This window comes from Anomaloglossus baeobatrachus, chromosome 1 (genome assembly GCF_048569485.1).
Source record: "Anomaloglossus baeobatrachus isolate aAnoBae1 chromosome 1, aAnoBae1.hap1, whole genome shotgun sequence".
NCBI lineage: Eukaryota > Metazoa > Chordata > Amphibia > Anura > Aromobatidae > Anomaloglossus > Anomaloglossus baeobatrachus.
Genome location: NC_134353.1, coordinates 617,480,086 through 617,624,264, shown reverse-complemented (window position 1 = coordinate 617,624,264; position 144,179 = coordinate 617,480,086). Strand labels below are relative to the sequence as shown.

Genomic DNA, 144,179 nt, shown 5'->3' with positions numbered 1-144,179 from the left:
GACCAGAGTTGGATGTACACAGAACAATCACTAATACGATCGTTCTGTACATATACAATATCATCATTATTGTGTTTACACAAAGTGATGTGCTGTGAACAATGATGATTTTGTTGCATGTTTGTTGCACGTTTTTCATGTTTGTCGGGTAATTGCCAGTATATTTACAATAGACAATATTGAGCATTCGAGCGAATGCCCGTTCCCAATTTTTAGCTTGTCCAAATGGGCTTCTGCAAACATTTCTGGCAGTGGCTCATGTCCCAAAAGGATCAGGCATTGAAATTCAGCAATTCATATCCTTCTAACGTCAAAAGAACTAGATGGCCCTTAGGCATGTTAGATGGTTGACCAGTCTTGTCGAAACTGATGGGTTGGGTTAAGTTTCTCTCACAAAGCATATGGGCTTTTACGTTGGTATAGCATGGGGCTCAGTTCATGGTAAAGAAGAAAAAGCAGTATTCCAAAGCTTCAATGCAAAATTATTATGGGTGTAATCGCATAGGCGACATTTCAGCTTACGTCTCAGCCTTTTACTAGAATTCAGCCTGAGATGTAACCCAAAAAGTTGAATGTTGGATTACCAATTCACTTGCCTTTTCTTCTTTTCCTTGGACATATTGCTTGATGGTTCTGTTGGTGGGTAACCCACCACATGGTCCCTTTCAGCGTATGGTGTGCCGCTCATAATCCCTGTAACCAGAGTCAGGTCATGTCTAGTTATATAAGTGGGCCATGTTAATCCAACTGTATGTATAGAAAACATTTTCAGCTTGGATATAATAATTTCTCTTCCCATGGAAGAGCTACGTCTTGAATTAAAATATTTATTAACTATATATTTAATTTAATACAATATTATATTTTTATTGCAATAATAAATATATGTATTCTATTACATGTACCCACGCGTTTTCACTGTTCCATTAATGCAGTATATATTAGCCCGTCTGCCATGGATTGACGTGCTTGGGGCTTTTTCCATTTACATATGTCTTGAGTTTTCCTGATACAAACCAGGGTTTTATACTTTCCATTAGGCGTTATCTTGGACAAAAGGAAAGGGTATGATGTGTCTCCTCCGAAAACAACTGTATTTTTTAGAACAAGTAATTTGACAAAAAACAGGCAACGAGGAATCCTGACCTTTGTGTGACCTGGACGAGCCCAGGCAATCAAAGTCCAGGAGTGGCTTTGTCACTTGTGTGAAATCTCTAACCTTTACTGTGCGCAGCTGAGAAGAAAGGGACAGAATAAGTTTACATTTTACAAGACTCTGTAGAAAAACATTTTACACGGCTCGGCTTAGTGTTGACTTCTGATCTCTCTGTAAAAGTATGAGCTTTGTAATTTTACAAGATGCAAAATAAGCGGCCCAGGACAAGGTACAAGGAAATCTTCCTCTGATCTGCTTGGATGGGCTCTTCTTTCAAAGTAAAATAAACAGAAAGGACAAGGTCCTGCCCAAGAAAGAATTGAGGAATTGGGAACAAAAAGGAAAATAATATATATACAGCCAGGCCAGACTGGGACCAAAAAGCCGCCCTGGCACACAAACCCCACCAGCCACCTAGGCGGACATATCATTGGTGCAGCTGCACAGGGGCCCAAGGAGTCAGGGGGCCCATTTCTATCTCCAAAGCAGGTGGATTTGTGTATTTTGATGAGGTCTTGAGCTCTTGGGTTCATATATTGTACATGCACAGGGATCTTTTTCTGTCTGCGTCCACCAATAGCCAACCTACATACTATCACACCCCTCAGCCCCGATCACTGACTGCTATATATACACATTATATTAGGTGCTAGTGACTGCTTTTTATACATTACATAAATCATACTGCCAGCAGGCGCAGTATCACTTCATTAATGTATATAGCCTGCTGCATGTACATTAGATAGGTGATACTGCGACTGCTTTGCGTATATTACATAGATGATACTGCCAGCAGTTACAGTATAAGCTACATACAGCAGTCTATATCTAATATATAAAGCTGAATGTGTGTGTGTATGTGTGTGTGTGTGTGTGTGTGTGTGTGTGTGTGTGTGTATGTCCGGGATTGGCATCCGCACCGTCGCAGCTACAGCCACAAAATTTTGCACACTCACACTTCTGGACCCCGAGAGCGTCATAGGCTATGTTTTGAGGGGAAATTTTAACCCCACGCTTTACAGTTATTCGCCAAAAGACCTGCCTCCATTAAAGCGAATGGAGCTGGGAGCCACAGTGCAGCCAAAACTTCAGAAGAATGCGCAGCCACGCCCTTATATGGAATGTTGGCGTGTCACAATGCAGCCAGAGAAAGAGACAGACATAGACAGGGAAAGAGGCAGACACAGGGAAAGAAACAGACATAGACAGGGTAAGAGACAGACACAAAGAGACAGACACAGACAGAGAAAGAGGCAGACACAGACAGGGTAAGAAACAGACATAGACAAGGTAAGAGACGGACACAAAGAGACAGACACAGACAGGGAAAGAGGCAGACACAGACAGGGTAAGAAACAGACATAGACAAGGTAAGAGACAGACACAAAGAGACAGACAGACAAAGAGACAGACTGACAGGGAAAGAGACAGACAGGGAAAGAGAGGGAAAGAGAGAGACAGGTTAAGAGACAGACAGAGACAAAGAGACAGAGACAGACACAGGGAAACAGACAGACAGGGAAAGAAAGGGAAAGTGACAGATAGAAAGGGAAAGTGACAGATAGACAGGGAAAGAGATAGATAGACAGACAGGGAAAGAGATTGAGACAGATGGAGAAAGAGACAGACAGTCAGAGACAGACAGGGAAAGAGACAGACAGACAAAGAGAGAGACAGAGATATATACAGACAGGGAGACATAATTACATTTATATCTATTTGTTTTGTGGTTTTTGTGTGCAGAATACATTTTTGTTAATACATTCTATTTTGTTAACAGCAGTTATTAACCCGGGCGAAGCCAGGTAGTACAGCTAGTACATTATATAGGCAATACTGCGATTGCTGTATATATGTTACATAGGTCATACTGCAACTGCCAGCAGTCACAGTATCACCTACTTAATGAACATACAACAGTCGTGGTATTACATACATATATAATGTATATAGACTGCTATATGTACATTATATAGGTGAGTACTGTAACTGTTGGCAGTATCGCCTATGTAATGTACATAAAGCAATTGCAGTATCACCTATGTAACAAATATACAGCAGTCACAGTATTGCCTATATAATGTATATAGCCTGCTGTATGTAGCTTATATTGTAACTGCTGGCAGTATCACCTATGTAATGTACATACAGCGGTCGCAGTATCACCTATATAATGTGGATAGACTTCTGCATGTATGTTACACTTGTGATACTGTTAGGAGTCACAGTATCGTCTATATAATATACATACAGCAGTCTATATACATTATACAGTGTGTCCACCCATATCCCGTGCACCGCCATTAACTTGAGAACGGCGGCAGCTATATCATAGCATTTCTGTATGCAAGGTGTCGATTCGTATTAAATTGAAGATGCCCTACAATTTTTTAATTCACTTTTTTTCTCTATCTCGTTTTGTTTTCAAGATAACAATGTTAACTCTGTTGTTTTCCACCAGGTGCCGCTATAGGTGGTTTCATTGCATAGCGCATGGCTACTTTTCTATACCTAGACACCACTTCTATTCCTATAGCTGCCACCGTTCTCAAGTTAATGGCGGTGGACGGGATATGGGTGGACACACTGTATAGGTGACACTGCGACTGCTGTATATACATTACATAGGTGATACTGCGACTGCTGTATGTACATTACATTGATGATACTGCAGTAACTCACAGAAATCACCTACAGTCATGGCCAAAAGTTTTGAGAATGACACCAAAATTATATTTTCCCATGATCTGTTGGCCTCTGGTTTTTAATTGTGTTTGTTTGATGTTTACATCACATACAGAAATATAATTGCAATCATATTATGAGTACCAAAAGGTTATATTGACAGTTAGGCTGGGGCCACACGGGGATTACTGCGATCCCCTTGCATGAGACTCGGCTCGTGCTGGCAGTACAGCAGAGCCGAGTCTCATGCTTGTGTCCTTGCAACTGAGGTCCGTTTGTGCGAGCAGACCTCAGCTGCGGGGGGCGGGCCGGCACTCAGGAGGGGAGGGAGGGATTTCTCTCCCTCTCTCCTGCGTAGTCAGCTATAGCCATTCTCGCATTGCACTGGCAGTACACCGGTGTACCGCGAGTGCAGTGCGATTTTTCTCTCGCCCCATTCACTTGAATGGGTGCGAGAGAAAGAGTCTCGGATTACAATCGCAGCATGCTGCGATTGTTTTCTCAGTCCGATTAGGGCTGAGAAAATAATCGCCCATGTGTGCTGACACACAGGCTAGAATTGGTCCGAGGGGAATGCGATGTTTTATCGCACTCCACTCGCACCGATTTTCTCGCCGTGTGGCTTAGCCCTTAGAATGAGTTAATGCAGCAAGTCAATATTTGCAATGTTGACCCTTCTTCTTCAGGACCTCTGCAATTCTCCCTGACATGCTCTCAATCAACTTCTGGATCAAATCCTGACTGATAGCTGTCCATTCTTGCATAAGTAATGCTTGCATTTTTCCAGAATTTGTTGGTTTTTGTTTGTCCACCCATCTCTTGATGATTGCCCACAAGTTCTCAATGGGATTAAGATCTGGGGAGTTTCCAGGCTATGGACCCAAAATCTCTATGTTTTGTTCCATGAGCTATTTAGTGATCACCTTTGCTTTATTTTGCTCCATCATGCTGGAAAAGGCATTGTTGGGCGCCAAACTGCTCTTGGACAATTGGGAGAAGTTGCTCTTGGAGGACATTCTGGTACCATTCTTTATTCATGGCTGTATTTTTAGGCAAGACTGTGAGTGAGCCGATTCCCTTGGCTGAGAAGCAACCCCACACATGAATCGTTTCAGGATGCTTAACAGTTGGCATGAGACAAGACTGGTGGTAGCGCTCACCTCTTCTTCTCCTAATAAGCTGTTTTCCAGATGTCCCATACAATCGAAAAGGGGATTCATCTGAGAAAATGACTTTACCCAAGTCCTCAGCAGTCCACTCCCTGTACCTTTTGCAGAATATCAGTCGGTCCCTGATATTTTTTCTGGAGAGAAGTGTCTTCTTTGCTGCCCTCCTTGAAACCAGGCCTTGCTCAAGCAGTCTCCGCCTCACAGTGCGTGCAGAAGCACTCACACCAGCCTGCTGCCATTGCTGAGCTAGCTCGGCACTGCTGGTAGTCCGATCCCGCAGCTCAAACAGTTTTAAGATACGGTCCTGGCATTTGCTGGTCCTTCTTGGGCGCCCTGGAGCCTTTTTGGCAACATGGAAGCTCTCTCCTTGAAGTTCTTGATGATGCGATAGATAGTTGACTGAGGTGCAATCTTTGTAGCTGCGATACTCTTCCCTGTTAGGCCATTTTTGTGCAGAGCAATGATGGCTGCACGTGTTTCTTTAGAGATAACCATGGTTAACTGAAGAGAAACAATGATACCAAGCACCAGCCTCCTTTTAAAGTGTCGAGTGGTGTCATTCTTAGTTAATCATGACTGACTGATCGCCAGCCCTGTCCTCATCAATACCCACACCTGTGTTAATGGAACAATCACTAAAACAATGTTAGCTGCTCCTTTTAAGGCAGGAATGCAATGATGTTGAAATGTGTTTTGGGGGTTAAAGTTCATTTTCTTAGCCAATATTGACTTTGCAAGTAATTGCTGTTAAGCTGATCACTCTTTATGACATTCTGGAGTATATGCCAATTGCCATTAGAAAAACTTAAGCAGTAGACTTTGTAAAAATTAATATTTGTAGCATTCTCAAAACATTTGGCCATGACTGTATATAATGTACATACAGCAATCTATATACATTATACAGTATAGGCAATACTGCGACTGCTATATATAATATTGTGACTGCTGTATGTACATGTTGAAGGGGTGGTCGGGTGCCATGATAGTCGCAGTAGAGACTGCTGTTCGACCGCAGCGCAGCCCTGTGTTTTGATTCTGCAGCATGATCACCTCTTCACTGCAGGGGAATGTTTTCTGGGACTTGTGGTGTTGGGTACTTACTTTCAAGCTGGAGACCAGGGCTGGTTCTCTCTTCAGGACCACTTCCCAGCTGCCGGTTACAGCAGGTCCCTGTAGCCTCAAGCACCACACAAGGACACAGTTCTCTTTAAACAACAACATTTCTTTACTGAGTAAAACAACATCAAGTCTCTCATCATGCCTGTGGCAGGCATATTTCTTCTCAGTTACAGAAGCCACAAAAGTACTTTTCCATAATACTTCAGACGTACACTCTGGTTCCCCATCGGGGTTGCCACTAGCAACCTGAGTCACTCTTAATTTGCAGGCCAGCCACTTCCCTGGTACTCGGGCCTCAGAGCTTCTCATCCCCTCACCCACCTTTATTCTGCTAGGCAGGATCAAATAGTCCTTCAGGTCACCCTTCGTCCCACCCACAGGGATTTAGCTGGAAGCTATGACAGAACTGGGCAGAGGAGTGCCATCCAAGAAGGCCCTGTCAGGACTTACTCTCATGGTTGGAGCCCATTGACGATCCGCTGTTTGAGGGGGTTTTTTGGGTATCTGCCAGGGGGTGACCACCATCCAGGCCATCCCGACTCTACCCACACTCTGGGACGTGGTTCGCACAGACCTCTCCATATCAGGACCCCACGTATCCGGCACCAGGATTTGACCCAGAGGATCAGTCTAATTGTACATATTGGGGTCTTTTCTCCTTACACCTTTCACAGATGTGACTTATCGCTCTCCCACAGGGACTCTCCTGTCATTTTTTGTATGCCCACCCTTTTACTAGCTGGACTCCTCCCTGCCATTAACTCTGTCTAGCCCCAAGTACTAGGAGAAGCAGCTAGCCCAATGTGGCCATCTAGTGGCTGCACACATATTACTTCCAACTTAAATGTCACATTTTGCAAACTGCATAGAATACACGACTACACCTTCCACAGTGTGGATTTGTAGGTCTGAGGTGGCCGAACTTCACACACCCTTTCACTCTTCCCTCCTTTAATCTTGGTTGTCCTTGATCAACTCTGCCCGGACCTACAAATCACCAAGCACAAATGGCACAATACACACAATATCTACACACTCATAAATACTGAGTCCATTTTTATTTCTTTATATAAACTCCTGCAATAAAACATTATTCAAACATTTGTATAAAACCTCTTTCTTAAAAGTCCCCCTGCTGCCGTGACTCGAGAGTCAAACCAGCAGCACATTAGGCCTGAAGCCCTTTAAGAGCCCGAGTCCTCAGAAGCTCACATCTGGGAGTCCATTTTCCTGAGCATAAAATATAAAAAAAACAGTGAAACCCATAGGAGTTATTTCCTGTCTGCCCACCCTTTTTACTAGCTGGACTCCTCCCTGCCATTAACTCTTTCTAGCCCCGAGTACTAGGAAAGCAGCTAGCCCATATTACTCAAACTTAAATGTCACATTTTACAAACTGTACACAATACACGACTATACCTTCCACAGTGCGGATTTAGAAGTCTGGGTTGATCCTCATACCCCCTTACATACATTATATAGGTGAGTAGTACTGTGACTACTAGCAGTATCCTCTATGTAATGCACATATAGCAGTCGCAGTATGACCTATGTAATGTATATAGACTGCTGTACATACATTATATAGGTGAATACTGTTACTACCAGCAGTATCACCTATGTCATGTACATACAGCAGTCGCAGTATTACCTATATAATTCATATACTGTAGATGGCTGTATATACAGTACATTACATAGGTGATACTGCCAGCAGTCATAGTATTGGCTATATAATGCATATACAGCAGTCTAGATACATTTTATAGGCAATACAGCAACTGTTGTATCTACATTATATAAGTGAGTACTGCGACTACTGGCAATATCACCTATGTAATGTACATACAGCAGTCTATATACATTATTTAGGTGATACTGTGACTGCTGTATGTACATTAAGTACAGTGCTGATGCCCTGCTCTGTAAAGCACAAGTGACCGGAATATTGCAGCTTCAAATCCGCTAAGAGGACTAGTTAAAAAAGTAAAACAAAAATGTTTAAAAATAGAAAAAAAAAAACTAATAAAACATTATTCAAAGCAGCTCCCTTTTGCCCCATTGAAAATAAAACAAAATAATACACATATTTAGTATTGCCAAATTTAGAAATTTCCGATCTATCAAAATATAAATTAAATTAATCTGATCGGTAAACAGTGTAACGAAAACGAAAAAAAAATAAACACTCCAAAAATAAGAGGCTTTTTTGCTGCCACAACATTGCAATAGGATCAGAATATCGCAGATACCTAAAAAGTGATATGTAAAACTGTCAGCTCAGGGAGCAAAAAGTAAGCCATCACACAGTAAAAATTAGAACGTTACGGTTCTCAAAAAATGGTGATAAAAGCACCATTTTGTTTACCACTTTTTGAAATTTTTGTCACCAATTAATTTTAAAAAAAACAAACTATACATGTTTGGTATCTCCGAACTCATACTGCCCTGGGGAATCATATTCCCAGGTCAGTTTTATCAAATAGTTAACAATAAAGCAAAATGTGACCTTTTTGAAGAAGGGACGCACGGGAACAATGAGAGCAGTCCTTGGAAAGTAGCTTAGCTGTGCCAGGTGTATAATAGCCACATCAATACACCTGGACCTGTGTGGTTTTGTATTGGTAGGATACAGATGAGATGAACCAGTCTCCCTCTTCCTCCTTGGCAGCACCTGTACAAGAGAATAACATCATTTCTGTAACCTTCCTAAAAGAGTCGGTCTGTTAGAGTGTAAAATGAATGATGTATTACTACATCTTGTACTTGGGTTTACTTGAATATAAAGAAAACAACATTTTTAAAGGGAAGGTGTCGCGGATTTATATAATCCTATGTGAAACTGCCTGCTGAGCCGTGTATCTAATCCTCTCCTATGTTATACTGCCTGCTGAGCCGTGTATCTAATCCTCTCCTATATGATATTGCCTGCTGAGCCGTGTATCTAATCCTCTCCTATGTGATACTGCCTACTGAGCCGTGTATCTAATCCTATCCTATGTGATATTGTCTGCTGAGCCGTGTATCTAGTCCTATCCTGTGTGATACTGTCTGCTGAGCTGTGTATCTAATCCTATCCTGTGTGATACCCTCTGCTGAGCTGTGTATCTAATCCTATCCTGTGTGATACTGTCTCCAGAGCTGGGCATCGAATCCTATCCTCTGTGATACCCTCTGCCAAGCTGTGTATCTAATCCTGTCCTGTGTGATAGTCTGATGAGCTATGCATCTAATCCTATCCTGTGTTATGCTGTCTGCTGAGCTGTGTATCTAATCCTATCCTGTGTGATACTGTCTCCAGAGCTGGGTATCTAATCCTGTCCAGTGTGATACTGTCTCCAGAGCTGGATATACAATCCTATCCTCTGTGATACCCTCTGCTGAGCCGTGTATCTAATCCTATCCTGTGTTATACAGCAACTCAGCAGACAGTATCTAAACCTATCCTGTGTGATACTGTCTTCTGAGCCATGTATCTAATCCTATTCTGTGTGATACTGTCTCCAGAGCTGGGTATCTAATCCTATCCTCTGTGACACCCTCTGCTGAGCTGTGTATCTAATCCTGTCCTGTGTCATAGTCTGCTGAGCTGTGTATCTAATCCTATTCTGTGTGATGCTGTCTGCTGAGCCGTGTATCTAATCCTATCCTGTGTGATACAGCAATTCAGCAGACAGTATCTAAACCTATCCTGTGTGATACTGTCTGCTGAGCCGTGTATCTAATCCTATCCTGTGTGATGCTGTCTGCTGAGCTGTGTATCTAATCCTATCCTGTGTGAAACTGTCTGCTGAGCTGTGTATCTAATCCTATCCTGTGTGATACTGTCTGCTGAGCTGTGTATCTAATCCTATCCTGTGTGATACTGTCTGCTGAGCTGTGTATCTAATACTATCCTGTGTGATACTCCTGCTGTCCTTGGTGACACTTTATACATTTCTGGTCACCAACAAAATGGCTCCACACTGTGATCCTAAATTTCATTCCCTGTTATCCTGTTGTAAAGAGCCAGATTGGGAGGGGGAGGCATGATATCACACACACAGGAGAGCAGATTCTGCCAACTTTACTGCAGCTGGAATCCAGGCTTTTTCTACAGTGGGATTTCTGTAGGATTTCAGTAGCTGCTCCCCCTAGTGTTCAACAGTGGAAAATATCAAACTTTTTATGTTTTTTTTCTATATTTTGCTCAATAAAAAACAAATAATAATATTTAAACAAAACATTAAATATTAATTAATTAATAAACATTAATACTTTACATTTTTTCAGTTCTTAATTTTTTTTTTTTTGGACGACACCTTCACTTTAAATCCTGGCTCGGACTTCTTAATATGAATTCTACAGGCGGCCGTACCGCACTATATGCAACAGAGGACGAGATGAAGGCCTGCGACCTAGAGGTACCATCAAAAATGGGTTGTGATCACACACACACACACACACACCACCCTTTGCTGTAGTGTGCTGGGGCGAGGAAGATGAAGCTCTCGTCCATGACTACCACCCTGGGCACATTCACAGAACTTTATGAGACAGTGTTGGAATCAAGTTCCTGTCCTTATTTTATGCTCTCTCAACTAGAGAAGCATAAGCCTGGTGAGTGACAGATTCCCTTTAGAGTAACATTTTTACATTATTATGAACCCAGACTAACTGTTTTCACTTGATTTATTTAATAGAGACATATAATGTCTAGAAAGACGCTGTAGCTCATGCCTTCCTGAAAATTCCAACATGGGTTTCTGCAAACATAGGAGAGAACACTTAGAAGTGCTATAGTGAAATCCAATCTGTATTCAAATCGTTCTTGATTTTTTCTATAAGGAGGTCCCACCTGTCCTCCTACAATGCAGGATAATACATAGGCCATAATTATGTAGACATTCACCACCAGTAATGTGTAATTGTTCTAATTACTAGCCATTACTGGTCAGAATGCAGAGATAGCAAATTATAATCAAGTAGCGGCATTGTCCATTTGTGCAAAGATTATGGTTATATTTTCTAGAAAATCAATCAAACCCGCTGAGAACGAGAAAATGAACAAAACATTTGGTCTGTGTATTGCTACTAGAACTGGCTGTATTAGTTGTGAATTCTTCAAAATACTCATTTCTCTGCGCTTCTTCCGTAGGGTCACGGTGATCTCCTCACTCCGATTCTATTTAGGGGCTCCTGATTTTGAAGTTTAGATATACAGTATGTCTCTCTCATTGTCACTAAAGGCCGCTTTACACGCTACGATTTATCTGACGATCTCTAAAACAATGTGACACGCCCAGATTGTAGATACGATTTGCCAAGATCGCACATAGGTCGTTTATTAGTGGTCACACGTACACATCTCACCAACGACGCAACAGCGTTCAGCGATATATTGTTTGACCAAGACGGTCATTTGGATGTTGTTTGTCGTTGGCAGGGTGTCAAACGAAGCAATATGTCGTTTCCTTTAATAACGACGGACGAGATTTTGAAAATGAACGACGTGTCAACGATCAACGATTTTCAACCTATTTGCGATCGTTCAGAGTCGCTCGTAGGCGTCACACGCAACGACATTGCTAACGATGCCGGATGTGCATCACGGAATCCGTGACTTCTACAACATATTGCCAGATAAATCGTAACGTGTAACGCCGCCTTAACTCTATACAAACATATACAGTCCTCAGAAATATGTACCAACCACTGACCTTCTGTCCAGACATAAAGGGAAATTGTCAGGTCTCCTGTTCTAAAGCACCATTACAGTGTTACGTATGCTGATTATTCTGCTCTAATAAAAACTTTTATTTTTCACACAAAAAAGTGTATTGTATGCTAATAAAGCAGGACAAGTCCAGTAAGGTACCATTTCCCACAGACTATTCCTACTTTGGATTCTCTAATCATGTACCCTGTGGTTTACTGACTTCTTCCAACAATCATGGCAATGGTGTGACTGCTGGAAATCTCATGGTTGCACCCTATGTATTGGCAGTTCTACCATGAGATAGAACAGGGGCGGTCACACAATTGATGCAATGCACCTGCAGAGCGGTCCCGAAATTTAGGGGGCCCACTTCTAGCTCTAAAGCAGCAATCTATTTCTGTTACAGACACATATAGGGAGCTTTATTATGATGTGCTAGGCTGCAAAGGGCCCATAAACTGTTCTTGTGCAGTGGTTATATGGAGGATATCAATTCTGCACAGAGTGTCATGATTAAATGGTTTGAGGCAGGACTAGTCTTGGGGAAAAAACAACCTGTCAGAGTAGTCCTGCCTCATTTCCAAATGCTGCAGCAGATTATTATTATAATTATTATTGTTATTATTATTTCTTAAAGATAGCAGCATTTGTATGCTAAATAAAATACTTTTTTTTATAACATACTAATGTCACACTGGTACTGTCTAATGGCCAGCACATGGTATTACAGACATGCACAGAACAATGACTCTCCGACGAACTGTAAAACACACAGGAATCAATGGGGTTGGTAAGGGACAGGAAGACCCAGATGATAGGGAGCAGGGGTTGGGACACCTCTTGACACTAACCTGCAAGTGTCCCCTAAGCTCCCCTAAAGTCCCTATACAAGTCCTTCTCCTCTTTGCCGTCCGTAACTGTCCCTCCACTCACATTGAATAGTGCCAAAGTCAGTGAGTGCACTACACTTCAACCCTATGGTGATATTACACAGGGGAAGGAGGACAGACGGGGGACATAGACAACTTAGGATATACACCAACTTTCAAAGTTGTAGCCAAGCATGAGGGCTACAAGTGACACGGCTTCCATCAGAAAATCTACAACAGGAAGGCTCCAGCAGCAGTTGGACTCCAGTAGCTACCAGAGTTTCCTTACTCTATGGTGCTTGCTAAGAATGAAGATTTTATTACCGGCATCATGTGATGGATCATGTGACTATTTAAAGGAGATAAGTGGTCACAAACTGACTGCATCTGAGGAGAACTAAACAGAACCTGCTAACAAGGAAAAATTACATTAACCCTTGCTGCCAAAAGAAGAAGCAAACACGTGTAAAATCACAGAATTTCACAGGGCAATGTGAAACTCAGTTCCCAGAGCTGCCACAAATCTCCTAATGACAGGAGACACTTATGACAACTAGTTTTCATATGTAACTGTATAATGGCAATTTGACTCAATCAGGGAACTTGACAGGTTCTTTCTAATATTCTTCCCTAATTAACATAGCAAAAAAGGGGCAACAGTATTTGCCTGCCCAGGTCACAGAGACCAATGCACTTACAGGATGTAGTAAACCCCTGGATAAATGTGGAGACAACACAGGTGCAAAACACCGATGAGAAAACCACTCAGACACTACCAATCCACGCATGAGGTGTTTGCTTAATATTAGAATTGCACACAAATAAGGTTTGCACACTGTTCAGATATGTGTAGTGTATAGTGTCTGGCTTATTACTGACACCTATACAGTTAGATTCGGTGGCTGCCCAGTACTATATAAATGCACCCCACTGGGACAGATACCTTAGTTTGCAAGATCAGCATAGATTGGCTTGGCTGCATCCTTCATAAAAATAAATATAATGTGCAAAGAAAAATAATATCTGAGGTATTGATAGATATTTTGCCCAAAATACGCAAGCTCTCAACCCCTGTCAAGGATCCTCATTGTATTATGAGCCCCTATGCTTAAATTAAAAGCAAAAACACCGAAAAAGGAATCATTATTTCTTTTTACTGTAATGTTCTTCCCTAGCCATCCTGAACACCCCAGTTTTCCTTAAAAAAATAACATTGTATTCGACAGCAGATATGCTATGTATACAGGACATGTGCTGCCGAGAATGTTGATATTTTATGCAGAACGATCTTACTACCGATTGTTCTATGTGCCTGAGAGTACTGGTTATTAAATGGCTGATAATCGGCTTTCATATAGCTAATCAACGATTAATGAATGGCCAATGTAAATATACCTTCCACCTGTTCCTAATTATATTGACCCTTATTGTTTACTTTTGCCTGTTGTCAACTCCAATCATGCTTTTCAATTAGCCAGTATGTGTGACAGCTTGCTGACATCTAAACATGTGTTACTGCACACAGTAAAGTGTAACCGTCGTTATAATTTTTATTTCATGAATCAATAGTACACATGAAAATAAGCTACTTTGTAATACATTTTATCAGACTAATCTGCTTCTTTCTCTGCCAGAATTGATCAGTCATTATCAAAATTCTCAATTTTGAGGTAAAATCTGTATTCAGTGAAGACTTTCCCATTACTGAGATGGGAGATGTCAGCTGTTACTGGTGAGATTCTATGTAGATAGATAAAAGGGCGGAGCTATGCCTCTAGCTCCTCCCTCTGTCTCTAGCTCCTCCCTTTGCCTCTAGCTCCTCCCTCTGCCTCTAGCTCCTCTCTATGTCTCTAGCCCCTCCTATCATCATAGAATCTCATCAGCAGAGATGAGCAGACCTGTGGAAATTTTGGTTCTGCTGGTTCAGCCGAACGTTTTTTAAAGTTCAGTTTTGGCTTTGAACTCCATTGGTAGTCACTGATTGGCAGGTCAGGTCTCAGCCCACATGCAGCTAACCATAAAAATAACACTTCCGAGCAGGGGTGGACACTGAGAGCAAAGGGTCCCTGTGCAAGAATCGACAATGCCCCCTCTCCTAAACTTCTCTCACACTTCCCCCCTCACCTCCTCTTGGGGTCTTCCATCTTACCATTTTAAGCTTTATTGTGCTCATCATTTTGTGCTGGGGAAAAAATAATAAAATCAGAGTTACTCATTTTCACCTGGTCCAGTTTTGTCTCTCTGCCGCTCCATCTATATTTACAGGTTGTAGTGATAATGTCACATGTAACCACTCTAAAGGGGGCTTTACACGCTGCGACATCGCTAATGCGGAGTCGTTGGGGTCACGGAATTTGTGACGCACATCCAGCCGCATTAGCGATGTTGCTGCGTGTGACACCGATGAGTGATTTTGCATCATTGCAAAAACGTGCATAATCGCTCATCGGTGACATGGGGGTCCATTCTCGATTATCGTTACTGCAGCAGTAACGATTTAGTTCGTCGCTCCTGCGGCAGCACAAATCGCTATGTGTGATGCCGAAGGAACGAGGAACCTCTCCTTACCTGCCTCCCGGTCGCTATGAGGAAGGAAGGAGGTGGGCAGGATGTTCCGGCCACTCATCTCCGCCCCTCCACTTCTATCGGGCGGCCGCTCAGTGACGTCGCTGTGACGCCGCAAGGACCGCCCCCTTAGAAAGGAGGCGGTTCGCCGGTCACAGCGACGTCGCCGGGCAGGTAAGTATGTGTGACGGGTCTGCGCGATGTTGTGCGGCACGGACAGTGATTTGCCCGTGTCGCACAACAGGTGGGGGCGGGTACCCACACTAGCGATATCGGGACCGATATCGCAGCGTGTAAAGTAGCCTTAAGCTAATCCTAGGGCTCCACCTTTGATGCCATCTCAGCGTGACGGCTGAGCTCAGTGACTGTCTCTGGCAGTCACATGTTTTAGTCATGACATCACGGCTGCAAACAGACCAGAGCAGTAGTAAAGAGGAATTGCTAGTCCTGAGGAGGAAAGGAACCCTGAATTTATTGTGTTTCCCTAGTAGAAGACTAAGGGGTACTTTGCACACTACGACATCGCAAGCCGATGCTTGTGATGCTGAGCGCGATAGCCCCCGCCCCCGTCGCAGCAGCGATATCTTGTGATAGCTGCCGTAGCGAACATTATCGCTACGGCAGCGTCACACGCACTCACCTGCCCTGCGATGTCGCTCTGGCCAGCGCCCCGCCTCCTTCCTAAGGGGGCGGGTCGTGCGACGTCACAGCGACGTCACACGGCAGGCGGCCATTGGAAGCGGAGGGGTGGAGATGAGCGGGACGTAAACATCCCGCCCACCTCCGTCCTTCCGTGAGCCGCGGTGCCGCAGGTAAGCTGATGTTCCTCGCTCCTGCGGCTTCTCACACAGCGATGTGTGCTGCCGCAGGGCAAACGAGGAACAACATCGTACCGTCGCTGCAGCGAAATTATGAAAATGTCGGACACTACACCGATGATACGATTAGAACGCTTTTGCGCTCGTTAATCGTATCAAAAAGGATTCACATACTCCGATGTCAACAGCGACGCCGGATGTGCGTCACTTTCGATTTGACCCCACCAACATCGCAGCTGCGATGTCGTAGTGTGCAAAGTATCCCTAAAGGGTGCTTTACACGCTGCGACATCGCTAGCAATTGCTACTAATGTTGCGCACGATTGCACCCGCCACCGTCGTGTGTGCGATATTGTGTGATCGCTGCCGTAGCGAACCTTATCGCTACAGCAGTGTCACACGCACATACGTAGTCAGCGACGTCGCTCTGGGGCTGGCGATCTGCCTCCTTTCTAAGGGGGCGGATAGTGCAGCGTCATAGCTATGTGACACGGCAGCCGTCCAATAGCAGAGGAGGGGCGGAGATGAGCGGCTGGAAAATGCCGTCCACCTCCTTCCTTCCGCATTGCTGGTGGACGGAGGTAAGGAGATGTTCGTCGCTCCTGCAGTGTCACACATAGCGATGTGTGATGCCGTAGGAACGAGGAACAACATCGCTACTAAGCAGACAACGATATCTGGTTTTTGGACGACCTCTCCAAAACCAACGATTTTTGTCTCTTTTGTGATCGTTTAAGGTCGCTTGTACGTGTCACACGGTGCGATGTCGCTAACGACGCCGGATGTGCGTCACAAACACCGTGACCCCGACGATAAATCGTTAGCGATATCGCAGCTTGTAAAGCCCCCTTAAGGGCTTTAAAAAATTACAACAGAAAATATATACACATACGCGCATATACACATACTGTTTATGGACAGAGATATATACACACATAAGCACATATACTTTAAATACACAGGCACACACACATACAGTATATTCAGGCACATATACTATATATACATATACTATATATACACACACAGGCACATATATACATACTATTTATGTACAGAGATACATATACTGTATACACATGCACAGACACATACTATATATATACACACACAAGCACATATACACACAAGCACATATACTATATATACACAGATACAGATACACATATACAGATAAGCACATATATTATATACACACAACGGTACATATACACATAAGCACATATACTATATGTACACATACGCACATATACTATTTATGCACAGAGATACAAATACTCTATACACACAGGCATATACAGTACACACATCATATCTAAATTCACATACAAACATATACTATACTGTATATATACAAGGACACATGCTCAATTATATTTAGTACAAGCAACATAATTATGTAAAAACAGACAGTATATACTTATCTCTCTGGTTCTTCATAAGTTCCTGATGACCCCTGGAGCTTTTCCTGAACTTCCTCTCCTGCTGTGGATGTGTGTCGCCCTGGGCAAGCCAGAGGACACAGGTCACACACCACCACACCCTACATCCCAGTTAGGAACACCAAAGCTAACCAAAAATCCTTGTTGCCTTCCTCCAGAGGCTGATGATTCACACCAGGGGGTGGGCCAGGCGGTTGGCTCCGCCCACCGAGGAGTTCACAGCTCTGGAGGCGGGAGAAACCAGGCAGATAAGCTAGGGGAGTGAAGGAGTAAACAGCTAAGATGAGTTAAGGAAGTGAAAGTAGAAGGAAGTAAAGTGGTAAAGGAGGAAAGCAAGAGTGGTGACAGAGAGAAAGCCTGAAGTAGTCCAGCTGTGTGCAGGACAGGTCAGCAAGGTCAGCAACGGCAGTGACTGTCTGGAGGAGGACCGTTTGGAAGTTCTTGGAAGGACCGCGGACGGGTAGTGGCCCGGCGGTCTGGAGCAGTGTTCCGAAGGACAGTCAGCACCAGGGCAGGGGCCTCTCGGACCCCGGCAAGGCTAGGAGTCGCCAGAAGTTACCAAATCCGTCAGTGAAGGGGACATAGATCCCCCAACAACCAAGTCCCGATTGAAGGCAACAGCCCAACCAGAGTAGGAGAGACACCGCCACCGCCAAGGCACCAGTTTCTCAGGGCCAGCGCCTGCGGGCAAAGAGTAGAGCTCCCCCGGTCCAGCTTGAAGCCGGGGAGCGGGTTACCGGTGGGGACCCATCGCAACCAACAAGTAAACAAAGGTGCAAGGAAGAGGGACATCACCGTCACCTACTGGGAGAGCAAGTGCAGCCGTCCGTGGGACCGTCTTACCAGCCGTTTGGTTTACCGTAAAAAATTGTGTCAACGTCTCAGGCTGAGTGAGTACCACAGTGCCGCAAGGCACAGCGCTGCCCCCGCGTCCCTGCGCCCACCAGGCCCTGCACCTCCCAAGCCATCACCGGGCCCCGGGATCACCAACCCCTACCCACGGAGGGGCAACACAACACCTGGCTGCTCCGCATCACCATCCCCGGGATCCCCATATAGAGCAGCGGTGGTGAAATCACCACAACCGTGGGTGGCGTCACGGACAATAAACTATCCCCACACCCAACAAACCCCCTTTCACTCACGGGCGAGGAGTGCTGCTCGAGAAACCCCCGGGATCCGGCCCACAGCTCGAGCTACCACTGAGCAGCAACCGCCGGACCCGAGCAGAAGGGGTGAGCGTGGTGTGCTGACACCCTCCTCCCCGCCCGCGACAACTTGGCGTCACGAACAGGATCTTACCGCTCTGCCGTCTGGTAGAGGTGCGCCTTGTTACCGCCGGAGGTATCCGGCAGGAAAATTTCAGAAGCTTTTGGCGCGAAAAGTTCCTGCTCGAGCGTCTTCTCGAGTAGTAGAGGCGCGAAGGCCAAAACCCCGCCCCGAGAAAGGAGGGGCCGGAAAGAGCTAAGGGGGACGCGATGGCGGCTGGACGCATGTAGCTGCAGCTATAAAAGCAGGGACGCCAGGACTCTGCAGACATACCGTTCCTGGAAGAAGAAGCCATCATGTGGATGCCGTCCCGCGACACCGTAGCCCCGCGCCTGGAACCGCGGCGTGGGTGGAAATCCGGACCGCGCAGCTCTACCAACGGCTGCAGGTGAAGATGCAGCTCCTCATGGAGGAGTGGGAGGCCGACATGGCGGACGTTGTAGCCACCGTGCGGAGACGCGAGGAGGAGGCGGAGAAAGGGAGGGTGAGTGACCCACGTCCCGATGCCCTTGAAGGGCCGGTCATCGCGGCTGTGGGGCCCGGTCCAAGCCCTCTCCCCCCGTCGCCTCCCTCGACACCCGTCCCGGAGGCCGTGACCCCGCCACTAAGCCTGCTACCACCGCAACCGGTAGCAGTACCCAGCGTCCCCGCCCAGGCGGGCCAACCTGTAGCCGGAGCCCGTAGTAAACCGGAGGTGTTGCCGTGGAAGATTCCGAAGGTTGAACCGGAGGCATCCCCTGAGAAGTTCCCCGAGCCGGAGCCGATGACCCGCTCCGAACCGAAGGCCCAGCAGCGGAAAGCCCCTATGCCCATCCCCCACACCTCGGCTGAGGCAGCGCCGGGTTGTTGCTGCAAGGCAGCGCCCAAGGCCAAGACACCGCGGGACATGCCGCCCAGATTCCTGACAGAGGGCAACGTCCAGGATGTCCCGGTGGGGCCCGACCCATGCGCCGGCGCTGGCAGCAGCGCCGTATTGGGATAGGGAGCCGGTACCGCTGGGCCTGGAGATCGCTGAGAGGGAACGGAAGAAGGCCGAGCTGGTGGCCCGAGCTATCCGAGAAAAAGAAAATCTCCGCCAGGCCACGTTCCGTGTCCGGGGACCGCTGTACGAGGGGCAGGTGAGGCGGTTTGATGTCCGCCGGGGCTACGGGTTCATCTACGAGCCGGGCCTGGAGGCCGAAGTGTTTGTAGCCCGGCGGGATGTGAATGCCCACCTGCCCGAGGAGCATCCTGGCCGCAACCTAATGCCGGGAGACCTTGTTCGGTACACCCGACACTGCAGAGAGAGGGGGTGGTTTGCCCTGGATGTGAAACTACAAGGCAGCCAGGAGAGCAGAGAGAGCTCGGCACCCCCTCCCTCGGATGAAGCTGAAGGCCTGGAGTAGGGCAGCGGAACACCGTTGTCCAGTCCCCGTTGGGACCACCACTTTGTTTGTTTGCTTAAAAGTTTGAAAAGTTTGAAAGAATGATGAAAATGATACCGAGTACATTACCTGATTTGCTTTGTGATTTGCAACCGGCTGGAGTCGGCACCGTTGTCCCCGTAGGGACCGTTTAAAAGTTTTGCATGGGAACTATCCATGGACAAGCCCGTGAACTTGCAGGGCACCCACAAACGTTAAGTGGCTTGTAAATATGTTGTTTGCCGTTACCGTTTTCCGCAATGCCGCCTCCGGAGAGGCAGGTTGGAGGGAGGGCCCTCAGCAGAGCAGGCTGGGGCCCAGCCACCAAAGGAACCAGTGGCTACCCTCTGGAGGGAAGGACAGATCCCGCTCAGATACCGTGTGCTGGACTGTGGGTCAAGGGGTGCTGCCTGGGCTTTAGGGGCAGCATCAGGGCCAGGTTGCTTGGGTGGGAGAGAGCGGAAACCGTAACCGCAAACCGTTATGAAACGTTAAAGTAAAAGTGCCTCCCGTTAAGGGAAGAGTTATTAAAAATGTACATATGTTATTATTTTACCATGTTATCTTTTGCAGAAAAATAAAACCGGTGTTGGACGGCAGCCCGCGGACGGTCTGCATTTTGCTAAGGGGGAATGTGTCGCCCTGGGCAAGCCAGGGGACATAGGTCACACACCACCACACCCTACATCCCAGTTAGGAACACCAAAGCTAACCAAAAATCCTTGTTGCCTTCCTCCAGAGGCTGATGATTCACACCAGGGGGTGGGCCAGGCGGTTGGCTCCGCCCACCGAGGAGTTCACAGCTCTGGAGGCGGGAGAAACCAGGCAGATAAGCTAGGGGAGTGAAGGAGTAAACAGCTAAGATGAGTTAAGGAAGTGAAAGTAGAAGGAAGTAAAGTGGTAAAGGAGGAAAGCAAGAGTGGTGACAGAGAGAAAGCCTGAAGTAGTCCAGCTGTGTGCAGGACAGGTCAGCAAGGTCAGCAACGGCGGTGACTGTCTGGAGGAGGACCGTTTGGAAGTTCCTGGAAGGACCGCGGACGGGTAGTGGCCCGGCGGTCTGGAGCAGTGTTCCGAAGGACAGTCAGCACCAGGGCAGGGGCCTCTCGGACCCCGGCAAGGCTAGGAGTCGCCAGAAGTTGCCAAATCCGTCAGTGAAGGGGACGTAGATCCCCCAACAACCAAATCCCGATTGAAGGCAACAGCCCACCCAGAGTAGGAGAGACACCGCCACCGCCAAGGCACCAGTTTCTCAGGGCCAGCGCCTGCGGGAAAAGAGTAGAGCTCCCCCGGTCCAGCTTGAAGCCGGGGAGCGGGTTACCGGTGGGGACCCATCGCAACCAACAAGTAAACAAAGGTGCAAGGAAGAGGGACATCACCGTCACCTACTGGGAGAGCAAGTGCAGCCGTCCGTGGGACCGTCTTACCAGCCGTTTGGTTTACCGTAAAAACTGTGTCAACGTCTCAGGCTGAGTGAGTACCACAGTGCCGCAAGGCACAGCGCTGCCCCCGCGTCCCTGCGCCCACCAGGCCCTGCACCTCCCAAGCCATCACCGGGCCCCGGGATCACCAACCCCTACCCACGGAGGGGCAACACAACACCTGGCTGCTCCGCATCACCATCCCCGGGATCCCCATATAGAGCAGCGGTGGTGAAATCACCACAACCGTGGGTGGCGTCACGGACAATAAACTATCCCCACACCCAACAAACCCCCTTTCACTCACGGGCGAGGAGTGCCGCTCGAGAAACCCCCGGGATCCGGCCCACAGCTCGAGCCACCACTGAGCAGCAACCGCCGGACCCGAGCAGAAGGGGTGAGCGTGGTGTGCTGACACCCTCCTCCCCGCCCGCGACAGATGTACTGTAGAGCTGTGTGGCCTCCATCTTCCTGCTGTTTCCGCAGCTCTGCCCTCCTCTCCTGCATTAATCAGCTCCTCTTTGGCTGCGGCCTCTATCCTCTGCTGAGTGACAGCATTTTGTCCCCGCGTTCTCAGCCTGGAGATGGGTAGAGTGTACTGCAGAGCAGAGCTGCAGGGAGCTTTCCACAGGGAAAGCCCCTTACTGGTTCCAGGGTCCATCAGTATTCCCCAGTTTCTTGGTGAGTCAGTTGGACCCCGGAAATGTATAATATGCATTGCCATGCATGGCCCTCCTCTAACTGTCAGGTCTCCCCACCTCTCTGGGCCCTGGTGCACCTGCACCGGCTGCACTGGTTATATGTCCGCCACTGATTTCCAGGATGGGTGTGAGAGTTTTTTTCTTTATTTTAGGTACAGACTACATCTGATTACGCTTTTGTTACCCCCAGTGTGAGCCATTCAAACACTGCAAGCGGCTCGCACTGGGCCGAGCACCGAGCGTACCCGAACACAGCGATGCCCGTGCCAGTGGTTTGCATTCGTAAAGCCTCTGAACTCAAACTTTGCTTTCTTGGAAAAGTCTGAGTTTATACCAAAGACTGAACTTCAGGTTCGCTCATATCTATCTAGTCATCAGCACAATCTGCCATCTCCTATCTCAGTAATGGGAAAGTCGTCACTGAATACAAATTTTACCTCAGAATTGGGAATTTTGATAATGACTGATCAATTCTGGCAGAGAAAGAAGCAGATTTGTCTGATAATGTGACGCCCCTGGACTATCAGGTCATCACAGGGTACTGCACAAGCTGCCCTCCCGTGCAGTATTCCGCCTCCCTCTTGGTTCTGGGTCCCTACCTAAGTGGTGTTGCCTCCATCAGCAAATCAAACCCTAGATACACCCTGCACCATACCCACCAGACACACCAGTGAACGGCTTGAGTGGAATAGAGTCGCCCACCTGGGGGGTCAGGGAGGAGAGGTGAGGAGTGTAGTGTGTCGTGAGTTAGGAAGCAGCCCTCGAGCTGTGAGCTCAGAGGAAGTCAGGAGTGGTGACTCCTGAAGGAACTGTCTAGGTTGCAGATGGTGGTCTGAGCCTAGAGGAGTCGGACCCCCAGTCGCAGGGGATTGTGGCGAGGTGCTCAGACCTGTTGAGGAGGACAGCCGGCAGCCTATCACTATCACCAGTCCGGGACCGAAGGCACGACAGAGTACACGGACCCTAGGTCGGGGAGTAGTTTCAGGCAACCCGACAATTCACCTGAGATGAACGGAGCCTTTATGATCGGGGTATTAGCGCAACAAGGGGGATTGGACTTTCCAATCCAAAACGGTCCAGAAAATCCCAAGCGTGAGCCCTGAGAGCAAGCTCCCATACTTAGCCATAGTAGGGAGCGGGGCCCGGCTAGTTCCATGTTACTGGACCATCAAGTTGAAGTCAAACTAAGTGCCAGGAGGCAGGTCACGGATCACCAGGCACCACCATTGGGGAAGGGACCCGGACGAGCTCCCCTCAGCGGCAGCGGTACCAAGAGACTTGGTTTAACCGGTTGTCAGTGTCTTCTTATGAACTGAGTGAGTACGAGAGTGACCCCTGCATTCCATGGTACCCCCCCGGGGCATTCCCCCCTACCCGTGGAGGGTTCAACACCTTGCTGCCCCACTTCATCACCCTGGGTACTCCCAACGGCAGCAGCGGTACTCCCCAAATTACCGCGCACCACGGGTGGCATCACAAACTATACATCTACTCCCCTGTAAACACCCCCTTTTATTCGAGTGGCCGCATGATCCCCGGGTCCGGAGACCCCCGAGGCACAGCGAACCCGGATGTGAGCAGCTCGGCTGCTTCCACGGGGGTGACACAATAACATATATTACAAAGTTGCTTATTTTCTTGTGTACTATTGATTGATGAACTCAAAATTAAAACGATGGTTAAATTTTTAGCATTTTTGTTCTAGGTACATTAGAATGCCCACATACAACTTGTTATAATCCAATACAATCTAGGAGCCTTACACATCTATTGTTGCATTTATGAAGTTAAAAGGTATTTTACCAATAGAAACAATATGATTTAAACTGGCATGAAATTACTACTTTCCTATTCCCATACATATATACCAGAAATTACTAAAACAAATCCTTTAAAGCAACATCTACTTTTTAAAATTATTTAGCTGAGGATATAAAGAGCTAATGAGAATTTTGGTAAGTTAATAGGATACATTTTCTATTTTGGTCAATCATTACTTTGGTTTGTACTCATCAATGAGACGATGGAATCTGTCTCTATATGAAGTGAAGTGGATATTCGTCATGCCTCCAAAAAATTTGGCTATGATGAGCATCAGTGATGTCCTTGGCTTGTAGGAAACTTATAGGCTGCATTTTTTTCATTGTTGGCAGCACACTAAAAAGCGACTTGCAGATTAATAAGTGAACAGATGCTTTTTAAAGGAGCCACTAAACCTAAGGTCAGCGGTTTATAGAAGCACAACTTGTAAAAACAGTTGCTAATTTAGCCATGAATATGTGTGTAAATGTTTGTAAAGATTCTTACAGCTGGATATGAGAAGACAAAATATGTGAGAAATGGTAGACTTAAGGGTGCTTTAAACGTTGTGACATCACTAGCGATTGCTAGCAATGTCGCGAGCGATAGCACCTGCCCCCGTCATTGGTGTGATATGTGGTGACACGCACACACCTGTTCTGCGACATCGCTGTTGCTGCCGAACAATACCTCCTTCAAGGGGGACGTGTGTTCGGCGTCACAGTGACGTCACAAAACGACCGTCTAATAGCAGAGGAGGGGAGGAGATGAATGGCCGGAACATGCCGCCCACCTCCTTCCTTCCTCATTGCCGGTAGACACAGGTAAGGAGATGTTCGTCGTTCCTGCGTTGTCATACACAGCGATGTGTGGTGCTGCAGGAACAACGAACAACCAGCGGCATGCAGCACCACCGATATTATGAAAAGGAGCGACGTGTCAAAGATCAACGATTTTTGCCGTTTTTGCGATCGCTGATCGTCGCTCCTAGCTGTCACACGCTGTGATGTCGCTAACGGCGCCGGATGTGCGTCACAAACACCGTGACCCCGACGATATATCGTTAGCGATGTCACAGCGTGTAAAGCACCCTTTAGCGTCCTAGTAAACAAAAGAGGTTAGCAATGACATTGTTCATACATTTTTCTGAATATGTACATACACTACTGTATAGTAATACAATTTAGTAATTTTATGAACATCGTGATTGCGAATAACTAACTGTGACTATCTGTGACTTATATTCTTCTCTTCAAATTGTATTTCTAAAACTTTTATTACTATGATTTAGTGTTTGCAGTGCTTTCCCACAAATAAGAATGGAAGTTAGTGCAATGAATCATACAACCCAAGACTGCAAAATCATCTGACACCAGAGACACTGAAAAAAAATGAACATTTTCCTAGTCCAGTGATGAGAAGAAAAAAAATAGCCAACTTCTCTAAAGTGCTCACCATGTCAGTGCTGACTACTTTGTAAGATCCTAAAAGAAAAAATGACCCACTCACAGATTAAAGTAAAGAACGTTCTATACAAGTACTCACTATCCAACAACATCAATAAAAAGTTCCAAATAAAATGTCTAACTTATTTTGCAACAACATAAATAACCCAATAAAACTGCTCTCAGAAGCTTTGTATACTAGCAGCCTGATGATCTCAGGAGTCGTGGTTTATGTGCTTCTTCCTGCTCAAGATGGAAGACTTCATAGGACTCAACTTTGGAGAATGTGGATAGTGATCAGCCATGAAGAGACAAAGTACCATATTGTATATATAATGTGTCACATGACTGTAGCTTATCGATACTGAGGCTTTTACTCTGCTTTTAACCTCTTAGTTGAATTGAATGGACATTAAACTATATCATTATGTAAGGATGAAATTATTTCATCACATCTTCTCATGCTAAGATTAGAGATCAGCGAACCTCTTAATGCTCAAGTTCGGTTCGGTATGTCGAACGGAGGCTCCGTTCGACGAACGTTCGATGAACCGTTCGACAAACCTTTCGAACGCCATTGAAACCAATGGCAGGCAAACACAAACACATAAAAACACAATATAAATGTACACATACAGTTAATAAACATTGCCATTACACTTACAGGTCCCTGCGACGCGTCCTGCACTCGGTCTCCTGCCGCATTTCCTTTCGATAATCGCTGCGTCCTCCCGGTAACCAGCACTGATCATAGGACCTTCCGTGATATCAAAAAAGCATGTGACCAGTCATGTGTCTATTATCTCATTGGCTACAGACTGGTCACATGGCTAGACATCATGCTAGGTCCTATCAGCGCATCTCTCCGGTACGCAGTGCTCATTTGGCACACGGTCGGCTTCCCCGTTCCTACATGTCGGCGCTCTTTACAGAGTCAGCCCACATGCAAGGACTAGATGCCACAGCCGGTGAATAACGGAGATCACCGTTGCTATAGCAACCCGCCTGTCAGCGGTGACATCACTGCTTACAGCCTGCAGCCTCTGCTCACTCACTGAGTGAATTGACTTTACGAAGTAGCAGCGTTCTTCCTCCCATGCTGTGCTGTCTGATGTAGCAGAGCTGCATGGGTTGAAGGAGAAAGAAAACAGAAGACCATCGATCGTGGAGGGATGAGAGGGAGTAATAAACATGGAGTCTCTAAGTGTGTCAGTGTATTTATTTCTATTAAAATATTTTTTCTCTGTGTGGTGTCTTTTTTAAACCCTTTATTGGAGATTCTTAATGGCCGAGTCAAACTTGCCTGACATTAAGAATCTCTGGCTTAATACTAGCTAGTAAAACAAAGCTAGTATTAACTCATTATTACCCAACAAGCCACCTGACTTCAGGGTTGCTGGAAGAGTTGGATACAGCGCCAGATGATGGCGTTTCTATTAAAGCGCTATTTTCTGGGGAGGCTGTGGACTGCAATTCGCAGCAGAGGGGCCCAGAAAGCTCGGGCCAACCTGTGCTGCGGATTCCAATCCCCAGCTGCCTATTTGTACCTGGTTGGACACAAAATGGGGCGAAGTTCATGTCGATTTTTTTGTTAATTATTTCATGAAATTCATGAAATAATTAAAAAAAGGGCTTCCTTTTTTTTTTAGTTCCCAGCCGGGTACAAATAGGCAGCTGGGGGTTGGGGGCAGCCGTACCTGCCTGATGTACCTGGCTAGCATAGAAAAATATGGCGAGGCCTACGTCAATTTTTTGGTGGGCAAAAAACTCCTGCATACAGTCCTGGATGGAGTATGCTGAGCCTTGTAGTTCTGCAGCTGCGGTCTGCTCTCCTGCATACACTAGTGAATGGAGCATGCTGAGCCTTGTAGTTCTGCAGCTGCTGTCTGCTCTCCTCCATACAGACAGACAGCAGCTGCAGAACTACAAGGCTCAGCATACTCCATCCAGGACTATATGCAGGAGTTTTTTGCCTCCCAAATAAATTACGTGGGCTTCGCCATGTTTTTGTATAGTAGCCAGGTACAGCAGGCAGCTACGGGCTGCCCCCAACCCCCAGCTGCCTATTTGTACCCGACTAGGAACCAAACATATAGGGAAGCCCTTTTTTTAAATTATTTCATGAATTTCATGAAATAATTAAAAAAAAAAATTACGTTGGCTTCGCCCAATTTTTGTGTCCAGCCAGGTACAACTAGGCAGCTGGGGATTGGAATCCGCAGCTCAGGGTGCCCAATCTTTCTGGGCATGCCTGCTGCGAATTGCAGTCTGCAGCCGCCCCAGAAAATGGCGCTTTCATAGAAGCGCCATCTTCTGGCGCTGTATCCATCTCTTCCAGCTACCCTGGTGACGGGTGGCTTGCTGGGTAATAATGGGGTTAGCTCTATATTATCAACTGGCCCTAAGCCCAAAATTCATGGTGTCACGCCAATATTAGACATGGCCACTATGAATTTCTAGTACAGATAAAAAAACCACAACACACAGAAAAATATTTTTATTAGAAATAAAACACAACACAATTAGTGACTCCATCTTTATTGAAATAAAGAGCCCCCCTCCGCAGTAATCCTGGGTCAAGGGTCCCGCGCCGTCCAATCCATATCCAATAGCATCTGATCAGTTTGTTGGAAGGTAAAGCGATCAGATGATGTGTTAGGTTCAAGGGCCTGAATCACATAACACAGCAGCTGATTGTATAAACGGCTTTTATACAATCAGCTGATACATCAGTGCAAAAAAAAAAACAATATAAACTTCAGTGCAGACTCCTGTCCGACAGCATCAGCTGATAGTTTAGCCGGCCGGTGACCGCATCAGCTGATCATCGCCAGGTGTGAGAGAGAGAGAGAGAAGAGAGAGAGAAGAGAGAGAAAAGAGAGAGAAAAAAGAGAGAAAAAAGAGAAGAGAGAGAGGAAAAGAGAGAGAAATAGAGAGAAGAGGAGAGAAGAGAGAGAGAAGAGAGGGAAGGGAGAGGAGAGAGAGAGAAAATAGAGAGAGGAGAGAGAGGAGAGAGAAGAGAGAGAGGAGAGAGGAGAGAGAGAGGAGAGAGGAGAAAGAGAGAGAAAGAGAGGGAAAAAGAGAAAAAGAGAGAGGAGAGAGAGCGGGAGACAGTGAGAAAAAGAGAGAGAGAGACAGAGAGAGAATGAGAGAGAGAGAGAAAGAGAGAGGAGAGAGAAGAGAGAAGAGAGAGAGAGGAGAGAGAGAGAGGGAAAAAGAGAAAAAGAGAGACTGAGAAAAAAGAGAGAGAAAAAGAGAGAGAGAAAGAAAGAGAGAAAAAGAGAGAAGAGACACAGGGAGACAGAGAGAGAAAGATAGAGAGAGAAAGAGAGAGAAGAGAGAGAGAAGAGAGAGAGGGAAAAAAGAAAAAGAGAGACTGAAGAGAGAGAGAAATAGAGAGAAAAAGAGAGAGAGAGAAAGAGAGAAGGGGAGAGAGAGAGAGAGAGAGAGAAGAGAGAGAAGAGACAGAGGAGAGAGCAATGCAGCCTCATTCTGTGAACTGCTCTGATTTTAGAGGTGTGTCCCACGGCTCACAGCTGATTTCCGCCCCCCCCCCCTCATTGCATAATTAAATTAAATTATAATTATAAATAAATATTAATTAGAATTTAAAATAAATTAAATTCTTTACCGAGATGGCCGGGACTTGAACAAATGCTTCTTAGGCGAGTGCTCTATCCATTGAGCCACTGGCTCTAATGAGAAACATAGGCAGATTTGGTAATCTTTAGCTCTATACTGCAGTGCAGTAGATAATCTAGAAGCAGATTGTTCAGCTGCAAGGATAGATGGATGGGCGGGCGGATGGGCGGGCGGATGGGCGGGCAAACACCGGCAGTACCGCACTCATCATCGCACACACGCAGGCACTACAACACCCATCATCATTCCCTCAGTGCATAATTAAATTAAATTATAATTATAAATAAATATTAATAATTAGAATTTAAAAATAAATTAAATTCTTTACCAGGACAGCCAGGACTTGAACTCGTGAACTAATGCTTCTTAGGCGAGTGTGCTATCCATTGAGCCACTGGCTCTAATGAGAATCATAGGCAGATTTGGTAACCTTGATGTCTGCATTGCAGACTGATGTGTCTGCTGACAGCATGATTCACTTCATTGCTACGTGGAGCTGATACAGAGTGATCGTGTTCTACGGTGCGCCTGCAACTTCATGTAGCAGAGCTGACAGTGTTGTGTGGATTACTTCGGACCTGGAGGGGTATTTGGGGATTTTAATAAAATGGTTAAAGAGGGTGTTTTTTTTATATATTATTCCAAATAAAGGATTTTTCGCTGTGTGTGTTATTTATTTTCACTTACAGTTTAATCATGGAAGGTGTCTCGGGGAGACGCCTGTCATGATTAACTCATTATTACCACGATTGCCACCACACCAGGGCAATTCGGGATGAGCCGGGTAGAGTCCCAGGACTGCCACATCTAATGGATGCGACAATTCCGGGCGGCTGGTGGAGGATATTGTTAGGGTGGTGGGCTCACCATAATGTGGTGCTCCCCATCCTGACAATACCAGCCTCCAGCTGTGTGGCTTTATCTTGGCTGGTATCAAATATGGGGGGAACCGCATTTTTTTATTTATTATTTATTTATTTTACGATATAGACATGCCCGCCGGTGGCTGTGATTGGTTGCAGTGAGATAGCTGTCACTCAGCGTGGGGATGTGTCTGACTGCAACCAATCATGGGCGCCGGTGGGCGGGGAAAGGACGTAATAACTGATTGAATAATGAATCGGCAGCCATTTTCAAAAGAGGAAAATACGCCGCAGATTTGTGACAGCCGTGCAGCGAGATGCCCGTGATCGGTGAGGGAAAGAGAGAGGGATTGTGCTGGTGACGCAGGACGCATGCAGATAGCAACTTATGCACATAGCCTTACTATGAAAAGCCACGCTTTTGGTGATCGAACCGTTCTCGAACGTAACTCGAAGTGCCGAACTTTTAGCAAATAGTTTGAGTTCATCGAACGACTCGAACACCCCCCAAATTACTCGAACATGAAATTGGCGAACCTCGAACATCGAACATCGCTCATCTCTAGCTAAGATCCAAACTATTAGAGGTAATCTATTGGGAATTCTAGAGCAAAATGACCTTTCTCATAGCAAGACTACCTTAGATGAAATTAGGCTTTCCAGAGTACCAACTGACCTGAACAGGTTGCCGTGCCTAGGGGCATTGGATCCCTCAAAGTTAAAGACGCTCCTTGTAGCTGTCCTTTTCCTTATACATTAGTCTAATTTTAATTGGGTTGTCGGATTTAGAAATGTAAAACATTAAAGGAAATCTGTCACCAGGTTCTTGTTATCTCATCTGAGAGCAGAATGATGTCGGGGCAGAGGTGATGTATCACATATAGTGATGAGTGAGTACTTCCATGCTCAAAGGGTCGGTAGCGATAAGGAGTATTTGGACGCTCGAACAGGCTCGAGTCGTGTATCAAGTATAATGGAGGTCAATGGGGAAGTCTAGCATTTTTCTGGAAAATATTCTGGAATAATACTTGAGTTCCCTATTCACCTCCATTATACTCGGTACACATGTTACATCCATCTAAGCATCCGACTGCTTGTTACGCGTACCAAGCACCTGAACATGGTAGTGCATCACTAATCACTTACTTTATTGGTTGCTACAGTTTTGATCAAACTACTCCTTAATCTTTGGCAAATCTCCTCATTCTCTCAATGCTGAGCTCTGTATAACCCCACCCATACCACTGATTGGCTACTTTCTGTGTACACTGTACATAGGCAAAAAGCTACAAATCAGTAGTGGAGTGGTGTGTGGATGGTCTACCACATAGAAGGTTTATTAGTCCTCTAGTAATAATCTCCCGCTCATAAAACGGTGATTTTATAAAAAGCATCATTGTAAATAGTAAGTGACACATCACTGGAATCAGGGTCTCTGTCTCTATATTATGCTGCTCTCAGATGACGTAGCAAAAACTTCATAACAGATTCCTTTTAAGCTATTATTAATTTTTTTACACTAATGCCCCCAATAAAAATAATTTTATATGATACTGTAGCACCCAGAGATATGGGGTATTCGGTCCCGGGCAGTAACAAATGGGAATGTCACTCTGGTGGCCATTGCCCGGTTCCGTGCCCTGAGCCCCTTTTGTTAATGGGGGCTATTTACAGGGGAGATAAGAGTTTTTGTCATGTGAAGCCACCTGCGGGTTGCGGTTAAAGATGGATAACTGCCACTGCTGAATGTGGGTACTGACAGGGCTGGTGGTAGTGGCAGCTGTGATGGTAGGTCCTCCACAGGTAGGGCTGTGCCTGGGAGATGTAATGGGGGCAATAACGGAGTCCACACCAGATTGTCTTTAACAGTCTCTACTCACTGTGGACCCAGGGGTTGCTGGTTCAGGTCCCTTGGAGGACCATTGCCAATGTAGTGACCCAGGTTGCTCTGTCCCCGCCACTCTCAGTTAATTGGGTGCCCGTAGCGTGGAGCATTTGGGGGCACTGACTGTCCATTTTGGGGTACAGTCTCCTTCTCCGTACAGCGGGCAGTGTGGACCCTATGGGGAGGTAAGTGTCCAAACCCCAATCCTAATTTACTGCTGATGCCCCCGGATTATTTGGTTCGGTGAAGTCCGTGAAGGTGTCCTCACTGGGCAGATATTTGCCAAACAGTCTAAAACTTGCACTTGACCTAGTGCCCTGTGCCCCATGCATGCTCCGGTCCCAGCGGTATCACCGGTACCCATCCTGGCGACCTCTCTCCTGTGCCCTTGGTGTCACCGTTACATGGACCCAGCTCAGGCACGTCCGCATACCTCTCCTGTGTGCTTCTCGACGCTCTCCTCCCTACTGACTGACTGACCCCTCCAACCAGGCTGGCTATATCAGGGACTCGTTCCCATGGTGACCATCCCCTTACATGGTTAACCCTCTATGCCCAGTGTGGAGTGGAGAACTAGGATTTTGGTTGTGTTTTGATGGAATCGGCACTGGCATTCCAAGTCCCAGGTGGTAGGTCCTGCATCCCCAAGAGGATCCAGTTCCTTGTAGTGCCCTGAGGGTTTCAGGGGCACTACAATACCTTTTTTTCTACATACATGAACATCAAGCCTTTCTTGGAATCTGGAAATATTATTTTCTCTCTGGCAGAATAGTAGTTGAAGTCACCAGGTCTCAGAAGGTAATCACATTTTCATTTCAATGCTATCTTTCTAGGACTTAGAAAATGTAACTACCATTAGTTTAAAAGTAGATGTTATAATAATCAAATGATCTAAAGAATGCCTAAAGAACTCTTCTGTAGAGCCTAGTGTTGCATGGCATGAAATATAAATATGGCATCCTAAAATAAAAAATCCAGCTTATCATCAAGAAAAAAAAAAGTTATTAAAAACAGCGACATTTATTTAATCTTTTTAAATATATCCACAACAATAAAAGATCACATAAGGAATGGCCTATGCTTCTCGAACCATTAGAGTTCTACTTTCCTTCTTGTTAATTGTCTATCAGTAGTAACCAAAAGGGAACACACTAAGCTTTTCTCCTCTTCCATCATATTACATTTTGTTGAATAAAAGAAAGTGAATGCAATATTTACTATAAATAGAGGTAATCCGTGGTCTTTCGAAGGACCCTAATGCAATGTCACGATTCTTTGAATTACCATGGTTGGTAAAGTATGAACATTTCTGTCACTGAGGCTAATATTTGTCACTTATATACAATATTAAAGAAAACCGACAGGTCCAATAGTGTTACCCAGACAACAAATAGCAGTAAACATTTTTAATGATATTAATAGTCGTACTGGTCTGCACTCCTCTATCGGATAACCACATCTTTAATCTTTAAGCAACATTGGTTTGGCAGCACATGCCCACGTGTAAACAGGGGACAATATGCAATCTGCAGGAGGACAAAACAATTACATTACATATTTTATGTAGCAAAACAGTTCATATAAAGAATAGTGATGGTGCTCAGCACTGCTTGGTACTCGATCGAGAATTGGGGTGCTTGGGCACACTTGGTACTCACTTGAATAAAGTGGTTACTCAAGTGAAATGCTTGAGTCCCCATTCCAGAAGGAGAAAGAAATCTTTCTCTCTCTTCGTTACGTGCAGCAGAAGCCCGGACACAGCTCCTGGCCACGTCACTCCTCATCAGCCAAATGCAGCAGGCAGGAGCCATCAAGTGTCACCTTCCATACACTATCTAACACCACCTATTCCTAGCCACTGTGTTGGATAGACCAAGAGGACAGACCAGAAGCATACAGCAATTCTGACCATGCTTCTTACACATTTGCGTGGTCTCATGGTCATGTCATCATGAAAGGTCCTGGAGTTTCTGGAGAACTTCACTGGTAATGCTCAAGTTCCCCATTCACTTGTAATATGCTCAGTATTCGAATCAAGCCCATCTGAGCATCCAACCTGCTCGATTTGAGTACCGAGCACACAAGCATTTCAATGCTTGCTCATCACTAGTAAAAATCTCTAAATAAGAGCTAAAATAGTGTTCTTTATATGCCCTTGTAAATAACCTTTTAGTTGCTCTATACATAATGGCTTTATTGTGTACTCTTTTTAAAATGCTTTTCATGGCAAACACATGAAAACAATCTACGAATCTATTTCTATTTCTTCCTAAGAATAACTCAACTTTCTGTAAGATTTTTATTTAATCTAACCATCTACCCAAGTACAGGTGCCTGTCTATAGACAGACATATATATGCAGAGATAGCTGCTGCATCCAGACACCAATCATTTAAATCCGGTATGTATTACATGATAGGTAGGGGGCCCTGTAACAGATTTTGCACTAGAGCTCAGAATCTTAATGTGACTTTTATGCCAAATAATAAACTTGTGTGGGATTGTAAATATGTCACGGTCAGGAAGAGTGCAGTGGCTAGTCAACAGCTACCCTCTGTCCTTGACAACTTGCATAACTGTCTATAACTGGGTAACTGTCCCTACTTTACTAAGTGCTGGGGCATACAGGAAGAGACAATGGGAGGAAGCAATAAACCAATTGTGACAAAACAGACACCAACACTAGCAAAGTGCAGTTAAAAAACACGTACCAGCTTTGGAAGGTCAGATAACCAGCCGGAGGTTGAGAGCCAAAAGGATAGTGAAACAAACCGACTATACAGAGCCAGAAGGGAAGTCAAACAAGTTAAGATAACAGAGCAGGGTGGGAAATCAAAACCAATTCCAGAGAGTATGGAAAGTTGAGTCAGATAAGGACACTTATCACAGGCAAATCAATATGGAACTTCAAACTAAAATAGATCATCCAGCAGACCATATGATTAATCCCATAACACGTAAGCAAGAGGGAGTGGCAAATGCTAAAGTCATAACTCTGGTGCCACAACCACTAAACCGGAGGCCAGCCTCCATCTCAGTCAGGAGCCCTATCAAGTGAACTTCTGATCAACCACACTGGCGACGTGCAGAAGCAGACAGAATATTTCTGGTAATCTAGTCCAGAACTGATCACGCTGCTGTAGTTGAAGTCAAAAGATTGCAATTGTCAGACATGTTGGAGTTTATGAGAAATTAGCTTTAGTGGTCAACTGGCCAATGATCATGGAAACTTTTCTCTTAGCATTATTTTTATTTCATGTATCATGTACATCTAAATAAGCTACTTAGTATACTAATGACTAGTGATGAGTGAGCCCGTGGACATTCGGGTTTGTCGAACCAGCAAGGCCCCCCCCAAAGAAATCAGGTTCTATGGCCAAACTTGACCCCGAACAACGAACCCCATACAAGTTTCCACCGAAGGGTCAGCCCACATTACATTACACCTGCCAACCCTGTTTTCACATTTCACCATCACACCAAAGATTGGAAGGGTACCCTCACAGAACAACATTTTTATAAAAAGGTCCCGATATATCCTGTTTACCAAGTCCCCCCTCCTAAGCCTAATTTTCAGCTTCTGTTGCATATATATAGCTGTGCAGTTAAAAAGCTTACATTTGGTTTTGTGATTGAGTTTGCGGTACGCCAGCTAAACTTGCTACTGCCGGTTCCAGCTATTTAGATTTGAAGAGGCTTACCCATGCTGGTCAGTGTCTATCCAGGGAATTCAAAGCATTTATTTAAAAAAAAAATAAAAATATATATATATGATTGTTCAAAGCAGGCAAACATAAAACATTAATATAGTTTATGCACAGAGCAACAAGTTTAACAAATAATGTCCCCTATACAGCCCAGCTCCCCCGTACAGCCAAGATTGACATAGTTAACCCACTGACCACTGAATTGTAAAGAAAAAATTAAAGCCACAGACCCTGGTGTCAAATTGTGAGAGGTAATTTTTTGTGGAAAATTAAGGCTACAGACCTTCATGAGAAGTGGTGAAAGGTAGTTTTTTTTTAAAAATAAAAAATAAGATCAGAGCTATATAATCTAAAACTGCCTCAGCATTTTCTGGCCTCACCATTCATGCAAAGGTACTCGGGCCTAGAAAAATATGAAGACCAGCCTGTGGCCTGCCTGCAGTGGAGGAAGGTGTTTCAGTTTGGAGCATGGCAGGCACAGATCTACCACGTCCTCGCCCAGAATCAGCTACACTACTAGCAGGACCACCATGGCCACATACCTTATTAGATATTATCCTCATTCTTTGGAACACAAACAAGTCCAGATTAATAGACGGCCTTTATACAGAGAATGATTATAACAAGGCCTGTATGCAGCTGTTTTTGAGCATTATGCAAAACTTCGTGATGTAATGAAATATGAGGTTTCAGAGATATTCACACAGCAAGGCACGCTGGAGAACACTCTGTTTTTTGGTAGATTGAGCTAATAGATTACACTCCCTGTATGCTGCTGTTCTTGACTGCTATGCAAAGCTGCATGATGCAACGCAGAAAAAGGTTTCAGAGATATTCACACAGGAAGGCAGGCTATACAAACTGGTTTTTGATAGATTGAGCAAATAGATTATACTGCTTGTACTCTGCCATGATGTGGCCTATATACAGGTCAAGTCACAGGGTGTGCAGGCCAATCACAGCCATGACAATACTTGGAATAGCTGCGATGGCTCCGAAAATGCCCACAGCCTAAAAACTTGCTAATTGGCTGCTCTGCAAACTTTCAACATTTATTCAGGTGTAAATGCACAACTCAGAAGCTGTGCAAAAATATTTCAAGCCAGTCTCGGAGAGTTCACAAATATAGGTGTAGCATGGGTGGAGCATGGGCAGGGCATGGCTTAATCATAGACCGTGATGCATACATAGAGTACATTTTGGCAGTGAACAGATTCAATTAATTCAATAGACGGCGTGCATCACACTCCAGCGTTCATTAACACAGACTGGTGGTGACTGTGGCTGTGGCATCTGCATTCACTTATTCGCCTAATTAGACTGGCTGACCACTACCAAATGTGCACAGAATGATCCGTGATAGATTGTAATTTCTGCATACCATATTTTTGCTCTCAGCAGCACTTGTCTGCTTTACACAGAATGATGTGCTGCAAAGAATGATGAATTTTAGACAAATCTGTTGAATGAGCATTTTGTTTGTTGGTGAAATAATTAGCAACCTGATAAGACTCAAAAATTATCTAGAAAAGAACATTCTTTTTTTCATCTAATTGTTGAATTGTCTTTGGAATCTGTCATAAAATCTTTCAATGTTTTTAGACCAACCATGTTAGAATAATTTAGTAAATATAGTCTTCACTAGAGTTGAGCGCGGTTCGTGGTTCTCCAGTTCGCGGCTCGAGTGATTTTGGGGGCTGTTCTAGATAGAACTAGAACTCGAGCTTTTTGCTAAAGCTCGATAGTTCTAGATACGTTCGAGAACGGTTCTAGCAGCAAAAAGACCAGCTAATTACTAGCTGGCTTTCCGCTGTAATAGTGTAAGTCACTCTGTGACTCACACTATTATGAAATTTCAGTGTATAGTGTGCGGGAACAGCGCATTCAGATCACTGCTGTTTGGATAATGGCGATCGCCATTTTTTTTTTTCCTTGTCTTCCTTCCCTAAGCGCGCGCGTGTAGTGGGGCGGGCCAGCATGTCAGCCAATCCCAGACACACACACAGCTAAGTGGACTTTTAGCCAGAGAAGCAACGGCATGTGTGATAGGAGGTCCATGTCACATGTCCCTGCATTATAAAAACGGACATTTTCCTCCAGCACGCCATTATCTGCCTTCTGCGTCCTTGGTATCAGTGATCACTGGCACAGCTCCTATCTCCGATACTGCTGTGTACGCTCCATACACAGCGCTGTACAGAATAGGGATAGCACTTTCTATCAGTCCTTTTAAGGGCTAATACCGGCAGGGTCAGAGCCGTAGGTGACAGGTCCGTGAAAACAGAGTTTAACAGCAAACACTGAGTGAACTTAGTGGCATCATAAACGTGGCTGCTGGACTTCTGTATTGTCCCACAAGTGCAAAGATATTTGCAGCACCGCTGCCTGCATTGCACACTCAAACTCATTATAACTAAGCCATTATACTAGCAAACACTGAGTGAACTTAGTGGCATCCTAAAAGTGGCTGTTGGACTTCTGTATTGTCCCACTAGTGCAAAGATATTTGCAGCACGTCTGCCTGCATTGCACACTCAAACTCATTGTTACTAAGCCATTATACTAGCAAACACTGAGTGAACTTAGTGGCATCCTAAACGTGGCTGTTGGACTTCTGTATTGTCCCACAAGTGCAAAGATATTTGCAGCACCGCTGCCTGCATTGCACACTCAAACTCATTATAACTAAGCCATTATACTAGCAAACACTGAGTGAACTTAGTGGCATCCTAAAAGTGGCTGTTGGACTTCTGTATTGTCCCACTAGTGCAAAGATATTTGCAGCACGTCTGCCTGCATTGCACACTCAAACTCATTGTTACTAAGCCATTATACTAGCAAACACTGAGTGAACTTAGTGGCATCATAAACGTGGCTGTTGGACTTCTTTATTGTCCCACTAGTGCAAAGATATTTGCAGCACGTCTGCCTGCATTGCACACTCAAACTCATTGTTACTAAGCCATTATACTAGCAAACACTGAATGAACTTAGTGGCATCCTAAACGTGGCTGTTGGACTTCTGTATTGTCCCACAAGTGCAAAGATATTTGCAGCACGTCTGCCTGCATTGCACACTCAAACTCATTGTTACTAAGCCATTATACTAGCAAACACTGAGTGAACTTAGTGGCATCCTAAACGTGGCTGTTGGACTTCTGTATTGTCCCACAAGTGCAAAGATATTTGCAGCACGTCTGCCTGAATTGCACACTCAAACTCATTGTTACTAAGCCATTATACTAGCAAACACTGAGTGAACTTAGTAGCATCCTAAACGTGGCTGTTGGACTTCTGTATTGTCCCACAAGTGCAAAGATATTTGCAGCATGTCTGCCTGAATTGCACACTCAAACTCATTGTTACTAAGCCATTATACTAGCAAACACTGAGGGAACTTAGTGGCATCCTAAACGTGGCTGTTGGACTTCTGTATTGTCCCACAAGTGCAAAGATATTTGCAGCACGTCTGCCTGCATTGCACACTCAAACTCATTGTTACTAAGCCATTATACTAGAAAACACTGAGTGAACTTAGTGGCATCCTAAACGTGGCTGTTGGACTTCTGTATTGTCCCACAAGTGCAAAGATATTTGCAGCACGTCTGCCTGCATTGCACACTCAAACTCATTCTTACTAAGCCATTATACTAGAAAACACTGAGTGAACTTAGTGGCATCCTAAACGTGGCTGTTGGACTTCTGTATTGTCCCTCAAGTCCAAAGATATTTGCAGCACGTCTGCCTGCATTGCACACTCAAACTCATTGTTACTAAGCCATTATACTAGCAAACACTGCTGCCAGTTTAAGGGCCGTAGTTGCATTGTCAGTGATAATTATTGTTGTTTATTCTGCTGTTAATAAAGCTAGACTACCGCTGCAATCTACACCACCTCTCAATTTTTACTACCACATTTTAAGTGCACAATCTTGTCGCAATCAAAATGAGGGGCAAAATGACAGATGCTGGTGGAAAGGGTAAGAGGCGTGTTGGAAAAGGCAAAAAAAGGGTTTGTCCGTGGGGAAGGTGGCAAAGCTCCATTAACATCTGCTAAAGATAAACCATCTTCCAGCAAAAGTAAGATGTCTACTACTTACCGTGGACAATCCGATGTGCTCCCTTTTTTACAGACACAAACAACTGGAACAAAGGTAGATGATGGCCAAAAAAGGAAAATGCTTGAATGGATCTCAAGTGGTCCAACAAGTGCCCTCTCCGCCACCTCAACTACCGCATCCAAAAAACACCAGTCCTCTGAGTTGTCATCCCAATCAAACTTGCTTTCTCTCAGCTCTGAAGTCTCCATCCGCCTTGCACAGTATAGTGGAACTGAGATGGCTGAGTCTGCAGAGCTGTTCAGTCACACTATAGCCTGGGAATCAGAGGTCTGCTCCCAAGCTACAGTGAGTACAGACCAGGAAATGGTCTGCAGTGATGCCCAGAACCTTTGTGACTCTGATTGGCCGTGAGGACTAGAGTTGAGCGCGGTTCGTGGTTCGTGGTTCTCCAGTTCTAGGCTCGAGTGATTTTGGGGCATGTTCTAGATCGAACTAGAACTCGAGCTTTTTGCAAAAGCTCGATAGTTCTAGAAACGTTCGAGAACGGTTCTAGCAGCCAAAAACCAGCTAAATCCTAGCTTGGTTTCTGCTGTAATAGTGTAAGTCACTCTGTGAATCACACTATTATGACATTTCAGTGTATAGTGTGCGTGAACAGCGCCTTCAGATCACTGCTGTTTCTATAATGGCGATCGCCATTTTTTTTTTTTTTTTCTTGTCTTCCTTCCCTAAGCACGCGCGTGTAGTGGGGCGGGCCAGCATGTCAGCCAATCCCAGACACACACACAGCTAAGTGGACTTTTAGCCAGAGAAGCAACGGCATGTGTGATAGGATGTCCATGTCACATGTCCCTGCATTATAAAAACGGACATTTTCCTCCAGGACGCCATTATCTGCCTTCTGCGTCTTTGGTGTCAGACATCACTGTCGCAGATCCGTCCTCCTGAGTCCTATCGCCGATACAGCTGTATGCGCTGCATACACAGCGTTAGACAGCTTAGGGAGAGCACTTTCTAGCAGTCCTTTTAAGGGCTCAAACCGGCAGGGTCAGAGAGCCATAGGTGACAGGTCCTGCAAACAGCAACAGCGTCTGTGTAGCCAAGGTCAGGGATTTCCTCCCTGCATTTCACCATTAGGAGGGAATAGAAAGGCAGGCTTCCATTCCTCTACCCAGAGCCCCACAATCCTGCCACTGTACCCTCCTGTCCTCTGCACACTCCAACTCATTATAACTAAGCCATTATACTAGCAAACAGTCAGTGTACCTAGTGGCATCCTAAACGTGGCTACTGGACTTTGCTATAGTCCCACTAGTGCAAAGACATTTGCAGAGCACGTCTGCCTGCATTGCAGACTCCAACTCTTTTTAACTAAGCCATTATACTATCAAACAGTCAGTGTACCTAGTGGCATCCTAAACGTGGCTATTGGACTTTGCTATAGTCCCACTAGTGCAAAGACATTTGCAGAGCACGTCTGCCTGCATTGCACACTCCAACTTTTTTAAACTAAGCCATTTTACTAGCAAACACTCAGTGTACCTAGTGGCATCCTAAACGTGGCTATTGGACTTTGCTATAGTCCCACTAGTGCAAAGACATTTGCAGAGCACGTCTGCCTGCATTGCAGACTCCAACTCTTTTTAACTAAGCCATTATACTAGCAAACAGTCAGTGTACCTAGTGGCATCCTAAACGTGGCTATTGGACTTTGCTATAGTCCCACTAGTGCAAAGACATTTGCAGAGCACGTCTGCTTGCATTGCACACTCCAACTTTTTTAAACTAAGCCATTTTACTAGCAAACACTCAGTGTACCTAGTGGCATCCTAAACGTGGCTATTGGACTTTGCTATAGTCCCACTAGTGCAAAGACATTTGCAGAGCACGTCTGCCTGCATTGCACACTCCAACTTTTTTAAACTAAGCCATTTTACTAGCAAACAGTCAGTGTACCTAGTGGCATCCTAAACGTGGCTATTGTACTTTTGTCTATTCACACTATTGTAAACATATTTGCAGCACGTCTGCCTGCATTGCACACTCCAACTTTTTTAAACTAAGCCATTATACTAGCAAACACTCAGTGTACCTAGTGGCATCCTAAACGTGGCTATTGTACTTTTGTCTATTCACACTATTGTAAACATATTTGCAGCACGTCTGCCTGCATTGCACACTCCACCTTTTTTTAACTAAGCCATTATACTAGCAAACACTCAGTGTACCTAGTGGCATCCTAAACGTGGCTATTGTACTTTTGTCTATTCACACTATTGTAAAGATATTTGCAGCACGTCTGCCTGCATTGCACACTCCACCTTTTTTAACTAAGCCATTATACTAGCAAACACTCAGTGTACCTAGTGGGATCCTAAACGTGGCTATTGTACTTTTGTCTATTCACACTATTGTAAACATATTTGCAGCACGTCTGCCTGCATTGCACACTCCAACTTTTTTAAACTAAGCCATTATACTTTTGTCTCCAGGAGGTGCATTGTGGTTCACCCTGGTTTGGGGCGGACCCAGGTTATAAAAGGGGCTGGAGCCAACAAGGAGGTGCACAGTCTTCTATTATGCTCCGAAAGAGCACACCTCCATGTGTTGAACCCATTGCGGCTTTAGGCCAGAGGTAGGCAGGGATAGGGTGTCGATGCAGGCCACCACCACAGTTGGTAACGCAGAACGGTTAAGACCAGCTCCTGTCCTACCAGTCCTGCTTGTGCAGCACAGTGGCATTAACAGGCCTGCTGCTGCTGATGCGCCTGCTGTCCACAGGTGTGCCCCTACGCACACGGTCAGCGTACTCAATGGCCCCTGTATTGTTAACAGGGAGTTCCTGGGCTGGGTGGGCATGTGGACCCTGTGACGCTAACAGGGCTCCCAGTCTCCAGATCCGAATGGCGTCTAACTCGGTTCAGGCTACTATTAGTTTCATAGCCACACAGCTCTGTATCCTCCACCAAACCTTCCAGTTGCCAACCTCTCCTTTTACAACTGGGAGCACGGTGGACACTGACTGCTGATGGGGATATATACCTTTCTCTTTCTTTTCTTATTAATTTTCGTTATATAGCGGTCACAGATTATATACCACTTTATCCAAATCTGCCAGTCCCACTGTAACAGATGGTGTTTCTTCAGCAAATGTTACAGTTGCTTAACCACCAAATCCACGGACCAAAACTTTTTTCCCCTTTCCAACACACCTGTTCCCCTTTCCAACAGCATCTGTCCTTTTTCAACTCATTTTGGGATATGACCAAAAGTGCAACTGTGCAGGGACACCGTACTCAACGCCATCTCAGCACAGCAGCCATCCCTCGGTCCCTCCGATGTGGACAAGTAAAAGACCATTTCCTCCTATCCATGACAAAGCGTTGAGATTCACTCTGTGCAGCACTGGTGTTTAGTGGAAAAGTAGATCTAAGATTGCGTACCACATTCTGCAGATACTCCTGTATACGTGCGTCCATTTCTATGGCAGGAATTAGTTCGCCAAATTTTGTCTTGTACCGGGGATGTAACAGTGTGGCAACCCAGTATTCAGGATTACTTCAAATTCATACAATCCGAGGGTCATGTAGGTAGTGCAGCAAGAAGGCGCTCATGTGTCTTGTGCATCCAGGAGGACCAAGTCCTTGGTGTGTTGGTGGCAGAGAGGTGAGAATCGTGCCTCCTTCCTCTGCCCTCTCCCCACAACCTCGCACAACCGAAATGTGAGCAAGCTCTCACTCATCTGCTGAGTCTTCCATGCCCATCGCCAGTTCGTCCTCCATTTCTTCATGGGCTCCTGCACTTTCATCAACACTTTTTGCTGATACTATGCACCCTTGTTAATCCCTCTCCCTCACCATGAATGCCGCATAGGTGCCGCTGACCATCTGGACCTCGTAGATCTTGTTATCCCTTCCGCATATGACTCCTCCTGTACTTCCTCCCCTTCCTCTTGTCCCAACACCTGACTCCGAATAATAATTACAGTGTGCTCCATCATGTAGATGACCAGAATTGTCACGCTGAGAATGACATTGCCAGTGCTTAACATCTTCGTCGACATTTGTGAACTGTGTAGCAGGGTGAATAGGTCCTTGATCTGACATCACTCCAGCAGCGTGATCTGCACCATCTCTTGATCAAGTTATCCCAGGCTATATGTCATACCGTATTTCAGCAGGGCTCTGCGGTGCTGCCACACACGCTGCAACATGTGCAGATTCCAATTCCTGCGTGTCGGAACATCGCATTTCCGGCGTTTAACTGCCAGACCCTAAGACTTCCGGAGTGATGAAAGTTGTTGAGCTGCTGTGTGCGCACGATGGAAGTGAGCACATAGCGAGCGTGCCCGCTGCACAATGCCATGTAGGCCGTGATGGTGTTTTAAAAATTGCTGGAGAATTCGGTTCAACACGTGAGCCATACAAGGCACGTGTGTCACATTGCCCTGAGGATGGCCCGCAGCCAGGTTTGCATCATTGCCGCACACAGCTGTTAAGTCACCAACGGAGTCCGCTCCGTCAATTTGTACTCCAGTCGCCAGGTGACAACGTGTTCCTTTCATGAATAGTGCTGATGATGGGAGAGTAGTCGATGCCAGCGGCGCAGGTGGACGCAGGTTATGCTCACCCACTGGGCTGCATTACCTTGACAGATGCAGAATCTCTGGCTGAATGTAGCTGGTGGGTATCTCACAGATGAAATACCATCATTCAGCTACAACCAATGGGAAGACACCACACCCTTTTTTATGCCCATCCTGTCTGCAGACCACTGCCAGACATAGCTATGAACCTCTGGTTAATTTTACCCCCAGTTCAGTTTTATGATTTTGTGTGCTTGTTACCTGACTACTTTTCCTGCTTGCTGTTTATGTACCTTGTTGGCCGATCCGCATTTCACCTCTGCTTGTTTTCTGATTAAGTCCTGGCCGTCCCATTCTGTTCCTGTTCCTCAATTAATGTTTTGACCCTGCCTGACTACTATTCTCTGGAATAGCGGTGTGACTCACATTTCCCATACATTTCAAAGTAAAACTTTGACCGCCTGATGGCATTGAGCTCTGCTGCCAGCATAGTAAGGAGGTGTGTGGTAGTCCTTGTGCGCAGTTGCAAGGAAGGGTGGCCTGACCACACAGGGTTTGCGCCAAGGTGGAGGACCCACACGAGGTTGAAGAGGCAGAAGCAGTGTATTAACTTCTACATACAGAAGAAGGATTGAAACAACTCGTGGGGACGGCAAGACTTGTACAGCAGACCCTTCTCCATCTCTCACCATAGTTTGCCAGTGCCCAGTCAGGGACATGTAATGACCCTGTCTATGCTTACTGGTCCAAGTATCTGTGTTGAAATGCACCCTGTCGCACACAGATTTTCTCAAGGAAGTGGTGATGTTGTGTGCGACATGCTGGTGTAGCGCGGGCATGGTTTTCTTGGAGAAGCAGTGGTGATTGGGCATCTGGTACTGGGGCACAGCGACAGACATAAGGTCTCTAAAATCCTGTGTGTCCACTAGGCGGAAAGGCAGCATTTCGGTAGCCAACAGCTTACAGAGGGATAGAGTCAACCACTTAGCTTTGTCACGGGTCGCAGGAAGTGGCCTTTTATTTGACCACATCTGAGGGACAGAGATCTGGCTGCTGTCTGTAGACGGTGTTGAGTAGGGTGTCCCTGGAAAAATGCAGGTTTGTGAGGAAAGTGCAGGCAGAGACATGATGTTGCCTTCATCTTGCCTTCAGATCTGTTCATCTTGTATCATTTTTAAAAAACACAGCAAGCAAGGGTTACTCCAAGCGGAGTCTCCCTTTTTTCCAAAAATTGGGCACACAGACACCCCATCAGTGGCAGCACTTGTGCCCTAGTTGCAAACAGGATGTTTTGATTTGCATCAAGCACATTCCAAATCCACAAGCATTTACTCTCCCCAGGATGACACAGGGGTTGTAAATTCCTTCTGGATCCATGACTTGTTAATTTTGATGAACGTCAGTCTGTCCACATTGTCACTGGACAGACGCGTGCGCTTATCTGTCAGCACACACCCAGCAGCACTGAAGACACGTTCAGAGACAACGCTGGCAGCTGTACACGACAAAATCTCCAAGGCGTAACTGGATAGCTCTGGCCATTTTTCTAGATTTGAAGCCCAAAATGAGCAAGGCTCTATTTGCAAAGTCATGGCATCGATGTTCATTTGTAGATACTCCTGTATCATCCTCTCCAGCCGTTGACTATGTGTCAGACTTGTTGTCTCTGGTGGCCTTGCAAAGGAGGGTCTAAAAAAATTATGAAAATATTCCATTAAATTGCTGTTACCAGCACCAGATACGGTCCTACTGGTACGTGTAGACTGTTGAAGATGACGAGACCGTCCCATGTTTGTCAAGTTACAACTGGAAGATTCACTCCCTGCACCTGCACGGTTGTTTGGTGGAAAAGCGGATCTAAGATCGAGTAACAGCTTCTGCTGATACTCCTGCATAAGTGCGTCCCTTTCTATGGCTGGAATTATGTCACAAAATTTGGACTTGTACCGGGGATCTAATAGTGTGGCAAGCCAGTAGTCATCATCACTTCTAATTTTGACAATACGAGGGTCATGTTGGAGGTAGTGCAACAAGAAGGCACTCATGTGTCTTGCGCAGCCATGCGGACCAAGTCCACGCTGTGTTTGTGGCATAGAGGTGCTAACCGTTCTTTCTTCCTCTGACATCTCCCCCCAACCTCTTTCAACTGAAATTTGACCAAGGTCCCCCTCATCTGCTGAGTCTTCCATGTCCATGGACAGTTCGTCCTCCATATCTTCATGTCCTCCTGCACCTTCCTCAACATCTCGCCTGCTACCATGCGCCCTTGTTGATCCCTGTCCCCCATGGTCCCATGCCTGGCGCCTTGGTGATGATGAACGTCTGGACCTTGGTGATGTTGTTGTGTCTTGCGCATATGAATCCTCCTGTAGTTCCTCCCCTTCCTGTTGTCCCACCCCCTGACTCCGAATAGTGTTTAGCGTGTGCTCCAGCATGTAAATGACTGGAATCGTCATGCTGATAATGGCATTGTCAGCGCTAAACATATTCGTCGCCATGTCGAAACTGTGCAGAAGGGTGCATAGGTCCTTGATCTGAGACCACTCTAGCAGTGTAATCTGCCCCACCTCTGCATCTCATTGGCCTAGGCTATACGTCATGACGTAATGCACCAGGGCTCGGTGGTGCTGTCTCTGTATCATGTGGAGAGTCGAATTCCAGCGTGTCGATACATCGCATTTCAGGTGATGAACCGGCAGGCTGAAAGACTTCTGGAGCAATGCAAGTCAAGTCAGCTGCGGCGTTTAAACGGCAGAAGTGAGCAGAGAGTGACCATGCCCTTTGCAGAAGCCCATCTAGGCCGTGATAGTGGGTTAAAATTGCTGGACAACAAGGTTCAACACGTGAGCCATACAAGGCACGTGTGCCAGCTTGCCCAGGCGAAGGGCCGCACCCAGGTTTGCAGCATTGTCGCACACGGCCTTACCAGGCTGCAGGTTGAGTGGAGACAACCATTTATTAAACTCGGACCGCAGAGCTGACCACAACTCCTCAGCTGTGTGACTCTTATTCCCAAGACATGTCAAGCTAAAGACCGCCTGATGCCGTTGCGCTCTGCTGCCAGCATAGTAATGAGGGTTGCGTGATTCCTTCTGCGCAGTGAGAACGCTGGTGGCCTGAACAGGCAGGCTTGGGGCGGAGGTGGAGGACCCAGATGAGGTGGAGGATGCAGAAGCAGTGGCGGAACTTGGACAGACAGAGGATTGACACACAAGTCGTGGGGACGGCAAGACTTGTGCAGCAGACCCTTCACCATCTATCACCATAGTTACCCAGTGCCCAGTCAGCGACATGTAACGTCCCTGTCCATGCTTACTGGTCCAAGTATCGGTAGTGAAATGCACCCGTTCACACACAGAGTTTCTCAAGGAAGCGGTGATGTTGTGTGCGACATGCTGGTGTAGCGCGGGCACACCTTTCTTAGAGAAGTAGTGGCGACTAGGCATCTGGTACTGGGGCACAGCGACAGACATAAGGTCTCTAAAATCCTGTGTGTCCACTAGGCGGAAAGGCAGCATTTCGGTAGCCAACAGCTTACAGAGGGATAGAGTCAACCTCTTAGCTTTGTCATGGGTCGCAGGAAGTGGCCTTTTATTTGACCACATCTGAGGGACAGAGATCTGGCTGCTGTGTGTAGACGGTGTTGAGTAGGGTGTCCCTGGAAAAATGCAGGTTTGTGAGGAAAGTGCAGGCGGAGACATGATGTTGCCTTCATCCAACGTTGGTGCTATCGATGTTTGAGAGAGCTGTACACAATCACTTGTTTCCCCTTCCAAACCAACTGACGACCTACCAAGCAAACTGCCTGTTGCGGTTACAGTGGTGGAAGTTGTGGGTGGAAAAACAGGTGTGACAGCTGTCCCCACAGTCCTAGAAGATGACGAGCGCGCGGATGCACTGGAAGGGGCAGGCGGTGGATGGTTGGCTCCGCTAGGCCGCATTGCAGCACGGTGAGCTTCCCACCAGGCCATATGATATTTATTCATGTGACGATGCATGGAAGAAGTTGTCAAACTGCTGAGGTTTTGACCTCTACTAAGATAACCATGCCAAATGTTACAGATCACATAATTTGGGCGATCTTTTTTTATGTCAAAAAAGGACCAGGCTAGGCAAGGCTTAGAGGCCATGCGACCTGTTGATCCACCCCGAATAATGCTCAGAGGCAGAGTGGTGGCTGAGGATGCAGTTGTAGACGTGCTACCAGTGCTCCGACTGTGTCCAGGAAGGCGCAAGGTTACTTCGTCGTCGGTTGCATCCTCCTCCACCGCCTCTGTTGACCTCCTCGAGTGTCTGACTGTGGGTTGACAGTAGGTGGGATCTAGAACTTAATCATCAATTGTTGTGTTTGCACTCCCCTCCCCCTCAGACCGAGCCTCTTCTTGCCCTGACCGAATATTTAAGTTGTCATCCCAATCGGGTATCTGCGTCTCATCTTCATCAGTATGTTCCTCATTGTCTATAACCACAGTTGTTGGAAAGGCAGCATTTTGGTAGCCAACAGTTTGCAGATGCTGAAAGTCAACCTCCAAGCCATGTCATGCCCTTCTAAAAGCATGTAAAACACAGCGAGGGGACTCCAACCACAGTCTCCCTCGTTTACACTAACTGTGCCACACACACCCCACTTGACTGGCATCGGTTGAGCCCCCTTTTGAAAAAGAAAAAGATGCTTTGCATGAAGCACTCTCAAAAATACGCGTGCCTTTCCCGTCCCCTGGCTGACCCAGGGGAAGAAAAGTCCGCTGAGAGCCATGACTTGTTCATCTTGTTTCTTTTAGAAACACAGCGAGGGGACTCCAACCACAGTCTCCCTCGTTTACACTAACTGTGCCACACACACCCCACTTGACTGGCATCAGTTGAGCCCCCTTTTGAAAAAGAAAAAGATGCTTTGCATGAAGCACTCTCAAAAATACGCGTGCCTTTCCCGTCCCCTGGCTGACCCAGGGGAAGAAAAGTCCGCTGAGAGCCATGACTTGTTCATCTTGTTTCTTTTAGAAACACAGCGAGGGGACTGCAACCACAGTCTCCCTCGTTTACACTAACTGAGCCACACACACCCCTCTTGACTGACATCAGTTGATGCCCCTTTTCAAAATGAAAAAGATGCTTTGCATGAAGCACTCTCAAAAATACGCGTGCCTTTCCCGTCCCTGGCTGACCCAGGGGAAGAAAAGTCCTCTGAGAGCCATGACTTGTTCATCTTGGTTCTTTTAGAGACACAGCGAGGGGACTCCAACCACAGTCTCCCTCGTTTCCACTAACTGGGCCACACACACCCCACTTGACTGGCATCGGTTGAGCCCCCTTTTGAAAAAGAAAAAGATGCTTTGCATGAAGCACTCTCAAAAATACGCGTGCCTTTCCCGTCCCCTGGCTGACCCAGGGGAAGAAAAGTCCGCTGAGAGCCATGACTTGTTCATCTTGGTTCTTTTAGAGACACAGCGAGGGGACTCCAACCACAGTCTCCCTCGTTTCCACTAACTGGGCCACACACACCCCACTTGACTGGCATCGGTTGAGCCCCCTTTTGAAAAAGAAAAAGATGCTTTGCATGAAGCACTCTCAAAAATACGCGTGCCTTTCCCGTCCCCTGGCTGACCCAGGGGAAGAAAAGTCCGCTGAGAGCCATGACTTGTTCATCTTGGTTCTTTTAGAGACACAGCGAGGGAACTCCAACCACAGTCTCCCTCGTTTCCACTAAATGGGCCACACACACCCCACTTGACTGGCATCAGTTGACCCAATTTTCAAGATGAAAAAGATGCTTTGCATGAAGCACTCTCAAAAATACGCGTGCCTTTCCCGTCCCCTGGCTGACCCAGGGGAAGAAAAGTCCGCTGAGAGCCATGACTTGTTCATCTTGTTTCTTTTAGAAACACAGCGAGGGGACTGCAACCACAGTCTCCCTCGTTTACACTAACTGTGCCACACACACCCCTCTTGACTGACATCAGTTGATGCCCCTTTTCAAAATGAAAAAGATGCTTTGCATGAAGCACTCTCAAAAATACGCGTGCCTTTCCCGTCCCCTGGCTGACCCAGGGGAAGAAAAGTCCTCTGAGAGACATGACTTGTTCATCTTGGTTCTTTTAGAGACACAGCGAGGGGACTCCAACCACAGTCTCCCTCGTTTCCACTAACTGGGCCACACACACCCCACTTGACTGGCATCGGTTGAGCCCCCTTTTGAAAAAGAAAAAGATGCTTTGCATGAAGCACTCTCAAAAATACGCGTGCCTTTCCCGTCCCCTGGCTGACCCAGGGGAAGAAAAGTCCGCTGAGAGCCATGACTTGTTCATCTTGGTTCTTTTAGAGACACAGCGAGGGGACTCCAACCACAGTCTCCCTCGTTTCCACTAACTGGGCCACACACACCCCACTTGACTGGCATCGGTTGAGCCCCCTTTTGAAAAAGAAAAAGATGCTTTGCATGAAGCACTCTCAAAAATACGCGTGCCTTTCCCGTCCCCTGGCTGACCCAGGGGAAGAAAAGTCCGCTGAGAGCCATGACTTGTTCATCTTGGTTCTTTTAGAGACACAGCGAGGGGACTCCAACCACAGTCTCCCTCGTTTCCACTAACTGGGCCACACACACCCCACTTGACTGGCATCGGTTGAGCCCCCTTTTGAAAAAGAAAAAGATGCTTTGCATGAAGCACTCTCAAAAATACGCGTGCCTTTCCCGTCCCCTGGCTGACCCAGGGGAAGAAAAGTCCGCTGAGAGCCATGACTTGTTCATCTTGGTTCTTTTAGAGACACAGCGAGGGGACTCCAACCACAGTCTCCCTCGTTTCCACTAAATGGGCCACACACACCCCACTTGACTGGCATCAGTTGACCCAATTTTCAAGATGAAAAAGATGCTTTGCATGAAGCACTCTCAAAAATACGCGTGCCTTTCCCGTCCCCTGGCTGACCCAGGGGAAGAAAAGTCCGCTGAGAGCCATGACTTGTTCATCTTGTTTCTTTTAGAAACACAGCGAGGGGACTGCAACCACAGTCTCCCTCGTTTACACTAACTGTGCCACACACACCCCTCTTGACTGACATCAGTTGATGCCCCTTTTCAAAATGAAAAAGATGCTTTGCATGAAGCACTCTCAAAAATACGCGTGCCTTTCCCGTCCCCTGGCTGACCCAGGGGAAGAAAAGTCCTCTGAGAGCCATGTCCACATTGTCAGTGGACAGACACGTGTGCTTATCTGCCAGCAGACCCCCAGCAGCACTGAAGACAGGTTCCGAGAGAACGCTGGCTGCAGGACACGACAAGATCCCCAAGGCGTACGTGGCGAGCTCAGGCAATTTATCCAGATTGGAAGTCTAAAATGAGCAGGGCTCAAGTTGCACAATAATGGAATCGATGTTTCCTTGCATATACTCATATATCTGTGTGTCCTCCTCTTTTTCCTTGTCCAGCTGTTTGGTTTTCGCATGAGTATATGTCCTTGTCACTTTCCCATGTGTTTGAGTTGTTTGTCACCTTTTGGACACCTTTGAGGGTGTTTTCTAGGTGTTTTTCTGTGTTTGTGATTGCCTGCCATTGTTTCCTATGCAGTTCGAGTTCGGTTCGTCGAACGTTCGACGAGCCGAACTCGAACGGGACCTCCGTTCGGCGAACCGACCTCGAGCCGAACCGGGACCGGTTCGCTCATCTCTAGTGAGGACCAAGTTTCTGAGCATAATGTTGACCCTTTTTCACCAACTGTAACACCTGTTGTTATAGACAATGAGGAACATACTGATGACGATGAGACGCAGATACCAGATTGGGATGACAACTTAAATATTCGGTCAGGGCAAGAAGAGGCTCGGTCTGAGGGTGAGGGGAGTGCAAACACAACAATTGATGAGGAAGTTCTAGATCCCACCTACTGTCAACCCACAGTCAGGCACTCGAGGAGGTCAACAGAGGTGGTGGAGGAGGATGCAACTGATGACGAAGTTACCTTGCGCCTTCCTGGACAGAGTCAGAGTACTGGTAGCACGTCTACAACTGCATCCTCAGCCACCACTCTGCCTCTGAGCACTAGTCGGGGTGGATCAACAGGTCGCATGCCCTCTAAGCCTTGCCTAGCCTGGTCCTTTTTTGACATAGCAAAAGATCGCCCAAATTATGTGATCTGTAAAATTTGTCGTGATTCTATTAGTAGAGGGCAAAACCTCAGCAGTTTGACAACTTCTTCCATGAATCGTCACATGAATAAATATCATATGTCCCGGTGGGAAGCTCACCTTGCTGCAATGTGACCTAGCGGAGCGAACCATCCACCGCCTGCCCCTTCTAGTGCATCCGCGCGCTCTTCATCTTCTAGGACTGTGGGGACAGCTGTCACACCTGTTTTTCCACCCACAACTTCCACCACTGTAACCGCAACAGGCAGTTTGCTTGGTAGGTCGTCAGTTGGTTTGGAAGGGGAAACAAGTGCGTGTGTACAGCTCTCTCAGCCATCGATAGCACCAACGTTGGATGAAGGCGACATAATGTCTACGCCTGCACTTTATTTACAAACCTGCATTTTTCCAGGGACACCCTACTCAACACCGTCTACACACAGCAGCCAGATCTCTGTCCCTCAGATGGTTGGCTCCGCTAGGCCGCATTGCAGCACGGTGAGCTTCCCACCAGGCCATATGATATTTATTCATGTGACGATGCATGGAAGAAGTTGTCAAACTGCTGAGGTTTTGACCTCTACTAAGATAACCATGCCAAATGTTACAGATCACATAATTTGGGCGATCTTTTTTTATGTCAAAAAAGGACCAGGCTAGGCAAGGCTTAGAGGCCATGCGACCTGTTGATCCACCCCGAATAATGCTCAGAGGCAGAGTGGTGGCTGAGGATGCAGTTGTAGACGTGCTACCAGTGCTCCGACTGTGTCCAGGAAGGCGCAAGGTTACTTCGTCGTCGGTTGCATCCTCCTCCACCGCCTCTGTTGACCTCCTCGAGTGTCTGACTGTGGGTTGACAGTAGGTGGGATCTAGAACTTAATCATCAATTGTTGTGTTTGCACTCCCCTCCCCCTCAGACCGAGCCTCTTCTTGCCCTGACCGAATATTTAAGTTGTCATCCCAATCGGGTATCTGCGTCTCATCTTCATCAGTATGTTCCTCATTGTCTATAACCACAGTTGTTGGAAAGGCAGCATTTTGGTAGCCAACAGTTTGCAGATGCTGAAAGTCAACCTCCAAGCCATGTCATGCCCTTCTAAAAGCATGTAAAACACAGCGAGGGGACTCCAACCACAGTCTCCCTCGTTTACACTAACTGTGCCACACACACCCCACTTGACTGGCATCGGTTGAGCCCCCTTTTGAAAAAGAAAAAGATGCTTTGCATGAAGCACTCTCAAAAATACGCGTGCCTTTCCCGTCCCCTGGCTGACCCAGGGGAAGAAAAGTCCGCTGAGAGCCATGACTTGTTCATCTTGTTTCTTTTAGAAACACAGCGAGGGGACTGCAACCACAGTCTCCCTCGTTTACACTAACTGTGCCACACACACCCCTCTTGACTGACATCAGTTGATGCCCCTTTTCAAAATGAAAAAGATGCTTTGCATGAAGCACTCTCAAAAATACGCGTGCCTTTCCCGTCCCCTGGCTGACCCAGGGGAAGAAAAGTCCTCTGAGAGACATGACTTGTTCATCTTGGTTCTTTTAGAGACACAGCGAGGGGACTCCAACCACAGTCTCCCTCGTTTCCACTAACTGGGCCACACACACCCCACTTGACTGGCATCGGTTGAGCCCCCTTTTGAAAAAGAAAAAGATGCTTTGCATGAAGCACTCTCAAAAATACGCGTGCCTTTCCCGTCCCCTGGCTGACCCAGGGGAAGAAAAGTCCGCTGAGAGCCATGACTTGTTCATCTTGGTTCTTTTAGAGACACAGCGAGGGGACTCCAACCACAGTCTCCCTCGTTTCCACTAACTGGGCCACACACACCCCACTTGACTGGCATCGGTTGAGCCCCCTTTTGAAAAAGAAAAAGATGCTTTGCATGAAGCACTCTCAAAAATACGCGTGCCTTTCCCGTCCCCTGGCTGACCCAGGGGAAGAAAAGTCCGCTGAGAGCCATGACTTGTTCATCTTGGTTCTTTTAGAGACACAGCGAGGGGACTCCAACCACAGTCTCCCTCGTTTCCACTAACTGGGCCACACACACCCCACTTGACTGGCATCGGTTGAGCCCCCTTTTGAAAAAGAAAAAGATGCTTTGCATGAAGCACTCTCAAAAATACGCGTGCCTTTCCCGTCCCCTGGCTGACCCAGGGGAAGAAAAGTCCGCTGAGAGCCATGACTTGTTCATCTTGGTTCTTTTGGAGACACAGCGAGGGGACTCCAACCACAGTCTCCCTCGTTTCCACTAAATGGGCCACACACACCCCACTTGACTGGCATCAGTTGACCCAATTTTCAAGATGAAAAAGATGCTTTGCATGAAGCACTCTCAAAAATACGCGTGCCTTTCCCGTCCCCTGGCTGACCCAGGGGAAGAAAAGTCCGCTGAGAGCCATGACTTGTTCATCTTGTTTCTTTTAGAAACACAGCGAGGGGACTGCAACCACAGTCTCCCTCGTTTACACTAACTGTGCCACACACACCCCTCTTGACTGACATCAGTTGATGCCCCTTTTCAAAATGAAAAAGATGCTTTGCATCCCCTGACCCAGGGGAAGAAAAGTCCTCTGAGAGCCATGTCCACATTGTCAGTGGACAGACACGTGTGCTTATCTGCCAGCAGACCCCCAGCAGCACTGAAGACAGGTTCCGAGAGAACGCTGGCTGCAGGACACGACAAGATCCCCAAGGCGTACGTGGCGAGCTCAGGCAATTTATCCAGATTGGAAGTCTAAAATGAGCAGGGCTCAAGTTGCACAATAATGGAATCGATGTTTCCTTGCATATACTCATATATCTGTGTGTCCTCCTCTTTTTCCTTGTCCAGCTGTTTGGTTTTCGCATGAGTATATGTCCTTGTCACTTTCCCATGTGTTTGAGTTGTTTGTCACCTTTTGGACACCTTTGAGGGTGTTTTCTAGGTGTTTTTCTGTGTTTGTGATTGCCTGCCATTGTTTCCTATGCAGTTCGAGTTCGGTTCGTCGAACGTTCGATGAGCCGAACTCGAACGGGACCTCCGTTCGGCGAACCGGCCTCGAGCCGAACCGGGACCGGTTCGCTCATCTCTAGTGAGGACCAAGTTTCTGAGCATAATGTTGACCCTTTTTCACCAACTGTAACACCTGTTGTTATAGCCAATGAGGAACATACTGATGACGATGAGACGCAGATACCAGATTGGGATGACAACTTAAATATTCGGTCAGGGCAAGAAGAGGCTCGGTCTGAGGGTGAGGGGAGTGCAAACACAACAATTGATGAGGAAGTTCTAGATCCCACCTACTGTCAACCCACAGTCAGGCACTCGAGGAGGTCAACAGAGGTGGTGGAGGAGGATGCAACTGATGACGAAGTTACCTTGCGCCTTCCTGGACAGAGTCAGAGTACTGGTAGCACGTCTACAACTGCATCCTCAGCCACCACTCTGCCTCTGAGCACTAGTCGGGGTGGATCAACAGGTCGCATGCCCTCTAAGCCTTGCCTAGCCTGGTCCTTTTTTGACATAGCAAAAGATCGCCCAAATTATGTGATCTGTAAAATTTGTCGTGATTCTATTAGTAGAGGGCAAAACCTCAGCAGTTTGACAACTTCTTCCATGAATCGTCACATGAATAAATATCATATGTCCCGGTGGGAAGCTCACCTTGCTGCAATGTGACCTAGCGGAGCGAACCATCCACCGCCTGCCCCTTCTAGTGCATCCGCGCGCTCTTCATCTTCTAGGACTGTGGGGACAGCTGTCACACCTGTTTTTCCACCCACAACTTCCACCACTGTAACCGCAACAGGCAGTTTGCTTGGTAGGTCGTCAGTTGGTTTGGAAGGGGAAACAAGTGCGTGTGTACAGCTCTCTCAGCCATCGATAGCACCAACGTTGGATGAAGGCGACATAATGTCTACGCCTGCACTTTATTTACAAACCTGCATTTTTCCAGGGACACCCTACTCAACACCGTCTACACACAGCAGCCAGATCTCTGTCCCTCAGATGTGGACAAATAAAAGGCCACTTCCTGCGACCCATGACAAAGCTAAGAGGTTGACTTTATCCCTCTGTAAGCTCTTGGCTACCGAAATGCTGCCTTTCCGCCTGGTGGACACACAGGATTTTAGAGACCTTATGTCTATCGCTGTGCCCCAGTACCAGATGCCCAGTCGCCACTACTTCTCTAAGAAAGGTGTGCCTGCGCTATACCAGCATGTCGCACACAATATCACCACTTCCTTGAGAAACTCTGTGTGTCAACGGGTGCATTTCACCACCGACACTTGGACCAGTAAGCATGGACAGGGACGTTACATGTCGCTGACTGGGCACTGGGTAACTATAGTGATAGATGGTGAAGGGTCTGCTGCACAAGTCTTGCCGTCCCCACGACTTGTGTGTCAATCCTCTGTCTGTCCAAGTTCCGCCACTGCTTCTGCCTCCTCCACCTCATCTGGGTCCTCCACCTCCGCCCCAAGCCTGCCTGGTCAGGCCACCAGCGTTCGCACTGCGCAGAAGGAATCACGCACCCCTCATTACTATGCTGGCAGCAGAGCGCAACGGCATCAGGCGGTCTTTAGCTTGACATGTCTTGGGAATAGGAGTCACACAGCTGAGGAGTTGTGGTCAGCTCTGCGGTCCGAGTTTAATAAATGGTTGTCTCAACTCAACCTGCAGCCTGGTAAGGCCGTGTGCGACAATGCTGCAATCCTGGGTGCGGCCCTTCGCCTGGGCAAGGTGACACACGTGCCTTGTATGGCTCACGTGTTGAACCTTGTTGTCCAGCAATTTTTAACACACTATCCCGGCCTAGATGGCCTTCTGACCAGGGCACGAAAACTGTCTGCTCACTTCCGCCGTTCAACCGCCGCAGCTGAGCAACTTGCATCGCTCCAGAAGTCTTTCGGCCTGCCGGTTCATCGCCTGAAATGCGATGTGGCGACACGCTGGAATTCGACTCTCCACATGTTACAGCGACTGTGGTAGCACCGCCGAGCCCTGATGCAATACCTCATGACGTATAGCCTGGGCCAACGAGATGCAGAGGTGGGGCAGATCACCCTGATGGAGTGGTCTCAGATCAAGGACCTATGCACCCTTCTGCACAGTTTCGACATGGTGACGAATATGTTTAGCGCTGACAATGCCATTATCAGCATGACAATTCCAGTCATTTACATGCTGGAGCACACGCTAAACACTATTCGGAGTCAGGGGGTGGGACAACAGGAAGGGGAGGAACTACAGGAGAATTCATATGCGCAAGGGACAACAACATCACTAAGGTCCACACGTTCATCATCACCAACGCGGCAGGCATGGGACCATGGGGGACAGGGATCAACAAGGGCGCATGGTAGCAGGCGAAATGTTGAGGAAGGTGCAGGAGAACATGAAGAAATGGATGACGAATTGTCCATGGACATAGAAGACTCAGCGGATGAGGGAGACCTTGGTCAAATTTCAGTTGAAAGAGGTTGGGGGGAGATTGTCAGAGGAAGAAAGAACGGCTAGCACCTCTATGCCACAAACACAGCGTGGACTTGGTCCGCATGGCTGCGCAAGACACATGAGCGCCTTCTTGCTGCACTACCTCCAACATGACCCTCGTATTGTCAAAATTAGAAGTGATGATGACTACTGGCTTGCCACACTATTAGATCCCCGGTACAAGTCCAAATTTTGTGACATAATTCCAGCCATAGAAAGGGACGCACGTATACAGGAGTATCAGCAGAAGCTGTTACTCGATCTTAGCTCGGCTTTTCCACCAAACAACCGTGCAGGTGCAGGAAGTGACTCTCCCAGTTGTAACTTGACAAACGTGGGACGGTCTCGTCATCTTCAACAGTCTACCCGTACCAGTAGCACCGTATCTGGTGCTGGTAACAGCAATTTTATGGAATCTTTTCAGAATTTTTTTAGACCGTCCTTTGCAAGGCCACCAGAGACAACAAGTCTGACACATAGTCAATGGCTGGAGAGGATGATACAGGAGTATCTCCAAATGAACATTGATGCCAAGACTTTGCAAATGGAGCCTTGCTCATTTTGGGCTTCAAATCTTGAAAAATGGCCTGAGCTCTCCAGTTACGCCATGGAGATTTTGTCGTGTCCAGCTGCCAGCGTTGTCTCTGAACGTGTCTTCAGTGCTGCTGGGTGTGTGCTGACAGATAATCGCACACGTCTGTCCAGTTTACAATGTGGACAGACTAACGTTCATCAAAATGAACAAGTCATGGATCCACAAGGAATTTACTACCCCTGTGTCATCCTGGGGAGAGTAAATGCTTGTGGATTTGGAATGTGCTTGATGCAAATCAAAACATCCTGTTTGCAACTAGGGCCCAGGTGCAGCCACTGATGGGGTGTCTGTGTGGCCCAATTTTTGGAAAAAAAGGAGACTCCACTTGGAGTAACCCTTGCTTGCTGTGTTTTTTAAAAGGAGCCAAGATGAACAAGTCATGGTTCAGCAAAAACTTTGCTACCTACCCCGGTGTCATCCTGGGGACGGTTAAGAATGACGTATTTTTGAATATGCTTGATGCAAATCTAGCTGTGAAGTGTACAACTGGGGCACAAGTGCTGCCACTGAAGGGGTGGGTGTGTGGCCCAATTTTTGGAAAAAAGGGAGACTCCGCTTGGAGTAACCCTTGCTTACAGTGTTTTTAAAAAGGAGCCAAGATGAACAGAGCTGGGATCAGGAAAGACTTTGCTACCTACCCCGGTGTCATCCTGGGGACGGTAAAGAATGGCGTATTTTTGAATGTGCTTGATGAAAATCTAGCTGGGAAATGTACAACTGGGGCACAACTGCTGCCACTGAAGGGGTGGGTGTGTGCGTGTGGCCCAATTTTTGGAAAAAAGGGAGACTCCGCTTGGAGTAACCCTTGCTTATATTTTTTTTTTAAAAATGATCCAAGATGCACAGCGCTGGGATCAGGAAAGACTTTGCTACCTACCCCGGTGTCATCCTGGGGACGGTTAAGGATGGCGTATTTTTGAATGTGCTTGATGCAAATCTAGCTGTGAAGTGTACAACTGGGGCACAACTGCTGCCACTGATGGGGTTAGTGTCTGTGTGGCCCAATTTTTGGAAAAAAGGGAGACTCCGCTTGGAGTAACCCTTGCTTGCCGTGTTTTTTAAAAGGAGCCAAGATGAACAGAGCTGGGATCAGGAAAGACTTTGCTACCTACCTCGGTGTCATGCTGGGGACGGTTAAGAATGGCGTATTTTTGAATGTGCTTGATGCAAATCTAGCTGTGAAGTGTACAACTGGGGCACAACTGCTGCCACTGAAGGGGTGGGTGTGTGGCCCAATTTTTGGAAAAAAGGGAGACTCCGCTTGGAGTAACCCTTGCTTACAGTGTTTTTAAAAAGGAGCCAAGATGAACAGAGCTGGGATCAGGAAAGACTTTGCTACCTACCCCGGTGTCATCCTGGGGACGGTTAAGAATGGCGTATTTTTGAATGTGCTTGATGCAAATCTAGCTGTGAAGTGTACAACTGGGGCACAAGTGCTGCCACTGAAGGGGTGGGTGTGTGGCCCAATTTTTGGAAAAAAGGGAGACTCCGCTTGGAGTAACCCTTGCTTACAGTGTTTTTAAAAAGGAGCCAAGATGAACAGAGCTGGGATCAGGAAAGACTTTGCTACCTACCCCGGTGTCATCCTGGGGACGGTTAAGTATGGCGTATTTTTGAATGTGCTTGATACAAATCTAACTGTGAAGTGTACAACTGGGGCACAACTGCTGCCACTGAAAGGGTTAGTGTCTGTGTGGCCCAATTTTTGGAAAAAAGGGAGACTTCGCTTGGAGTAACCCTTGCTTACAGTGTTTTTTAAAAGGAGCCAAGATGAACAGAGCAGGGATCAGGAAAGACTTTGCTACCTACCCCGGTGTCATCCTGGGGACGGTTAAGAATGGCGTATTTTTTAATGTGCTTGATGCAAATCTAGCTGTGAAGTGTACAACTGGGGCACAAGTGCTGCCACTGAAGGGGTGGGTGTGTCTGTGGGGCCCAATTTTTGGAAAAAAGGGAGACTCCGCTTGGAGTCACCTTGCGGTGTTTTACATGATTTTAGAAGGGCGTGCCATGCCTATATCTGTGTTTCCTCCTCTTTTTCCTTGTCCAGCTCTTTTGTTTTCGCATGAGTATATGTCCTTGTCACTTTCCCATGTGTTTGTGTTGTGTTGTGAGTTGTTTGTCACCTTTTGGACACCTTTGAGGGTGTTTTCTAGGTGTTTTTATGTGTTTGTGAATGCCTGCCATTGTTCCCTTTGCGGTTCGAGCTCGGTTCGTCGAACGTTCGACGAACCGAACTCGAACGGGACCTCCGTTTGACAAAACGAACTCGAGCCGAACCACGACCGGTTCGCTCATCTCTAGTCTTCACTATGTAAATGCTGTTTTTATAGTGTGATTTTTTTTGCTTTTAACTGAAAAAAAACTACACTTTACAAAAAGTTTTCATAAATATTACCTTAGTAGAAGATTCTCTATCCAAATCCCTTAGATTATACAAGCGTCTTCATCTATTTATGTTCTATATCAACAACACATTCAACAGCGCAGTACAGTAGTCCTAGTTACGAGTTATGCTACTCGTACCCTTCTCTCTCCTATTTCTGTCCTCACATCCTACATACAACCAATAACACGTAAGGGCACCCAAAAGGTTACTGTCTAAAACCAGTTCATCATCTTTATATGTAATCAATAAACTAGCATAATGATGGCCGGCGAGATCTACAAGTGTGCTCACCTTTTGTGTCCCCCTTTTTTTTTCCCCATAGATTGTAAGCTTTCGAGCAGGGCCCTCATTCCTTCTGTAGCTGGTGAATTATGTACTATTTGTTTTGTATTTGTCTATACAACCCCCACCTCATTGTAAAGTGCTGCAGAATATGTTGGCACTATATAAATAAACTTTATTATTATTATTATTATTATTATTATTATTATTATTATTACCCATATCACCCCTTTTCTCTCTGTAATGCAGTACTGTATACCACATCTCCCATATCATCCCCTTTCTTTCCTAACTTGAATACCTCTGCTTTCGACAAGCTGACATCTTTCTAACCCATAATGTGACCTCATAGTCACCGCTGAACAACACTGAATGTGAGTGGTCAAAGATCTCTTTAAACACATCTATAAACTGCATCCCGAAGACCTTCAGAGAGAAATAGATGTCTTTGATTCTTGCACGCCTGATTGAACTGTTCTTAAAAGCGGGTCAACAGGCACTAAAATGAATAAGAAGCCATTTAATTCAATGCTCACATGGGAAAATATGATTTATCACTGATCAGAACTTTACTTTGCATATTTTTGAGAAATGATTTCATAGGGTGGCAAATTTTGCATGTTGTGACAATTTTTTAGTCAAATATAATTTTGTCTTACCTTTTCCCCCCAAAAAGAGACCAAACTGCCAATCTAATGATCTAATTGTGCTATGAAAACTGTATTTTAACTAGTAATGGTGGGACCAATCTTTTTCAACTGGCTAACACAGTACCAAACCTTTTTTCTTTCAACTGGTAATGGTGGAGCACCTAAAAAGATTCAAGTCAAGTGTTGAAAATTATGTTGGTACTATAATAATAATAATAATAATAATAATCTTTATTTGTATAGCATCAATATGTTCTGCAGCACTTTACAATTCAGAGGTTCATATACAAACAATCATAAGTAACAGTTTAAGAAAATACAATAAATAAAGCAATAATAATAACAACCCTTCTTGTAAGAGCTTACAATCTATAATGGAGTGAGGTGGGGGTGACAAGGTATAGGTGCCTATTTATAATGACAATCCAGTCATCTCAAAGAAATGGGGGATAGATAAAGGCTGCATGAGCCACTCACCAGCCAATCTTTGTGATGCTTTTGGGTGCTGTGGAGTCTGATGGAGAGTTATGTTCTGAGAAGTAGTGGAGGGGCTCTATATGAATTGACCTGACCACAACCTACTCACATTCTCTTCCCTCTCTTCTCCAAATACACAAAGTTTCATACCCATACAGAAATTTCAATCACCTTGATTTACACTCACTTTCTCAGTCCCTTCTCCCTCTCACAGACATTGCTTCTTCACACAATTCAGATGCTGCTGCCACTTTATATAACACCACCATCTCTGCAGCTCTTTAATCGGCTGCCCCCCTCAAGCATACCAAAACTCGCACAATCAACAGGCAACATTGGCACATGTGTGCCGCCCCCGCATCAGCAGGCTGGCTGCTCGGATTCGGATCCACGGTGGCTCGAGGGGTCTTTGGACAATGGGGGTCGGGGTTGTGCGGCCACTCGGTTAAAAGGGGGAGTATTTACATAAGATGGTATAGTTAAAGTTCGTGTTGCCACCCGTGGTGCGTGGTAGGATGGAGTACCACCGCTGTGATTGGGAGTACCTGGTGGCGATGGTGTGGGCAGTTAGGTGTTTACCCCTCCACGGGTAGGGGGATGCCTCGGGACTCGGTGAAAGTGACGGGGAGGTGCCATTGGGACGGTAAGGGTCACTTGTGTACTCACTCTGTCCAATAACACTGACACCGACAACTGTGGTAAAACAAAGTTCTGGACACCGCTGTTGCTGAGAGGGAGCATGCCTGGATCCCATGCCCATTGGTGTTGCCTGTTAGCCTGTGACCTTTGACTTGGTACCTAGTCTTCTGGTTGGTTCCTTTAGTGTAAAACTAATCGGGTCCCGCTCACCAGTATGGCTGACTGGGTGAGCTTGCTCTCAGGGTTCATGCTTGGGATTTTCTGGACCATGTAGTGGGAAAGTCCTACCCCCCTCATTGCGCTAGTACCCCGATTTTGGAGCTGGTGAAGAATGGATCTTTAAGGCTCCGTCCTCGTTGGGTAAATTGCCAGGAAGCCTGAAGCTACTTCCTGACCTAGGGTCCACGTACCCCGTCGTGCCCTGGCTCCTGCCCGGTGATGGCACAAGGCCCCCCCTTCAAGTAACCTCCCAAGTGGGCGACCCTATTCCACTCAGGTTGGCCACTGGTGTGTCTGGTGGGTGTGGTGCATAGTGTTCCTAGGATTTTGATTAGCTTGTTCTTAGCAACACCAAAGGTCAGGGACCCGTAACCAAGGAGGAGGTGGATATTGTACACAAGGGCACATTGCACAATACCCTATGACGACCTGATAGGCCAGGGCGTCACACATGAGCCAGACTAAAGAACTGAGATGGGCTTCCAGAATTGCTGAGCGCAGATGGAAGAGGTTTCATTCCGCCGAGCACTTCATTGCATATAAAGAATTCCTCACCACTTTCAAGGCCACACTTACTGCTGCAAAATAAACCTACTTCTCATCTTTCATATGCTCTCTATCTCACAACCCTAAACAGCTAGTCAACACTTTCAATTCTCTCCTCTGTCCCCCAGCACCACCTCCCTCTCCTCTCATCTCAGCTGATGTTTTTGCCTCTTTCTTCAAGCAGAAGATTGATAACATCAGATTAAGCTTTGGCCCACAATCCCCACAACCCCTCATCATAGCTACTCAGCCCTCTTCCTCCAAATCCAGCTTCACCACCATGACAGATCATCTTTCCACTCTTCTCTCAAGATCACAGCTCACCACCTGTCTGCTCGACCCACTCCCATCCCACCTCAACCCAAATCTCACCACAGTCTTCATCCCAGCCGTAACCCATCTCTTCAACCTATCACTAACAACTGGTGTATTCCTATCATGATTTAAACATGCCTCCATCACACCCATCCTCAAAAAGCCCTCACTAGACCCTTCCTCCGTGTCAAACTATTGCCCCATATCACTTCTCCCTTATGCATCCAAACTACTGGAACAGCATGTCCATCTTGAACTGTCCTCACACCTCTCTATCTGCTCCCTCTTTGATCGGCTGCAATCTGGCTTCCGACCACATCACTCTACTGACACTGCCCTAACTAAAGTCGCCAATGACCTACTAACTACCAAAGCCAAGCAACACTACTCTATCCTCCTCCTCCTGGACCTGTCCTCTGCCTTCGACACAGTAGACCACTCCCTCCTACTACAGATTCTCTCATCTCTGGGCATCATAGACTAGGCCCTATCTTGGATCTCTTCATACCTAACTAACCGAACTTTCAGCGTCTCCGATTCTCACACCACCTCCACATCTCACCTTTTATCCGTTAGTGTGCCCCAAGGTTCAGTTCTTGGACCCCTGCTCTTCTTCATCTAAACCTTTGGCCTGGGACAGCTCATAGCATCCCACAGCTTTCAGTATCATCACCACAAAGACATACAGATAGGGACCTTAGATTGTGAGCTCCAACAGGGACAGTGTTGCTGTTGTATGTAAAGTGCTATGGAATTAATAGCGCTATGTAAATGAATACATATTATTATTATTATTAATAATATTATTATTATATTATATGCCGATGCCACACAGATCTACTTCTCTGGACCTGACATTACCTCCTTACTAACTAATGTCTGCCTGCTATTTCATCCCTCTCTGTGCGATTCCGAAAACTTAACAAGGACAAAACAGAATTCATTGTCTTTCCTCCTCCTCATTCAACTCCTCCAACAAGCCTATCTATCAAAGTTGATAGCTACTCCCTTTCCCCTGTCTCACAAGCTCGTTGCCTTGGAGTGACCCTCGACACTGCTCTATCTTTCAAGTTGCACATCCAAGCCCTCTTCACCTCATACCGACTACAACTCAAAGACATCTCCCAGATTCGTTTTTTCCTTAACCAAGTATCAGCAAAAACATTACTACATGACCTCATCATCTCCCGCCTTGACTACTGCAACCTCCTGCTCTGCGGCCTCCCTTCCAACACTCTCGCACCAGTCGAATCTATCCTAAACTCGGCGACCTGCTTAATCCACCTCTCTCCTCGCTATTCTCCAGCCTCGCCATTCTGCTAATCCCTTCATTGACTTCCCATTGCCAAAACACTCCAGTTCAAAACATTAACCATGACATACAAAGCCATCCATAACTTGTCTCCTCCTTACATCTGTGACTTAAGGGTGCTTTACACGCTGCGATATCGGTACCGATATCGCTAGCGAGCGTACCCGCCCCCGTCGGTTGTGCGACACGGGCAAATCACTGCCCATGGCGCACAACATCGCTAACATCCGTCACACGTACTTACTTGCCTAGCGACGTCGCTGTGACCGGCGAACCGCCTCCTTTCTAAGGGGGCGTTTTGTTCGGCGTCATAGCGATGTCACTAAGTGGCCGCCCAATAGCAGAGGAGGGGCGGAGATGAGCGGGCCAAACATCCCGCCCACCTCCTTCCTTCCTCATTGCCGACGGGATGCAGGTACGGTGAGTTTCCTCGTTCCTGCGGTGTCACACATAGCGATGTGTGCAGCCGCAGGAACGACAAACAACCTCGCTACTCACCTGTCAACGATTTTTGGTGTTGCAGCGACCTCTCCAATACCAACGATTTTTACCTCTTTTCCGATCGTTTGAGGTCGCTCAGAGGTGTTACATGCTGTGATGTCGCTAATGATGCCGGATGTGCGTCACAAACAGTGTGACCCCAACGATACCGGTACGGAATCCTTGCAGCTATACGGGGTTCTGGCGCACTGGTTAGTGGACAGATCTGTAACCATTGGTGCAGCTAGCTATAGAGAGCAAAGAAGCTGCGGGTTCTGACTCGCTTAGTGACGGACAGAGCTGTGGCCGCTGCCGCCTAAAAATACGGTGGGCCATGGTAACTGGCGACTTGTGAGGCACTGACCCTGGACAGCATGTGTGTCCTTGCTGTAGGCCCTTTATAGGACATGCCAGTGGTATACAGTGCTGGAGACCATTCTTGTTGTCCTAGAATAAAGGCAACATCCTCCCCCGCCCCGAAGGAGATCCTGGGAGCCCTCCCCCGCCACCGGTGGATTGTTTCTGCAGGGGTCCCTGTAATCAGGGGTATTGCATAGCTAGCAACCAGTCAGGGAGGATCTCACCTTGGCACTGCCTCAGTCCAGGCTAGTGGAGATGGCAGAGTCAGCTTGCTGTGCCCGGTCACACCGGTGCAGTGTATCAACTCAGAGCCTGCTTGAGGGACTGAGGAAGTTTTCATCTGCCTTGGGCTCTGGAAAATTGGTGCCATGAGACCCGTCATCCAGTGAGATGCAGCCCAGGATCCAGCGTTGCAGGAGGGGGTGCGGGGAGGCGACACTCCACGTTCCCGCCTGTTGATGGTGTTGGGGAGATCGGTCCCTAGGGGAAACCGTCGCCCTCTAAAAAGAAAAAATCTTGAAGAGATGTGCCTCCTACAGACACTAAGCTAAAACTGAGGTAACCTGGCTCGGCCAGGGAGTGTATACTGCAGAGGAGGAGCTAATGTCTTTTGCATCTACTTAGTGTCCTCCTATGGATAAGCATCATAACGATAGTTAGTGATGTTGCAGCGTGTAAAGCACTCTTAAGTCTCCCAGTACCTACCTGCACGCAACCTCAGATCCTCACAAGATCTTCTTCTCTACTCCTCTCTTATCTCCTCTTCCCACAATCGCATACAAGATTTCTCCCATGCCTCCCCCTTACTGTGCTATACCCCAGCATATCAGACTCTCTCCTAACGTGGAAAGCTTCAAGAGAAACCCGAGGGCCCATCTCTTCCAACAAGCCTACAACCTACAATATCCCTCAGTCTAGTACACCACTGTGCAATCAGCTCTGTCCTATTGTACCCTCACCTATTCCCTGTAGACTCTGAGCCATCACGGGCAGGGTCCTCTCTCCTCCTATACCACTCTGTTTTGTATTGTTAATGATTGTTGTACTTGTTTTTATGTATACCCTTTTCACTTGTAAAGCGGCATGGAATAAATGGTGCTATAAAATTAAAAATTATTATTATTAATAATAATAATAATAATAATAATAATAATAGACTTTGATTAGGGAAGTTGATAGGCCCCACTAAAAGAAGTGTTTTTTTGGAACTGTGTAACTTGGGGTCCATCCTAGTTTCTTGGCGTAGAGGATTCCAGAGCATTGGTGCAGCTCAGGAGAAGTCTGGGAGCCAGTAGTGGGAGGTTCGAATTAGTGTGGATGTTAGTTGAAAGTCGTTTGTGGAACATAGCGAATGGGTAGGGTGATAGACAGAGATGAGGGTGCAGAGGTAGGGGGGTGCTGCACTGTGGAGAGCTTTGTGTTTGAGAACAGGCTATTTAAATTGGATTCTATGATGTATGGGATGTATGGGATGTATGATGTATGGGATTTGGGCAGCCATTGCAATGACTGGCACAGAGCGGGAGCATCGAAGTAGTGATTAGCCAGATAGGTGAACCTGGTTGCTGCATTAAGGATGGACTGTAGAGGAGAAAGTCTAGTGAGCAGGAGGCCAATTAATAGAGAATTACAGTAGTCAAGACGGGAGTGGATCAGGGCCACAGTCAGGGTTTTGTACTTTCCATGATGAGAAAGGGGCGGATTATTATTATTATTATTATTATTATTATTATTATTATTATTTTAGGACCATATTGAAGTTAACCTCTTCTTTGATGAAAAATGTATTCATCCTTTTACTCTAGTGATTTACAGATTTGTGAAATTGCCTCTTCAGAGAAGAAGACTTGAAGTCTAGTGCCATCTATTGGCTGTAGCAATCCTAAAAGACAATATTTACCCTTTATTGAGCCTTATTAAATGCTTAGGAAATTAAGCCAAACCAGGCACTCCACTTGCTGACATGTGCTTCGGGGTGTTTGTCCCTCATCGGTGCAAAGCAGGTGATCTGATTTGGCTGAGTTAGAGGCATCTGACAGGAGAGCTGAGGGAGAGCATTTTTAAAGCTGGTGTAAGGAGACATAAGAGCTAAAAATAGCAGATATGGGCATCAAAGATGAGAGCAAAAGAGAGGTTAAAGATAGTCCCCCCCCCACAAATGACAGGCAGACCCTTTCTTTACATAGTTCTTCACTCCATACATATCTTGTATGTGATGAAGTCCTGCCATACCTGTTCTGAATTATTGTGTATACCAAAGAGAGCATATTAAAGCCCTGAACTCCTGCTGGCCAAACATTCAGTAGTATGGGGGTGTCGGGTCTACTTTTTGAGAATCTACGGGGTCTCTTTTTTTCTGCATTTAGGTCTTGAAAGTTCATTAAAAGTTAGTATATGCATCCAAGTGTAGCTGACAGCCTTCCAAGCAGTTCATGCACTGCTGTAAAAGCAAAGATTTCTGTCTGTCCGTAAGTAATATGTAATTAACATATATATTATGAATCACAGCACTGGTCATCAAAGCCATCTCCGCTGTAAAGTTAAAGCAGGTGCAAAGGAAACGTGTTCAGATTCTTAAGTATTTGTTATAGTGTGACACTCCCGTGAACCAAAGACATGCTTTTCAGCAGCAAAGAGCACAGTATATCCGCATGAATAACTGCTGTAACTGGGGATGATAATAGTTTCAATTTGACACTTGTTTGCCTTCAAGGCCTAGGCATGGTACAGGATTTAGGTACAAGAATAAATGATTTTCCCCATAAAAGCACTAGTGTGTTTCAAGAGCATTGATTCAATATAACAAAAGTTATCTTAATGTAGTTACCATGTTAATCTCATTCTACAAGATGTAGATATCCACTAAAATCTCTCAGCTACATCCACCATAAAATACTATAATTGATTAAATTGTGCAACGGTAATTAAATAAAGAAAGCCACATTGGCCTACATGTACTAAATATACCTACTAGTGCAGCCAGTCATATGATGTGTCATTGATTTGAGGTTAAAGACCTTCACTCATATTAAGGTGGTGTCACACATAGCGACGACGACAACAACGTCGCTGCTAAGTCACCATTTTCTGTGACGTAGCACAGCTTCATTTTTTGCTCGTCGCTCTCCCGCTGTGAACCACACATCGCTGTGTGTGACAGCGAGAGAGCGACGAACTGAAGCAAGCAGGGAGCAGGGAGCCGGCGTCTGGCAGCCTGCGGTAAGCTGTAACCACGGTAAACATCGAGTAACCAAGAAGCCCTTTCCTTGGTTACCCGATATTTACCTTAGTTACTAGCGTCCGCCGCTCTCACGCTGCCAGTGCCGGCTCCCTGCACACGTAGCTGGAGTACACATCGGGTAATTAACCCGATGTGTACTCTGGCTAGGAGTGCAGGGAACAGGAAGCCGGCACTGGCAGCATGAAAGCGGCGGACGCTAGTAACTAAGGTAAATATCGGGTAACCAAAAGAAGTGCTTTCCTTTGGTCACCCGATATTTACCTTAGTTAGGCTTCCACACGTTGCTGCTGGCTGGGAGCTGGTCACTGGTCGCTGGTGAGATCTGCCTGTTTGACAGCTCACCAGCGACCATGTAGCGATGCAGCAGCGATCCTGATAAGGTCAGATCGCTGGTCGTGATCGCTGTTGCGTCGCTATGTGTGACACCACCTTTAGACTAACATCGGCCGAGCCCGCAAATATCAATGGGTTCAGCCGACTGTCTAATGTGTATGGGAGCTCTCGATTCTCTCTCGACAGTTGTCACGGGAAATAATGATCCAACAGGTTGGATTTCCTTTTGTTCTCTAAATAAACTGTAATGGCTCTGTCATTGAGCATACAGCAGAGTGAGCTCTCCTGTATATAGTGGAGGTGGGTGAGAAAGCTGCTGGCCAAATGATCGGCCAAGCCATCATTTTTAAGTCAGCTATCTAAAGTGGAAGGCTTAAAACACAATGGGAGCGATTTCTGATTTACTGTGTGACAGTTTTCTGGTGTGAAATCTATAGTGCTAAAATACGTTACACACCTTACCCAGATCAGAGCTTTGATCCCCTCACCCTCGTCTGTAGGACTCTGCTATGCTCTAAATCGGGCTTTACAGATGGCCCAGCATGTTCCTGTGTGATTATCTACATGGGTCTATATAAGGCTCACCAAGACACACAGCTGTGTTGGTATTAGTACTTTAGTGTTCCTGTCTATCTGATCTTACTACCTGTTTCCCGGTCTTCTATCTTCCTGCGGCCTCTAGTGGTTCTACTACCTGTTTCCCTGTCTTCATCTGCTTGCGGTCTCCAGTGCTTCTACTACCTGCTTCTCAGTTTCCTGTCTGCCTACAGCCTCCAGTGCTTCTAGTGCCCATTTCCTTTGTGTCTCACCCACCTGCTGCTCCGATACCCTTGGCCCTTGTGTCCATCCAGACCTTGGGCTTGGAGGATCCACCTCACCAGTTGAGCAGTAACAAATTTTAAGTCGGGTCATACCATATTTTGGTCCCAGTCTATGACTCTATTGCAGGCTTCTGTCTACACTGATGAGCAAAAGGGTAACAATGTTTTGATCTTGTTACTTTCAGGCTCCATATCTCACCATCCACTACAGCTTTGAAGGTGAGACTACTATCAATGGATACACAGTCATCTAGGCTACCTCATAAATAAATTTGACTTGTAAGTATTTAGCATATGAATTATTATTATGATTAGTTATGCAGATTCTTTTCCTGTCATTGTTATTGTCCTAAAAATCAAAATCTTAATTTTTCATTGTTTTGTTAGCATTTTGTAAATCCACCTTTGGCTTTCAACACTTCCTGAATCTTTCTAGGCATGCTCTCGATCAGATTCAAGCATGTCTCTACCAAAATCTGATCCCAGATATCTGCTGCACGTTACCAATGTTGGTGCATACTGGTCGACTGACTTGGATAAGTATAAAGCTTTCTCTTCAACTCTACCCACAAATGTTCAATTTGTTTGAGGTCTGAGGACTATTTGGGCCAATCCAGCACCTCTACTTCATTGTAATTGAGCCTTTTCTTTGCTAATATTGAAATATGCTTCGGGTTGTTGTCCTGCTTAAACACTATGTTATCCTTTTCATACCCATAGTACTCGAGTGTATGAAGTAATTAACCTTGTAGGATACTCAAATGTAGCTCACTATTGATCCTAGACAAGTATCCAAAGCCTTTGGCTTTAAAACAACCCTATATCATCAGGTTCCCCCCACTAAACTTGACAGTTGCTTAAATTTCTCGATCCGTTAGCTCCTATTTCCATTTTTGAACCTGTGACAGAGACCCAGAGGACCAAAAGGACTAGAGCAGTGTGGCTCAAAAACACCAGAACAACAGCAGATGAGCTGGCTGGAGGCAGGTGTCTATTAGACTGTGTGGGTTGGGTATTCTTTCAAACCTAGTGGTGGACCATGTAAGACTTCAGGCTTGGGAGAAATGATAGCTGGGTCAAACTGGGTTGTTTGAGTCTTCATCTCAGAGATACACCATGACAAGCACTTTACGGAGGATTGGCCACCTTCACTATAAAATAACTAGGCCAGCTCAGACAAGCAACATCGTTTATGGGAGAATTGTCGATGGCTAAATCAACTTGCTTGGTTGACACTTATTGAATGTCTGTGGCATCCTTTAGTATCAGATTAGTAACTGTCATTCACAGCCACTCTATTAGCTGGTTATATTCACATATCTCAGGCTTCCTATCTTAGGCACATCACTGCCGGACTGCAAGTGGCATTAAAATTAGGATGTAAGTAGCAAGTATTGATTTATTTCTTATTTTCCTGTTATATAACATTTATCCTTATAACAAAGCTAGTGATGCAGAGTAATAGTAATACCAGTCGTGATGTAATTTAACTTAAATTATGGACATAGTTGTTCTGCAAACAAGAAAAGGTGTTGATGCCAATAATGTGCGTAGAATAAGACTTTCCATAATTACTAGCATCTATGCGAAGAATGATTGGTAAACTATCTGCTCCTATAACTATAAAAAATTGTCTCTAATTGTAACCTTAAGACAGTCCTTACTTGTGAAATAAAACTGCACATGGTCACGTAGTCACTTCTATATATTTCATCAGATTTCTACAACAGAGGTAGCATTTTTATGGTTGTGCTAAGACCTTTGCAGTCTCCTGCTAGATGCAGTAATAAATTCATACTGACAATATCCCCTTATGGGTAACTGTCACCAGATTTTGTAATACAAACTCCATATATTATTAAATAACTCTCTTTGACCTGAAAAGACCGGTGTACTTTCTTTGAAAATTTCTGACAGAATGGCTGTATAATTTCAAAACAAAAATGAGTATTTTATGAGATCAGGTCTTAAAATACTCAATCTAATATTAAAGGGAACCTGTCCCCAAATTTGTCTCCTACAAGCTGTAGCCACCACCAGTAAGCTCTTATATACAGGATGCTAGTATGCTGTATATAAGTACCCAGACCGCTCTATATAACATAAAGACCATTAATATACTCACCTGCGGTGCAGTCCGATACGTGTCTCTGGGTTTGATCCAGCGCTTCCGCTCTTCCTGCGATCGCCGTCCTCCTTTACTGCTCCATGTGGATGGCACATCCTACATCATCCACATGGAGTCCTCCATTCCGCTCCTTGCTGAAGGCAGAGCAAAGTACTGTATTGCACAGTTTTGGGGAAAGATCAAAGACTGTCCGCACATGTGGACTACAATACTTTGATCTGCCCTCAGCAGAACACACTGGAGGACTCTGTGTGGTTGACGTAGGACATGTCATCCCCATGAAGCAAGAAGGAGGACGGCAATCGCAAGCAGAGATGAGGTTCAAGATCAAGACCAGTGACGCCCGTCGGACAGCCCCACAGGTGATTATGAAAAAAGCTGTTTTTTATGTTATAGAGAGCGGCCTGGGCTCTTATATACAACTAGAAGGTGGCCCGATTCTACGCATCGGGTATTCTAGAATTTACGTATTGTGTAGTTCATGTATGATTTTTGTTATATATATATATATATATATATATATAGATGTTGTTGTGTGTAGTTACCAAGTGTTTGTGTAGGGGCTGTACATGTTCTGGGTGTTGTCTGGGTGTGACGGGGGGTGAGAGCGGTGTTGTATGTGTGTTGCGTGTGTTGCGTTGTTTGTGGAGTGTGTGTGTCTTTGCGTTGTGTGTGTGTTGCGCGGTTTGTGTGTGTGTGGTGTGTTTTGGGGGGAGGTATGTTTTGTGCAATGTGTGTGTTGTGCGGTATGTGCGTATATTTGTGTGTGCCGCGGTGTTTGTGTGTTGGGTGTTGTGTGTGTGCAGCTTTGTCTGTGTGTGTGGGTGTCTGTGTAGGGCAGTTGTTTGTGGTTCCCAGTGTGTGTGTGTGGTGTGTGTGCTGTGTTGTGCAGTGCGCGCGTGTGTGTGTGTGTGCATCAGCCTCTCTTCTCTCAGCCTACCTCTCCCAGCCTCCCTCCTCCCTGCCTCCCTCAGCATCAGCCTCCCTCTCCCAGCCTCCCCAAGCATCAGCCTCCACCAGCATCAGCCTCTCTCCTTCCAGCCTCCCCCAGCATCAGCCTCCGCCAGCATCAGCGTCTCTCCTTCCAGCCTCCTCCAGCATCAGCCTCCCTCTCCCAGCCTTCCCCAGGATCAGCCTCTCTCCTCCCAGCCTCCGTCCTCCCAGCCTTCCCCAGCATCAGCTTTCCCCTCCCAGCCTCCCTCAACATCAGCCTTCCCCAGCATCAGCCTCTCTCCTCCCAGCCTCAGCCTCTCTCCTTCCAGCCTCCCCCAGCATCAGCCTCTCTCCTTCCAGCCTCCCTCAGCATCAACCTCCCCTTCCCAGCCTTCCCCAGGATCAGCCTCTCTCCTCCCAGCCTCCTTCCTCCCAGCCTCCCCCTCCCAGCCTCCCTCAGCATCAGCCTTCCGCTCCCAGTCTCCCCCAGCATCAGCCTCCCCAAGCATCAGCCTCCACCAGCATCAGCCTCTCTCCTTCCAGCCTCCCCCAGCATCAGCCTCTCTCCTTCCAGCCTCCCTCAGCATCAGCCTCCTGTTCCCAGCCTTCCCCAGAATCAGCCTCTCTCCTCCCAGCCTCCTTCCTCCCAGCCTCCCCCTCCCAGCCTCCCTCAGCATCAGCCTTCCCCTCCCAGTCTCCCCCAGCATCAGCCTCCCCAAGCATCAGCCTCCACCAGCATTAGCCTCTCTCCTTCCAGCCTCTCCCAGCATCAGCCTCCCCCAGCATCAGCCTCCCTCGTCCCAGCCTCCCCCAGCATCAGCCTCCCCCTCCCAGCCTCCCCCAGCATCAGCATCAGCCTCTCTCATCCCAGCATCAGCCTCTCTCCTCCCAGCATCAGCCTCTCCTCTCTGTCCCCAGCATCAGCCTCTCTCCTCCCAGCCTTCCCCAGCATCAGCCTCTCTCCTCCCAGCCTCCCCCAGCATCAGCCTCCCCCAGCATCAGCCTCTCTTCTTCCAGCCTCCCCCAGCATCAGCCTCTCTCCTTCCAGCCTCCCCCAGCATCAGCCTCCCTCTCCCAGCCTTCCCCAGCATCAGCTTTCCCCTCCCAGCCTCCCTCAGCATCAGCCTTCCCGAGCATCAGCCTCTCTCCTCCCAGCCTCAGCCTCTCTCCTTCCAGCCTCCCCCAGCATCAGCCTCTCTCCTTCCAGCCTCCCTCAGCATCAGCCTCCCCTTCCCAGCCTTCCCCAGGATCAGCCTCTCTCCTCCCAGCCTCCTTCCTCCCAGCCTCCATCAGCATCAGCCTTCCGCTCCCAGTCTCCCCCAGCATCAGCCTCCCCCTCCCAGCCTTCCCCATGATCAGCCTCTCTGCTCCCAGCCTCCTCCAGCACGCCGTGCTCCTCTGCCGACACTCACACACCCGATCGCATCCACTCACACACACCCAATCGCATCCACTCACACACACCCGATCGCATCCACTCACACACACCCGATCGCATCCACTCACACACACACCCGATCGCATCCACTCACACACACCCGATCGCATCCACTCACACACACCCGATCGCATCCACTCACACACACCCGATCGCATACACTCACACACACCCGATCGCATACACTCACACACACCCGATCGCAACCACTCACACACACCCGATCGCATACACTCACACACACCCGATCGCATACACTCACACACACAGACACTGACGATATCGCACATACGCGCTCACACTCACAACATCCGGAGATACCACATGCCTCTGGCCATGTGATCGTCCGTCAGGTCCTGGAAGGTCACAACAGCACAGTATCGAGGCCGAGAAGCAAGCGATATCTCCGGATGCTGTGAGTGTGTGGATGCGATGTGAGGTGTGTGTGAGGTGTGTGTGAGGTGTGTGTGAGAGTGAGTGTGATCTGATGTGTGTGTATGTTTGTGTGTGTGCTGTTATGTGTGTGCGTGTGGATCTTCTGCCGCAGCAGAACCTTGATGCGCTTGTAACCATGCGAGCATGGTTACCAACGTATCCACACCACTCCCGTGCGAGCAGGGGCCGGGGGGGGGTGGGGGTGGGGGGGAGTACAGTACTCACCTCCGTGACAGCCGTGTCAGTTCGGGGAATGCGCGGGGGGGGAGTACAGTACTCACCTCCGTGACAGCCGTGTCAGTTCGGGGAATGCGCGGGGGGAGGGAGCGGGCGGGGCCAGAGCTAGCGTGCATTGCGTGAGGGGGGCGGGGCGTGGTGTGGCCGAATTGCCAATGCCTGCAGGGTGCCGGGGCGAGAGGCCAATCTGTGGGGGGGCGGAGCCTGGGCGAGCTGCTGGCCAATCCGTGTGGGGGCGCAGCCTGGGCGAGCGGCCAATCGGTGTGGGGGGGCGGGGCCATGGCGAGCCCAGCGGCCAATCAGCTTTGTGTCACCGTAAGGACACAATTTTGGAGCATGACAGACAGACAGATAGACAGACAGACAGACAGACAGAATAAGGCAATTATATATATAGACTAGAAGGTGGCCCGATTCTACGCATCGGGTATTCTAGAATTTACGTATTGTGTAGTTCATGTATGATTTTTGTTATATATATATATAGATGTTGTTGTGTGTAGTTACCAAGTGTTTGTGTAGGGCGCTGTACATGTTCTGGGTGTTGTCTGGGTGTGGCGTGGGGTGAGAGCGGTGTTGTTTGTGTGTTGCGTTGGGTGTTGCATTGTTTGTGGAGTGATGTGTGTCTGTAGCGTTGTGTGTGTGTTGTGCGGTTTGTGTGGGTGTGGGGTGTGTGTGTGTGTTTTGGGGGAGGTATGTTTTGTGCAATGTGTGTGTTGTGCGGTATGTGCGTATATTTATGTGTGCCGCGGTGTTTGTGTGTTGGGTGTTGTGTGTGTGCGGCGTTGTCTCTGTGTGTGGGTGTCTGTGTATGGCGGTGTTTGTGGTTCCCAGTGTGTGTGTGGTGTGTTGTGTGTGTGTGTTGGGGGGAGGTGTGCACCTCCCATCGAGCTCCATCCTCCATGCTGCGTACCCCCCATCGTGCCCCATCCCTCATGCTGCGCACCCCCCATCGTGCTCCACCCCCCATGCTGCCCACCCCCCATCGTGCTCCATCCCCTATGCTGCGCATTCCCCATCGTGCTCCATCCCCGATGCTGTGCTTTCCCCATCATGCTCCATCCCCGATGCTGCGCACCCCCCATCGTGCGCCATCCCCCATGCTGCGCACTCCCCATCGTGCTCCATCCCCCATGCTGCGCACTCCCCATCGTGCTCCATCCTCCATGCTGCGCACTCCCCATCGTGCTCCATCCCCCATGCTGCGCACTCCCCATCGTGCTCCATCCCCGATGCTGCGCACCCCCCATCGTGCGCCATCCCCCATGCTTCACACTCCCCATCGTGCTCCATCCCCCATGCTGCGCACTCCCCATCGTGCTCCATCCTCCATGCTGCGCACTCCCCATCGTGCTCCATCCCCCATGCTGCGCACTCCCCATCGTTCTCCATCCCCCATGCTGCGCACTCCCCATCGTGCTACATCCCCCATGCTGCGCACTCCCCATCGTGCTCCATCCCCCATGCTATAATAGTTCTCATATTATACTCAGAGAGGAGTATAATAGGAGGACTATAATAGGAGGAGTAGTCCTGGTGGGAGAGGAGTATAATGCCGGCTCCCTGCACATGTGTACCGGGAGCCGGTGTACGCTGGTAACTATGATACACATCGGGTAACTAAGGGACCATAGTTACCCAATGTGTATAATGGTTACCAGCGTTCACCGGCTCCGTCACGATCCCAGCAGCGCAAGGTTATGTCTGGCGATGCGTGCGGAGGGCCGGGGCGAGCGGTCAATCCATGCGGAGGGCGGGGCCAGGCTAAGGCGAGCGACCAATCCGTGGGGGGGCGGAGCCGAGGCGAGCGGCCAATCCGTGCGGGGGGCAGGGCCATGGCGAGCCCAGCGGCCAATCAGCTTTGTTTCACCGTAAGGACACAATTTTGGAGCAAGACAGACAGACAGACAGAATAAGGCAATTATATATATAGATAATCTAGAATGCTGTAAATAAGATCTTACTGGTAGTGGCCGCAGCTTATAAGGGACAAATCTGGTGACAGGTTCCCTTTAAGCAGGGAAACTTTAAGAAAGAATGATACTCCCATCAGGATATGGAGTTTTAAGGAAAGTACACCTGCCTCATCAGGTGTAAGAAATCTATTTAAGGTGTAAGAGATCTATTTAAATGGAAGCAATAATGATAAAATGACATATTGCTTAAGCTAGATTTTTGTATCACATTACATCTATTTTTTAAAAAATTGTCAATGTTCTTTTTTTTATGCCATGTTCTTTATCTTGCAATTTTCTTACTGACCACTGGGGCTATTTTAGACGCGTAATTCATGTTTTTTTCAGGAACAGTTTTTTCTTATCATCAGAGGCAGGATTACAGTGACAGGTAACATGTCCATGCACAGCTGATAACACAGGATCCACCTGTCCCAATTGGTAATATTACAGCTCCTTTTGCTATCCCTACCCTTTTCAATGACCTTTGCACTCACTCCTTAGATGCTTTACTACAAAAGATAGGGTCAGATCTGTCCATTGTGGCTATGCACATGTGTTGTTTCCTGAAACTACAGGAAGTTAGTCTAAAAAAGCTCCAATGGTGGAAAATAGCACATTTCTATGTTGTATTTTTATTTCAGATTTTGATATAGAAAAAAAAAAATAAAAATACAGGTAACATAAAAACCTGATTTAAACCATAGGCCATTTTCTGATGATAGCTTCCCTTAATGTATGGCGTCGGTATTGTAAAAGCTAATGACAAACCTGCTAAAATATGTATGTATATATATATATATACATATATATACATATATATATATATATATATATATATATATATATATATATAAGTCAGATCAATAGAAAGATTTGTGCAGAATAGAAGTTTAACAATGTTTTTTCTGTTGGTGTTTGATTAGATTTTTTTTCATCCCAAAATCCAGGTCGACTTGAATGGACCTTTTCATCCTTATTTTGAATGGGAGACAAGGTCATGCAAAATTACTTGGGGATAGTAGATTAAAAATGTGCAATTCTGAGTAGAAATGGAGTTGCCTGAAACATCTCCAAAGTTATCACTGTCTAATTGGATCTATTTACTTGAAATCTTCAATCTCAGCCAAGGTCAGTTTTCACACAATGATATAACAGCTGTGACACTGACATCTAGTGGTGGAATGGCACAATACAGCTGTAATTTACAATATGCCTGAAGAATAAATGCCAAGTCATCTCAGGCTCGGTTCACCCACATACAGTGTTCTCCGCTGAGCACTGCGTCTAGGTTTCTGCCGTGATCCTGGAAATAAAGGAATCTGATGGAAACCATGACCGAGCCATTCACTATTATGAGGCTGACAGTCACTATGGATACTGTCAGGCCTACATCCTGGCCTTTCGAAAGTCAGTTACAAATGTGTATTGCATCATAGAGGTAATCCAGGACTAAGATGTTGATGACCTTCACTTTGGATAGGTCTCCAATATCAGCTTGTTATAACCAACGCCAACGCCCGACACCTTGACCGATCAGCCCAAACCACACAGCTCCATACATTGCTAGTGGCTATTCTCAGGTACTGCAGCATAGCTCCCATTCACTTCAACCCGATAAAAGGAGCTTAAGGCTATGTCCGCACGTTGCTTTTTACCTGCTTTTTACCTGCTTTTTTGCTGCTTTTTCAACTGCAGCGTTTAATGCCAAAATGGTTGTGTTCTGCTTTTCAAGCAAAGTCTATGGGAATTTGGGTTTCTTGTCCGCACTATGCAGTTCAAACTGCAGCCTTTTTGTTGCAGAACTTTGGTCAAAAACTCAGCTTTGCAGTTCAAAACCCAAATGGCAAAAACAATTGACATGTCAGTTGTTTTTGCCATTTGCGTTTAGAACTGCAAAGCTGAGTTTTTGACCAAAGTTCTGCAACAAAAAGGCTGCAGTTTGAACTGCATAGTGCGGACAAGAAACCCAAATTCCCATAGACTTTGCTTGAAAAGCAGAACACAACCATTTTGGCATTAAACGCTGCAGTTGAAAAAGCAGCAAAAAAGCAGGTAAAAAGCAGGTAAAAAGCAACGTGCGGACATAGCCTAACCAGGTTATGAAGGCAAGTTAGGTAGGGAACGTATCTCTGAGACCCTCACCATTGCTGAGAATGAGGGAAACCTAGTCTTTATTCCAACCAGAGAGCAAGAGGAATGTTCACTGTCCTCCTCCTTAGACTTGAATGGAAAAGAGGTAAATAGCAGAATTCACCCCCATAGGCAGTGGCCCTCACTTTATTTACAGTCCTAACTTGTCTACTCACATTTGTTGTGGCCATAAGATAGCTGTGGGGTTAAATATATATGATCATTAAATGAGTCTTGTTCTGAACCTCTGCTCTAATTTCTTATTTGGTAGCTACACATAGTATACATGGTATACATTCAGAGCCACATGTTGTCTACTTGTCAGGGTCATACTCATTCCTCCATACAATGACCTTGCTTTCATTCCTCACTAACACTTGGCCATATTTTTCCTTGTATTTTATATAATTCTTCCTCTCCCTCATTGTGTGAGGTGACCATATTGTGACTTCATAGAATGACAATCATGGAATGCGGAGGAATCCATTGTACAGTGTTTGGGGCTTTCTACTGAGTATGATGAGCATTTCAGTTTTTATCTACCTGGTCCATGACTGGATGTATTATGTTATACTGGTAGTGTTATATTATAGTAACGCATGACTAAGCTTATAGAACCAAATATATGCTCTTATACTAGAATGTGAATGTTATATCTTATAAAATCAGATGTACTCTATTGTCCTTTCTGCGATTGTGGAGAATTATGGGCATTAAATGTTGCAAGGAGACACGTGGATTACATTCATCCTGGCGGTTACAGAATTTTTTCTATCTTAAAGATATCCTCCCAAGAAGATTTTTATGAAATAAATCTGTGTATATGTGTATGTAGTGTACTGTGTATGAGTTAATATACTCACCTACCACCCCCATTACCGGATCCAGTGCTGTTCTGCTCCTCTTCTCAGTGATGTCACTAATCTTTAGACTTTCCTGTGCTCAGCATGGCTATTACAATGTAAACCAATGTAGCGTAACAGAGAGGCTCCATAGACTTTCATTGTAAAAAGAGACTTCTGGCTCATGGATAGAGCATAGACTGAGCCGCAGTCTGAAGAATGGGGACATCACTGAGAAGAGGAGCTGAATGGTGCTGGATACTGGACAAGAAGGTGGCAGATGAGTATATTAATACTAATACATGCACACTACATTACATAGACATAAACACAAATGTATGTGATAAAAAAAGAAAAATTTTCATTTCTTTAAAGGGTTGTTCCCTTCTGAAACAGTTATGGCTTTGCCAGATACCCTCACCTACTGTATCCTCACCCATCCCCTGTAGACTGTGAGCCGTCGCGGGCAGGGTCCTCTCTCCTCCTGTACACTCCTGTGCCTTAAAGTATTCACGATTATTGTACTTGTCTATTTATGCCCCTTTTTTACATGTAAAGCGCCAAGGAATAAATGGCGCTATAATAATAAATAATAATTTTATACCATAAATATCCGATGTGTTGATTGCTCTCCACTGACAGTAGTGAGGTTCCCAATCTACATTTATGAGAATTCTTAAAATTGACGTAAATTTTCAGTACACAATCAAATACAGTAGAACTGAGGGTGCCTGAAAATAATTTGTAATTCTTATTACCAAGTTGTTACTGGGGAAGGGGTTCTTACCCTAACATGAGTAATATTAGCATCTGCCTAAAGCGGGTTTTACACGCTACGAGATCGCTATAGCGATCTCATTGGGGTCACAGATTTTGTGACGCACATCCGGCCGCTGTAGCGATCTCGTTGTGTGTGACTCCTAGGAGCAATTTTGGATCATTGCAAAATCGTCGAAAATTGCTTCTCGTTGACATTGGGGCCCTCTCCCAATTATCGCTGCTGTCGCTTGGGCGAAGTTGATCCTAGTCCCTGCGGCAGCACACATCACTACGTGTGACGCCGCAGGAACGAGGAACCTCTCCTTACCTGCCACACGCCAGCAATGAGGAAGGAAGGAGGTGGGCGGGATGTTCGTCCTGCTCATCTCCGCCCCTCCGCTTTGATTGGCCGGCCGCTTAGTGATGTAGCGGTGACGTCGCTGTGATGCCGAACGTCCCTCCCCCTTGAGGGAGGGATTGTTCGGCAGTCACAGCGACGCCGCCGACCAGGTAAGTGCATGTGACGCTGCCGTAGCGATAATGTTCGCTGCGGCAGCAATCACCAAATATCGGCATAACGATAGGGGCGGGTGCTATCACGCTCGCCATCGCTAGTATCTACTGACTCAAAGTAGATTTCCTGCCACAAGATCAGGTTTTGATCAGGAAAAAAAACTTAACAAAAAAGCCCTGTGTGAACATAGCCTTATGGAGGTTATACTTTCCTTAAGATTATAGGTTGGTAGAACTAATAAACAGTGAGAGCACGTCTTGTTTTCAACCTTATTAACTTTGATATCATGGACATATGATTGATGAGTGTATATTTTACAATCATAGATAGAAGAACAGCATGACATCAGATTTCCCTGTATTACTTGAAGATCCACAATACAGCGCTATGTAAGTAATTTAGACTTCCTTCACTTATAGGTCCTGATCCTGTACCAATTATTAAATATTCAATGACCAATTATTCATCCCAACCTCTGTATTGTCTTACAAATTCGAAGAAACAAATCCTCACACTATGTCCATATTGAGTTTGCAGTGAACATTCACTGTCTCCATCCCCATAGGCTCCAGGATCTCACACTGAGTGTATCTACAGGGCCCCATTGACTCAATGGGTGCCACACAAATGCCTTTATGGCATCTGCCGGCCTGGCATGCGACATAGAAATGTTGTCTATTAAATTATATACATTTTTTAAAATTAGACCCAGTAGGCGATCTATGTCTCTTCATTCTCATACAGGAACAAACATCAATGCCTTGTATCAGAGATACAGTCATATGAAAAAGTTTGGGCACCCCTATTAATGTTAACCTTTTTTCTTTAGAACACTTTGGGTTTTTGCAACAGCTATTTCAGTTTCATATATCTGATAACTGATGGACTGAGTAATATTTCTGGATTGAAATGAGATTTATTGTACTAAAAGAAAATGTGCAATCCGCATTTAAACAAAATTTGACCGGTGGAAAAGTATGGGCACCCTTATCAATTTCTTGATTTGAACACTCCTAACTACTTTTTACTGACTTACTAAAGCACTAAATTGGTTTTGTAACCTCATTGAGCTTTGATCTTTATAGGCAGGTGTATCCAATCATGAGAAAAGGTATTTAAGGTGGCCACTTGCAAGTTGTTCTCCTATTTGAATCTCCTATGAAGAGTGGTATCATGGGCTCCTCAAAACAACTCTCAAATGATCTTAAAACAAATATTATTCAACATAGTTGTTCAGGGGAAGGATACAAAAAGTTGTCTCAGAGATTTAAACTGTCAGTTTCCACTGTGAGGAACATAGTAAGGAAATGGAAGAACACAGGTACAGTTCTTGTTAAGCCCAGAAGTGGCAGGCCAAGAAAAATATCAGAAAGGCAGCGAAGAAGAATGGTGAGAACAGTCAAGGACAATCCACAGACCACCTCCAAAGACCTGCAGCATCATCTTGCTGTAGATGGTGTCAATGTGCATTGGTCAACAATACAGCGCACTTTGCACTAGGAGAAGCTGTATGGGAGAGTGATGCTAAAGATGCCGTTTCTGCAAGCACGCCGCAAACAGAGTCGCCTGAGGTATGCAAAAGCACATTTGGACAAGCCAGTTACATTTTGGAAGAAGGTCCTGTGGACTGATGAAACAAAGATTGAGTTGTTTGGTCATACAAAAAGGCGTTATGCATGGAGGCAAAAAAACACGGCATTCCAAGAAAAGCACTTGCTACCCACAGTAAAATTTGGTGGAGGTTCCATCATGCTTTGGGGCTGTGTGGCCAATGCCGGCACCGGGAATCTTGTTAAAGTTGAGGGTTGCATGGATTCAACTCAGTATCAGCAGATTCTTGACAATAATGTGCAAGAATCAGTGACGAAGTTGAAGTTACGCAGGGGATGGATATTTCAGCAAGACAATGATCCAAAACACCGCTCCATATCTACTCAGGCATTCATGCAGAGGAACAACTGCAATTTTCTGGAATGGCCATCCAAGTCCCCAGACATGAATATCATTGAAAATCTGTGGGATGATTTGAAGCGTGCTGTCCATGCTCGGCGACCATCAAACTTAACTGGAATTGTTTTGTAAACAGGAATGGTCAAATATACCTTCATCCAGGATCCAGGAACTCATTAAAAGCTACAGGAAGCGACTAGAGGCTGTGATTTTTGCAAAAGGAGGATCTACAAAATATTAATGTCACTTTTATGTTGAGGTGCCCATACTTTTGAACCGGTCAAATTTTGTTTAAATGCGGATTGCACATTTTCTGTTAGTACAATAAACCTCATTTCAATCCAGAAATATTACTCAGTCCATCAGTTATTAGATATATGAAACTGAAATAGCTGTTGCAAAAATCCAAATTGTTATAAAGAAAAAAGGTTAACATTAATTGGGGTGCCCAAACTTTTTCATATGACTATATACTTGGTGAAACACCGTCCATATATATCTTCAAAGAAAGTGTCCACTGCAATGTGAAGCATAATCCTTACTTAGATGTTTTTGCACCATCATAGCAGCTCATATACGCATTTTGCTCTAGTTCCGGTTACGCGGCTAGGCCGCCCTTCTTTTGAGATGAACATTGTTATGTGTGTGTACCAGGGCGATCCTCCTAACCTTTTCTTCTATAAACATCTCTGCATCCTTCACAATTGATGTTATAGTCAGACATTGCTCCATAGGGAAGCAGGAGACAACGACCTATTGGAATTTGAAGGATGGAACTGCAGATATACACAAAAAAACAATGATCTACAAGACGCCTTGGGGAAAGCTGGAGTGGAGAGACATGAATTGTCTGAAGAAATTGCATTACTACAAAAAAATAACAAAAGGTGATCTCCTATATTCTATCATTTCCTTCTCTACCCAACCCTATATTAATGACATTGTAGCTTACAACTTTACGGTATACCTTGATTTAGTATCATCCCAAGTCCACAATCTAGCCTAAAAAATAATGGGTAACACTGGCACAAAAAAACTGATGCAAAACGCGCCTGACTTTGCCCCAGTTTACACCATTTTTGCTTTTGATGACTACTGTCATATTAAATCTAGTAACATAAATGTAAACACTCCACCATTAGTGTTCATTTTGTTGCCAAGGGTAACTACATGTGCAATTACCTATAGCGACCAACATTAATTTTAACTTTTTGCCCTGAAAACATAAAAGCTAGATTTTAACTTATATTTTGCTCAATCAATCTGTTAAAGCACTAGTCCAGTGTTTTTGTTTTTTTTGCCTGCTGTCTTATGCTCACCTTCCGCCATTTTTCTCTTTTTTCAGCATAGCTCTGGTCAGTCTCCAGAGATTTGTGACCTGCCGGCATCTCCAGTATTTTATGTAGTGCGTCACAGGTCCCAACTCGATACAGCTCTCTGAGAGCCTCATTCTGGCTCACATAGAGTTACACTGAGCGCTTGTGATGTAACTTTTTACTTTTGGCCACTCAGAAGTTACAGGCACAAGGTGGGGCCGTGGGACCATAGTGATGCCAAAAAAGATGAAGCCGGCAGAGAGTGAGTATTAGAATGGGGGCTGGTGGTCTTAGATTTACAGCACAACTCCAGAGCTGAAAAAAAACAAAACCCTGGAGTGGTGTTTATGGGCACTTTACAAACTTTTCACAGCCAAAAACATTGTGCTAGATGAAATAACTTTAGGTTTCCTGCCTGCAATCACATAGCATTTCCCAAAGCTAGTTAAGGTGCCTGGTACTGATGAGCGAATGTATGTGTTACTATTCGCTATTCGTAGAATAGTACAGTATTCGGGCTATTTGTTATATAGTGAGTAATGGTGTATTCGCCTCGCTATATTCGGATGTCCTGCCCCGCATGTTTTTGCAGCTACTAAACATTGGTCTTCTTAACCAATCACAGTAATGCCGCAGCTATCTTACATTGCTAGTGTCTCTCTCCAAGCACTTCATACTCACTGATCACGGCAGGGCGCGGCTGTAACACTTCTCCTGCTGCCTCTCTTCTTCTTCCCTACCTGCTCATTAACCACATCACATATTCATTGCACCCACTCATTAGGCTCATACATATTCAATCCTTTCTGGTAGCCGTGATTGCTTGCAGTCAGACCTGCCCCCACGCTGAGTGACAGCTGTCTGACTGCAACCAATCACAGTCGCCGGTAGGTGGGTCTATATCACATAGTCAAATATGGTATCCCAGGACTGTCACATCTAATTGATGTGGCAATTCCGTGCAGCTGCTGGCTGATATTTTTAGGCTAGGGGCTCCCAATAATGTGGGTCTCCCCAGACTGAGAATACCAGGCCTCAGCTGTGAGGCTTTATCTTGGCTGGATATCAAAATTGGGCGGACTGCACATCTTTTTTTTTGTTATTTATTTGTTTTACTGTACGATATAGACCTGCCCACTGGCGGCTGTGATTGGTTGCAGTCAGAAAGCTGTCACTCAGCATGGTGGCAGGTCTGACTGCAACCAATCATGGCCACCGGTGTGCATGTGAAGGTTTGAAAATGTATGAGCCAAATGAGCGGATGCAGTTAATATTTGATGAGGCTAATGAGCGGGTAGGGAAGAAGAAGAGAGGCAGCGAGAGCAGTGTGACAGCCGCGCTGCACCATGATCGGTGTGTATGAACCTGAGAGAGAGACAGAGAGAGAGAATAAGTGGCGCAATACTGTGAAATCCTTATTCCCAGAAACCATATTTGACTTAGTGCATGCAGGCATATTCTTCAGGTTCTCCCTATTCACTTGCATTACTTTCCCAACCATTTCAGCCTTTTCCTCAGGCCCCCAGACCACTCTGTTGGGTCCAGCAGAAAATTACTCGCATTTCCCATTGCCTTTCATTGTACTCGCTATTCATAACGAATGCACGAATATTACAAAGTACTCTTTACCAGTATAACAAATACAGATGTTACATTACCCGCTCATCTCTAGTCCGTGGGCACAAAATTTGTTGGGGGCATGATCTCACCTCTGGAATCAAGACCCCCATTTGACCCTTTATAGCAGCTATATATAATAGAGATGTTGTGTCTATGATAGCCACAAAGCACAAAGAATAGCAAGCCTAAAGAGAATGTCTTTGCATTTTCTTCATTGGGTGGATTTAGCATATAACCATTTATTTAATATGTACTCCCCCCACCTAAACCTTATACTCTATATTAATATATAGCTATCTAATGGCTTAGACACACCTGGCTATCCCACACTATTCTAAAATAACCTATCCCGTGTGCCCACCCATCCACGACAATTTTTGTATTTTTTTGTGTGTTTGACCGCTATACATATATTTGTGCCGCCCCGTGCCAGCAGCCGGCGCTGCTCGGATCCAGGGCCTACGGTACGGCTCGTGGGGTTCCCTGGTCCCGCTGTCACTCCGAATGAAAGGGGGACATATTTGTACGGGGTTGATTGTAGAATGTCTGTGACACCACCCACGATGTGTGAGGTGGGACACCACCACTGCTGTTGTGCGATACCCGGGGGAGATGTAATGGCAGCTGGATTTTAACCCCTCCGTGGGTAGGGATGGTTGCCCCGGGGCCCAGTGTCTCTGTGCAGGGTATGGCGACGGCAGGGGCCCGCACGCCCAGATAGACCAGGGGATAGTTGGTTACTCACTATTGAATGAATCACACGAGTTCTTTGGTAAACCAAGGTGCTGGTGGCCGGCTGCCGTGGACGGTTGTACTCTGGTCCCCCTACCCAGGCTGGTGGTCGCTGTCCTTTCCTCTGCACTGTTTTTGTGTATTGTGGGCTGCCTGGTTTGGAACTCAGGAGTCCGCTCCCGGCTTGCTGTGTGCCTAAGGAGCCGTGCCCGCAGACGCTGATCCGTGGGATCTTTGGGCCCTGGCAGTTGCCCTATCCCTCTCTCTCTCTGGGTGGTCATCTTCTTTCGGGACTTTTGTTGGGACAGGACCTATAATCCTGCCCTCAATCTGTTAATTAGCTAGGCCGCTGGTTTCGGTCCTGGCTTCAGGGTCCGAGTACCCCCTCTGTGCACGGTTTCTGGTCGGGATCTCTGGTGTCAGTACCGGTTGGAACCCTTCTCCGGTCCTCCTCGGATCTGCTGAGCCGTCTTCCCGTCTCCTGCTGACAGAGACCACCGTCTGCCACCTAGCCAAGGTACCAGGGCTCCGACCCTGGCACCGTTCAACTTGAACTTCCTCTGCTGGAGCTACACCTAGTTCCAGCCCACACTCCTTTCCACTTGAACTACCAACTACACTCCTTATTTTCCCGCCCCGGGCTGTCTAGACCCCTAGGTGGGCGTTCCCTAACCGCCTGGTCCCGCCCACTGGTGTGCCTGTCTTGCCCTAAAGGGGGGGTGACTAGGGTTTCAGGTCGGCTGTGTGTTAGCTAGGTGAGGGAAGGTGTTATGCGGGGACCTATGTGTGACTACCTGGTTTTGCCAGGACGTCACATATTCATTTTGCTAATGTGATTTGTGATTAAGCAATTTTAGTGCATATTAAATAAATATTTGTTTTAGAGGCTTTTCTTCGGTCGTGGATCAAATTTCCTCTATTTTGATATACCTTCTATGGTTTGGAAATTCCCATTATCCTGGAAGGTGAAGGTCTTTGAGTTGAGAAGTGTATTCAAAGCATAACAAAACTAAAAAATTATAATCAACTGGCAAACTTCAAAGACTTCCCAAGTTCATTTTGAGATCCTTTTAAATGTCCTTCCATGGTATAGGTCCCTAAATACCTATTCAATGGGAGTCTGTCAGCCCTGAGAACAGTCTCGTACCTCCCAAAATTCATGGCTCCTCTTACAATTAGATGGCCTTGTGTAACGTCACACGTGCATCATGCCACAATAATGATGTGGTGCCAGTCCGGCCAATCAAACGAGGGGTTGGGGATGCTGTCAGGTAAGAAATGGTTTTCAGGGCTCTCCTCTACCTGCTACAGATTGGTGACGTAGCCAATGGACCGGGTTCTGTGAATGAATTCGCATCTACTCTTCCGCCAGGCCATCTGCTCCCTACTTAGATATTTTAGATGACAAACAACTTGCTTGCAACAGTCTGTTCATTTCCTTATGCTCTTCTCTGGGTTTCCACTAGAAATAAAACCGTGGTGTTATCAAAATTTTAACATGTTATTTTTTGGAAATGAAAAATGAGTGTTAAAAACCACATTTGTTTTTGCTCCATCTGTACATGTTTTTTGCACCGCATTTTTTGACAATAATATTTTACAGTTGATACACATGTCAAAAATGTAATAACTGCACAGCCAAAAAACCCAATGCAAAAATTCTGTCTTCTTGAATATGGGAAAAAAAGATTCAAGAAAATACTTGCCTTCTTTATCTTCTTTTGTTCAGCCTACGGAAGGAGATAACTGAGTTACAGTATCGGAAGAAAAAGGAGGAAAATCTGAGGTTTAAAGTAAAGCAAAATGAACTTCCAACAGTGATGCAGCAGCAACCAAAGCATGAGAAGGTATAACCAGAGGACCCCAATGTAGAGTTTGGATCAGGACCCTCCAACTAGTTATCCATCTTATATGTAGAATTCTGGTAGTGGCCCTCAAACACCAAGACCCAGATATAACTCCCATATTTAGTACTGATAGCAGATCTATTCCATGGTAATCAAATTCCTAATAAATTTTAGAAAATATGCGGAATTTGGTGAGTTTAAAAAAATTTATGATTTTATTTGCATGACTTCCCAAAAATGCCCCCCCCCCCCGCTATTTTACACAATGCAGAAGATTGTATCAGTCAGAAAAGGCCCACATGACCTTGGGCTCAAGTAGATGGACTTTAGGTAAATGAGTGCCTTCGATTTTTGGAATTTCTTCTTTGGAATTTGTTGAAAAATTTCTCGAAGGTGGGTAAGGCTGGGTTCACACATAGCGACAGCGACAACGACGTCGCTGTTACGTCACCATTTTCTGTGACGCAACAGCGACATTGTATGTCGCTGTTATGATCGCTGCTTAGCTGTCAAACACAGCGACGCAGCAGCGATCATAACGTCGCTACATGTGCAGAGAGCAGGGAGCCGCGCACACCGCTTAGCACTGGCTCCCTGCTCTCCTAGCCAGAGTACACATCGGGTTAATTACCCGATGTGTACTGCAGCTACATGTGCAGAGAGCAGGGAGCCGTGCACACTGCTTAGCGCTGGCTCCCTGCTCTCCTAGCCAGAGTACACATCGGGTTAATTACCCGATGTGTACTGCAGCTACATGTGCAGAGAGCAGGGAGACGCGCACACTGCTTAGCGCTGGCTCCCTGCACTCCTAGCCAGAGTACACATCGGGTTAATTACCTGATGTGTACTGCAGCCACATGTGCAGAGAGCTGGGAGTCGGCGCTGGCAGCGTGAGAGCGGCGGAGGCTGGTTACGAAGGTAAATATCGGGTAACCACCTTGGTTACCTGATGTTTACCTTGGTTACAGCTTACCGCAGGCTGTCAGACGCCGGCTCCTGCTCCCTGCATATTCAGGATTGTTGCTCTCTCGCTGTCACACACAGCGATGTGTGCTTATCAGCGGGAGAGCAACAATAAAAAAATGAACCAGGGCTGTGTGTAACGAGCAGCGATCTCACAGCAGGGGCCAGATCGCTGCTCAGTGTCACACACAGCGAGATCGCTAATGAGGTCACTGCTGCGTCACAAAAACCGTGACTCAGCAGCGATCTCAGCAGCGATCTCGCTGTGTGTGAAGCACCCCTAACTCAAATCTTACAAGATTCAATCATTTCTAGTACTGATACAAGTAAATAATTAAATGGTAGATGATAGATAGATTGATTGAAAGATAAACAGCCAAAAAGTGGAAAAAAATGCAGAGGTAGTGTAGTGGGTGGGCCTACCCCCTACAAGTTCAGCACAGGTTACCCGGCATTGTTATTATTAAAAATGTTGCATTTTATTATTACATGTGATTTTGTGTGTTAGGGCACCCCCTAGTGGCCGGGTGGGACGGCTGTTGCCACCGGGGAGGAGGAGTCGGTCGGATATCTAGGAAAAGTCTGAGTGTGTGTGGGAGAGAGGATCCGGGACAGCAGACAGTGAACATCTGCAGCGGCAAGTGTGTGTGTGAGCGGACCATCAAGGGACACCGGAGAACAGGAGGTGGACGCAACCTCAGGGTCTATTCCGCTGGTGTGGGTCCAGTGCGTGCTTGACCGGAGAGTGGGAGCCCGGAGAAGAAGAGTATCTAGGGCATATCCCCACCAGAGGGTGCGTTTGGGCAGGTTGTCCCCAGCTCCACTAATATTGCCGGAATCTGCTGACCGGAGTGTTTTATCCTTGTGAATAAATGTCATTTTTATTGCATCTGGACTTTTGCCTGCCGACTCTTTGTGCATCGGCCGATGAAGATACTGACACACACTTTCTCAACATTAAAGAAGTACCAAAGCCAGGGATGTGCCTTGAATACAGTGCTGCCACGACTACACAGCCAGGAGCCTCCCTGGCTGGTCACTTCATGTGGCGTAGTCGGCAGGATGCGATTCCCCTGCCAGGAACCCAAAAAGCTGGAGATCAGGTCGTGCCTGGAACACAGGACCATGATGCAAGGTTCCCAGTCCCCTGGTGGGAAGAAAACACAGTACCCGTAGCGTTGGACCGGGTACAAGATGGCGGCAAGGAGGCCGTTATCTGTAAGGAAGAAAAGGCGCGAAGAATTGGCGCCAAAAGAAGAGCCTGGGGCTGGCCGGCGCCGAAGAGAAAGTACGGAGTACTCCGCCCAAAGAGGGGAGGCGCCAGCTCCAGGGCATTGAAGAAGAAAAAGAAGTACCTCAGCGGAGGAGTCAAGATGATGCGTGAGGCTGGGGGTGGAGTCCGTTTAAGAGCGGGAAACGAAGACCCGCCTCCACTCTTCCCAGTCTCAGCGTCGACATCACCGCCATTACCAGCGATACTGTCGGAGACCGAGATGGAGACCTTTGGGCAACCCGCGGAGTTGGCAACGACTATGGCCCTAATCAGCCTCGGTCGAGGTCGACCCCGGTTCGCCCCTGCTAGTGAGGCCGCGTTGGCGGACCTTCCCATTGGACCGGGAGGTTCCACCAGGCCGGACAAAGTTTCCTGGAAGACCTCATGGGATGCTCAAACCGGGAGCACCATCACAGAGGTGAAGGCGACCTATGCCACCCCACCCATGCCAAACCGTCCGGGGGTTGCAGCCTTCCCATGGGAGACCCCGCAGCTTAACGCCGCCGCTTCCCCATTTGTGCCGGAGCCGGCTGAGGAGTTCACTGAGCGCTTGGAGAAAGATCACCTGGGCTTCTTCTGGGACCCAGTCGTCGCCCCGCCTGCGGAGTCGCACCCCAGTGTCCCGACCCCGAAGCCTGACCCCGTCCAGGAACGTCTCCTGGCCGAGACCCTTGTCCGGGAAATGCTGTCCGGTTCCGGTGGCGAGGAGCTGGCACAGCAGTTTGTGACCGGGGTGGTTGTTAAGTTCAACCAGCAGGACGGATATGGATTCATCCGAGAAGTCGAGACCGGGGATGATTACTTTTATAACAGAGTTCATCTCGACGTGGAAGGACTGCCCAAGCGACTCCATACTTTGTGGCCGGGCGAGAAAGTCCAGTTCCTGCCGGACGCAGGTAGCCGCGGCCTGTTTGCTGTTTGTGTCTCCCGCATGCCAACCACCCGGGAAGCGGAGCAGTGGCAGGAGGAGATTGAGTGGGAGGAGCAGCAAGAGCGGCGCCGGAGCCATGCCAGACCGCCCGCGCCCTCTCAACCCCGGCGCATCATGGCTGCTGTCCCGGAAACAGCGACTGCATCGGCCCCTGACCCGGAGAAGGTTCCAACCGTGGTAGCGGTAACGCAAAATGTTACAAACAAGCCGGTCATCATGCTGGACGCACCACCACCATCTCGGGCAGAGACACCATCACCCCCAAGAGGAGCTGCAGCAGCTGCACCGGCGGAGCCACCTTTCGCCCCTGTGTCTTTTAGGCGAATCCGCCGTCAGCCGGGACAATCTCTGGGGGCCTATATCCAGGCTCAAGCGGAGGAGTGGAAGAGAGCCTGGCCCCCAGAGTAAGTTGTTGACTTCAGCACCTTCAAAGACCGGTGTTGTTCCAGACTGGCAGAAAGTTCCCTTGTTGTTGAAAAGTTTTACGGGCCTGTTACCCTCCAGCAAAGACCGGGAGCGCTCTTGAAGCCTCCGGGCGCCCATCTAAGACCGGGAGCGCTGTTGAGCCTCCGGGCGCCCATCTAAGACCGGGAGCGCTGTTGAGCCTCCGGGCGCTATCCAGAGACCGGGAGCGCTGCTGCGCCATTAAGCGCCCCTAAAGACCGGGAGCGCCGCTGAACTGGTGCCGCTGTTGAGGACTGACCCAAAAGGTTTTTATGTGTTAACATGTTTAAAGTTTAGAGCCTTGCCGGGAGGCTCGGAATTTAAGAGGGGAGGCATGTAGTGGGTGGGCCTACCCCCTACAAGTTCAGCACAGGTTACCCGGCATTGTTATTATTAAAAATGTTGCATTTTATTATTACATGTGATTTTGTGTGTTAGGGCACCCCCTAGTGGCCGGGTGGGACGGCTGTTGCCACCGGGGAGGAGGAGTCGGTCGGATATCTAGGAAACGTCTGAGTGTGTGTGGGAGAGAGGATCCGGGACAGCAGACAGTGAACATCTGCAGCGGCAAGTGTGTGTGTGAGCGGACCATCAAGGGACACCGGAGAACAGGAGGTGGACGCAACCTCAGGGTCTATTCCGCTGGTGTGGGTCCAGTGCGTGCTTGACCGGAGAGTGGGAGCCCGGAGAAGAAGAGTATCTAGGGCATATCCCCACCAGAGGGTGCGTTTGGGCAGGTTGTCCCCAGCTCCACTAATATTGCCGGAATCTGCTGACCGGAGTGTTTTATCCTTGTGAATAAATGTCATTTTTATTGCATCTGGACTTTTGCCTGCCGACTCTTTGTGCATCGGCCGATGAAGATACTGACACACACTTTCTCAACATTAAAGAAGTACCAAAGCCAGGGATGTGCCTTGAATACAGTGCTGCCACGACTACACAGCCAGGAGCCTCCCTGGCTGGTCACTTCAGTAGCATTAAAAGTAAATCACCCATTTTTTTAATAACAATATGTAATGTTTCAGTTGAACATAGCTATGAAAAAGCTTGAAAACGAATATGTTAACTTAAAGGGGTTATCCCACAAACAAAGGACATTTTAATCAATAGATCTTGGAATACAAATAAGTTCCACAACTTGATGTGTTGAAAAAAAATGTCCCTGTGCTGAGATAACATTATAAATGATATAAGCTGATTCTTTCTGTGAGGTAAAACATTTTCCCATCTGTATTTAAACATGTTTTACTTCACAGAAAAACGAATTTGCGATCCCATGGCACATTCATAAAATGATCTCAACACAGGAGCACTTTTCTTTAACACATCCAATTGGGAAACTTATTTTTATTCCAAGATCCATTGATTAAAATATACTTTACTTGTGAAGCAACCCATTAAAACTTTGCACCTGGTGATTAAAATTCAGTGATTTATTTATCAGCACTGTAGATCCCTGCCTAGACCTCTGCTTGCTCCCTCCAATTTTACTATGTTGACTCATAGGTATCCAACATGTGCCACACCAATTAAACCATATTGATCTAATATTTGCTGTGACCTGTATGGGAGGGCCACAACCCACATATGAAATTTTAGTGGCATTCATGTAGCCCTGTCAGCATAGTAAGTGCTGGAGTCCTAGGAATTGGTTCTAGGAGTACCAGGAAAGCTGAAGGGAATGAGTGGAGGAAAAGATAAGGAGTCATCAGAAAAGATGATTAGGAGGTGGGTTTTATATATTACTAGCTGTAGTACCTGGCGTTGCCCGGGATAGTAACTAAGTGTCTCTCTGTCTCTTTACCACTCTCTCACTCTCCCTCTCGGTCTGTCTCCCTCTCTGTCTCTCTCTGTCTCTCGCTGTCTCTCTCTGCCTGTCTCTCTGTCCCTCTCTCTGTCTCTCTGTCTTTCTCTCTCTTTCTGTGTCTGTCTATCTCTCTCCCTGTCTGTCTGTCTCTCTCTCTGTCTGTCCCTCTGTCTCCCTCTCCATCTCTCTGCTTCTCTGTGTGTGTGTGTGTGTGTGTGTTTGTGTGTGTGTCTCTCTATGTCTCTCTCTGTCTCTCTGTTTCTCTCTCTATCAGTCTGTTTCTCTATCCATCTCTCTCTGTCTCTTTCTGTTCCTCTCTGTCTGTCTCTCTCTTCTCTGTCTGTCTTTCTGTTTATCTCTGTCTATCTTTCTCCCTGTCTGCCTGTCTCTCTGTCCCTCTCTGTCTGTTTCCCTCTCTATCTCTCTGTCTGTCTCTCTCTGTCTGTCTCTCTCTGTCTGTCTGTCTCTCTCTCTGTCTCTCAGTTTCTTTCTCTATCCTTCTGTCTCTCTATCCATCTCTCTCTGTCTCTCTCTATCCCTCTGTCTGTCTCTCTCTTTGTCTCTGTTTCTATGTCTGTCTCTCTGTCTCTCTCCCTGTCTGTCTCTGTCTGTCTCTCTCTCCCTGTCTATCTCTCTCTCTGTTTCTCTCTCTATCAGTCTGTCTCTCTATCCATCTCTCTCTGTCTGTCTCTCTGTCTGTCTTTCTGTCTCTCTCTGCCTATCTCTCTCCCTGTCTGCCTGTCTCTCTGTCCCTCTCAGTCTGTTTCCCTCTCTATCTCTCTGTTTCTCTCTCTGTCTCTCTCTGGCTGTCTCTGTCTGTCTGTCTCTCTCTCTGTCTCTCTCTCAGTTTCCTTCTATATCCTTCTGTCTCTCTATCCATCTCTCTGTCTCTCTCTATCTCTCTGTCTGTCTCTCTCTGTGTCTCTGTTTCTATGTCTGTCTCTCTATCTCTCTGTCTCTCTCCCTGTCTGTCTCTGTCTATCTCTCTCTACATGTATGTCTGTCTCTCTATTTCTGACTGTCTCTCTGTTTTTCTCTCTCTTTCTGCCTCTCTGTTTGTCTCTGGCTGTCATTCTGATTCTCTCTCTATCCGTCTCTCTCTGTCTCTCTCTCTCTTTCTCTATGTATGTCTCTATCTCTCTGTCTGTCTTTCTGTTTCTCTCTATGTCTGTGTGTCTCTGTCTCTCTATATCTGTCTCTCTCTGTTTCTTTCTCTCTCTTTCTCTCTGTCTCTATCTCTCTCTCTCTATCCCTATCTGCCTCTCTCTATCTCTCTGACTGTCTCTCTGTTTCTCTCTTTTGGTCTGGCTCTTTCTATCTCTCTCTGTTTCTCTCTTTGTCTCTGTCTGTCTGTCTGTCTTTTTGTCTGTCTTTATTTCTTTCTCTCTCAATCCATCTCTCTTTGTCTCTCTGTTTATCTCTGACTGTCTCTCTCTTTTTCTGCCTTTTTCCCTGTCTGCCTCTCTATCTCTCCGTCTGTCTCTCTATTTCTCTCGATGTCTATGTATCTCTGTCTGTCTCTCTCTCTATCTGTCTCTCTCTGTCTCTCTCTCCTGTCTGTCTCTGTCTGTCCCTCTCTGTCTATTTCTCTGTCTTTCTCCCTGTCACACTCTCTCTCTGTCTCTTTCTATCCATCTCTATCTCTCTGTCTCTCTGTCTGTTCCTTTCTGTCTCTCTGTTTCTCTCTGTCTCTATCTATTTTATGTCTGTCTGTCTCTCTTTTTCTCTCTTTATCTGTCTCTGTATCTCCCCGTCTCTCCATCAAAATCATTTTAACTGATGCATAAGCTTCTTATACTAAGAATGCCCTTTGTTGCCTATAGCAACTAATCACAGCTCCTATTAATGACCTGAAGCTCCCAGCTCCATTGACTTTAATGGAGGCAGGAGAATAACTGTAAAGTGCAGGGTCAAATTTCCCCATCAAACCCTGAGTCAAATGAGATGTCTGTGCAAAATTTCGTGATTGTAAATGCGACGGTGCGGATTCCTTTAGCAGACACACACGCACGCACACGCACACGCACATGCACACGCACACACACACACACACACATACATACACTCAGCTTTATATAATAGTTGTTTTTTTTACCCATCCCTGTTCTTCCATTTATTATGCTTTGGGGTCTGGAGAGACATTAGAAGATAATAAACATCTTTTACTTGCAATTTAGGGGGTTTTTGATTAACAAAAATAAATTGCTGCAAATAGAACTTCCAGACCAAATTTGAGGGAATTCCTTGAATGAGAAATTTGAGGGATTTACGTATCTCTAACTATAAAATATATCTTATCGCAGGAAAGAAGATGTCTGCAGATGGTGAAAAGAGATCAGCTAAAAAAACAGGTAAAACAGGTAAAAATTACTCAGGATCCAAATGCTTATGATTCAATGACAACAATGATATATTCCCCATACTGACATTTCTACATTAGCCTTGGAAACAAATACAAACTGATACCATGTTCACATTTTCCGCAACAGAATCTTATCTTTGGTCATGCACTTAAAACACTGTTGCCTTAAACTGTAAAACTTAATGCATTGCATTGAACTTGTAACTGGCATGAAATGAAACAGGAGCCAGTAGCAATTGTCATAATATTAGCTATTTCCAGGTGAGTTGAGTAGCCATGCATATTCTGCATTTTCCCATGGTATATAGGTTGGCCCAACTTTGTGCCACAGCCATAGCAGAAATGACAGCAGAGCTTCTAGTGTAAGGAAATGGTGAGCTAAGGTCCTTTCAACTAGGAACCAAACATATTAGGCCAAGTTCACACGAGCATATAAACAATTGTCGATTCGTCCAGAAAAGTCAGACGATTTTTTTACTCATTTATCATCCGTGTGCAATTTGTATACAATCCGTTTCTTTACTGGACAGCCCTCACCCCAAAATGTAAACTTGACCTTGACATGACTGTGATGACTGTGTTTCTACTTCTGTGTTATTTCCCTTGTCTTAGTCTGTGCACTGTAAAGATGAAACTTTGGTATTGAAAAATGAAGTCACGAGATTGAGGAATCTGATCATTGGCCTGAAGGTGAGTTATAAAAGGGTAGAATTTGCAAACTTTCCTGGTCGTTGTTTGCAGATAGAATGCATTTATTGTTGTCACATATTATAAATTCGTATACACTCCTCCAAAATCCGGAAATAAATAATTGAGGATATTTAATAAGCTATATATGCCAGAATTCTAGCAAAATTTACGTAAAAAAAATTCTACAGCCCTTGAATCACATTTATTATGATTTGCCTACAAACAAACATGTGTTTTAGTTAGAACGAATTGTGGCTTGACATGAAACACTAGTATCGTAGTGAGTAGGGAGAGCAGAGGACTCCTAGACTGCCCCTTAGACAAGGGGGCTCTAGCTATTCCTCACCTCAGAGTTACCTCTGAAGGTGAGAATGTCTGAGCTGCCAATCTTACCCTGCTGCTAACCAGCCCTGATCTTGTACCCCCTCCCTTCCTACCCAAGACAGGAGTGTGATAAAACTAACAGAGATAGACAATCCGGGGTACTCAAAACTCTATTTTACAGCATGCTTATACAAAGGTATAAGGCAATAATAGGTAAGGAAGAAAATAAAGGCTACTTTACACACTACGACATCGCTAAAGCGATTTCGTTGGGGTCACGGAATTTGTGATGCACATCCAACCGCGTTAGCGATGTCTTTGCGTGTGACACCTATGAGCGATTTTGAATCTTCGAAAAACGTGCAAAATCGCTAATCGGTGACATGCCCCCCTATTCCTAATTATTGTTGCTGCTGCAGGTACGATGTTGTTCATCGTTCCTGCGGCAGCACACATCGCTCCGTGTGACACTGCAGGAACGACGAACCTCACCTTATCTGCGGTCGCGCGCAGGAGGAAGGAAGGAGGTGGGCGGGATGTTCGTCCCGCTCATCTCCGCCCCTCCGCTTTGATTGGGTGGCTGCTTAGTGACGTTGCTGTGACGCTGAACGAACTGCCACCCTTAGAAAGGTGGCGGTTCGCCAGTCACAGCGACGTCGCTAGGCAGGTAAGTAGTGTGACGAGTCCACGCGATTTTGTGCGCCACAGGCAGCGATTTGCCTGTGATGCACAAACGATGGGGGCGGGTACACATGCTAGCGATCTTGCTAGCGAGATTGCAGCGTGTAAAGCGGCCTTAAGAGCAGGGAGGAAACAACAACACAATGAGAGGATTCTACAACTCTAAGCACCAAACAATATAATCACCAGCAAGACTGGGACACAATAGCACACAGACTGACACAGCAAAGCTATAGTCGGAGTGGGAAGACAGATTCCACCATTTTAAAAAGGTGAAGAGTAAATGTGATAGGTTTGAAACAATATATGATCCCAGAGGTAACCAGCACACTTGCAGAGGGTAACTCTTGTTAAAAGAAAAAAAGTTCAGCTCACCCGTATATGTGCTCTCTCTCAGCTTGAATGGGATGCATGCAGTCCACCAGACAGGCAGGTCCGTGAGAATGTGAAGGAGAAGGAAAAGGAGGGACTCAGCACCAATTGCAGAGTGGAAAAATATATCCAGCGAGATATAAAATAGAAACTTTATTCAATAATTAAAAATCCAAAATATCAAGGTTTCAATGATTCCATAAAAACATCCTGGCTTGACGCGTTTCGGACAAGAGAATATGAGTAAAGTCCTTAATCATAAGCATATAAACATTTTTATTTTATTTTATGGAATTGTTGAAACCTTGATATGTTGGATTTTTAATTATTGAATAAAGTTTCGATTTTATATCTTGCTGGATATATTTTTCCACTCTGGAATTGGTGCTGAGTCCCTCCTTTTCCTTCTCCTTCATGTAACTCTTGTTAACCATTAATGAGCACATAGATAGTCAACATCCGATCCTTCCTGTGTAACTCAGAAACACCATAGAAACCATAGTGTGGAGTGTCAGAATCTAAAGTGTGAACAGCATCTGATACCGCTATGACACTCGGCAAGTTTTGAGCAAACATCTGTGTGACAACCAGGCTTCAAATTTTCTTGCACATTTCTTGGCCCAGTTTGCTAATGAATAGATGGAGTAAGCTTACACGCACCCTCTTGAACCATAGTGAAATATTGGTGCATTTTTACACTGTCTAGTCTACATTAAAGGGGGCTTTACACACAGCGATATCACTAGCGATATCGCTGGTGAAAGCACCCGCCCCCGTCGTTTGTGCGTCACAGACAAATCGCTGCCCGTTGCGCACAAAATTGTTAGGAGCCATCACACGTACTTACCTGCCTAGCGATGTTACTGTTGCCATTGAACCGCCTCCTTTCTAAGGGGGCGGTTCGTGTGGCGTCACAGCGGCGTCACTAAGCGGCCGCCCAATAGAAACGCAGAGGCAGAGATCAGCGGCCGTAACATCCCGCCCACCTTCTTCCTTCCTCATTGCCGGCGGCCGCAGGTAAGCTGCAGTTCGTCATTCCTGAGATGTCACATGTAGCGATGTGTGCTGGCTCGGGAATGACGAACAACCTGTGTCCTCAACAATCAACGATTTTTTTAAAACAAACGACGTGTTAACGATGGACGATTTGGTGATTATTTTCCATCGTTAACAGCCGTTCGCTGGTGTCACACGCAACGACATCACCAACGATGCCGGATGTTCGTCACGGGATCCGTGACCCCGGCGATATATCGTTAGATACATTGTTACGTGTAGCGGGGCCTTAACACTCTCCAAACTTTAGATAGGATTAGTTAATATAAAACATTATTAATGACCCCAGTAGTATAATGATAGTTCCCAATTGTATCCAAATCCTATGTAACATGATTGAAGGGGAGTGTCAGAAAGGCGTAAGTAAATCTCACCTGAAAAGTATCATGACGTTTTACTTTAGTCAAATTGTTAATTATTGAAACCAATAAGGAAGTTTATAGCACACAAATTTCATTTTAATAACATGGAATGCTACTTCTTCTTCTTCGTCTTATTATTATTAATTTTTATTTATTTATTTATTTATTTATTTATTTTAGAAAAAGCTCCATTTGAAGAAATTAGAGTTAGAGGAAAAGGAAGAGTTTTCTCAAAAAGTAAGTGGATCTGGGAAGTAAGTAAGTGCATCCAGGAATCTTACAATATCTAAGACTATAAAAGAGGCAAGGGATTGATAAATAAATGTTCCCTACATTGGAGGTCATATGCTGATATGTGTGGTATACTTGTAAATAATAATGTGTGCAGAAAAAACAGGACTGTAAAGCCAGAAGGACTGGTCAGCTAAGACAATAATATTGGATGCAAAGAGAAAATATTCCACCATGAAGTCTGTATAGTATATACAAAAAAAGGGTGGACTTTATTATGGGTAAGCTGTGGATAAAACATGGATAACACACAGGAAAAATGGGCCCCTGTGCAAGAATAGTATATGGGCAGGCACTTTTCAGTCCAATAACTCATCAAAATGCATTATTCCCTTTTTTTTGGAGGTAGAAATAGGCCCCTTACCTCTTGGGCCCCTGTGCGGCTGCACAGGCTGCACCAATGATATGTCCGCCCCTGATGATAATGTTACAAAATACTGAGCCTAAAGTGCAAATGCAGTTAAAGACATGTGATAGTTAGTATCAAAGTATAAGAATGCGTACAAAAAGTAGGTGCTAGAGGAGAAAATGTCCAAGGCTTGTGATAATAGGTGTATAGCACTCTAAGATTAAATGGACACATCATGGAATAGCAGAATAACCTTCTAGCATGAGGAGACTCCAAAGCGTGGATGGGATCCACGCATACGCACGTTTCGGTTTATCACCTTCGTCAGGATCCCCCCATTATGTATATAATATATGGACTTCATGTTCGGATTTTTTTTCTTTTTGTATCCAATTATAATATCTAAAGGCCCTGTCACACACAGAGATAAATCTGCGGCAGATCTGTGGTTGCAGTGAAATTGTGGACAATCAGTGCCAGGTTTGTGGCTGTGTACAAATGGAACAATATGTCCATGATTTCACTGCAAGCACAGATCTGCCAAAGATTTATTATCTCTGTGTGTGTCGGGGCCTTAAGACTAGGATCACCTTTTCTTTCTAACATTATGGACAAACATAGTCAGTTTTTAGAGAAGGAAATGTATTCTTCTGGTTCTAGTTCTAAAAACTGAATACCAAACAAAATCCATCTAAACTGCAAAATAATTAGTGTCTTCCTTCTGATTCTATTTGCATCTGTAATGGGGTTAATCCATATCTGAACAAAGAGATGGAATGGGCAAATGTATATGTTATAAATGTGGTAATTAAATCATGGTATCCTTGGCCCACACAGTTATTAAAGCAATTGAGGCTCATTAACTGATCTCAATGTAAAAATATTAGGTGAAGCCTGAGATTTTCATCTGTTTTAGATGGAATCCAAGAAGAAATTTTTGACTACAACCTTGAATCAGTATGCAACTGCTATAGAGGTAAGCATTAGCATCAGACAGTTGGGAGTAATTCTTGTTAAAGTCTGGTGTCAACTGTTCTACAAAACACAATTCTCTGTTTTTGCCTGTCCAGGTTCTGAATAATCAGAAGCCCACTTTACAGATCAAAGTGGAAGAAGCCTTCCAAGGAATTACCCGGTTAGTATCTATAGGACTCATTCTCATTTCAAATTAAATCATATAGAATTACAGACTTATTTAGACTGTAATTTTGCACTGGAATTTGGAAGAGTAATTTCTTGTTTTCCTACCTTTTGAACAATTTGTAAATTGGTATTGTGATTATTCTGCTAAATTGCACTTTGTTATAACTCGTAAATGAGTAAATTGCCAATTAAATGATAGTATTTCAGAAATTACAATGGGGTATTTCACTCACTTAAAGTGATGGTGTATTAAATTTTCTTGCTTCAGCGAGGTAGCACAGGAACACAAAACATTTAACAGTTCAACTGGTTTACTAAGGGACACATAAACTGCTTCCCCAGGAACAGAATACAACATGGATTTACAGTCCGCTATATTCGCGGAATGCCCACTCAGGTTCCATTGACCCTGGTCAGTATTCACACCTGGATTTCAAGTCCGCACTATCCAGGATGTTTGGCAGACTCTACACACACTGAAAGATTTTACTGATCCTAGTCAGATGAAGCAAACCCTACCTTCACCCAGAGGGTCCCTTTAGAGAGGCTTCAACACCTCTTTCCACGTTTAGCAGCTCGACATACCAACTCCTGGCAGTGCAGAGTACTTCTCTCAGAGGCTCCTTCTCACAGACTGACATACAAACAGTTTCATTAAGACCTTTGAGTAGAGATGAGCAAACCCAAGGTTCAGTGTTTGGTGTTCATACCAAACACAGAATTTACAAAAAAAAAAACAGTTAGGATTCGTAGTTCCAGTGCGTTACTTATGATTATGAACACCACTTGTGCGAGCATCGCTGTTCTTGGGTACGCTCGGTGTTCAGTCCAGTGCGAGCCGCTTGCAGTGTTTGAATGGCTTGCACTAGGGGAAACAACAGCATAATCAGATGTAGTGTGCAGAAAAAAAAAAAAATTGGAAAGACCCGTCCCACCTGCCCCCGGAAGTGTTCTGTTTATGGCTGGCTGCATGTGGGCAGTGACCTGAACTGCCAAATTAATTACTTCAATTGAGGTTCAGGTCAAGTCCGGGTTCCAAACCAAACTTTATCTAAAGTCCAGATGAAGACACTGGACTAAACTTCAAAGGGTTCACTCATCTTTACCTATGAAACACACCCATGGGTGGAGATATGTGGATAGCCAGACCCACCCATCTCTCCAGCTATCCATAAACCTGGCCCTTAAAAGTCGTGGCACTATAGGTACCAGAATAGACATTCCAGGTTTACATCTCAGAGGACAACTACTTCTGGGATACATTCCGGTCATTTACAAAGTAGCCGGTCACAATCTTATATTTCTTCTTCTCTGCCTAAATCTGTGGGGCTTGACACCATTCCTTTTTAGACCAGAGAGTCTTCTCTGTCAACTTTGGGCTTCCATCCTTGAGACACAGTTTGCCACTATCAACACACTCTTTTTAGTCAACCCATCTCTTAGATACACCTTTTGTCAGACATCTCTCTCCATGACCACCTTCAATGGTTAGTGTGGTAGTGAGACTTACAGTTAGGTCCAGAAATATTTGGACAGTGACACAAGTTTTGTTATTTTAGCTGTTTACAAAAACATGTTCAGAAATACAATGATATATATAATATGGGCTGAAAGTGCACACTCCCAGCTGCAATATGAGAGTTTTCACATCCAAATCGGAGAAAGGGTTTAGGAATCATAGCTCTGTAATGCATAGCCTCCTCTTTTTCAAGGGACCAAAAGTAATTGGACAAGGGACTCTAAGGGCTGCAATTAACTCTGAAGGCGTCTCCCTCGTTAACCTGTAATCAATGAAGTAGTTAAAAGGTCTGGGGTTGATTACAGGTGTTTGGTTTTGCATTTGGAAGCTGTTGCTGTGACCAGACAACATGCGGTCTAAGGAACTCTCAATTGAGGTGAAGCAGAACATCCTGAAGCTGAAAAAAAAGAAAAAATCCATCAGAGAGATAGCAGACATGCTTGGAGTAGCAAAATCAACAGTCGGGTACATTCTGAGAAAAAAGGAATTGACTGGTGAGCTTGGGAACTCAAAAAGGCCTGGGCGTCCACGGATGACAACAGTGGTGGATGATCGCCGCATACTTTCTTTGGTGAAGAAGAACCCGTTCACAACATCAACTGAAGTCCAGAACACTCTCAGTGAAGTAGGTGTATCTGTCTCTAAGTCAACAGTAAAGAGAAGACTCCATGAAAGTAAATACAAAGGGTTCACATCTAGATGCAAACCATTCATCAATTCCAAAAATAGACAGGCCAGAGTTGAATTTGCTGAAAAACACCTCATGAAGCCAGCTCAGTTCTGGAAAAGTATTCTATGGACAGATGAGACAAAGATCAACCTGTACCAGAATGATGGGAAGAAAAAAGTTTGGAGAAGAAAGGGAACGGCACATGATCCAAGGCACACCACATCCTCTGTAAAACATGGTGGAGGCAACGTGATGCCATGGGCATGCATGGCTTTCAATGGCACTGGGTCACTTGTGTTTATTGATGACATAACAGCAGACAAGAGTAGCCGGATGAATTCTGAAGTGTACCGGGATATACTTTCAGCCCAGATTCAGCCAAATGCCGCAAAGTTGATCGGACGGCGCTTCATAGTACAGATGGACAATGACCCCAAGCATACAGCCAAAGCTACCCAAGAGTTCATGAGTGCAAAAAAGTGGAACCTTCTGCAATGGCCAAGTCAATCACCAGATCTTAACCCAATTGAGCATGCATTTCACTTGCACAAATCCAGACTTAAGACGGAAAGACCCACAAACAAGCAAGATCTGAAGGCTGCGGCTGTAAAGGCCTGGCAAAGCATTAAGAAGGAGGAAACCCAGCATTTGGTGATGTCCATGGGTTCCAGACTTAAGGCAGTGATTGCCTCCAAAGGATTCGCAACAAAATATTGAAAATAAAAATATTTTGTTTGGGTTTGGTTTATTTGTCCAATTACTTTTGACCTCCTAAAATGTGGAGTGTTTGTAAAGAAATGTGTACAATTCTTACAATTTCTATCAGATATTTTTGTTCAAACCTTCAAATTAAACGTTACAATCTGCACTTGAATTCTGTTGTCGAGATTTCATTTCAAATCCAATGTGGTGGCATGCAGAGCCCAACTCGCGAAAATTGTGTCACTGTCCAAATATTTCTGGACCTAACTGTACTTACAGTCGAATCTACTGTCTGGTCTGACTCTGAGTTATCTAGTATGCTACAGGGGCTACTTTCTAGGTCCTTCAGCATCGAGCTTTTAAATCCTCCGCATCCTCTTTTTGCAGATCTGTTTTTACCTCTATTTCCATGTCATCTTCGGCTGTCTCTCCATCGGCGCATTTTCCTGTCACCATCTTTGGATAGAGAGACCCATCACTCCCTCAATCCTTTCTATCCAATTCCATTTCAGTAGCTGCCCCCTTCCACCATAAAGTCTGCTTCCTCTGACATCTGAGGCAACACATTTCCCAGGTAGGTCACACTTTTCATTCTTTGGGCACTGGGCGAAATTGGTTGCCACCTTGACAAAGTTGTTCCACAATCCTTCCAGATTAAACTGCCTCAGTTCTTCAAGGTATCCCAAGCAATGTTCTAGGAGAACTCGTACATTTTCAACACAATCTTTTATTTCCTTAATGACAAATGGAACCATATTAACTTCACAGGGTATCTTTGTTTTTTCAATTCTCACTCTTACAGCTCCTGATTTATGACAAATCTCTTGAATGACCCTTCCATTTCTTCTAATAACTTTCCAACAAGATTTCTTGGCACCTGGATAAACTCTTCCACAAATTCCCCAAAAATTAGAGCTCTCTTGATTGGTTCTACACTGTCTCCATAAATTCAAAACTTTCCACCAGCTTCTTTCAATTCGATAGCTGTAAGGCCTTGTGCACATGCTACATTTTTTGACATGTTTTTTCAAAATCTGCACCAAAATCTTAATGCCTCTCCTGAAACCAGCAAAGTCATCAGGAGTACGACAATGGAAAATTAAGCAGAATGGTTGAAACAGGAAATTGCATCAAGAAAGGTTTTTTTTCGTTTTTATTAACCTAACTTTATTGACAGTCTTTTCCATGCAAAAAAGTGCACCCAAAATAAAACTGCAAAAACGCATTAAAAACCACACCAAAACCACAGGTGGATATGGGTGCATTTTTCTGCCACAATATGCAGAGATGGTGCCTTACACCCAGAACCTTCCTGGCTTGTTAAACATTATTACTCAGTGCTCGTATTTAGCCTAATTAATGGTTTCCTCATTACAACCACTATCTGAAATGCTGCAGTCAGCTTCTTCATACATTCTAAGCATATGGCGGCTTCTTCCTTCTTTACAGTGCTCATCTATTTCGTAAGAACACATCGTAGATGCATGTCACTTAGGATAGCCACTTGCCTCTATGTGGCTACACTTATAAAGACCACACCACTAATTGACTAGCCCCTGGGGGGAAGTACACTTGACAGGCTCCTACGGCCTTCTTGAGTTTTGCATGCACTGTCTTACTGGCACAAACTTCTCTCAAGTCTTTGAGCATATTCACCAAGCACTTAGAGATCCAACTAATTCCTTTACCTTCTTGGCCATCAGACCGTTCCTTGGATCTTTGACAATCATTTTCCTCTTCTTTTCTTACCAAAGGCTCCACCTCTTGAGTTGCACTCTCCTAAAGTTTAGCCACAGCTTCAGTGCGTTTGGACTTCTCATCACTTTTGACCTCGTGTTTCTCACTCTTCTGAGCCAAGTCAATCTCTATGTCTTCTTCAGTCTTGGCCCTATCAGCAGGTTCAGTCAATCTCTTAGTTCCTGATCACACCTCTGGCCCAGACTTCACTTCCACAGCTTCAGCTGTTTCTTGGGTCTCTAACCATCAACTTCAACTTCCTCTTGAGTCTCTGCAATGTCAGAGGTTTTCTCGTACTCCTTCCCTCACCCTTAGGTTCTCAGGAGTCTTCAACAGTTTTGCACTCTTTTCACTGTCAACTGCTCAATCACTAGGTGAATCATGGGTCTGCTTACAGTGACCTTCATGGATTTTCCTTGACTAACACGCTCCAGGATTCCTTCTGCTATAGTGCGCTTGAGGATTTCTTGCCCTATAGCACTCTCCAGGACTTCATTTCCTCAAGTGCTTTCCAGGATTTCATCTCCAACAGCAGTCTCCAGGATTTCTTCTCCTACAGCGCTCTCACCCAACAGATCTTTAGCTTTACCTTCAGAACCCAGAAATCATCGAGGACACCACCAATGCTTTCTCTATTGGCTCCTTTCCATGCTTTCCTCCTGCTCATTTTAGTCATCACAATGTATTTTCTCTGATTTCATTTCTGCATGCAGCAAACTATTGTTGGCTCTCAAACCTGCAATTGTGACTGGCAACATGCCTTCTTTAAGATGGGACTCAACCTTCTCTGAGCCCTCAGATGGTGCAGCCTGTTCCACCTCTCAATGCTTATTACATCTGCGGCGTCATGAGGAGGATTTACCCTACTTACCACTGTGCTCTCCTGACGCTTTTTTACAGTTTTCACTGTAGTCATCGTCACTCCTCTTGGTATCCCTGACCAACATGTCCCCACTTAACCAGATGTTAGCCCCCTTTTCTGGAGCTACCACGTTTTTTAACAGTCACACTATAATTTATTCCTTTAAACTTCATGTTGCAAAGTTGGACTTGTCCACAATTTTCTTTGGTTACCCCTAACTTATGACTGTCAACTTTAGGAAGCACTAACTCCTCCTCTTTACATTCCAATATACCGAAAGAATCCCATTTTGCCTACCACTGTGGAGGGGCGTCATTAGTACTGCTCTGACTTTACGCAAGTTCCCGGACACTTGCCACAAGTCCCAAAAAACTCCAGTCTCATCCTATTAAAATGTGATGTGGTAAGTCTAGGATTATCCCCATGTCATGGTACACCATACCCTTAGCTGTCTTAAGGAACACTCTGGCAAACGGATATTCCTTTATGTCCAATGACTGCTGCTGACTTTAATCATCTTTCCAGGAATTAGTAGACATCAGGTGTGGCCCTCATCAGGATCACCAAGGTCCCCAAGTTTACAAATTCCAGTCATGACTTCTCCAAACACCAACTTGGAACACAGACATGGCCCCTCATCTGATGGGCCATCTATGCAGCAGACCGGGCATGCATAGCATAAACACTATTGTACCTGGCTACAGTCCATTTGCACCTCCGCTACCGCCCCTTTGGGATACTCTGCCATTTTTTGGGTATCCACCCCCTCTTGGGCTACCACCATCTCTTTTTCACTGGTCCCACAAAGGATTGCACACTCTGTCCCATTACCGCCTCATGAAACTGCACTGACAACCCGAACTGTTGATGCCACTGCTCCCTCTGCTGTCCTTGTACCTGGTGGCACCTCTGGTTGGTGGTTCCCTGCTGCTGCTCACTCATGGTCACTCAACTCCCACAGCTCTATACAGCATTGTTGATCTACCAAACCAACTGGATCTTTGTGGACCCACTGATCCACAGAAAACTGCTGCTGTAATCCTCACGTGTTTCCTGGACCATTGCCTGCAGTCTAGCGCCATATGTGGTATTTCACTCACTTAATGTGATGGGGTACTCACTTTTCTTGCTTCAGCGAGGTAGCACAGGAACACAAACCTTTTAAAAGTTCAACAGGTTTATTATACGAAAGATCATGGTTCGCGGCCGAACTGTGCTGTGTAAACAGGAGTTGCACTGCAGAGAACAATCACAGCATATATTCACGGAAAGATCTATTACAGATTGTTCACTACATATTTGAATCGGGGTCATCCTCTGTAAAAAGGCTAGTAGACAACCACCAATCAGCAAACATGTAGCCGGTCGGTGGTCGTTTATAGCTGCACATTATGGAATGTAAATGAACTTTACGGTGTGTTGTAATGTATGTATGTGATTTATTTGTCTTTTCTCTTAGTAAAAATACAAATGATGAATCTTCTCGAGTGTCTGGACAATTCCTGGATGATGGAACTCTTATGTATGAAATAGTCCAGGCCAAGCTGGTGAGTGCAATTCAGAATTACAAAGGTAGTGTCCTAGTTACTGATAACCGAGCACTAAAATACACAAGTGTTCAGTACTCCACTTGAGTAGGTCAGACACTCAGACAGGCTCGACTTGAGTGTTGAGTATAATGGAAGTCAATGGGAAACTCAAGCATTTTTTCGTAAAACTCTAACAATAGGGCTGGGGAAGCATGAAGAACAAAATCACTGAAATAGATTGCAACAACACTCAAATGGAATGGGAACAGCATGGGGAAAACGCCTGGATGCATCTCAGTCTCCCAGGTCCCTTCTGGGAACAATGAGTATTACTCCACTTTTACAGACTGACAATAAAACATACAAAACCAAAGATAAAACGGATTTTATAGTAAAAAATGCTAGGAAACATTTTTTCCTGTATAATGACTTGTATATAAAATTAAATTCAAAAGAGAAAAAAAAAACCCATGCCTCCTGCACACCATAATAACTGGGCCATCTCTCTTTGCATTTCCCTATCATCTATGATTACAGTAGATTACATAGTAGATCAGGAAATAAAACTACCCCACTGGTAGTCACCAGTAAATGTAATTTTAACATTTTATTACCTTATCTGGGCATGTGGTGTGTGTGACATGGTCACACACATCTTGTTTAATTTATGAAGGAGGGACTTTAAAACTGACAATGCAGACACTGCAAGAACTTCTAAAAATTAGAATGAAGAGGGACTCTGATACACACTTTATTGGAAATAAATGAGAACCTCATACACATTCTGGTAAAATTATTAGCTAGTAGGACACCCAGACTCATAAATCCTATACAGTAAGTGCAAAAACTTCCAAAAATTTGAAGGAGGGACTGCAATACACCCTGGAAGACACATAGAGGAGGGTCTCAGCAAACATTGTTTCCCATTTTTAAGTGGGGAATGGGGCGCCTAGACTGGTAGAGCCTATGCACTAAGTGCAAGGGATGATCCTGGAGGGTATAAAACTATATATGTAAGAGAATGATAGAACTAGGACTCATACATAGCCTTAAAAATTATGAAGGAGGGCATCATAGACAACTTGGAACATTAAGAGCTAGGGTTGCCTGTTTACCCTTTTAATATTTGGAGCAAGGGCCACCTGTATACCCTCTTAAAATTTGGAGCGAAGGCTGCCTGATAACCCTCTAAACACTTTGAGTGAGGGCTTCATGATGACCCTTTTGATATAGTGGAGGATGAGGACAAGAAAAAGAAGAAACCTTGAACCATATACCCCTTTTTGGGTGGGAAGTGTTGCATGGGAATAAACAAAAATGGAACATTTAAATTGGCTTTAGTCATTGCATGCTGTCGTCCAGAGCGGGTGAGAAATCTCGGCCAATACAGGCTTTGTTCATTTTGATAAGAGTAAGCCTGACAGCATTGTCAGTTGACAAGCAGATGCACCCAGCAGCACAAAAAACCCACTCTGATAACTAGAGATGAGCCAGCCTCTAAAGGCTCGAGTTAGGTTCGGTTCATCGAACGGAGGCCGCGTTCGAGTTCGGTTCGGCGAACCGTTCGATGAACCTCTCGAACCCCATTGAAAACAATGGGAGGCAAACACAAACACATGAAAACACATTACAAATGTACACATACAGTTAATAAACATTGCCATAACACTTACAGGTCCCCGTGATGCGTACTGCACTCTGTCTCCAGCCGCTTTTCCTTCCGATAATCGCTGCGCCCTCCCGGTAACCAGCACTGATGATAGGACCTTCCGTGACGTCAAAAAAAAGCATGTGACCAGTCACGTGCCTATTATTTCATTGGCTACAGACTGGTCACATAGCTATGACGTCATGCTAGGTCCTGTCATTGCACTCTCCGGTACGCGGTGATCATTCCAGCATCTCCGTATACCGGCAAAATGCTCTGGCACATGGTCGACTCCCCGTTCTGCTTCCCTGTTCCGTTATTCACCGGCTGCCAAAGTCGGTCAATAACAGAGATCATTGTTGCTATAGCAACGTGCCTGTCAGCGGTGACGTCACAACTTACAGCCTACAGCCTCTGCTCAATGACTGAGTGAATAGACTGCAGTGCACGGGGAGCAGCAGCGTCCTTCCTCCCATGCAGCGCTGTCTGATGTAGCAGAGCTGCATGGGTTGAAGGAGAAAGAAGACAGAAGACCATGGATCGTGGAGGGCTGACAGGGAGTAAAAAACATGGAGTCTCTAAGTGGGTCTGTGTATTTATTTCTATTAAAGTATTTTTTCTCTGTGTGGTATCTTTTTCTTTAACCCTTTATTGGAGATTCTTAATGGCAGGGTCAAACTTGCCTGACATTAAGAATCTCTGACTTAATACTAGCTAGTAAAACAAAGCTAGTATTAACTCATTATTACCCAGTAAGCCACCATTCACCAGGGCAGCTGAAGAGTTGGACACAGCGCTAGATGATGGCGCTTCTATGAAAGCGCCATTTTCTGGGGCGGCTACAGGCTGCAAATCGCAGCAGAGGAGCTTAGAAAGCTCGGACTAACCTGTGCTGAAAATTCCAATCCGCAGCTGCCTAGTTGTACCTGGCTGGACACAAAAATTGGGCAAAGCTCCTGTCGATTTTATTTTTAATTATGTCATGAAATTCATGAAATAATTAAAAAAAGGGCTTCCCTATTTTTTTGTTCCCAGCCGGGTACAAATAGGCAGCTGGGGGTTGGGGGCAGCCGTACCTGCCTGCTGTACCTGGCTAGCATACAAAAATATGGCGAAGCCCACGTCATTTTTTTCGGTGGGCAAAAAACTCCTGCATACAGTCCTGGATGGAATATGCTGAGTCTTGTAGTTCTGCAGCTGCTGTCTGCTCTCCTGCATACACTAGTGAATGGAGCATGCTGAGCCTTGTAGTTCTGCAGCTGCTGTCTGCTCTCCTCCATACAGACAGCTGCTGCAGAACTACAAGGCTCAGTATACTCCATCCAGGACTGTATGCAGGAGTTTTTTGCCCCCCAAAAAAATGACGTGGGCTTCGCCATGTTTTTGTATGCTAGCCAGGTACAGCAGGCAGCTACGGGCTGCCCCCAACCCCCAGCTGCCTATTTGTACTCGGCTGGGAACCAAAAATATAGGGAAGCCCTTTTTTTTTAAATTATTTCATGAATTTCATGAAATAATTTAAAAAATAATGACGTGGGCTTCGCCCAATTTTTGTGTCCAGCCAGGTACATCTAGGCAGCTGGGGATTGGAATCCGCAGCTCAGGGTGCCCAAGCTTCCTGGGCACCCCTGCTGCGAATTGCAGTCCGCTGCCACCCCAGAAAAGGGAGGTTTCATAGAAGCGCCATCTTCTGGCGCTGTATCCAACTTTTCCAGCTGCCCTGGTGACGGATGGCTCGCTGGGTAATAATGGGGTTAGGACTAGCTGTATATTATCAACTGGCCCTAAGCCCGAAATTCATGGTGTCACGCCAATATTAGACATGGCCACCATGAATTTCTAGTACAGATTAAAAAAAACACAACACATAGAAAAATATATTTATTAGAAATAAAACACAACACAATTAGTGTCTCAATCTTTATTGAAATAAAGAACCCCCCTCTGCAGTAATCCTGCGTCAAGGGTCCCGCGCCGTCCAATCCGGATCCAATATCATCTGATCGGCTTGCTGAAAGGCAAAGCGATCAGATGATATGTCAGATTCAAGGGCCTGAATCACATGACACAGCAGCTGATTGTATAAACGGCTTTTATACAATCAGGTGATGCATCAGTGCAAAAAAAAAAAAAACTACACACTTCTGTGCAGACTCCTGTCCAACAGCATCAGCTGATAGTTTAGCCGGCCGGGCGGTAAAAAGCTGGCCTCACCGCTCGACTTATAGAGTCAGCTGATTCCGTCAGGTGACCGCATCAGCTGATCATCGCCAGATCTGAGAGAGAGAGAAAAAGAAGAGAGAGAGAGAAAAGAGAGAGAAAAGACAGAGAAAAGAGAAGAGAGTGAGGGAGAGAGAAAGAGAGAGAGAAGAGGAGAGATAGAGAGAGAAGAGAGAGAGAAGAGGAGAGAAGAGAGAGAGGAGAGAGAGAGAGAAGAGGAGAGAAGAGAGAGAGGAGAGAGAAGAGAGAGAGAAGGGAGAGGAGAGAGAGAAGAGAGAGAGAAGAGGAGAGAAGAGAGAGGCGAGAGGGAGAAGAGAGAGAGAAGAGGGAGAGGAGAGAGAGAGAAGAGAGAGGGGAGTGAAGAGGAGAGAAGAGGAGAGAAGAGGAGAGAAAGAGAGAGAGAGACTGACTGAGACTGACTGAGACTGACTTAGACTGACTGACTGAGACTGACTGACTGACTGAGACTGACTGACTGAGACGGACTGACTGACTGACTGAGACTGACTGACTGACTGAGACTGACTGACTGAGACTGACTGACTGAGACGGACTGACTGACTGACTGACTGAGACTAACTGACTGACTGAGACTGACTGACTGACTGAGACTGACTGACTGAGACTGACTGAGACTGACTGACTGAGACTGACTGACTGAGACTGACTGACTGACTGAGACTGACCGACTGACTGAGACTGACCGACTGACTGATACTGACTGACTGAGACTGACTGACTGACTGAGACTGACTGACTGAGACTCACTGAGATTGACTGACTGAGACTGACTGACTGAGACAGACAGACTGACTGGAGACTGACTGACTGACTGAGACTGACTGACTGACTGACTGAGACTGACTGACTGACTTAGAGAAAGAGAGAGAGCAATGCAGCCTCATTCCGTGAACTGCTCCGATTTAAGAGTTGTGGCTCACAGCTGATGTTCGGCTCCTCCCTTCAGTGCATAATTAAATTAAATTAGAATTATAAATAAATAAGTCTAATTTAAAATTAAAAATAAATTAAATTTCTTACCTGGAAGGCCGGGGGGCTAGAACTCGTGAACTAATGCTTCTGAGTTGAGCGCTCTAACCATTGAGCTACTGGCTCTAATGAAAAACATGGGCAGACTTGGTAGTCTTGACTTCTGCATTGCAGACTGAAGTCTCAGATTACAGCGCGGTTCACTTAAGCTGCTACGTGGAGAGGACACAGAACGCTCCCCGTCATCTTCATGCAGCAGAGCTAGCAGAGCTGACAGTGTCGTGTGGATTACTTCTGACCTGGATTGTTGTTTTGGGATTAGTAAAATGGTGAAAGAGGGTGTTTTTTTGTCTTTTATTCCAAATAAAGGATTTTTCGTTGTGTGTGTTTATTTACTTTCACTTACAGTTTAATCATGGAAGGTATCTCGGGGAGATGCCTGGCATGATTAACTCCTTATTACCCCAATTGCCACTGCACCAGGGCAATTCGGGATGAGCTGGGTGGAGTCCCGGGACTGTCGCATCTAATGGATGCGGCAATTCCGGGCGGCTGCTGGGTGATATAGTTAGGTTGGTGGGCTCCCCATAATGTGGTGTTCTCCATCCTGACAATACCAGCCTCCAGCCGTGCGGCTTTATCCTGGCTGGTATCAAATATGGGGGGAACCACATTTTTTTTTTTTTTTATTATTATTATTTATTTATTTATTTTACTGCACGATATAGACCCGCCCGCCGGCGGCTGTGATTGGTTATAGTGAGACAGCTGTCACTCATCGTGGGGGTGTGTCTGACTGCAACCAATCATGGGCGCCGGTGGGCGGGGAAAGCACGGAATACCTGATTGAATAATGAAGCGGCAGCCATTTTCTCAAGAGGAAATGCTGCTGGAGATTTGTGACAGCCGTGCAGTGAGACGCCCGTGATCGGTGAGTAGGAAAGAGAGAGGGATTGTGCTGGGGACGCAGGACGCATGCAGATAGCAACGCGTGCACATAGCCTTACTATGAAAAGCCACGTTTTTGATGATCGAACCGTTCTCGAACCTAACTCGAACTGTCGAGCTTTTAGCAAAAAGCTCGAGTTCGAGCTCGAACACCCCCCAAAATCCCTCGAACATGAAATTGGTGAACCTCGAACATCGCTCAACTCTACTGATAACATGCTCACAGGGCAGGCCAGTAACTCCAAGGCAGAGAGGGACAGTTAATGCCACATGTCCAGCTTGGATTCTCAATAGTTACACAGCACAGAGGAATCATGGAGGACACTGGTGTAGTCAGCTAGGCACTCCTTCAATATTTTCAAAAACCTTTCCTTCCTTGTTAGAATACCCCATGCATTCATGCCTGGGCGCTGTGAGTTTCTAATTAAACTGTCTAAGACCTTTGATAGTGTTCCCCTGCCTCTGTTGGACCAGGTGTTTGTCTTCCTCATCTATCCTCCTTGGTTGCCCAAAGAACTATGACCTCTGCTATCAGCATTGTCAGATGGGAATTTTTGTACTAATTATTCGACTAGGGCCTTTTGGCTTTGCACTATTTTACTAGCTCTTTGCACCCCAGAAAGGAGAGATGAACAGTTATCCTTGAAGCATCAGTCAAGAAGGGCGAACAACCAGTAATCAGTGTTAGCCAAGATACATGTAACGTGAGGGTCTCAGGAATGCAGTGGGACCTAAAGTCAGCCATGTGTGCCAGACTCCCAACAGCCAAGACTACCCTGTAGCCATCAGCAGAAGAACTCTCCATTTCCTCCTCCACCTTTCCTCATCTTCCTCCTCCTCTTCAGTTTATCCACAGTGAACAGACGGGATGAAGCTTGTGTGTGTATAGGGCCGGCATAACGACCCGGAGCACCTTGGCAAGTGCCGGGGCCCACTCGCAGGGTGGCGTACCAGCAAGCCACGCAGCCGCTTTGGAGCCCGTGAGTTAGAGACACCTGGTACCAGCGCTGCACGGTCCTCCATCCCCCTCCTGCGGTCCCTGCCTTGCTGAGGATTGCACTTTCATTTGTATCGGCATTACAGATCCCAGGGCTGGAACAGAAACAAAAATACAGTGGTGTTATGACATGCAAATTTTTGGATGCTGTAAACAGTGTAAACATTGTCTTCCCTTTATTGGAGGCATTATTCTTGAACGTTACTAACGTGATAAACTTTTGCTTTACAATATAAAACTCGACAATATAAAACATCATTTTCACACGATTTACTTTGCCTAGGAGCCCATGATGCCAAAGTTCTTTGCACCGCTCCTGATATGTGCAACATCAGCAACCACAGATAAAACAATGTGGGGGACCCGTCACAAACCCCCAACGTAGGCGCTGGGCGTGCGACAGAGCACTCCTGACCACGCTTCATTACTTCAGCATGCCAGAGAGGGTTTTAACTCCTGTGGTCCATGAATTCTGCTAGCGGGCACTGTAACCAGTGCAACTATTTACAAATGCAGTCCTGGCCACATAAAGTTCAGTGGCCCAGTTGTCTATTTTCAAATACTCATGCACAAAAAAGAGAGGAAAGAATACATTATCTGCAAACATCTTAACATTATCAGTATGATCAAATCCGGTTAACTATTTTACAGTTCTCGAAGTGCTGATTTCTTTTTTTGTCTTCTTTCGGAGGTCTGGCTCCTGGTCCCAGAGGGTTCTTTCCGCTCTATAGACAGCCTCAGGCATAGTGCCCCGCTTTGTCACAACGGTGGCAAATCGGTTGCCCGTTTGAGTCATAGCGGTTAGGAACTTGGCTTTGGGACGACGGAACCCCTCTTCGTTGTCTCCACGGAACATCATCTGGGCTGGAGGCCAGCTCGATGGCTGCTGGCCGCTGGGCCGCCTGGGAGGTTTGCACGATTTTGGCTTGGGCGGCCATACCTTTGGTCAGCTCCTGGATCTGGAGCTGGAGACCAGAAAGGGGGTCACCTCCCAGGGTCTGCTCGCTGGCTCCCACTGTCGGCCAGAGTGGAGGATAACACCTCCATGCATGGGGCTGCAAGGGACCAAAGGGGTGCGGGGTTGGTTAGAGTTGGCTCTCGCAGCACCCGGATGGCTCGATCCTTCAATTGTGCAAAGTTGAAGTCAAGGTTTTGTAGGGCCATTATGCACAGCTGTGTCCGGTGGACTTCAGGTGGCTTGAAGCTCTATCCCGTAGCCCTATGTGTTCATCTTCCAGCGAATTCGTGTGCGGGTTTGGTTTTGGTACTAGATGTGTTCTTAGCCTCTGGTTTTACTAGTGGAGAACGTTGGTTTTCTCCTCTAGCCTAGGGACCATTTGCGATTCTACAGCCAAGTCCCTTCACTCAATATGTCGTATGTGGAATGAGACAACGGGTGTATGGCGCACTTTCCCGTGAATGCTAGGACCCCTACTGTCTTGTGCCTGGGTCAACATGTACCAGGTCCAGACCACAGGTCTTCACTCCTACACTGCTCCTTCTCGAATCTCTCCCTACAGTGTCCCCCTACTAACTAGACTGCACTCCAGGCCCTCCCTGTCAGATTAGGGGGAGGAAGATGCCATTACCAATGGTGGCTATACATAGCATTAATGGCACCAAGTCCTAACCCTGACCCGGTTGGGAGCTGCTAATTGAGGTGCTGTGTGTTTTCTGTGCATACCGGTAGATGACCTCTTCCTTACTCAGGATGGAGCCCCACACCATTGGCTGAGGTGCAGTACCTCTGTGACGACTGAAGCATCAGGGGCACCACACATGACTCTGGAGTTTGGGTCATGCGCACTATGAAGTCGGGTGTATGTGTCCTGGATTTAAACTGAAGTAGTACGCATTACCGAAACTCCGGGCTGCATGCTATACCCCCTAGAACTGTATATCCCTTCCACCCCCGTGCTGTATACCCTCCAAAGCTCTATGTCCCTTCCACCCCAGTCCTGTATACCCCCCAGAGCTGTATGTCCTCCTCCACCCCAGTGTTGTATGCCCCAAAAACTCTATGTCCCTTCCACAAGACAAAGAAGTAAGATGTTTATGCTGATTATGGCATCATTGCGGCTCACCATCTTGGTTAATTCTTTAATGTTTTGTAGAACCTCACAGATTTAAAAAATCCAGCAGTTGTAGCAGGTATTCAACTACTGCCCTCTGCTGCTCACAAAGCCTTGTCAACATTTGTAATGTGGCGTTCCAGTGCATGGGTGAGCTGTCACTTGCAAATGCTGCTGCAGCACTACCTGACCAGTGGAAGCTGTAGTTGACTTGTGGAAATGCACCCACACATGGTTTACCTTCACAAGTAGCTCAGGCAAATCTGAGTAGGTTTTCAGAAACCGCTGAACCACTATGTTAAGCATGTGGACCAGGCATAGTTCATATATGATCAAAAACATCTGATACACCATTATAAATTTCAATTTATAAATGGAAACTCCAAACCATCTCAGAAAAACGAAGTCATATTCAAATTTTTGTGAATATAAAATATAATCTTTTATTGAACATTCATAAAATCCAAATTTATACAAGTAACAATTATATGAAAAGGGGAAGATAAAGTGCAGGAAAAAGGGCAAGCATGTACCACGGAATATAAAAGTAATCTGGGAGCACAGATCAAGTATACAGTGCCTACAAGTAGTATTCAACCCCCTGCAGATTTAGCAGGTTTGATAAGATGCAAATAAGTTAGAGCCTGCAAACTTCAAACAAGAGCAGGATTTATTAACAGATGCATAAATCTTACAAACCAACAAGTTATGTTGCTCAGTTAAATTATAATACATTTTCAACATAAAAGTGTGGGTCAATTATTATTCAACCCCTAGGTTTAATATTTTGTGGAATAACCCTTGTTTGCAATTCCAGCTAATAATCGTCTTTTATAAGACCTGATCAGGCCAGCACAGGTCTCTGGAGTTATCTTGGCCCACTCCTCCATGCAGATCTTCTCCAAGTTATCTAGGTTCTTTGGGTGTTTCATGTGGACTTTAATCTTGAGCTCCTTCCACAAGTTTTCAATTGGGTTAAGGTCAGGAGACTGACTAGGCCACTGCAACACCTTGATTTATTCCCTCTTGAACCAGGCCTTGGTTTTTTTGGCTGTGTGCTTTGGGTCGTTGTCTTATTGGAAGATGAAATGATGACCCATTTTAAGATCCTTGATGGAGGAGCAGAGGTTCTTGGCCAAAATCTCCAGGTAGGCCGTGCTATCCATCTTCCCATGGATGCGGACTAGATGGCCAGGCCCCTTGGCTGAGAAACAGCCCCACAGCATGATGCTGCCACCACCATGCTTGACTGTAGGGATGGTATTCTTGGGGTCGTATGCAGTGCCATCCAGTCTCCAAACGTCACGTGTGTGGTTGGCACCAAAGATCTCGATCTTGGTCTCATCAGACCAGAGAACCTTGAACCAGTCTGTCTCAGAGTCCTCCAAGTGATCATGAGCAAACTGTAGACGAGCCTTGACATGACGCTTTGAAAATAAAGGTACCTTACGGGCTCGTCTGGAACGGAGACCATTGCGGTGGAGTACGTTACTTATGGTATTGACTGAAACCAATGTCCCCACTGCCATGAGATCTTCCCGGAGCTCCTTCCTTGTTGTCCTTGGGTTAGCCTTGACTCTTCGGACAAGCCTGGCCTCGGCACGGGTGGAAACATTCAAAGGCTGTCCAGGCCGTGGAAGGCTAACAGTAGTTCCATAAGCCTTCCACTTCCGGATGATGCTCCCAACAGTGGAGACAGGTAGGCCCAACTCCTTGGAAAGGGTTTTGTACCCCTTGCCAGCCTTGTGACCCTCCACGATCTTGTCTCTGATGGCCTTGAAATGCTCCTTTGTCTTTCCCATGTTGACCAAGTATGAGTGCTGTTCACAAGTTTGGGGAGGGTCTTAATTAGTCAGAAAAGGCTGGAAAAAGAGATAATTAATCCAAACATGTGAAGCTCATTGTTCTTTGTGCCTAAAATACTTCTTAATACTTTAGGGGAACCAAACAGAATTCTGGTGGTTTGAGGGGTTGATTCAAAGTAGATTCATTTATTCAAAGTAGATAGGTATTTTGCTGATGTGATGTGGGTTTGAGGGGTTGAATAATAAATGACCCTATGAATAAACTTTTCACAATTTAAAAAAAAAATAAAAAAAGAAATAACATTCTTTTTTTGCTGCAGTGCATTTCACACTTCCAGGCTGATCTACAGTCCAAATGTCACAATGCCAAGTTAATTCCGAATGTGTAAACCTGCTAAATCTGCAGGGGGTTGAATACTACTTGTAGGCACTGTATATTGCACAAGCCCAAAGGGTGGTTGAAAAAATTAAGTGCAGATATAGGTATGTTAGTTAAGTGATTTGCACTATGCCACATAAGTTTAGGGGATGCCATATATCTATATATCTAACATATACCAAGTATATAGTTTTGTATAAGCACACACCCTAACCAGGGTAAAGATATAATATAATATCAGATGGGATATCAAATGGGATATCAAATATCAGGTATAGGAGACATAAGTATATAGTGGATAAAGTAGTATCAACCACAGTGGGGCAGTTTACATGCAGTTTACATGCAGTAACGTAACGATAGATCATGCTCACCCATACAAGTGACAATTCCAGCTGGTAAATGCTGTCCAGGGGTCCGGATGCGCGTTTCGCGTTGGGCTTCCTCGGGGGGCCATACAGAAGCTGTGTGTCAGGGGCTATATATAGCCCGTTATGGCTGCGGGATGAATCTCGCCAGTAGCGCATGCGCAGCGCGAGCGGACGCCGTAGACACATCACAATTTGTTACACAATTTCTTATGAGTATGACAATACCCTATATATGGCTGAAAAATATTTTTGAGGCACAGTGAAAAGCTCATTGTAATGCATTAGACCTATCAGTGTTACACTGACAGTATTGCTTTTAGACCATGCTCTTGGCATGTCTAACAGGCTGCCATATCTGACAGATCAGGAGGTCATTATTTGACCTCCTGCTGTTGTGGCAACCATTGGGCTTCTGTGATTGCATTACAGGGTCCCAATTGGGAGCGAGGGTAAACCTACTCCCTCTCTCAACCTTCTAAATGCTGCCATTGCTAGTGATTGTGGCATTTAGGGGGTTAAATATCTAGGGGCGATGTGTGCACTGGCCCTGGGTCCACCGTGCAAAGACTCTGCTGCAGACTATGGCAGAGAATAAGGGGAATATAAGTGTGCCACTGTAAAAAATAATAGCACAAGTGCAGAGTGCAATACCTCTGTTAAACTCACAGAGGAATATAATTAGAAAATAAAGCAATTCCTCCCTTACTTGGAGGGTGTGTGGAATGGTCTCTGTTAAAGATCACAGAGACAAAAGCAGTGAGTGTGAAATGGCACCTACCTAGGTCCGTTCCTCTAGTGGTGCCAGGAGACGGACAGCAGCGTAAGCCGCACAAAGCTCCTACCTGCATTCGCTCCACTAGTGTGCGAGGACACGAACGACTAGATATGGCACCTGCCTAGGTCCACTCTTTTAGTGGTGCAAAAAAGACGGACAGCAGCGTAAGCCGCACAAAGCTCCTACCTGCGTTCGCTCCACTAGTGTGCGAGGACACGAACCACTAGATATGGCACCTGCCTAGGTCCGCTGTTCTAGTGGTGCAAAAGAGACGGACAGCAGCATAAGCCGCACAAAGCTCCTACCTCTGTTCGCTCCCCTAGTGTACGAGGATACGAACAACTGCCAGACGCAGTATAAGGAACGTTACCCTAGCGGCAACGTCCACCTACGAGTAGAATCACAAGACCCAGCCGGACCATGTGCCTCAGGCACCTGCCTATGTCCGCTCCACTAAGAGGTAAGGATACGGACTGCAGCCGAGGCTGTAAGGTATAAGAACGCTACCCTGTCGGTAGCGCTCACCTAACATAGACAGAGAGATGCCTAGAGGGACGTGCACAGGGCGTCTACCCTCATGCATGAACCAAGAGGACTGAGCGCCGGGCGGCATGCGTCAGGGTCTTATATAGACTCTGTGCCTCATCCAAGATGGAGGACACCAGAGCCAATCCGCTGCCAGAATGACAGCAATGACGTCACGCTGGCCTATCACTGAGCAAAGCGTCACAAGCACATGGCCAGCGACCAATCGGCATAGAAGGTTTCAGAGACATGTGACCACATGTCACAAGCACATGACCAGTGGCCAATCAGCTTAGAAGGTGTCAGAGACATGTGACCTCGTGTCAGCGATGATGTCACCCGCACATGTGCAATGGCTCCAAGATAGGACTTAGTCTCCAGCGCTTGCACATGTGCAGTAGAAAGAAATCCGGTCATAGTCTCCAGAGCCACAGCAACCGTAACAGTACCTCCCCCTCAAGGGCCCCCCTCCCGGTGATGCAGGTAATCGGCAACTAAGTCGGGAGCATGGACAGCCTCCTCAGGCTCCCAAGAGCGATGTTCCGGGCCATAGCCCTCCCAATCTATCAAGAAGAACCTGCGCCCTCTATCCATCTTAGAACCAACTATGGCTCGTACCTCATAGCTAGAGCGAGAGGAATCAGAGGCAGGAGAGTGCACTTCACGAGCGTGAGGTAAAATAGCCGGCTTTAGCAGTGAAACATGGAATTTGTCATGGATCCTAACATGGACGGGTAACTTCAATTGCTAGACTACAGGATTTACCTGTCGAAGAACCTCATAAGGACCCAGGAAGCGAGGAGCAATTTTGACAGAGCTCACTCTAAGTTTCACGTGTTTTGCAGAGAGCCACACAAAATCCCCTGGAGAAAAGACAGGAGCCGGGCGACGAAACCGATCGGACACCGTCTTCATACGGTCCTTAGCTGCTTGGATCTACTCTTGAGTCCGATCCCAAACCTCTCTGGCATTAGTTGCCCAGACGGCCACAAGAGGAGAAGGTGCAGCAGCGGGAAACGGTACCGGTACCCTAGGGTGTTGCCCATTATTGAGTACGAATGGTGTCTGCCCAGTGGCCTCAGCCAGCGAATTGTTAAGGGCAAATTCTGCCCAGGGTAGGAGGGAGGACCAGTTATCGTGGTTCTCAGCAACAAAGTGTCGAAGGTATATAATCAAGGATTGATTGGTACGCTCAACCAAACCATTGGTCTCCGGATGGTATGCCGAAGAGAGATGCAACTCAATTTGCAGAAGGCTACAAAGATCTCGCCAGAAACGGGAAGCAAATTGCGGGCCTCTATCACAAATGATACGATCTGGCATCCCGTGAAGCCTAAAGACATGCTTGAGGAATAGTTTGGCTAGTACCCTGGAAGACGGAATTTTCGATAACGGTACGAGATGAACCATCCGGGAGAAATGGTCCGTAATGACCCACACAAATCTATGTCCCTGTGAACACGGAAGATCACCCACAAAGTCCATGCCTACCACCTCCCATGGTCTATCTGGCACTGGTAAAGGATGCAAGAGCCCAGCCAGTCTCTGCCGTAATGGACGGTTGCGAGCACACGAGTAGCAGGAACCGACATATCTCTTGATGTGGCTGGCTAAGTGTGGACTGGCCACCAATACCACCTCTCGAGTAACTCTCGTGTCCGCCTAATACCAAAATGCCCACCCACCTTTGAGGTGTGGGCCCACGACAGTATATCATTCTGTCGATCAGGCGGCACAAAGGTCTTGCCCGGTGGGATTTGGTCTAACGTCACAGGGGAGAGCGTATGAAAAACCCTGGAGGGAAGGATAAGACGAGGTTCGTCAATCTCTTCCTGGGTAGAAACCATAGAGCGAGACAGAGCGTCTGCCTTGTTATTCTTACTCCCAGACAGATAGTTGATGGAGAAGTGAAAGCGGGAGAAAAACAAGGACCAGCGGTCTTGGCAAGGATTCAGATGCTGAGCGGTTTGTAAGTACGTCAGATTCTTATGGTCTGTATAGACCTGGAAAGGATGTTTTGCTCCTTCCAGCAAGTGACGCCACTCCTCCAAGGCTAATCTCAGGGCGAACAGTTTCCTATCCCCAATGGTATAGTTTCTCTCTGCCGGTGAAAAGGTTTTAGCAAAGAAGAAACACGGCCTTTTTCTACCTGCACCGTTCTTTTGATACAAGACCGCACCAGCACCCACTGAAGAGGCATCAACCTCCAAGAGGAAGGGCTTATTCTCATCGGGTCTTTGAAGAATGGGAGCAGTTGAAAAGTGTCTTTTTACTGCCTCAAAAGCCTGGGATGTCTCAGTAGACCAGACTTTTGGATTAGCACCTTTCTTAGTCAAGGCCACCAAAGGGGCCACCAAAGTAGAGAAATGGGGTATGAACTGCCTGTAATAATTTATGAATCTCAAGAAGCGTTGCACCGCCTTCAAGGAATGAGGTTCAGACCATTCCAGGACAGCAGAGAGCTTCGCAGGATCCATAGCCAGACCCTCTTGTGAGATAATGTAGCCCAAAAAAGGCAAGGATGACTGCTCGAATACACATTTTTTGAGTTTAGCAAACAAAGAGTGCTCCTTTAAAAGGGAAAGGACACAAACGACATCCTGACGATGAGTCTCCAAATCAGGAGAAAAAATCAGGATGTCGTCCAGATACACCACGACGGAGGATAACAGTAAATCCCTGAACACGTCGTTTACGAAGTCCTGAAATACTGCGGGTGCATTACATAAACCAAAAGGCATGACGAGGTATTCATAGTGACCGTCTCGGGTGTTAAAAGCGGTCTTCCATTCGTCACCCTCTCGAATTCGTACCAAGTTATACGCACCCCGCAGATCCAACTTCGTAAAATCTGAGCTTCCCTCAGTCTGTCAAAGAGCTCCGAAATTAAAGGTAACGGCTATTTGTTCTTTATTGTGATTGCGTTGAGACCCCTGTAATCTATGCAGGGACGCAAATCACCCTCTTTCTTCCGAACAAAGAAAAACCCAGCTCCCGCGGGAGAGACAGACTTACGAATGAACCCCTTCTCTAAACTCTCTCTTATATAGGTCGACATGGCCTCCGACTCAGGTATCGACAGGGGGTAAACCCTGCCCTTAGGTGGAACCGAACCTGGGATAAGGTCTATGGCACAGTCATACGGCCTATGGGGTGGAAGAACCTCAGCACCCTGTTTGGAGAACACGTCAGCGAAATCCAAATAGGGTGTAGGTATGGGAGAGAGATCAGTTGATGCAACCGCAACGACCTTAGGTGGTAAGGGAAGACATCGGGACTGACATTTCGAACCCCAACTAATAATGCTGTCGGACTCCCAGTCAATGTGAGGAGCATGAGTCCGAAGCCATGGGAGACCCAGAAGGACGTCGTCTATACCCTCAGGCAAAACAAGAAAAGAAATCTCCTCTATGTGACGCTGAGGCAGGGAAAGGCGCAAGGGAACTGTCCTCAATGTAATGGAGTCAGACAACATAGTCCCATTAACAACACGGACAGGAATAGGCGCCTCTAACATGATAGAGGGAATATTGTGTCTCTTTACAAATCCTGAGGACACAAAAGTCCCGTCAGCTCCGGAATCCACAAAAGCCATAATAGGCCATGTATTTTCAGAGAATGAGAGCTGACCTGGGATACTACACTTAGAGGGTGCAGAAGACGTCTCTAGTAACCCCCCTCTAATGGTTACTAGGCCAGGGAGTTTCCCTGATGACTAGAAAACTTGTTGGCATAGTGTCCAGCCTGACGACATACGTAACATATAGGAGGACCAGACTTGCGTAGTCTGGAGGACGTATGACCTAACTCCATAGGAGTGGGAGATGTTTCAGATGCTGAGCAAGATGGTAGTGGACCCTCAACAACTGGAATAGCCCGATGCTTAGGGCGTGAGGAAGAGACCTCGAGTCTACGTACCCTATGGCGTACGTCGATCCTCGTTGCTACTCTGATCAAGTCCTCCAGAGAAGCAGGGACCTCACGAGTAGCAAGGGCATCCTTGACATAGCCTGCCAACCCTCTCCAGAAGATAGGATTCAACACCTTCTCTGGCCAATCTAGTTCTGCCACCAGAGTTCTAAAAGCAATGGCATAAGAACTAGTGGATAACAAACCCTGAGATTGATCTAAGAGTCTCAGGGCCGCATCATGGGTAACCTGCGGACCCATGAATACCGCTTTAAGAGCATCAAGAAAGTCTTGATGTCTCAGAGTAACCACATCAGAGCGCTCCCATAAGGGAGTCGCCCATTCTAAGGCTTTGTCCTGAAGTAAGGAGATGATAAAGCCTACTCTGGACCTCTCCGTAGAGAAGCGAGAAGAGTTGACCTCTAGGTGTATCTGACACTGACTAATGATACCACGACATGATCTAGCATCGCCAGAATATCTGTTTGGCAGAGCAAGTCGAGGATCATGTGCAGATGTCACCATGGTCTGAGGTTTATCCTCTATACTCTTGAGCCGCGACTCAAGTACTTGTATGTAACGGTGTAACTGCTGATATTCTGCCATAACTGCCAGACCCTTGGCTCAGTCCTAATGTTACGGGGGCTGTCTGATAATAAAACCTAAAGGAATGTCAGACAGTCAGGGTCCACCGTGCAAAGACTCTGCTGCAGACTATGGCAGAGAATAAGGCGATAAGGGGTATATAAGTGTGCCACTGTAAAAAATAATAGCACAAGTGCAGAGTGCAATACCTCTGTTAAACTCACAGAGGAATATAATTAGAAAATAAAGCAATTCCTCCCTTACTTGGAGGGTGTGTGTGATGGTCTCTGTTAAAGATCACAGAGACAAAAGCAGTGAGTGTGAAATGGCACCTACCTAGGTCCGTTCCTCTAGTGGTGCCAGGAGACGGACAGCAGCGTAAGCCGCACAAAGCTCCTACCTGCGTTCGCTCCACTAGTGTGCGAGGATACGAATAACTGCCAGACGCAGTATAAGGAACGTTACCCTAGTGGCAACGTCCACCTACGAGTAGAATCACAAGGCCCAGCCGGACCATGTGCCTCAGGCACCTGCCTATGTCCGCTCCACTAAGAGGTAAGGATACGGACTGCAGCCAAAGCTGTAAGGTATAAGAATGCTACCCTGCCGGTAGCGCTCACCTAACATAGACAGAGAGATGCCTAGGGGGACGTGCACAGGGCGTCTACCCTCATGCATGAACCAAGAGAACTGAGCGCCGGGCGGCGTGCATCAGGGTCTTATATAGTCTCTTTGCCTCATCCAAGATGGGGGACACCAGAGCCAATCCGCTGCCAGAATGACAGCAATGACGTCACACTGGCCTATCACTGAGCAAAGCGTCACAAGCACATGACCAGCAACCAATCGGCATAGAAGGTGTCAGAGACATGTGACCACGTGTCACAAGCACATGACCAGTGGCCAATCAGCTTAGAAGGTGTCAGAGACATGTGACCTCGTGTCAGCGATGATGTCACCCGCACATGTGCAATGGCTCCAAGATAGGACTTAGTCTCCAGCGCTTGCACATGTGCAGTAGCAAGAAATCTGGACATAGTCTCCAGAGCCACAGCAACCGTAACAGTCAGGTTGTACATCTGTGTTTAACCTCTACTGGTTGAAAACAGCAGATTTTAATGATTCTCTAAATTTACCAGGGGTATGGAAGTGAATTTTAGTACCAACCTCAAGCTACCAGCTACTCCAGCTTGTCAACAACAACTCAAAGGTTTAGCCAGTTATGCCTTTGTTGGGGTAAACACTCTACCGGTGTCCTCAAGTTGCCTGCTCCTGGTCTAATGGATATGGATCAAGTGCATGCATGAAAGAATTGACACCAAAGAGTCAGATGTGAATCTCTTCTTGATCAGAGAATGGCACGGCTTCAACTGCCTTTATTTTAACAGAGCGCCAGTTTATATAGAATAAGAAAAAGGACGTGGTTAGCTCTACAGTGGGCATGGTCTGATGTGTCAACTGATGGTGGGTCGGTCAGTGGGTTGGGCCATGGGTCAATAAGTGGGTTGGTCCGTGGGTTAGTCCATGGGTCGATCAGTGGCTTGGTCCTCTTCTCCCATCTGGACATTCCTTGCATATAAGGGCAGGGTGTGAAGAACAGGAAGTGGCAGCCATCTTAGATTTATGACACATGGTGATACATCTGAACAGGCTAATGTAAAGAGAAACGATTTTATCGGACATACTTCCCACAATCCTCTACGTCTCAAGGTTAATTAAGTATTTGATCCAATGGCCATCCTTAACACTTTTCTACATAGTAAAAAATAAGGTATAAAGATGTAATCTGTCCCTACTGGGGGTGAAAAGACTGGTTCAGTCAGACTTTTACCTTAGATATTTGTGACAGCTGCTTTCCTTGTGCCTAAAGTACCCCAAATGTGTTCATAAAATGTGATGTTTTTAGAACTTTAACTGTACACCAAGGGATTTTTAGCAACATTTTAAATACTTCTTATTGAGCTTTGCTTATCATGTTCAGAGCCACCGTTTGGCATGTTTGGACCATAGGCAGCCCAAGTCTACTATACAGTTGGCTTGGCATATTTAACCCAATTGCCATGTCACATTTAAGCTGAATAAATTCTTATATCTTCGTAGTTTGCTCATTGTTGAAGCTGGATGTGATCATTTTACTTGTCACAGCTACCAAACTAATTGAATTGGGTTTTTAATTGAACAAACAATTTCTATTTTTTGAATATCTATTTGTATTGATCAATATATTTGTGGATTCTGGTATGTGTGTGGATGGTATAGCAGCCACACTTGGCCACACTCGAGATTATTTACCTATATAAGTTCTAGTTCCTTCCTGATACCTGTGACAAGATAATTCTAGGAATACTGTACTGGATATTATTTAAGAAGACCAATAAACCTGATTATTGTATAATGTGTGAATACCATCTTAATGTCTAATAATCTGTACATTCTGTAATTTCAGGATGAGGAGCAGCTGTTAAAGTCAGAACAACAGGAAAAATTGGGCTTTTTGGGACTAAGGTGAGTTCTACTCAGTTCATTTACATATTATAATGATCCTCTACTTCTCTCTAACATCTGTTTTTGGCAGGTTGCTGTGTACTACAATATTGAAGATTATGTGGTGTAATACCAAGGTTCTCTTCTTCTCTGGCTTCTTCATTCTTTTGTTTCACTACCTGTTAACACTCAATCAGGGTAAGGAGCCCGGCTTTCTGGGATGGTTCATATTGAGTGTCTTCTCTTCAGAGACAAGTAAATGGATCCAGCAAACTTTGCATCCGTATTTGCAATATATAGGTTCAGATGGCATGCCCACATAGTTCTACAACTTGAAGCCATTCTTCAAAATGTTTCATTGCAAATGTGCTAAATAAAGAAATTCAACAACCTTTTGGTCCAAAGTGGAGATGGCTTTCCAGAATTAGCTTTAATCTAGATTATTATTATCATTATATGTTCCCACAAAATACAAATTTAGCTACTAAAATATTTATATAGAGAATGTATCGCCTTTAAAAATTATAGCATTTTAGTGGTGTAGATACTGAAAAATTGACATATGCAAAACAGGGTCCACCTATGGCATGGCCAATGTCTCCATGCACTGTTACACCCTCCAATTTGCATATCAAGCGTTGTTCTTGAAATTGACTGACAGTGCACACTTTCGCTAAGCAAGGGCATACGCAAATCTCCAGATCTTCTCTGAAGCCACTTGCTTACTACACTTCTATGTGTAGAGAGCAATGCCCCAAATGGGCCAGGAATTGAAGATCCGAGCTTGTCGGTACCCATGTAATAGGTGAGTGGTGCCCCCATGATGTAACTGTGCTATGTCTTGTGTATTTACCATTTACTGTTGAATATTATAAATGTATGTTTTGATATTTGAGTGTTTTAGAGAACAGAGGGTTCTGGATGTAGCAGAGTTAGAACTATTTATCAGGTTGTCAAATCCTGCCATCTACAGTGCTGGCCAAAAATATTTGCACCCCTGCAATTCTGTCAGATAATACTCAGTTTCTTCTTGAAAATGATTGCAATCACAAATTCTTTGGTATTATTATCTTTATTTATTTTGCTTGCAATGAAAAAACACAAAAGAGAATGAAACAAAAATAAAATCATTGATCATTTCACACAAAACTCCAAAAATGGGCCAGACAAAAGTATTGGCACCCTTAGCCTAATGCGGGCTTCACATGGTACGATCTATCGCACGAGCGATCGTACCCGCCCCCGTCGTTTGTTTGTCACGGGCAAATTGCTGCCCGTGTCGCACAAAGTCGTTTAACCCTCGTCACACGTACTTACATGCTGAGCGACGTCGCTGCGGGCGACGAACATCCACTTCCTGAAGGGGGTGGGACATTCGGCGTCACAGCGACGTCATACAGTGGCCGGCCAATAGAAGCGGAGGGGCGGAGATGAGTGGGATGTAAACATCCCACCCACCTCCTTCCTTCCGCATAGCCGGCGGGTGCCGCTGGACACAGGTAAGTTGTGTTCATCATTCACGGGGTGTCACACAGTGCGATGTGTGCTACTCCTGGTATGATGAACAACCTGCGCAAAGTAAAATAAACAATATTTTAAAAATAAACGAGGAGTACACAATACCCAATTTCTCACCGATTTGCGATCGCTCGTAGGTGTCACACGGGATGACGTCACCAATGAAGCCAGATGTGCATCACGAAAACCATGACCCCGACGATCTATCGCACGATAGATCGCTTCGTGTGACGCCCGCATAATACTTGGTTGCACAACCTTTAGCCAAAATAACTGCAAACAACCACTTCCGGTAACCATCAATGAGTTTCTTACAATGCTCTCCTGGAATTTTAGACCATTTTTCTTTGGCAAACTGCTTCAGGTCCCTGAGATTTGAAGGGTGCCTTCTCCAAACTGTCATTTTGAGATCTCTCCACAGGAGTTCTATGGGATTCAGGTCTGGACTTATTGCTTGCCACTTTAGTAGTCTCCAGTGCTTTCTATCAAACCATTTTCTAGTGCTTTTTGAAGTGTGTTTTGGGTCATTGTCCTGCTGGAAGACCCATGACCTCTGAGGGAGACCCAGCTTTCTCACACTGGGCCCTACATTATGCTGCAAAATTTGTTGGTAGTCTTCAGACTTCATAATGCCATGCGCATGGTCAAGCAGTCCAGTGCAGAGGCAGCCAAGCAATCCCAAAACATCAGGGAACCTCCGCCATGTTTGACTGTAGGGACTATGTACTTTTCTTTGAATGCCTCTTTTTTTTCCTGTAAACTCTATGTTGATGGCTTTTTCCAAAAAGCTCTACTTTTGTCTCATCTGACCAGAGAACATTCTTCCAAAACATTTTAGGCTTTCTCAGGTAAGTTTTGTCAAACTCCAGCCTGGCTTTTTTATGTCTCGGGTTAAGAAGTGGGGTCTTTCTGGGTATCCTACCTTATAGTCCCTTTTCATTCAGACGCCGACGGATAGTACGGGTTGACACTGTTGTACCCTCGGACTGCAGGGCAGCTTGAACTTGTTTGGATGTTAGTCGAGGTTCTTTATCCACCATCCGCACAATCTTGCGTTGAAATCTCTCTTCAATATTTCTTTTCCTTCCACATCTAGGGAGGCTAGCCACAGTTCCATGGGCTTAAGGGTAAGACCATGTCAATTGTTTTTGCCATTTGGGTTTTGCACTGCAAAGCTGAGTTTTTTACCAAAGTTCTGCCACAAAAAGGCTGCAGTTTGAACTACATAGTGCGGTTTAGAAAACCAATTCCCATAGACTTTGCTTGAAAACCAGAACACATCCATTTTGGCATTAAACGCTGCAGTTGATAAAGCAGCAAAAAAGCAGGTAAAAAGCAGGTAAAAAGCAAAGTGCATTCTTACCCTAAAACTTCTTGATGACACTGCGCACCGTAGACACAGGAACTTTCAGGTCTTTGTAGATGGACTTGTAGCCATGAGATTGCTCATGCCTCCTCACAATTTGGATTCTCAAGTACTCAGACAGTTCTTTGGTCTTCATTCTTTTCTCCATGCTCAATGTGGTACACACAAGGACTCAGGACAGAGGTTGAGTCAACTTTAATCCATGTCAACTGGCTGCAAGTGTGATTTAGTTATTGTCAACACCTGTTAGGTGCCACAGGTAAGTTACAGGTGCCGTTAATTACACAAATTAGAGAAGCATCACATGATTTTTCAAACAGTGCCAATACTTTTGTCCATCCTTTTTTATATTTGGTGTGGAATTATATCCTATTTGGCTTTATGACAATTTTTTTTTTTTTGCATTGAAGACAAATTAAATGAAGATAATAATACCAAAGAATTTGTGATTGCAATCATTTTCAAGAAGAAATTGAGTATTATCTGACAGAATTGCAGGGGTGCCAATACTTTTGGCCAGCACTGTAGCAGTCGGGTTATCCAGCAGTAGAGCGAGTTGTAAAAGAAATGTTAGATAAGATAGGGTTAAAGTAGTAAAAAGGAGGAGTGATAGATGACAGGGCGTATGGTGAGGAGAGGGAGCACCAGAGAATGTCAGTCGAGAAGAGGGTTCAAAGTGAGAAGATGTGGCCTCAGTGCTAGGGCTAGTCAGGGAACCCCAAGGTAACCTCTGCAGCTTTGGAGCCTGCAGTTCACCATGGTGGGCTTAGAGAGTCGTCCAGCTAGAGAAGCTGTTGAGGCCCAGAAGCGGATGAAGGTGTGTGGTATTAGAGGAAATGATGTGCAGATCCCAGAGTATTTCGAGGTCTGAAATAGCGGGGGATAAAATGAAGAGTAATACACCACAAAGAGAGAAAGGAAAGCCATGTCTGTCATAACGGTGTGAATAGTAAAAGTAACCAAAACTGGTTGGCTCTGTTCACATTGTTGTATGTTATTTTTAATCAAAGGCTGTTGGATGACATGTTTCAAACCATTGTTCTTATTAATAGTGTGTTGGTAAGAGGTTTAGATGATTTTATTATTGATTTTGGATTGGGATAGATTTTGTAACTGCTCATTAAAGTTTGGGGAATTTAGTGACATTTTTAGTTGTACTTTCATGCACAATCCACCTAAAATAGATGTTGTATTCACATTAGTTTGGCAAGCACAGGATATATGTATTACAACATGAAAACAATATATGTACAATAGTATCATCTTTTAAAGTAGTTACCACTGCTATGTTTCTTAAGAAGGCAGTGGTAAACCTGTTAAGGATGGACCACTACTTTTGGGTGACTGATGTGTTCTTGCCTCCCGGACTGAAACTTGCCAAACTTGCAAGCTGTCTTCTTCTAGGGACATTCAACACAAGCAGAGCCTACCTAGATTCATTGAGACTGGACTCTAAATTCAAGATTTGAGAAGCAATGCTGAAGGAAGAAGGTGGGTGGGATGTTTACGTCCCGCTCATCTTCCCCTCTCCACTTCTATTGGCTGGCGGCTGTGTGACGTCGGTCGCTGTGACGCCGAATGTCCCTCCCCCTTCAGGAAGTGGATGTTCGCCGCCCACAGCGACGTCGCTCAGCAGGTAAGTACGTGTGACGGGGGTTACCGACTTTGTGCGACACGGGCAGCGATTTGCCCATGACGCACAAACTACAGGGGCGGGTACGATAGCTCGTGCGATCGCACGATAGATCATATTGTGTGACGCCCGCATTACACGAGCATATGAATTGGACGAATGCAATGTGAGAAAGTCTCGCATTGCACTTGGGCCAATGTTATTAAATGAGGCAGAGCAGTTGGTCAGCTTTTTTCTCAATCAGATAATGGATTAGGTAAGATAATATGAATACTGCGGATTCTCTGATTGCTTACCTTTCAGTCTTACTATCATAGGATTAGCACTATTTTCTCTGTGGCATCTCATTTATCATCACCATGATCTCTCCCCACTACATGGTGGAGAATCCATGATTGATTTATGTGCTGCACCTTCAACCGCAGTCCCTGTCCTAAATAGCCTCTATTATCCATACTCAGTCCTGAATAAAATCTTTTTATTTCCAGCCACTAGTTATACAGACTCATCGTAGTGATCACATTTGATACACTATAGTGGGCTGCTATTAAAGTTAGTCATCAGGACTGGTATTTATTTGTCCCTATTGTTATGGTAGTGTACCATTTTTATCTTTATTCACCTTGTTGTGTATGTCCTCAATAAAATAATTTATTTTTGCACTTTACTCTTGTCCTCCTGTGTTTCTCTACTACCATGAGTAGTGCTGGCATCTCTCCTACCCTACCTTGGTCGGTTTGGTGTCCATTGTGATGGCTCGTATTATGAGATATGTGTTGCTAATATGAGAGAAAAGTCGCAGCATGCTGAGATTATCTGAGAGAGCCATGTCACCTGCACCCATACAAGTCTACAGCTGCGAGTGAAACATTGGACTGCAGTACGATAATCGCATCAGCTGACAATGGAGGAGATGAAGAGATTAATCCCTCCCTCTCCTCTGCAGCTCCTGCCCCCTCCTCTGCAGTTGCAGGATTGGGTCACAGAACAGCGGGAGCTGAGGTCATTAGCTTATTGTATCGGATGCTATACGTTCGTGTGAATCCAGCCTTAGCATCAGGGTTACTGCACTTTTTCAGGCAGGTTTCCATGCACAATCCACCTGAAAGAGACGTTGTGTGCCCATACTTGTGCATTGGTTCAGTATCCACAGAATACATGCATCCTAACATGAAAACAATATATCCAGTATCAATTTTTAAAACAGTTCCCTTTGCAACTTTTATAAGGAAGGCAGCGGTAAACTTGTTAAGGAATGGCCAATACTCATGGGTAAGTGATGTGTGCTTGATCCCAGACTGAAACTTGCCAAACTTGCAAGCTATCCCATTCTATGACTAGTCAATGCAAGATATGCCTACCTAGTTTGATTGAGACTGCAGTTGGCAAGATTTGAGAAGCATGGAATTGTTGATTCCTCTTCCCATAGTTCTATAAATGAAAAGCAAAGGTAGTACCAATAGCTAAGCCTAGTGGCTACAACAACAACACCACCATGAACGTCTACCTTGACATCTTTGCATAGGGGAAGATCATTGCAAACTGTTGAAAAGATTCATAATCATAACAAGTCAACAATTGCTGGAAAATGTATTGCTTAGCTAAACCGTGGTTATTCGAAAACACAATCAATCGGTTAAACGTGATGTAAAGACTAAGTAATTCATTCACTATGAGTTTTTTTTTTCATGTATCAAACATGATGGAAAAACTGGAATTTGCCTTTTGAAAATTTCCGTGTCCAAAGCAGAACTAAGCTGGACACATCTCATTCTTCCATTACATTTTATCATACCTTTGTGCTCCACATGCTTCTTCATATTATAAGATAAGATACTCCGTCTTTCTCATAAGTGCACTCATCTCATGCTCTCTTGATTGCTTTAGCCTTCTGCCGCGTTGCTTCACTGCTTGACATATTTCCCTTGCAATCTATATATAATAATGCAACATTGACAATCATCTCTTAACTTCACCTTCCTGGAATCTCTCCACCAGCAGCCTGTCAAATCCTATTTATTTTTTATGATTCTTTTTTTTCTCTGTTATGACAGTCACATTCAATCTTATATATATATTTCCTCGCTTTACCCAACCTGAGATTATTTATTCCACAGGAGAAGTGTAAATTACAAATAAGGTTACTACTAACATTTACAGAGGGGATAATCCAATGGATCAGGCTCATGGGTAGTCCGAGAAGATGACTCATACCGTGCTATGTAATCTTGTGAGTCTGGGTATGAGCATGAAACATGTAAAGCTCAATAGTATGATATCTAAAAAGGAAAGATGTTTTGTTTTATTCTACTTAAAATTACCTAAAGCAGGAACCAATATAATTGTTGGGTTTTGTTTAGGGCTCTAATCACATTTTCGTATTTTATATCTAATCAAAGGCTGTTGGATTACGTTTCGACCATCGTTATTAATAACAGTGTCCTGGCGAGAGGTTTTGATGATTTTATTATTTATTTTTGATTGAGATAGATTTTGTAAGTGCTCATTAAGGTATAGGGAATTAAGTGAATAAATGGATAGAAATGTGCACATAATTGTATGGACCTGGCTATTTACAGTCCCAACAGGCGTATGTGTGGGTGCTGGTTGTGCGGAAGGAAAAAGTAGAGAAGGTACAACCAGCTCAAATGTCCTCCAAAATTAAAAGTCCATTTATTTGAATACAGTTAAAAGCTTCAGAAGTATATCCAACACATTGGTACATACCGTAACGTAAAAAAGAATACATACGACAACGCGTTTCTGACCTGCAGTGGTTCATATGCTTGAAATAGCCAGTTTGTAGGGCGAAACATTGCGTATGCGTTGACAGAATAAATACATGATATACACTTGTGGGATGCTGTCCATGATTCAGGATATACTGGAGTGACCCTTAGTCACTGCCTATACAGCAGGCAAATAGACTGCAATTCGAAAGGAATTATTTCAAAAACTAAACATTAAAATTACATTTTCTGTATCATTATCTTCATGTAAAACACATGTTTATTATAAAAATAAAGTTATTATTTTAAGTTATTATTTTACCATATCTGGATTACTGCATTATTTTTGTTAGAAAGGGTTACATTTTCCGTTACATATTGGATAAATGGGTTGAATTTAATTAATTTATTCATGCTAAGAGAGATCAGGGAGGTTAACAGGTGGCTCAGGAATTGGTGTAGGAAAGAGGGTTTTGGGTTCCTGGAGAATTGGGCCGACTTTTCAGTTGGCTACAGATTCTATGCTAGGGATGGGCTGCATCTTAATGGGGAAGGTGCAGCTCTGCTGGGGCAGAAAATGGCTAGAAGGTTGGAGGAGTGTTTAAACTAGGAATGGGGGGCGAGGGTATTCACTTTATAGAAGGGGAATGTAGTGCAGATAGTGACCAGGGCACAAGTAATGAAATTGGGGGTGGTACGGGGGGAAGGGATAGGACAGTTAATATAGTAAGCAGGAATACAGGTACAGAGTCATACGTAACGTGCATGTACACTAATGCCCGAAGCCTCACAAATAAGGTGGAGGAATTAGAATTAATATTGTTGGAAGAAAATTATGATATAGTGGGGATATCAGAGACATGGCTGGATGAGAGCTATGACTGGGCTGTTAATTTACAGGGTTATAGCCTATTCAGGAATGACCGTACAAATAAGCGAGGGGGAGGTGTGTGTCTATATGTAAAATCATCCTTAAAACCCATCCTGCGTGACAACATATGTGAGGGTACTTAGAATGTAGAGTCCCTATGGGTGGAGATAAGGGGGGAGAGAATGAATAATAAAATACTGATAGGGGTGTGTTATAAGACGCCGAATATTATGGAAGAGGTAGAGAATCTCCTCATAAAGCAAATTGATAAAGCAGCGAGTCTCGGAGAGGTAATTATTATGGGGGACTTTAACTATCCTGATATAAATTGGGGAACAGAAACTTGCAGTTCCAGCAAAGGAAATAGATTTTTGATAACAATGAAAGATAATTACCTTTCACAAATGGTACAGGACCCCACAAGAGGGGGAGCACTACTAGACCTTGTACTAACCAATAGGCCAGACCGCATATCAAATATACAAGTTGGGGGTTACTTGGGGAATAGTGATCACAAAATAATAAGTTTTCATGTATTCTTTAGTAAGATGTCTAGTAGAGGGGCTACAAGGACACTAAACTTCAGGAAAGCAAATTTTAAACGGTTGAGAGATGATCTTAGTGCAATAAACTGGGATGATGTACTAAGTAATAAAAGTACACAAAGCAAATGGGAGACTTTTATGAGCATCCTGAATAGGGCTTGTGCAGAAAATATACCCTATGGGAACAAACATGCTAGAAATAGGAGGAAACCCCTATGGCTAAATAGAGCTGTAAGGGAAGCAATAAAAGAAAAACAGAAAGCCTTAAAAGAATTAAAGAGGGTAGGTAGTGATGAGGCATTATATAATTATAGAAAATTAAATAAAATATGTAAAAAGCAAATTAAGTTAGCTAAGTTTGAGACAGAGAGACTCATTGCGAGAGAAAGTAAAAATAATCCTAAAATATTCTTTAACTACATAAACAGTAAAAAACTGAAAAGCGATAGTGTTGGCCCCCTTAAAAATAGTCTTGGTGAAATGGTGGAAGGGGATGAGGGTAAAGCCAACCTGCTGAATGACTTTTTTCTACGGTTTTTATACAAGAAAATGCCATGGCAGATGACATGACCAGTGATACCATAAATTCACCCTTGAATATTACCTGCTTAACCCAGCAGGAAGTACGCCGCCGCCTCAAAATCACTAAGGTTGACAAATCTCCGGGCCCGGATGGCATACACCCCAGAGTACTACAGGAATTGAGTTCTGTGATAGATAGACCATTATTTTTAATCTTCTCAGATTCCTTAATAACAGGGTCGGTACCGCAGGACTGGCGCATAGCAGATGTGGTGCCAATATTCAAAAAGGGGACAAAAACTGAGCCGGGAAATTATAGGCCGGTAAGTTTAACCTCTACGGTTGGTAAAATCCTTGAGGGTTTCTTGAGAGATGCTGTACTGGAGTATCTCAAGAAAAATAACTTTATGACAGAGTATCAACATGGGTTTATGAGGGATCGATCCTGTCAAACTAATTTGATCAGCTTCTATGAAGAGGTAAGTTCAAGCCTGGACCAGGGAAATGCAGTGGATGTTGTGTATATGGACTTTTCAAAAGCTTTTGATACGGTGCCACACAAAAGGCTGGTACATAAAATGAGAATAATGGGGATAGGGGAAAATATGTGTAACTGGGTTAAAAACTGGCTCAGTGATAGGAAACAAAGGGTGGTTATTAATGGTACGTACTCGGACTGGGTCTCAGTTCATAGTGGGGTACCACAGGGGTCAGTATTGGGCCCGCTTCTTTTCAACATATTTATAAATGACCTTGTTGGGGGCATGCGGAGTAGAATTTCAATATTTGCAGATGATACTAAACTCTGCAGGGTAATCAATACAGAGGAGGATAATTTTATATTACAGGGAGATTTATGTAAATTGGAGGATTGGGCTGAGAAGTGGCAATTGAAGTTTAATGTAGATAAATGTAAGGTCATGCACTTGGGTAGAGGAAATAACATTTATGATTATGTACTTAATTGTAGAACACTGGGTAAAACAGACACAGAAAAAGACTTGGGTGTATGGGTGGATGGTAAACTTCACTTTAGTGGACAGTGTCAGTCAGCTGCTGCCAGGGCTAATAAAATAATGGGATGTATTAAAAGAGGTATAAGTGTTCATGAAAAAAATATAGTTCTACCTCTCTTCAAGTCACTAGTGAGACCGCACTTAGAATACTGTGTACAATTCTGGTCACCGATATATAAGAAGGACATAGCTGAACTGGAGAGGGTGCAGAGAAGAGCGACCAAGATTATTAGAGGAATGGGTGGGCTGCAATACGAAGACAGGTTATTAAACTTGGGGTTATTTAGTTTGGAAAAACGAAGGCTTAGGGGGGATCTAATCACAATGTATAAATATATGAGGGGACAGTACAGAGACCTTTCCAAAGACCTTTTTACACCTCGGCCTGCGACTGGAACACGGGGGCATCCGCTACGTCTTGAGGAAAGAAGGTTTAATCATAATCACAGACGAGGATTCTTTACTGTACGAGCAGTGAGACTATGGAACTCTCTGCCGCATGATGTTGTAATGAGTGATTCACTACTAACATTTAAGCAGAGCCTGGATGCCTTTCTTGAAAAATTTAATATTACCAGTTATGTATATTAGATTTTATGACAGGGTATTGATCCAGGGAACTAGTCTGATTGCCGGATGTGGAGTCAGGAAGGAATTTTTTCCCCATTGGAACTTGTTTGCCACATTGGGGTTTTTTTTGCCTTCCTCTGGATCAACATGTTAGGCTACGGGTTGAACTAGATGGACTTAGAGTCTCCCTTCAACCTTAAAAACTATGATACTATGATTAGAGATGAGCGAACCGGTCACGGTTCGGCTCGAGGTGGTTCGCCGAACGGAGGTCTCGTTCGAGTTCAGTTCGTCGAACGTTCGACGAACCGAACTCGAACCAATAGGCTATAATGGGAGGCAATCACAAACACATAAAAATGCATTATAAATGTACACAAACAGTTAATAAACATTGCCATAACACTTACCGGTCCTCGCGATCCCTTCTGCACTCTGTCTCCTGCCGCTATTCCATCCGATGATCGCTGAATCCTCCCGGCGACCTGCACTGCCAGCAGAGAAGCAGGACCTATCGTGACGTCAAAATAGCCATGTGACCAGTCACGTGGCTATTATCTCATTGGCTACAGACTGGTCACATGACTATGACACGTCATGTAGGACCTGCGAGTGCATCTCTCCGGTACACGGTGCACATATGTGTATCGCCGTGTACCGGCGACATGCTCTAGCACACGGTCGACTCCCCGTTCCGTTAGGGACCGGCTGACACAGCCGGTCATTAACGGAGATCACCGTTGCCATAGCAACGCAGTTAGCGGTGACGTCACCGCTAACCGCGGCTCCGAGAGCACCGTTGCTATGGTAACGCGTCTGTCAGCGTTACCGCTAACAGCCAGCAGTGATCACTCACGGAGTGAAGGCTGCACGCTGCTGCACGATTGTAGTGATGATTGTAGTGAGGATGAGGTTCCCCAGCCCCAAGTGATGAGCTGGTGAATCTCATCCTTCCTCACTACAATCGTCACTACTACTACACTAGAAAGAAAGAAGACAGAAGAGCAGGATCGTGGAGGGGTGACAGGGGGTAATAAAGATGGAGTCTCTAATGTGTCTGTGTATTTATTTCTATTAAAGTATTTTTTCTCTGTGTGGTGTCTTTTTTTTTACCCTTTATTGGAGATTCTTAATGGCCGGGTCAAACGTGCCTGACATTAAGAATCTCTGGCTTAATACTGGCTGGTAAAACAAAGCCAGTATTAACTCATGATTACCCAACAAGCCACCCGGCTCCAGGGCTGTTGGAAGAGTTGGATACAGCGCCAGATGATGGCGCTTCTATGAGAGCGCCATTTTCTGGGACGGCTGCGGACTGAAATCCGCAGCAGAGGCGCCCACAAACCTCGGGCTAACCTGTGCTGCGGATTCCAATCCCCAGCTGCCTAGTTGTACCCGGCTGGACACAAAAATGGGGCGAAGCCCACGTCATTTGTTTTTTAATTATTTCATGAAATAAGTGAAATAATTAAAAAAAACGGGCTTCCCTATATTTTTGGTTCCCAGCCGGGTACAAATAGGCAACTGGGGGTTGGAGGCAGCCCGTGGCTGCCAGCTGTACCTGGCTAGCATACAAAAATATGGCGAAGCCCACGTCATTTTTTTGGTGGGCAAAAAACTTCTGCATACAGTCCTGGATGGAGTATGCTGAGCCTTGTAGTTCTGCAGCTGCTGTCTGCTCTTCTCCATACAGACAGACAGCAGCTGCAGAACTACAAGGCTCAGCATACTCCATCCAGGACTGTATGCAGAAGTTTTTTGCCCCCTGAAAAAATTATGTGGGCTTCGCCATATTTTTGTATGCTAGCCAGGTACAGCAGGCAGGTACGGCTGCCCCCAACCCCCAGTTGCCTATTTGTACCCGGCTGGGAACCAAAAATAAAGGGAAGCCCTTTTTTTATTATTTCATGAATTTCATGAAATAATTAGAAAACAAATGACGTAGGCTTTGCCCCATTTTTGTGTCCAGCCAGGTACAACTAGGCAGCTGGGGATTGGAATCCGCACCACAGGTTGGCCTGAGCTTTCTGGGCCCCACTGCTGCGAATTGCAGTCTGCAGCCACCTCAGAAAATGGCATTTTCATAGAAGCGCCATCTTCTGGCACTGTATCCAACTCTTCCAGCACCTGCCTGCTATACCTGGCTAGCATACAAAAATATGGCGAAGCTCACGTCCTTTTTTTGTAGTTTTTTGGCAAAAAAAATAAAAAATGCTTCCCTGGATTTTCCATTGCCAGTGAAGGTAACACCAAGCAGTGGGGGTTAGCAGCCAGTAGCTGCTTGGATTACCCTTAGCTAGCAATACAAAAAATGCAGCGGGAGCCCATATATATTTTTTTTAATTATTTATTTAAATAACTAAAAATAAAATGGGCTTCCCTGTATATTGATTGCTGGACATCACAGTGCTGTAAAAATAAATCTTTAAAAAAATGACGTAGCACTCCGCGGTATTTTTGATTCTCAGCGCAGATAAAGCAGACAGCTATGGGTTGCCACCCCCATCTACCTGCCGTTACCTTGGTTGGCAATCAAAATACAGGGAAGCCCATTAATTTTTTCTATTTAAAAAATAGTTAAAAAAAAAAATGACGTTGGGTCCCCCCATTTTTGATAGCCAGCTAGGGTAAAGCAGACGGCTGTAGCCTGAAAACGACAGCTGGCAGCTTTACCGTGGTTGGGGATCCAATGTGGAGGTCCCCTCAGGCTCTTTTTTATAATTATTTTATAAATATTAATAATTACACAATAAAAGTAGGGTCCCCCCCAAATTGGATCACCAGCCAAGGTAAAGCGGACAGCTGTGGTCTGGTATTCTCAGGGTGGGAAGGTCCATAGTTATTGGGCCTTCACAGCCTAAAAATAGCAGGCCGCAGGCACCCCAGACGTGGCGCATCCACTAGATGCGCCAATCCTGACGCTTCACCCCAGCTCATCCCGTGCCCTGGTGCAGTGGCAAACGGGGTAATAAATCGGGTTGATACTAGCTGTAAAGTCACCTGAGATCAAGCCCAGCAGTTTGTGATGTCATGGCGTCTATTAGATACCCAACATCATAAACTGTCAGTACTAACAAAAACAAAAAATCGACAAAAGAAATTTATTTGAAAAAACAGTCCCCAAAACATTTCCTCTTTCACCAATTTATTGTAAGAAAAAAAATAAAGGGGTCCCACGACGACTCTGGACCGTCTAGAATATGGGGGGAGACACTCAGGGAACGTATCCCCCATTTTCTAGGAGTGCGGACCCTTCATGTGAGGAGTGTGGGTGCAATGAATCTGCACTCACTCTCCCCGGGTCCACAGCAGCAGAGTCCATGTCGTAATGGTTGCTACCAAAGCTGCAATGCCCTGCTCATGAGGTAAGGGCATGCCTAATCAGGAGAACTACTGTAGAGGAAACTCTGCTCACTGGTATATAGGTCCTCAGAGGTAATAATAGATAAAATTAGTGAGTAACCTCGGCACTCTAAATCTCCCAGACTAAGTCAGTAAGTCACAATGGATAGTAATGCAAAATCACTCTTTATTGGTCCATATTAAGAAAAAAAAAATTTTCATAAGCATATATGTTTTTGTCCAAAACAAGTTACAAATGACGTTTCGGCCTGAGCCTTCGTCAGATTGGACTTATCTGCATGTAATCATGAAAAATGACAATAATCAGTATCAAATAAGAGTGAGAGAACAATAACATAAACTCGAACAATGTAGAGGTACAATTGGGATGCAGCAAAAAAAATTGCAACACAGCAAAAAATGAAACACATGATACAAATGTCATAATACAGTACAAGGACAATATAGTAATGACAAATATGGGGTCAGAGTAGACTTAGACAGCTCTGGTACGAAAGAGATGTCAATCATAAAGTAACATGTGCAGTAGGTGTAGAGCTACAGTATGCATGGCAGAGCTAATGGGTAGACCGACCATAGAAAAAGAACGGAGAAAAAGTGGAGAAAAAGTGGAGCATAAGAGGAGAAAAAGTGGAGAAAAAGTGGAGAAAAAGTGGAGAAAAAAGTGGAGAAAAAGTGGAGCATAAGAGGAGAAAAAGTGGAGAAAAAGTGGAGAAAAAGTGGAGAAAAAGTGGAGAAAAAGTGGAGCATAAGAGAAGAAAAAGTGGAGAAAAAAGTGGAGAAAAAGTGGAGAAAAAGTGGAGAAAAAGTGGAGATTAAGAGGAGAAAAAGTGGAGAAAAAGTGGAGCATAAGAGGAGAAAAAGTG

The 144,179-nt window shown here is 45.7% G+C and overlaps 1 protein-coding gene across 4 annotated transcripts; it reads left to right on the top strand.

Moving 5' to 3' along the window:
• Positions 1–79,153: 79,153 nt before the first annotated feature.
• LOC142296664 (uncharacterized) lies at positions 79,154–129,565 on the top strand. Of its 4 annotated transcripts, none has more exons than XM_075340583.1 (12): positions 79,154–79,272; positions 82,264–82,326; positions 84,622–84,774; positions 89,285–89,402; positions 97,127–97,174; positions 97,798–97,875; positions 100,851–100,907; positions 102,227–102,286; positions 102,381–102,445; positions 109,403–109,490; positions 129,143–129,201; positions 129,272–129,565. In XM_075340583.1, the coding sequence occupies exons 2-12, from the start codon at positions 82,277–82,279 to the stop codon at positions 129,501–129,503; spliced, it is 1,008 nt and encodes a 335-aa protein (XP_075196698.1). In that variant the 5' UTR covers positions 79,154–79,272; positions 82,264–82,276; the 3' UTR covers positions 129,504–129,565. The 4 variants fall into 4 exon arrangements, with proteins under 4 accessions (XP_075196698.1, XP_075196675.1, XP_075196684.1 ...); XM_075340560.1 differs by having other exon boundaries at positions 97,127–97,183; XM_075340569.1 differs by lacking the exon at positions 79,154–79,272 and adding an exon at positions 80,288–80,336 and having other exon boundaries at positions 97,127–97,183.
• The last annotated feature ends 14,614 nt before the right edge of the window (positions 129,566–144,179 follow it).

Coding starts and splice junctions, on each gene's coding strand:
- LOC142296664 (XM_075340560.1), top strand. CDS start 82,277: ATGACATCAGATTTCCCTGTATTACTTGAAGATCCACAATACAGCGCT. Junction 100,908..102,226: donor AGGAAGAGTTTTCTCAAAAA/GTAAGTGGATCT, acceptor CATCTGTTTTAG/ATGGAATCCAAGAAGAAATT. Junction 102,287..102,380: donor AGTATGCAACTGCTATAGAG/GTAAGCATTAGC, acceptor TTGCCTGTCCAG/GTTCTGAATAATCAGAAGCC.